Raw genomic sequence first — 112,500 nt, 5'->3', positions numbered from 1 at the left:
GGTTTTAGCATTTACAAATGGCGGCATATATACTGGAATTTTTTTTTTTTTTACTAGTAATGGCCGCGATCAGCGACTTATAGCGGGACTGCGGCGGGCATTCTGACACTGGGGGGGGGGGAACTGACTTGGTGTCACTGACATCCCCAATGACACCAATACAGTGATCAGTCCTAATAAAAAGCATTGACGCTGTACTAATGGCACTGGGCAGGAAGGGGTTAACATCCGGGCCGATCAAAGGGTTAACTGTGAGCTGGGTGTGTGCTTCACTGTAAGCACGCTGCTTTGTATGGCAGTGCTATGCAGAGCCATACAAAGCAGTGTGCAGGAGCTGACAGGGGAGATATCTGTGTTGTTTATACAGAGCTCTCTCTCCCATCGGAGATACTCGATGATCACCGAGTGGCGGCGAGAAATCACAGGCTGGGACCCGGTGATTGACAGCCGAGGCCGCGGACAGTGGCACGGGTAGGGCCACACGCACGCCCCCTACCCAGAACTGCAAAAATCACATATATATATATATACACATGTGATTTTGCACACCGTGCCGCCCTGCAGCATTATTTCTGCTATAGGGCGGCACGGAAGCGGTTAATCTGATTATATTTTGTCGCTTCCTTATTTTATCTTTTTTAAAAAAAATTTAAAAATCAGTTTTCATTACCTACATTATTTTAGACACAAAGATATCATCACTGGGTCCCTGTGCCCCTCTATACAATGCAGGCAGATCGTGGCTGGTGGGAGGGGCCGGCACGGTGTTGTACGGAACTTCCTGAAAACGTCTCAGTCCTCCTCTCCGGAGCCCTGATTCAAGCATTGGGAGGAGTTACGTAAAAAGCAAAGTGGCTTGATGGGTGGGTGTGAGTCTGGAGGAGTGGGCGTTCGCAGGCAGGACGCCCTCAAGTGATGCTGAGAATCTGATTTGAAAGGACTAAAACTGGTGAATGAAAGGGGTGGGGCCAGGGACAGTCAGGCTGGGGAGGGAAGGGCTAGATGATGCTGGATGTCCTCCAGCCAGGAAAGGAGGCGGAGCTCTGTCTGACTGGCCGCAGCTTCTGATGCACATGGTGAGAAGCTCACAGTGTGCGGTGAGATCAGAGTATGTATTCTCAGTGATGTCACCGCTCTCTAGTGAATGGATAGGTTGCATTCTCAGCGATGTCACCGCTCTCTAGTGAATGGATAGGCTGCATTCTCAGTGATGTCACCGCTCTCCAGCGAATGGATAGGCTGCATTCTTGACGATGTCACCGCTCTCCAGCGAATGGATTGGCTGCATTCTCGGTGATGTCACTGCGCTCTAGTGATTGGATAGACTGCATTCTCAGTGATGTCACCGCTCTCTAGCGAATGGATAGGCTGCATTCTCGGTGATGTCACCACTCTCTAGTGAACGGATAGGCTGCATTCCCGGTGATGTCACCGCTCTCTAGTGAACGGATAGGCTGCATTCTCGGTGATGTCACTGCGCTCTAGTGATTGGATAGACTGCATTCTCAGTGATGTCACCGCTCTCCAGCGAATGGATAGGCTGCATTCTCGGCGATGTCACCGCTCTCTAGTGAACGGATAGGCTGCATTCTCAGTGATGTCACCGCTCTCTAGTGAATGGATAGGCTGCATTCTCGGTGATGTCACCGCTCTCTAGTGATTGGATAGACTGCATTCTCGGTGATGTCACCGCTCTCCAGCGAATGGATAGGCTGCATTCTTGGCGATGTCACCGCTCTCTAGTGATTGGATAGGTTGCATTTCAGTGATGTCACCTCTCTCTAGTGAATGGATAGGCTGCATTCTCAGTGATGTCACCGCTCTCTAGTGATTGGATAGACTGCATTCTTGATGATGTCACCGCTCTCCAGCGAATGGATAGGCTGCATTCTCGGCGATGTCACCGCTCTCTAGTGAACAGATAGGCTGCATTCTCAGTGATGTCACCGCTCTCTAGTGAATGGATAGGCTGCATTCTTGGCGATGTCACCGCTCTCTAGTGATTGGATAGGCTGCATTCTTGACGATGTCACCGCTCTCCAGCGAACGGATAGGTTGTATTCTCAGTGATGTCACCACTCTCTAGTGAACAGATAGGCTGCATTGTCGGTGATGTCACTGCTCTCTAGCGAATGGATAGACTGCATTCTCAGTGATGTCACTGGTCTCTAGTGAATGGATAGGCTGCATTCTCAATGATGTCACCGCTCTCTAGTGAACGGATAGGCTGCATTCTCAATGATGTCACTGCTCTCTAGTGAATGGATAGGCTGCATTCTCAGTGATGTCACCGCTCTCTAGTGAACGGATAGGCTGCATTCTCAGTGATGTCATCGCTCTCTAGTGAACGGATAGGCTGCATTCTCGGTGATGTCATCGCTCTCTAGTGAACGGATAGGCTGCATTCTCGGTGATGTCACCGCTCTCTAGTGAATGGATAGGCTACATTCTCAGTGATGTCACCGGTCTCTAGTGAATGGATGGGCTACATTCTCGGTGATGTCACCGGTCTCTAATGAATGGATGGGCTACATTCTCGGTGATGTCACTGGTCTCTAGTGAATGGATGGGCTACATTCTCGGTGATGTCACTGGTCTCTAGTGAATGGATGGGCTACATTCTCGGTGATGTCACTGGTCTCTAGTGAATGGATGGGCTACATTCTCGGTGATGTCACTGGTCTCTAGTGAATGGATGGGCTACATTCTCGGTGATGTCACTGGTCTCTAGTGAATGGATGGGCTACATTCTCTCTCTCTCTCGTAATCATCATTCACTTTCATTTCCTACCACCTGGAGCCATCTACCCATTGTTTGACTATTGATACCACACAGGTCTCCCCTCTCCCAGCCTTGAAGGACCTACCTTTGATGTGGTGACCTTCCTTCTCCCCCGTCCAGGCAGGCGTCCATCTCTGACATTCGATGTTTGTCGGAGGTTTTCAGCCGTACAGGCTCCTACTCATTATTCAGGGAACACACACCTCTCACAAACTGGTTCTACCACATTGAGATACCTGGACTGGTTCTGTAGTCGTATCAGCCATCTCCGACGTTCCTTCCTCCTCCGCCAGCAGAAGACATCACAGGGACATATTGCCGCTTTAGGTCCCCACCTTGAGCCGGTCATGTGACCAAAAACCCTCGGCATTCCATCACATGACCTCTGCTGAAGGGGACAACTGGCCAATCTTGGCTTTGACTGTCCTCTTCGGCAAAAATCACGTGACCACAGGCCTAAGCTTTTGATTGGTGAGCAGCACCGGAGGGAATCTGGAGCAGCATTTTCTCCAGAATTTTTTTTTTTTTTGATCAAACCTTTTTTCATTCGGCGGAATACTACAATGTCGCCACCACATCGCAGGCACCTCATTGTGGGTATAGATAGACAAGTTCAAGCCGCACTTCTGTCAGTGGTAACCACACCAAAGAAAATACCAGCTTCGGCCACAGGCCACGCCCCTCTGCTGCGTCTCACCCTGATTGGTGTGTTCAAAAATGCTCTGGAATCCCATTTGGTTAGCTAGTGCTTCGCTTATTGGTGAAAAATGTTCTCCAATTTCCTTTACAGGTCGAGTGTTCTTCATTCATAAAAAAATTAAATTTACTGATTCAGGAGAATACCACAATATGGCCACTAGATGGCGCTCATGATCATATGAAAAAAAAAATATGATCCTCAGCTCCACCTAGTGGCCATAATAAGGTATTTTCTCGAATTGCTCTCTTTATGTATGAATACATTTGACCTGTAGAGGAAATAGCCTGAGAATATTTACTTTCGAATGGGAATCTGAACTGTGTGTTCAGATTCACATAGTGCTCTGGAATGCCGTTTGAAAACCTGGTCCTACTCCCTCTTGCCACAAGTGTTCTATTTCCTCCCCAGGTGGAATGTTATTCATTCAGAAAAAAATAGACCAATTCAAGAAAATTATATAATATGGCCCCTAGATGATCTCATGAATAAAATACTTATTTCCTATGATCCTCAGCTCCATCTAGTGGCCATAATATGGTATTTTCTCAAATCCCTCTACAGGTCCACCCTGTAGATTACATTTCTTAGTTTTTCTAGTTTGGGCAAAGTTCTGATTCACCCAAATAATAGAATTTGGCTAAAATTTACCCAAACATGTTCTCTTCTGAAATTGGAAATATGAGTTGTCATCCATAAATGGGGTCATTATTAAAACATGGATGGAAATTGAGTGACTTTGATTGAGTGCTGGCTGTAGGCAACATCTCCACTTAGCTTTCGAGTCTAATTTTTATTCCTCCCCAGGCAAGCATGAATATTCTGGATTTAGAATGAGAGTTTGGAGACACAACCTACCCATGGGCCTAGGACAATGTAGCCCGGTGTGTGTACTGAGGTTCCCAGCCCTGCCCTCCGATGAAGCCTTCTTTAGAAACACCAGCAACCTTACCTCTTCCTGATTCCAAGTCCATCAGGTCTTCCAAACAGAAGCCTCAGCCCTGATGGAGGGGGTTCAAACGCCTAAAATGTGTGTTTTTTTATAATAAAATAAAAGGTTTGGACTATGGAACCATGGTGTGGAGCTCTTGGTTCCTCCTTTGATGGTGGAAAAGCCCACAGCCTGATATTTTAGGTGTCTCAGGCACATTGCTCCTGGCCTTGCTTTGCTTTAAAGTGAACCCACCGGAATATCTATTACTTGGCACATCTAATATACCTCCTAACATCTCCACTTAGCTTTCAAGTCTAATTTTTACTCCTCCCCACACAAACATAAATATTCTGGATTTAGAATGAGAGTTTGGAGACACAACCTACCTGTGGGCTGAGGAAAATGTATCCTGGTGTGTGTAATCAGGTCCCAGCCCTGCCCTCCGATGAAGCCTTCTTTAGAAACACCAGCAACTTTACCTCTTCTGATTCCTACAAGGTTGTCCAAGTCCACCAGTTCTTCCAAACAGAAGCCTCAGCCCTGATGGAGGGTGTTCAAACACCTAAAATGTGTTTTTTTTTTATAATGAAATAAAAGGTTTGGACTATGGAACCATGGTGTGGAGCTCTTGGTTCCTCCTTTGATGGTCTGGGATATTTTATCTCTTCAGCTCCAGTATAAAATGATGGAAAAGCCCACAGCCTGATATTTTAGGTGTTTCAGGCACATTGCTCCTGGCCTTGCTTTGCTTTAAAGTGAACCCAACGGAACATCTATTACTTGGCACATCTAAGATACCTCCTAACATCTCCACTTAGCTTTTAAGTCTAATTTTTATTCCTCCCCACACAAACATGAATATTTTGGATTTAGAATGAGAGTTTGGAGACACAACCTACCCAAGGGCTGAGGAAAATGTAGCCCGGTGTGTGCACCCAGGTTCCAGCCCTGCCCTCCGATGAAGCCTTCTTTAGAAACACCAGCAACTTTACCTCTTCAGATTCCTGCAAGGTTCTCCAAGTCCACCAGTTCTTCCAAACAGAAGCCTCAGCCCTGATGGAGGGGGTTCAAACGCCTAAAATGTGTGTTTTTTTATAATAAAATAAAAGGTTTGGACTATGGAACCATGGTGTGGAGCTCTTGGTTCCTCCTTTGATGGTGGAAAAGCCCACAGCCTGATATTTTAGGTGTCTCAGGCACATTGCTCCTGGCCTTGCTTTGCTTTAAAGTGAACCCACCGGAACATCTATTACTTGGCACATCTAATATACCTCCTAACATCTCCACTTAGCTTTCAAGTCTAATTTTTACTCCTCCCCACACAAACATAAATATTCTGGATTTAGAATGAGAGTTTGGAGACACAACCTACCTGTGGGCTGAGGAAAATGTATCCTGGTGTGTGTACCCAGGTCCCAGCCCTGCCCTCCGATGAAGCCTTCTTTAGAAACACCAGCAACTTTACCTCTTCTGATTCCTACAAGGTTCTCCAAGTCCACCAGTTCTTCCAAACAGAAGCCTCAGCCCTGATGGAGGGTGTTCAAACACCTAAAATGTGTTTTTTTTTTATAATGAAATAAAAGGTTTGGACTATGGAACCATGGTGTGGAGCTCTTGGTTCCTCCTTTGATGGTCTGGGATATTTTATCTCTTCAGCTCCAGTATAAAATGATGGAAAAGCCCACAGCCTGATATTTTAGGTGTCTCAGGCACATTGCTCCTGGCCTTGCTTTGCTTTAAAGTGAACCCACCGGAACATCTGTTACTTGGCACATCTAAGATACCTCCTAACATCTCCACTTAGCTTTCAAGTCTAATTTTTATTCCTCCCCACACAAACATGAATATTTTGGATTTAGAATGAGAGTTTGGAGACACAACCTACCTGTGGGCCTAGGAAAATGTATCCCGGTGTGTGTACCCGGGTTCCAGCCCTGCCCTCCGATGAAGCCTTCTTTAGAAACACCAGCAACTTTACCTCTTCTGATTCCTACAAGGTTCTCCATGTCCATCAGGTCTTCCAAACAGAAGCCTCAGCCCTGATGGAGGGGGTTCAAACGCCTAAAATGTGTTTTTTTTAAATAATGAAATGAAAGGTTTGGACTATGGAACCATGGTGTGGAGCTCTTGGTTCCTCCTTTGATGGTCTGGGATATTTTATCTCTTCAGCTCCAGTATAAAATGATGGAAAAGCCCACAGCCTGATATTTTAGGTGTCTCAGGCACATTGCTCCTGGCCTTGCTTTGCTTTAAAGTGAACCCAACGGAACATCTATTACTTGGCACATCTAAGATACCTCCTAACATCTCCACTTAGCTTTTAAGTCTAATTTTTATTCCTCCCCACACAATAATGAATATTTTGGATTTAGAATGAGAGTTTGGAGACACAACCTACCCAAGGGCTGAGGAAAATGTAGCCCGGTGTGTGCACCCAGGTTCCAGCCCTGCCCTCCGATGAAGCCTTCTTTAGAAACACCAGCAACTTTACCTCTTCAGATTCCTGCAAGGTTCTCCAAGTCCACCAGTTCTTCCAAACAGAAGCCTCAGCCCTGATGGAGGAGGTACAAATGCCTAAAATGTGTTTTTTTTATAATGAAATAAAAGGTTTGGACTATGGAACCATGGTGTGGAGCTCTTGTTTCCTCCTTTGATGGCCTGGGATATTTTCTTTCTTCGGCTCCTGTATAAAATGATGGAAAAGCCCACAGCCTGATATTTTAGGTGTCTCAGGCAAATTGCTCCTGGCCTTGCTTTGATTTAAGGTGAACCCATCAGAACATCTATTACTTGGCACATCTAAGATACCTCCTAACTAGTCCGTGCGAATCAAAAGATAATGCACTAGAGGGTGCTTCCCCCAGAAATGATGATGTCACCAGCCCCCCTTGCGCAATTTCCATTGGAATAGGTGGAATAAAGAGAGGAAGATCCAAAAAGTCATGTTCAAACAGATGACCTTCTGGCTCGGGTCAGGCAGAGCCCAAATGACTTGGTCAACTTTAGCCCAAACTTGGACAGAGTGATGGAGGGTTAGAAAAGCCTTTCTTTTTCTTTTTGGTCCCTTAAAATAATTTTCAGGTCAGGGATTGCCAATCCCTGCTAAAATTAGTTCATCGGGGTCAGTGGGAAGAATGTTCTTTATATTGGTGGTCAGTGGGAAGAATACCCCTTACATTGGTGGCCATTATGAAGAATGTCCCTTACAGTGGTGGTCAGTGGGAAGGATGCCCCTTACATTGGTGGCCGGTGGGAAGAATGTTCCTTACATTGGTGGCCGGTGGGAAGAATGCCCCTTACATTGGTGATCAGTGGGAAGAATGTCCCTTACATTGGTGATCAGTGGGAAGAATGTCCCTTACATTGGTGATCAGTGGGAAGAATGTACCTTACATTGGTGATCAGTGGGAAGAATGTCCCTTACATTGGTGGCCGGTGGGATGAATGTTCCTAACATTGGTGGTCAGTGGCAAGAATGTCCATCACATTGGTGGCCAGTGGGAAGAATATCTCTTACATTGGTGGCCAGTGGCAAAAATGTCTCTTACATTGGTGGCCATTGGGAAGAATGTCTCTTACATTGGTGGCCAGTGGGAAGAATGTTCCTTACATTGGTGGCCAGTGGTAAGAATGTTCCTTACATTGGTGGCCAGTGGGAAGAATGTTCCTTATGTTGGTGGCCAGTGGGAAAAATGTCTCTTACTTCGGTGGCCATTGGGAAAAATGTCTCTTACGTTGGTGGCCAGTGGGAAGAATGTCTCTTACATTGGTGGCCAGTAGGAAGAATGTTCCTTACATTGGTGGCCAGTGGAAAGAATGTTCCTTACGTTGGCGGCCAGTGGGAAAAATGTCTTTTACATTGGTGGTCAGTGGCAAGAATGCCCATTAAAATGGTGGCCAGTGGGGAGAATGTCCCTTACATTGGTGGCCAGTGGGAAAAATCTCTTGCATTGGTGGCCAGTGGGAAGAATGTCCCTTACATTGTTGTCCAGTGGGAAGAATGTCCCTTACATTGTTGTCCAGTGGGAAGAATGTCCCTTACATTGGTGGTCAATGGGAAGAATGTCTCTTACATTGGTGGTCAGTGTCAAGAATGCCCATTGCATTGGTGATCAGTGGAAGAATGCTTCTTACATTGATGGCTAGAAGAAAGAATGTTCCTTAAATTGGTGGCCAATGGGAAGAATGTCCCTTATAGTGGTGGTGAGTAGGAAGAAATGCCTCTTTTACAGGGGTGGTCAGAATGCCACCGCTACAGATAGCTAAAAAGATCATTAGTGTCATGCAACTAACTCTGCCAAGTAACAGTGGCCCAGTAACTAGCCAATAAGGAGGAATCCGCGACAGCTCAAGGAGCCTCTAGCAACGTTTGGAGGAACAGGTTGAGAACAACTGAGTTGAAGACTCCATCAGGTTTTTCTTGGTGCCCGTGTCCCATTGGGGATAATTCCCCTCACTTCCTGTCAGAACAGGAAGTTAGGCAAATCTCTCCAATGTGGACACAGGAAAAAACAGAGTAAGGAAGGCTTGATCGCCATCTGTGCCTTCCTTCTATCCTGGAGATATCCGCAGCATTGCTTCGTACGGGTGATGGGACATAAAACCTCTTCTCAGAAATGTTGACTCTTCTGCCCTCTATCCAAATCAATAAAAAATTAGCAAAATTGCTGGAGTTAGGCTTTAGAGAGTTAAACGTTCAGTTGTGTCGCAATCCTCGAATTATGTGTCATTGAAACGTCTTCATCTATTTAAGGATTAGAGATAATTGCAGGACATCCTCACTTGATACAAAGTGGTTTGACACCCTGCACCTGTTACCCATGGGAGCTGCTCCGTCTCGCAGCGTGCACCCTCCATTTGTATCATCAACACATTTATATTAGGGGGGGGGGGATAAAAGAAAAAAAAGATACCCATCCCGAGGGAATGAACTCTGACCATCACACGTGGTCGGGAGGAAAGACGGTTCTAGTCCATGCCTTCACGAACATTAATTCCTAACTGACTATGACATGGAGGAGGGAATGCTAGGAGTTAGAGGAATAAAGCCAAGTGGAATCCTAAAATGGTCAAGACTGGCCAACTTCAAGATGGAGGAACAAAAATATTTAAGGTGGACCACCTGATAAATTAATTACGAAGATTCAGATATAATGAGGAAGACCTGGATGTCATGTCTTGTTCTGTTGCTGTCTATGACCACATTTGAGGACCTTTACTCTTTACTTCCTTTCTTGGTGTCACGGGAAGTGAGGGACACGCTCCCAGAAGTTACTCAGACAGCAAGAAAATCCAGCTAAGAGTTCTGGGGTTCTAAATCACAATTGCTGGATGTTCTGCTCCATGTGGTTGTAGGTCTCAGAGTGGAATGACTTTAGTAAGGAGGCTCTCAAACTAAAGACCACATTTTATAGGGTAGTTTTTTTTTCAACCTATTTAATCCAGAGGAACACTAGAAAGAATTTTCAAGTCTCAAGGAACCAACGCTCATCGGTTCATCAATGGGAAGAATGTTCATTATGTTAGTGGTCAGTGGGAAGAATGTTCCTTACATTAGGGGGTCAGTGGGAAGAATGTTCCTTACATTGGTGGTCAGTGGGAAGAATGCCCCCTACATTGGTGGTCAGTGGGAAGAATGTTCCTTACATTGGGGGTCAGTGGGAAGAATGTTCCTTACATTAGGGGGTCAGTGGGAAGAATGTTTCTTACATTGTTGGTTGCTGGGAAGATTGTCCCCTACATTGGGGGTCAGTGTGAAGAATGTCCCTTACATCGGTGGTTGGTGGGAAGAATTTCTCTTACATTGGTGGTTGCTGGGAAGACAGCCCCTTACATTGGTGTCAATAAGAAGAATGCCCCTTACATTGGTGACCATTGGGAAGAATGTCCCTTACATTGGTGGTCAGTGAGAAGAATGTCCCTTACATTGGTGGTCAATGAGAAGAATGACCCTTACATTGGTGGTCAGTAGGAAGAATGTCCCTTACATTGGTGGTCAGTGGGAAGAATGCCCCTTACACTGGTGGTCAGTAGGAAGAATGTTCCTTGCTTTGATGGTCAATGAGAAGAGTGCCCCTTACATTGGGGGTCACTAGGAAGAATGCCCCTTACATTGGTGATCAGTGGGAAGAATGCTCCTTACATTGGTGGTCAATAGGAAGAGCACTTCTTACATTGGTGGTCAGTGGGAGAAGGAGGAGGACACACTGAAGGAGCTCTCCCTGAGAACCAGCATTTTCAAGCCTGGGCCTTGCCTGCTAGCTTGGCCCAGGAACCATGCCTGATCCAGGGGGAGGCCCTGGGAGGGATTCCCCTGATGAGACCGGGCCTAGTGAAGAGGAGGAGGTGGAGGACCTGACTGTGGGTCCCAGCCCTGGTGAGGATGTCGATGTCTTCAGACAGAAGATTGTTGATAGATTTGTGACTATTGGAAGAGCTGAGGAGAAACTCAATGTTTTGAAATCTGAACACAAAACCTTCAGAGCCAAATACTGCCAGGCCTGGAGCAAGAACAGATTGGGCATGAAGCCAGCGCTCCAGCACATGGAGGATAAAGTAAAGAAACAATCTTTATTATTAGAAAAGTTGAAAGCCAGAAGTGGTGCATTTAAAGAAAAATTTGAACATGAGAGGAGATTTGCCAGCCAGACATCAGTGAGCTCTGTGGATCAGCAGCCTCAGGTAATGGATGACCCAGTTCCATCTACATCAGCGTCTCTCCCCCCATGTCAGGCTGTGGAATCACCAGTGGCAACCAGCCAGGGGGTTGAGGGTGAATATGGAACCCTGAAGTTCATTCAGCACATGGAGTCTCCCCTGAGAGCAGACAAGTTTGCCTTCACTGATGACCCTGCAGAAGTCCCTGAAGATGGACAGAGGAGGTTCAGAGCAGCAAAGCCAAGACTGGTGGAGAGATCCCAGTATACCAAGATGGCTGCTCCCAGCATGTCTGCCCCACCTGCTGTGGTCAGTACTGTGGATGAGGAGCTCTGCAAGCAGCCTGCTGTGGAGGAATCCTCATCAAACCTGGAGGAAAAATCCCTGGCAGAGAGGTCTCCAGACCATCAGGGGAATGTGGATGAACCTGCACCAAGCACCCCACAGATGGAAATTGCTGTTCCTGCTGAGACCAGTAGTCCCTCTACAGGCAAGATGGCTGCCACCTGCAGAGAGACTGTTTCACCTGAGCTCCCAGGTGCTCCAGAGCTGATTGATGCTGGTGGGGGAGGGGAGCAGCACACTGCACCATGTGGAGAGCAAACAGCAAGTATGGATGTCTCACTTGTTGCTGTGTCTGAGAATCCAATCCAGTCCTGGGCTGAGTCTCCTTTCTTGGAAGGAGAGATGATTGATGGAGCTTCTATGGTTGCAGCAGTGAGTGCGGACATTTCTGAGAACTCTATGACTGTTGAGACTGCTAAAGCAATGGATGTGTTGGTGGTGGGTGGAGGTGAAGGGGTTAACATTGCTGACAGAGGTAAAAATGACATTTCTCCCCCTGCTGAGCAGAGAGAGGATACACCATCCAATCCCGGATCTGTGCAATCGGTGTCTGCTAGAGTTGCACCAGACGCTCCCAGACACACAAATGTTTCTGCTGCTGGGAGGATTGGGGGGAGCTATGCCTCTGTTTTGGGGAGTCGCACCAAGGGGGGTGGGGGTAGTGTTGGGAATACTAATGATCACAATTTTGGGAGGTTTGGTGGTGGGATGGTTGGTGGGGTCAGGAGAAGGAATGTGGTACAGTTGAAGTGGGAGGGGGAAGGGAACCCACCAGTAAGGGGGAGGGTGGCGGAGTTGATTCTGGAGATGGGGTTTAAAGCCTGTGATGTGTTTGCGTTGATCTGCCCAGTAGGCAGCTATGAATATGATTTGTCATTTGTAAAACCTGAAGGCCTGGACCTGTTTTGGGAGAGATATTGGAGGTGCAGGAGCCTTCAGCAGTGGAGAGGTTTGGTGGCAAAGGTTGTTTCCAGACAGCCTTTGATAAAATCGGTGACAATCCTGGTCCGGAATGAATCCATACCAGAGGCTGATTTAGTAGTTTGGCTACGCCGACATGGTGAGGTCCTCACCCCACTGCGGAAGGTCCTGGATGAGCATAGGATATGGACAGGGGCCTGGACAGTGTCAGTGCAATTGAGGGTGCTGGGCAATGTGGTTCAGCATCTTCCCTGCTCAGCCTTTCTGGGGAGGGATAGGCTGACCATTTTCTATCAAGGTCAGCCTAAAGTTTGTAACAAATGCGGAGAGAAAGGCCATTTTGCATCATCCTGCACCATCAAGAAGTGCTCACTGTGCCAGGATTTTGGCCATTTGGCCAAAGAATGCACCGAGATTCGGTGTAATTTGTGCCAGCAGATGGGTCATCCATACAGTCTGTGCCCAGAGGCACTACACAACCTGCCAGGACTGGAGGCTGAGCTGCAGAGGCTGGATAAAGAGGATGAGGCAGCTGATGCTAGGGAGGAAACTGTTGTTGCCCCTCCTGTGTCTGTTGTGTCAGATTGTGTTTCCCCCAGTAATGTCACCCCTGAGTCTGTCCCTCCTGTCCCTAATCCTACAGTACGTAGATCCTCCAGACTGGCGGAAGCTGCTGGGGGGGCGGGTGTAGCTGATCTTCCCTCTCGGCCTACTCCACCTCCGGTACCTGTCCCCCGACAGCGCAAACGTGGTCAGGAGGTTGTGGGGGTGCCGGATGGGGGTGGAGCCGATGGGGCTCAGGGAGGGGTATCCATGTCCCATGTCTCACCTCCTGCTGGGGGGGATTCGGCTGATGAAGGGTGGGAGAGGGTGAAGGAGAAGAGGAAGAAGAAGAAGAGGAGGATGAGAAGAGCTGTCCTCTCTTCCTCAGAATCAGATCCAGGAGGGGTCCCTCTTGGCAATACTTTTTCAGTTTTGTCAGGTGATGAGATGGTATCGGATATATCCATTTCTTTATCATCTATGGATGAGGGGGAGTCACGTACTCTGAAGAGAGCTGTTTCGGGTGATGAGAGTGTGGTAGAGGTTAGGAAACGACTACCCCAATCATCCTGATGGCAGTTCCCGCTCCGTTAAAGGTGGCGACCATTAATGTCGCCAGCATTAAATCTGCAAGAGCTCGTGATACGGCCTTATTTTTGCTCAGCGAGTTTGATGCTGAGATTTTATTTTTGCAAGAGACCTGGCTCAATACATTGGCCGATGTCTATCTAGCAAAAAGGGAGTGGAGATGTGGTCCCTCCTTTTGGTCTCTTGCGGCTGAACCTTGCAGCGGAGTTGCGGTCCTTTTTAAAACCGATATGGTAACGTGCCGGCGGGTAATTGAGGTAGAAATGGGGAGATGCATGGTCTTAGACGTCTCTGTTAGGGGGCAGGACCTGCGCCTGATCAATATCTATGGACCCCAGTCAAAATGGGGCAGGAAATGCCTCCTCACAAAGATCAAGCCCTTCCTTTTTACGTCCCAGCAGGTTGTCTTTGGAGGTGACTTTAACACCATAATTAGGCCTGAAGACAGAAGAGGCTCCATAGACAGGCTGGGTTATGATAGCGTTTTTCTCAGAGATTTGGTTAGACAGGCAGGCCTGGTAGATGTGCACATTAAGCACTGCCCTGGCAGCACGGGGTTCACATTTCAGAGAGGGAATAGTCAGAGCAGGATAGACAGGTTTTTTTTAAAGGAGAACTCTGCTTTCTCAGCTCCTGAGTTGAAGGCGGTGGAGTTCTCTGACCACTGTATGCTGTCTGTGACTCTGAATGCCTCGGACGCTCCACCCAGGGGAAGGGGTGTCTGGAAACTGAATTCGGCTCTCCTGGAAGATGTAGAGGTAAGACAATCCTTTGAGGATTTTTTTCAGGCACAGGTTTCTATTCTGGACTTTTGCAGCACTAAGTCAGAGTGGTGGGAGCTTGTGAAACAAAGGGCGATTGGACTTTTCAAGGCCATAAGTAAGAAGAAGCAGCTTGGTATGTATATTGCCTACCAGCATTTGCGGAGGAAGCTTGATCGTCTTGTCTCGTATGGAGGAGATCCAGGGGAGATCTCTGAAGTGAAGCTTCTTCTTAGGAAGTGTCAATACGACCGGCATGCCTCCTTGGTTCTGGAGAGGGATTATGGGAAATATCACTCGCCTGATCCTTACCAGAACTGTAAGCAAGGCATAGCAGTTAAGACGGTCATTGGCCTGAAAGACAGTACGGGTTCCCTGATAAAGTCCAGATCAGGGATCTTGGAGATCTTTGGGTCGTATTATGCAGACCTCTTGGGAAGAAGGGACCTTAGCCGGGATAGGATGGAAAGCTTTCTGGATTCTACTCCAGGATTGGGAAATGGTGCATTGCTTTTGATGAATTTGACAGAACCAATTTCAGCGGATGAGGTAGTTCATGCTATAGACAAGCTGGCTACCAAAAAATCGCCTGGGCCAGATGGATTGACAGCTGAATTTTACAAGTGTTTTAAGTCCATTCTGGCTCCCTTTTTAGCGGAGGTTTTTAACAGCTGTCTAGAAGAGGGTTTGCTCCCTCCCTCCATGAGGCAATCCGCTGTGATTCTTCTGTCAAAAGGTAAAGACCCCTCAATGATTGAGAACTGGCGCCCCATCAGTCTTCTCAATGTTGATAGAAAGATCTTGGCAAAGATTCTTTTTTGGCGCTTGTCGTCAGTAGCAGGCGATTTGTTGTCCAGCCATCAGCACTGTTCGGTCCAAGGTAGAAGTACCTTTTCAGCAGTTTTGGCTATCCGGGAGGCTTTGGAACGATGCAGGACTGCTGGATGGAGAAAGTACTTGCTGGCATTGGATCAGGCAAAAGCTTTTGATCGAGTGAATCATGAATATCTGTGGTTGCTGCTTGGTAGATACAGCCTGCAGGGGAGGTTTATAGATTGGCTGAAGACATTATATAAAGGGGCTGAGAGCTTCCCGCTTGTTAATGGTTGGGTTGGGCGGCCTTTTGAGGTCGGCTCTGGTGTGCGCCAGGGATGTCCTTTGAGCCCCCTGCTATATGCTTTCGCAATCGACCCCTTTGTAAGAAGGCTAGAGGGCGCATCGTTGTGCGGGGTGCCTCTGGGCATTGCTGGTGTGCCGCCTTTGAAGGTCGTTGCCTATGCCGATGATGTGTCTGTTATTATCTCTGGGACTGAGGAGGCGTGGGAGGTGGTCTCTGTGATAGAGCAGTACACGGAGGCTTCTGGCTCTAAAGTCAACCATGAAAAGAGTGAAGTTTTCTGGATAGGTGAGGAGGGTGAAAGCTTCGAACTTCCGGATGCCTTCCCAGAGCCCCAGCAGGAAATTAAAATTTTGGGCATCAAATTTGGTCCTGGTGACTATGGTCATCGAAACTGGGAAAGCAGGTTGGTAGTTGCCAATGCCAAAGTAGCAAGCTGGAAGAGATGGAGGCTTTCCTTGAGAGAGAGGGTTGACTTGATCAAAACTTACCTGATCCCGATCTTTTTATATGTCAGCTTCGTCTGTATCTTGCCGGTATCTCTCTATGCAAGGGTTTACAGCTGTTTTTTCCAACTGTTATGGGGAAACAGGCTGAACCTGATCAAACGCAATGTAACTTACCTGTCCAGGCGGGAGGGTGGCCTAGGAATGGTCAACCCGATAGTTTTCTTTTCTTTGTTCTTTTTAAAGTACAATCTTGGTAATATGTTAGCAGAGACCCCGCCGGGGTGGGTGGGTATTTTTCAGTCTTGGTTTAGGCCTTTTCTGCATTGCTGGGAAGATGGCGGCCCAGTGAAAAGTCTGAGAGTCCGACATGGCAAGCTCCCGGCTTATGTTGCCCCGTGTCTGAAAATACTTCGGCAGTGGCAGGTGACAGTGGAGGATATCAGGTCCCTTCCCAGGAAGCTTCTGGGGGAGAGGATTTTGGCTTCTGCTTTCAGTGTGTCACTGGCCTTAAAGGATTGCCCAGGCTCCGTAATGAGGGAGGGATTGCGTTTAATTAACTTGGAGAGAATCCCTTTGAAGTTTAGGGATCAAGCCTGGCTCGCTTTCCATGGAAGGCTCTATGTGAGAGGGAACCTGAAGCACCGCCCTGTGGATGATCGAGATTGTCCTAGAGCAGAGTGTGTTGGTAAGGTGGAGTCTATGGACCACTTTCTGCTTCTGTGTCCCTTTAACATAGAGGTGTATAAAAGGGTGGGGAGGGCTCTGGGCATCCCCTTTCTCTATCGCATGAGTTATGCAGAGTGGGTGTACGGGGCATTCCCAGCTCGCTGGGACTTTGATTTGGATACACTTTTTCTAGTTAGTATAGTTGTCCGTTACTTCACATGGAACGCACGGTGTCAGATTACCATCCGGAAGAAAGTCCTCCCTGTAGAGGTGGTGGTGCACGATATTCTGGGTGAGGTTGGGAAGATTCGGGGTCTTGAGAAGGGCAGGGAGCCTCGGGCGGTCTGGATAAGGGCGTGGAGGAATATCAGACCTGCTTTTGGTGAACTGTCCATCTCTGGGTGAGGGGTTCTATCCTTATACTGTTCTTTTCACTCCCGTAGTTTTTGTTGATTAAGATCTTTTTTGAAGAAGGGCTGCATGCATAAGGGGGGCGGGGTGGTTTCTTGACCTCACAGGTTTGATGTCTGGTGTAGTGATGTGAGTGGTAGTACGATTTATTTCCCCAATTATGTCATGTTCATTTCTGAGACGTTTGCTTTTGTCTGATAGCAGATTTTGCTATGTTTATTTTCGTTTTGCTGTAAATATATAATTTTTTTTATATTCTGTATAATATTTTATGTTTATTGATTGCGAGACTTTTAATAAAGAAAAATTGGGAAGAATGTTCCTTACTTTGGTGGTCAGTGGGAAGAATGTTCCTTATTTTGGTGGTCAGTGGGAAGAATGTCCCTTACATTGGTGGTCAGTGAGAAGAATGTCCCTTACATTGGTGGTCAATGAGAAGAATGACCCTTACATTGGTGGTCAGTAGGAAGAATGTCCCTTACATTGGTGGTCAGTGGGAAGAATGCCCCTTACACTGGTGGTCAGTAGGAAGAATGTTCCTTGCTTTGATGGTCAGTGGGAAGGGTGCCCTTTACATTGGTGTCAATGAGAAGAGTGCCCCTTACATTGGGGGTCACTAGGAAGAATGCCCCTTACATTGGTGGTCAGTGGGAAGAATGTTCCTTACTTTGGTGGTCAGTGGGAAGAATGTTCCTTATTTTGGTGGTCAGTGGGAAGAATGTTCCTTACATAGGTGGTCAAAGAGAAGAATGTCCCTTACATTGGTGTCAATGAGAAGAATGCTCCTTACATTGGGGGTCACTAGGAAGAATGTCCCTTACATTGGTGACCATTGGAAAGAATGTCCCTTACATTGGTGGTCAGTGGGAAGACGGCCCCTTACACTGGTTGTCAGTGGGAAGAACGTCCCTTATATTGGTGTCAATGAGAAGAATGCTCCTTACATTGGGGGTCACTAGGAAGAATGCCCCTTACATTGGTGGCCAGTGGGAAGAATGTTCCTTACTTTGGTGGTCAATGGGAAGAATGCCTCTTTCCCCTTCTTACAGGGCAAGGCAAGTAGAGTTGAACCTGGAAGTATGGAGGTGCCCCGAGATGGGAGGTCAGTCAGCCATAGCACAAGGAACCCCTAGCAGCCTCCCATGGAACTCTGGTTGAGAACGGTTGTACAGCAAAGAGAGCACCAGACCATCAGCTTAGTTCAAGTTCCAAAGTCCGTTTATTGATGAAAAGGTTCATTATCAAGCTTTTTGGGTTTACAGCCAAACCACCAACTCCATCAATCCCACCAACCCTATGAAGCTAATCTGCCAATCGGAGGTCTTTATAGTTCAAGTATTTCTATCTCCTGAACATTTAGAGCCCGGATGAAGAGGGATCCCTGAAACAATTTGGCCTAACAGACTTCACCGTTAGTCCAGTTGCCATCTGTGCCCCATTGGGGGAGACTTCCCTTCATTTCCTACCTTCAAACCAAAACCTTCCTTTATGTCCTCTGGCAAGACTTTCCTTCACTTCTCATTCCATAGACAACACAGGAAGCAAGAAGAAATCTCCTTACAGTGGAGAATTCCTCTCTTAGTTGTCACCAGATCAAATGTCCCCGTTGGAAGATTTCCCTTCTACTCCTGTGCTGGTGACAACTCAAAATTTTGGATTTTCCAATCCGTTTTGGTTCCAAGGACAATGGCCACCAGGACAAATGGAGAGGGTGGAAAAAACCCGGGAGGCTGCTAACGTACCGAAAAATATCTCCAATGGGAGAGGAGGTGCAATTTGTACAAAGCAGTAGTGGCGCTACACAAACGTTCTTAAGAGTCCAGAAGAAAAGTAGTAGAAAAAGAGAACCAACGCGTTTCGGGGTTTAGTCACTTCCCCCTTATGTACTATGTAGATCCATCGCGTTTCAGGGTTTAGACACTCCCCCTTATGTCCTATGTAAATCCAACGCGTTTTGAGGTTTAGACAGTCCCCCTTATGTACTCTGTAAATCCAACGCGTTTTGGTGTTTAGATACTCCCCCTTATGTACTATGTAATTCCAATGTGTTTCAGGGTTTAGACACTCCCCCTTATGTACTATGTCATTCCAATACGTTTTGGGGTTTAGACACTCCCCCTTATGTACTATGTAAAGCCAACGCGTTTTGAGGTTTAGACACTCCCCCTTATGTACTATGTAAATCCAACGCGGTTCGGGTTTTAGACACTTCCCCTTATGTACTATGTAACGTCAATGCGTTTCAGGGTTTAGACACTCCCCCCTTATGTACTATGTAAATCCAATGCGTTTTGGGATTTAGATCACTGGTGTGCCGCCATTATTGCTTTCTGCAAATGTAGCAAGGAGTTCTAACCCTTCTCTTCTCAGTCTAAAATTACAAGAAAAAGAAATAAAAAATTCCGCTTAGATTATTTTTGGGGGGTCTATTTATTAAATCATTGCACCTTCGTATAGCCATCCGGAATAATCCCCGTAATATGTCTAATATGTGTTTTCCCTGTGATCATCAGCTCCATCTAGTGGCCGTAGCGCATTATTTTACTAAAACACCCCAATTGGGAGAATACCACGTTATGGACACAAGATGGAGCTGACAATCATAGGAAATACACATAGTAGAAACGTTGCAGCAATTATTTGTGACTTCTGTGGAATTGATGGGGGGGTTCGGCTGGAAAGCAACCTGAAAAAAGCAGGACGTTTGTTTTAGGCCCCGCCTTGCTCTAGTCCTTCCTGGCGGCAAAAAGCAGATGTGGGGCAGCAAGGCGGTGAGCTTTGATGCAGTGTTGTCACTTATATGGGTACAAGGCAGCTACCCTCCTACATACAGTGGGGCCAACACAGGGTGGCTATGTTCCTACAAACACGGGAATGTGGCTACGTTCCTACATAAAGTGGGACCAAAACTAGGTGGCTACATTCCTACATACAGTGGGACCAAGGCAGGGTGGCTACGTTCCTACATACAGTGGGACCAGGACAAGTTGGCTATGTTCCTTCCTAAAGTGGGACCATGAATGGGTGGCGATATTTCTACCTACAGTGGGACCAAGACAGGGTGGCTACATTCCTACAAACAGTGGGACCAAGACAGGGTTCCTACATACACGGGAATGTGACTACATTCCTACATACAGTGGGACCAAAACTAGGTGGCTACATGTCTACATACAGTGGAACCAAGACAGGTGGCTACATTCCTACATACAGTGGGACCAACACAAGGTGGCTACGTTCCTACAAACAGTGGGACCAAGGCAGGGTGGCTACATTCCTACATACCGAGGAACCAAGACAAGGTGGCTATGTTCCTACATACAGTGGGACCAAGACTGGGTGGCTACGTTTCTACATACAGTGAGACCAAGACTGGGTGGCTCCATTCCTACATACAGTGGGACCAAGACTGGGTGGCTATGTTCCTACATACAGTGGGTCCAACACAAGGTGGCTATGTTCCTACATACAGTGGGTCCAACACAAGGTGGCTATGTTCCTATAAACAGTGGGACCAACGCAGGGTGGCTACGTTCCTACATACAGTGGGACCAAGACTGGGTGGCTACGTTCCTACATACGGTGGGACCAAGACTGGGTGGCTCCATTCCTACATACAGTTGGACCTAGACTGGGTGGCTATGTTCCTACATACAGTGGGTCCAACACAAGGTGGCTATGTTCCTACAAACAGTGGGACCAACGCAGGGTGGCTACGTTCCTACATACAGTGGGACCAAAAATGGGTGGCTACGTTCCTACAAACAGTGGGACCAACACAGGGTGGCTATGTTCCTACCTACAGTGGGGCCAACACAAGGTGGCTATGTTCCTACAAAAGTGGGACCAAGACTGGGTGGCTACGTTCCTACAAACAGTGGGACCAACACAGGGTGGCTACGTTCCTACATACAGTGGGACCAACACAGGGTGGCTATGTTCCTACATACAGTGGGACCAAGAGAGGGTGGCTACGTTCCTACATACAGTGGGACCAAGACTGGGTGGCTACGTTCCTACAAACAGTGGGACCAAGGCAGGGTGGCTACGTTCCTACATACAGAGGAACCAAGACAAGGTGGCTACGTTCCTACATACAGTGGGACCAAGACTGGGTGGCTCCATTCCTACCTACAGTGGGACCAAGACTGGGTGGCTACGTTCCTACATACAGTGGGACCAACACAGGGTGGCTATATTCCTACCTACAGTAGGTCCAACACAAGGTGGCTATGTTCCTACAACAGTGGGACCAATGCAGGGTGGCTACGTTCCTACATACAGTAGGACCAAGAATGGGTGGCTACGCTCCTACAAACAGTGGGACCAACACAGGGTGGCTATGTTCCTACCTACAGTGGGACCAAGAATGGGTGGCTACGCTCCTACAAACAGTGGGACCAACACAGGGTGGCTATGTTCCTACCTACAGTGGGGCCAACACAAGGTGGCTATGTTCCTACCTACAGTGGGGCCAACACAAGGTGGCTATGTTCCTACAAAAGTGGGACCAAGACTGGGTGGCTACGTTCCTACATACAGTGGGACAAGGACAAGTTGGCTACGTTCCTACATACAGCGGGACCATGGGGAATGAATTGATGCAGCCACCATCTAAACCAGACTTTACGGTCATTTTAAGAGTACCTCATTGTGCCAGCTCCCCTTGGCAGAAAGGGGTCAAAGCCTAAATTTTATAAATAAATAAAAATAAAAAAAATTAAAAATAAATAAAAGTGTTTTTTTGCTGTAGATCTAAAAGAGAAGGATTAGAGCCCGGGTCAAATTTTTATTGTTGTGTGTCACTTTCGGGGAGATGTCCCTTCATTTCCTAAAAGCGATGGAAAAAATCTCTGGAATGGGAGAAAAACAAAAACACATTTGTAGTACACACAAAAAAAAAGAGTTACATACAGAAATAAAAATGTGGCAGAAATGTTACAAATCAGCTGGAGTTAAAATTTCAAAGTCAATTTAAAGGCGGTAGAAAAGAGTCCGGTTGAGTTTTTTCCTTTTCTCTGTTTTTTTTTTCTCTGTATAACAAATAATACGTTCACCGCGATCGTGATTCAAAAAAAAAAACCAGAATTTGGTGTGCTGCTATCGGGCGGGTATCAAAAAAGCTAAACTTGCATTGTTGTTTGAGAAGTACCTTGAGATACATGTATACTATTGGCTGGAGCCCGTCCTAAACCCCCATCATTGGCTCCCAATCGTTGCATTTCCCTCCGAATCCCCAACCGTAATTCGGCTAATCCTTTCCAAGATGGCTTCCGCCGTCAGTTTCGGTAGGCCTCGGTCCAAGGGGCAACCTTCCACTAGACTGTTCATAGGAGTCGGTGGGAAAGAGTTTTCATCCTCTAAACCGTCCTCCAACTGTTTCCCGAAATGGGCCCGGTAGTCCTTTCCCTTGGAGTCCTCCCCCTGGGAGTCCGGCTGATCGCCATCATCTGAGGGGAATTCAAAATGATTGTCCAAACTTTGTTCATTGAATCCAGATTGTCCTCTGGAGTCCTCGGCCTCCTGGAACACCTGCATGGGTCGGGAGGAGCAGTCGCTCTTTCTCAGGAAGTCCTTCAAGATGGGCAGCACTTTTTTGCGGGACGCCCCTGTGTTTCCTTGGCGGTATGCGGTCACGTGATGGCAAGGTCCGTGGCCGGTCAGAGACAAGCCAAGGGATGGGTTTGTGGCTTGCTCCAAGGCTCTGCTCACCTAAAATGATAAAAAAAAATTATAGCAATAATATTTTTTCTCCTTCTGTATACTATATAATAAAACATTTTCTCATAATAATAATAAAAAAAATTGTTATTTTTTCCCCCCTTCTATATACTACATAATAAATCATTTTTTAAAATGTTCTCCTTTTATATAAATAATAATAATTTTTTTTTTTTATATCTACTAATAGTAGTAATTATAACAATTTTTATACAATTTTCTCCTTCATATAAATAGGAACTAATATTATCATTATGATTTTCCCTCTATATGCTATTAAATAATTATAGATTATTTATTCTTAATAATAATTATTTATTATTAATAAATATGAATTAGTATTACTATTATTAATAATAATAGCAGCAGCAACATTATTATTTTTATGTCTATATACTATATAATAGTAATTTTTCTATAAATAATAATAAATTATTTTATTTATATAAATAATATATCATATATATATATATATATATATATATATATATATATATATATATATACACACACAGTATTTTTTAATGTATATATATATATATATATATATATATATATATATATATATATATATATATATATATGTGTGTATGTATATATATATATATATATATATATATATATATATATATATATAATGTATATTATTTATATAAATAAAGTTTGGGCCCCCTGCAGAGTTAATATCTTGTACTGCCCCCTTTGGCAAGTATCACAGCTTGTAAACGCTTTTTGTAGCCAGCCAAGGGTCTTTCAATTCTTGTTTGAGGTATCTTTGCCCATTCTTCCTTACAAAAGTCTTCCAGTTCTTTGAGATTTCTGGGCTGTCTGTCACGCACGGCTCTTTTAAGGTCTATCCATAGATTTTCAATTATGTTGAGGTCAGGAGATTGTGAAGGCCATGGCAAAACCTTCAGTTTACGCCTCTTGATGTAATCCCCCGTGGATTTCGAGGTGTGTTTAGGATCATTATCCATTTGTAGAAGCCATCCTCTCTTTAACTTCAGCTTTTTCACAGATGGCATCAAGTTACCATCCAAAATTTGCTGAAATTTTATTGAATCCATTTTTCCTTCTACTCGTGAGATGTTCCCTGTGCCACTGGCTGCAACACAACCCCAAAGCATGATTGATCCAACCCCATGCTTAACAGTTGGACAGAGGTTCTTTTCATTCAATTCTGTGCCCCTTCTTCTCCAAACGTACCTTTGCTCATTCCGGCCAAAAAGTTCAATTTTAACCTCATCGGTCCACAGAACTTGTTTCCAAAATGCATCAGGCTTGTCTATATGTTCATTTGCAAAGTTCAAACGATGATTTTTGTGGTGAGGACGTAGAAGAGGTTTTCTTCTGATGACTCTTCCATGAAGACCATATTTGTACAAGTATCTCTTTATAGTGGAATAGTGACCACAACTCCAGTGTCTGCCAGATCTTTCTGGAGGGATCGTGCAGTCAAACGTGGGTTTTGAATTGTTTTTCTCACAATCCTGCGAGCTGTTCTGTCTGATATTTTTCTTGGTCTTCCAGATCTTGCTTTAACTTCCACTGTTCCTGATGACTGCCATTTCTTAATTACATTCCGAACAGAGGATATTGACATCTGAAAACGCTTTGCTATCTTCTTATAGCCTTCTCCAGCTTTGTGAGCGTCAACTATTTTCAGTTTCAGTTTTCTAGACAACTGCTTAGAAGAACCCATGGTGCTGATCGTTGGGGCAAGGTCAGATGAGTCTGGGCATTTAAAACCTTTGAGATTGACATCACCTGGTCTTCCCAGACGATGATTGAGAACAATCCATGACACTGGCAGGTCTCAGCTTGGCAAAGGGGGCAGTGCATGCTATAAATTCTGCAGGGTGCCCAAACTTTTGCAGACGCCATTGTTTTGTTTTCTGTTATTTTGAAAGTGTAAATGATGGAAATAAAATCTAACTTTTGTTGACATATTATAAGAATGTCTAATCTGTAATTTGATGCCTTTTGGAGATTTTTCCATCTTTCCTTGGCTTCTTTATGCACATTAATACAAATTTTTAGCTGGGGTGCCCAAACTTTCGATCCCCACTGTATATACACACACACACATTATTTTATTTATATAAATAATATACATTATTTTTTAATTTATATATTAGGCAGTATCTAGAGGTAGATACTGCATAATACACACACATACACACAGACTGTATAATAATAGTAATAACAATTTGTATATCATTTTCTCCTTCATATAAACAGTGACAATATTATTATAATTACAAAAATATTATTCTACCTCTAGATACTGCATAATAATTTTATATTTTATAATAAGAAAAACATTATTATTGTTGTTGTTATCATTTTCCTTCTATATACCATATAATATTCATTTTTTCTTCAGTTTACATACTTAATAGTAATATTACATTATTATTTTCTTTCTTATTGTTAATAATAATAATAATATTTAAAATAATAATAAAATAAACAACATTATTATTATGATTATTGTTGTTCTTGTTATTATTTTTCCTTCTATATACTATATAGTAATTTTTATATAATGTTCTCTTTTATATAAATAATAATAAATGATCATTATTTTACTTTTTATATATACTATATAATATTAGCAATTATAACAATTTTATATAATTTACTTTTACAGCGTCATATAAATAACAATATTATCATCGTTATTATTATTCTCTTATCTACAATATAAAAAACGCAATTTTTAATAAGACTACTAATCATAATAATAATGTATTAAAATAAAATCTTTCATAAAAGCTTTAGGTGTAGTACAATACTACATGTAACTAACCACAGAGTCCAAAGGGTGTATTTATAAAAATTCACATAGCCGTCCAGCCAACAAAATTGCATGTAAACGTATTCTGTGGCAAAGGACTTGCTGGATGTTACCTTGTATTTTCTGCAAAACAAATGGTTTTCATTGAAAAAAAAAAAAAAAAGAGTGAATAGGGAAAGTACTGTAGTATGGCCACTAGATGGTGCCGAACATCATAGGAAGCTCCTCAGCTCCATCTAGTGGCTATTTTTATTATTATTATGTATTTATTATTTTTATTTATTTATTTTAGTTATTTACAGTATTTTATTCATAATTTTATTCAATATTTTATTAGTTTGTTTTTTTTTCTTATACATTTGTTTATTTTTTTTATTTTATTTATTTATTTTGAAAGAAAGAAAGGAAAGAAAAATTAAAAACAAGTAATATTTATTATGACAGGTATTTCTATAGCTCAGACAATTTACACGGCTCTCTGCAGCACATGCTGTACAATCACATCGGTCCTGACTCTACAGGGGTTCCAGTCCGAAGGTCCCTAACTCACATGCAAAACAGAAGCCAATGAACTCCACCAGCTGTGTGGGAGGAAATCAGAGTACATGAAGGAATCCCATGCAAGCATGCAGGGAGAACATACAAACTCCATGCAGATAGTGTCTTGGCAGAGATTCAAATCAGGGACCCCAGTGCTGCAAAGCGGAAGGGTTCACCTGCAGTGGTCGCGTCTTTGGCCTTTCTGCTTTGCAGCGCTGGGGTCCTCGGTTCAAATCCCAGCCAGGACACTCTCTAAACAAATAACATATAATTGGTATAAAAAAAAAAGTAAATAATAATAAAAAAATAAATAAATAAATCTGAATAAATAACAAAACACATAACTGGTAAAAAAAATTAACAATATTAATTCTAAATAAATAATAATGAAATAAAAATATGAAATGATAATGATATTAGTAATAATAACTAATACTAATAAAAATAACAAATGAGGATACATAATTGGTAATAAATAATAATAATAATTCTAAACAAATAAACACAATTGGTAAGAAAAAAAAGTAAATAATAATAATAAAAATTAAATCTAAATAAATAATAATACATAACTGGTAGAAAAACCCAACAATATTAATTCTAAATTAATAATAATGAAATATATGAAATAATGATAATAATGATATTAGTAATAATAACTAATACTAATAAAAATAACAAATAAGGATACATAATTTGTAAAGAGTAACTAATAATAATAATACAAATAAATAAATCTAAATAAATAATAAACACTATCTGCATGACACTTGCATGGGTTTCCTCTGGGTACACTAGCTTCCTCCTAAATTCTAAAAGTAGGTTAATTGGCTCCGGTCTATTTATGTGAGGTAGGGACCTCAGATTGTAAGCTCCTTGGGGCAGGGAGGCAGGGATTGATGTGAAAGTACAGCACAAAAAGCACTGTGTTAATTGTCAATGCTACATAAATATCAATAAAAATAATAAATAATTCTAAATAAACAATGCATAATTTGTAGAAATAATACATCTAAACAAATAAAAAAATTACATAATTGGTAATAAATATTAATTGAAAAAATCTAAACAAATAACACATAATTGGTTAAAAAAAGTAAATAATAATATTAAAATAAATAAATTTAAATTAATAATAACACATAACTGCTAAAAAAAATAACAATATGAATTCTAAATGAATAAAAATAATGAAATAAAAATATGAAATAATGATAATAATATTAGTAATAATAATGAATACTAATAAAAATAACAAATAAGGATACATAACTTGTAATAAATAATATTAATAATAAAAAAAAATCTAAACAAATAACACATAATGGGTAAAAAAAAAAGAAAGAAAGAAAAAAAGTAAATAATAATAATGCAAAACAAAAATCTAAATAAATAATAACACATAACTGGTAAAACAAAAATAACAATATTAATTCTAAATGAATATTAATAATGAAATAAAAATGTGAAATAATGATAAGAATGACATTAGTAATAATAATGCATACTAATAAAAATAAATAATGATACATAATTGGTAAAAAATAATAATATTAGTTATAATAACTAATACTACTAAAAATAACAAATAATGATACATAATTGGTAATAAATAGTAATATTAATAATAATATTATTATATACATCTAAACAAATAATAACACATAATTGGTAAACAAAAAAAATAACATTAATAATCATTCAAAATAAGCAAATAATAATAATGATGAAATAAAAAATATGAAAAAAATGTTAATAATGATATTAGTAATAATAACCAATACTAATAAAAATAACAATAATGAGACATAATTAGTAATAAATAATATTAAAAAATATTAATAATAATACAAATTATGTTAATAATAGTTGGTTAATGATAATATCATTCCCAATCAATACTGAGATCAATATCGCTGCCCAGCCTCCATGAAAGGGTTAATATAAATCTTAGGAGGAAGCATATAGCGCACTACAGATATGAGCAAAGGTTCAAAACAACACTCCCTGTAATGTTTAACTAAACTGCAGCATGAAAACTTTTTCAAAACTTAAAAAAAAAATTTTTTATAGCTTGCCCAATCCTTCCCCTACAACTAGGACCATCGAGGATATTAATCCTTGAGAAGCCATTGAATATCACCCCCCCCACCCACCAAAGATCTGTGCTCACCCCCCAACAAGTCGCAAAGCCTCTTCTATACAGCCAGATCATGCAGCAGGCGCCCAGTGTGGAGAGAACGGAGTCTGAACTTAAATTTCACAACTGCAAAAGCTTAAACTTTGGTCAAGTTAATAAGTGACCGTGCCGCCACTTCCCTCACCGATCCGGTTACATGAAGGCTCGACGAGGGTTCAAACACGTATTTGTCTGCATTTTCCAGATTTTACTGCAGTATGTAGGTGCCTCCAACTTTTGCAGCCGATATATTATCTATATATATATATATATATATATAAATAATTTTACACACACACATATATATATATATATATTTATATATATATATATATATATATATATATTTTTATATATATATATATATATATACATATATATATATATATATATATATATATATATATATATATATATATATATATATACATATATTTTCATATATATATATATATATATATATATATATATATATATACATATATTTTATATATAATATATATATATACATATATTTTATATATAATATATATATATATACATATATTTTATATATAATATATATATATATATTTTATATATATATTTTATATATAATATATTATATATTTTATATATATATATATATATATATATATATATATTTCTTTTTTATAATATATATATATTATGTATATAATATATATGTTTTTTATATATATATATATATATATTATATTATATATATATTTCTTTTTTAAATATATATATATATATTATATATATATAGATTTCTTTTTTAAATATATATATATATATATATATATATATATATATAATATATATATGTTTTTTATATATATAATATATATATATTTTTTATATATATAATATATATATTTTATATATAATATATATATTTTATGTATAATATATATATATATATAATCGCTCTCTCTCTGTCTATTTATCTATCTATCTATATATATATAAAACCTGAGTTACCCTCCAACTGGATGTATCCAAAATTTTTAAATTACAACAGTAACGAATTTAAACGAATCCGAAATAATGAAACAAAATTACGTTCGAAATTCGAATCAAATTGAAATTTGACAGAAAAATGTCATTCGAAAACAAGAGTAGAATAAAATAGCAAAATAAAAGGAATAGAATAGGTTAGACTAGAGTAGAATAGAATTGAAAAGAAAATAATAGAATAGAAAAGACTCGAATAAAATAGAAAAAAATAAACCCGTCTTCCAAGCTTGGAATTTCGAATAGAATTCATTTGAATGTCGATTCAATACTTCGAATTAAATTCAATTAGACCGAATTTCGGGAAAATGCGCATTGAATTTAAATAAATGAAAGGAATTCCGAAAACGAAACAAAATTATTTAAATAATGAAACACATTTTTTCGTTCCGCTCTCATCTACAACTCATCAGAGCTCTCGGAAACTCCAGTGGTGACTTCTCCTTGCCATGGTTCCCCAACTCTGTTCCTGCCCCCCCCCCCCCCAGCTGGGAAGACACCTAAGAAAACGAACTCTCCAAGTTCGCTCATATACAGTACGGGAGGGAGTGCCCCTTTAAGCCCCCAGCACTTCACTGACTATACATACCAGTTTCCTGAGCTCCCCCTGCTGGCTGTACACTGCAATTTGCCTGACGGGCTCATTGTCGGCAGTGAAGGTGATGGCCATGGCCACGATGACGTTGTAGCCGTATCTTCTGCAGAAAGTCTGTAGATCGTTCTCCAAGCCGTCCCTCCGCAGGAAGTCCTGAGCGGGGGAATCAGAATCGAGATGAGCGCCGAATAAAACTCCTGACATGTTCACAATATACAGCAACTGTATCTTTTATTTTTTCTTTACCATGAAAAATCTGTCCTTGAGCTCCTGTCTAGTGACCCCGCCCACATGGAAGAAAAATAGATTTGAAATATATTTTAAAAAATATTCTTCCCAAATATATTGACATATATTTGATATACTACAATTTTGGCCGTATTCAATATATTTCAATAAATATATATATATACTGCACGTTGAAATGTGTTTTTATTACAAAATGTATGATAAATATTTTTGAAAATACATTTCAAATATACTGTCTTTAAAAATACAAATCTACATTTTTGGAATGCATCTACAAATATATGTAAAAATAGCTTTATTCTTTTTTCCATATCCAAAACAGGAAGTGAGAGGAAATCCCTCCAAATGAAGGAATCCCTGGTTTTCACCAGGACTAGTGACCCCATTGGAAGATTTCCCTTCATTTCCTGTCCCATATCCAAAACAGGAAGTGAGAGGAAATCCCTCCAAATGAAGGAATCCCTGGTTTTCACCAGGACTAGTGACCCCATTGGAAGATTTCCCTTCATTTCCTGTCCCATATCCAAAACAGGAAGTGAGAGGAAATCCTTCCAAAGTGAGTTGTCACCAGGACTAGTGTTCCCATTGGAAGATTTCCCTTCATTTCCTGTCCCATATCCAAAACAGGAAATGAGAGAAAATCCCTCCAAAGTGAGTTGTCACCAGGACTAGTGTCCCCATTGGAAGATTTCCCTTCATTTCCTGTTCCATAAGCTAAAACAGGAAGTGAGAGAAAATCCTTTCAAAGTGAAGGAATTCTCTGGTTGTCACCAGGACTAGTGACCCCCATTGGAAGAATTTCCTTCATTTCCTGTTCCATAGCCTAAAACAGGAAGTGAGAGGAAATCTCTCCAAAATGAAGGTAATCCCAGGTTGTCACCAGGACTAGTGACCCCCCATTGGAAGATTTCCCTTCATTTCCTGTCCCATATCCAAAACAGGAAATGAGAGAAAATCCCTCCAAAGTGAGTTGTCGCCAGGACTAGTGTCCCCATTGGAAGATTTCCGTTCATTTCCTGTCCCAAAGCCAAAACAGGAAGTGAGAGAATATCCTTTCAAAGTGAAGGAATACTTTGGTTGTCACCAGGACTAGTGTCCTCATTGGAAGATTTCCCTTCACTTCCTGTCCCACAGCCAAGACAGTAACTGAGAGGAAATCCCTACACAATGAGTTGTCACCAGAACTAGTGTCCCCATTGTGGAGATTTCCCTTCATTTCCAGTCCCATATCCAAAACAGGAAGTGAAAGGCAATCCCTCCAAAGTAAGTTGTCAACAGGACTAGTGTCCCCTTTGGAAGATTTCCCTTCACTTCCTGTCCCATATCCAAAACAGGAAGTGAGAAGAAATCCCTCCAAAGTGAGTTGTCACCAGGACTAGTGTCCACATTGGAAGATTTCCCTTCACTTCCTGTCCCAAAGCCAAAACAGGAAGTGATAGGAAATCCCTTCACAATGAGTTGTTACCAGAACTAGTATCCCCACTGGGGAAATTTCCCTTAATTTCCTGTCCCAAAGTCAAAACAGGAAGTGAGAGGCAATCCCTCCAAAGTGAGTTGTCACCAGGACTAGTGGCCCCATTAGAAAATTTCTGTTCACTTCCTGTCCCAAAGCCAAAAACAGGAAGTGAGAGAAAATGACTTCACAATGAGTTGTCACCAGGACTAGTGTCCCCATTGGGAGATTTCCCTTCACTTCCTGTTCTGGTGACAACCATAAAATGCGGGATTTTCTATCACTTTCGCCCTCGCTGGCAAACGAGAGGGTGACTCTCCCTAACAGGGACACGGGCAGCAGTAAAAACCTGGCAGGGGTTCTCATTCTCCACCCAAAATTTAAAAAAAATAAATAAAATAGTTATACGTTAAGGAGGTTGGGGGGGGAGGGGGCACCTCCGGATCACATGATCACTATGATTGGTTGTCACATGATCAGGCGCCTGTCCCATTGGATAACTAGAGATCGGGACGGCCTGATCACTGCGACGTGCGCACACTTAGCAGAGACGTTTGAGCCGCCATGGAGGCCCGTTTGCAGCAGGGGGCGCTATACCTGCAACAATTTTTTTTCTTTTTCATCCAGTTGTTGTTCAGCACAGAAGCCGATTGCCGATCTGCTACCAAGCAGCCACTGAAGAAAGCCTTCACAGGTGGGAGGGGCACCTATGTTCCGGATGGAGGCGGACTTACCTCTAGGTGCATGTAGATCGCACTGGCAGCCAGAGCGACGTCACGACCCGTCAGCGACTTCAGATCCTTCCGGAGCATCTGATCCGTACTCAGACCTGCGGGGGAGACAAGCAGGCTTGCTTTAGGCTGGGTTCCGTTTCTGCGGTGCGTTTTGCGTTTATGCGCAGGCGTGTGACGCGTTTTTCATTTTGGCTTTTGTTTTTTTTTTTCTTGTTGCCAGGTAGATTTAAAATGCAAAATGCATCAAAAACAGCAAAAACGCAGCAAAAATACAGAAAAAATACATCAAAAACATGGCAAAAAATGCAGAAAAAACATCAAAAACACAGGAAAAACGCAGCAGAAATGTAGCAAAAACACATCAAAAACACGGCAAAAATGCAGCAAAAATGCAGCAAAAACACGGCAAAAACGCAGCAAAAACACGGCAAAAATGCAACAAAAACACAGCAAAAATACAGCAAAAATACGGCAAAAACACAGCAAAAATACGGCAAAAATGCAGCAAAAACACGGCAAAAACACGGCAAAAATGCAGCAAAAACGCATCAAAAACACAGCAAAAATGCAGCAAAAACACATCAAAAACAGCAGAAACGCAGCAAAATACGGCAAAAATGCAGCAAAATATGGCAAAAATGCAGCAAAAACAGCAGAAACGCAGCAAAAACAGCAAAAATGCAGCAGAAACACGGCAGAAACGCAGCAAAAATGCAGCAAAAACATGGAAAAAATGCAGCAAAAACACTGCAAAAATGCACTACATGCTTTTCTGCAGCGTTTATATTGAAGTCTATAGAACCAAAATACGCAACTTTTTGCATTTAAAAAAGTCTCCGCCCCTTTCCAAAAAACGCCTTGAGTGAAAACGCTGAGATGTGAACCTGTCCCACAGGAAGTCATGTGAAATGGACTGCTGTGCATTTCTGAAAAACGCTGCGGAAAACGCATAGGTGTGACACCGGGGTAAAGGGGACCTCCGCTCAGAAGGGTCGGCCATGTTTAGTCGTTGGGACTCCTGCTTTTGCAGCGCTACACAATAGTTGTGCTTTACTGCGCCTCTACATCTATAGATCAGCTGACCCATTGAAAACCATGCACTCCACATGGGGCTGATCTCGAATCTCAGCGGCTGTTCAGGCAAACTCATGGACCGGGTTACCCCTATCCGGCCCTTCGTGGCCAATCCACAAATATGTCATTTTTATTATTCTAATTGGTCTAATATGCTTTTTTTCCCCCTATGATCATCAGCGCCATCTAGCGGCCATAATGTGGTATTTTATTTAAAAAAAAAAATATATATATATATATATATATGTGTGTGTGTGTGAATCTACGTCTGTACAGATCTGGGTGCCACTAGATCAGGGGTCTGCAACTTTTAAGACATAAAGAGCCACTTGGACCCGTTTCCGAAGGGAAAAAAAAGACTGGGAGCCGCAAAACCATTGCAACATTTAAAACAAATCCGACACTGCATATATTGTTTCTTACCTTAATGCTATATACAGGATCGTGCAGTTAGCTTCATCCCCCATATAGTAATTCATCCCCCATATAGTAATTCATCCCCCATATAGTAATTCATCCCCCATATAGTAATTCATCCCCCATAGTAATTCATCCCCCATATAGTAATACATCCCCCATATAGTAATTCATCCCCCATATAGTAATTCATCCCCCATAGCAATTCATCCCCCATATAGTAATTCATCCTCCATAGTAATTCATCCCCCATAGTAATTCATCCCCCATATAGTAATTCATCCCCCATATAGTAATTCATCCCCCATATAGTAATTCACCCCCCATATAGTAATTCATCCCCCATAGTAATTCATCCCCCATATAGTAATTCATCCCCCATATAGTAATTCATCCCCCATATAGTAATTCCTCCCCCATATAGTAATTCATCCCCCATATAGTAATTCACCCCCCATATAGTAATTCATCCCCCATAGTAATTCATCCCCCATATAGTAATTCATCCCCCATAGTAATTCATCCCCCATATAGTAATTCATCCCCCATAGTAATTAATTCCCCATATTGTCTCAATTCACTTACCTTTGCTCCGCGCGTTCCTCTCGCTGTGTTCCCGCGCTGTGTTCCGGTCTTCAGGGCGGACTGTGAGAGGAGTTTGTCACGCTGCCCCGCCTACATCCTGGCTGCCCCGCCTACATCCTGACAGCTAATGTTCCACGCTCCACGGGCCGGATTAAAAGAGTCCTGACTTTTGAGGCGGCCGCCCGACAGGAGGGAGGGGAGCGGGCGCCCGGCACACAGAAGAGCCGCATGTGGCTTGCGATCCGCGGCTTGCCGACCACTGAAACCCTATTGCCTGTCACCTGGTGGGCAGTGTGCTCCGGAGCCGCAGCAAAGATGACAAAGAGCCGCATGCGGCTCTGGAGCCGCGGGTTGCCGACACCCGCACTAGAGGATCCCAATCAATCGCGGAGTGCTGGGAGTGCCGGCCAGAAACAAATTATTACTGTAATCGGTCTAATATGCTTTTTTTCCTATGATCGTCAGCGCTATCTAGTGGCCATAATGTGGTATTTTTATTAAAATTAAAAAAAAATATATATATATTTTTTTTTTTTTTACTTTATGTGTGTGTGAATCTACTTCTGTACAAATGTGGGTGCCGCTCACGTTAATAGAGGATCCCAATCAATAGTCAAGTGCTGGCCAGGAGAAAATTATTATTGCAATTGGTCTAATATACTTTTTTCCTGTGATCGTCAGTGCCATCTAGTGGCCATAGTGTTGTATTTTATTAAAATTGAGAAATTTTTATATATATATGTGAACCTACATGGGTGATGCTCACGCTCCTAGATGATCCCAATTAATTTCCAAGTGCCGGCCAGGAACAAATTATTACTTTAATTGGTCTAATATGCTTTTTTCCTATGATCGTCAATGCCATCTAGTGGCCGTACTGTGGTATTTTTTTTAAAATAAAGAAAAAATTATATTATATATATGGGTGCCGCTCATGTTTCTAGAGGATCCCAATCAATAGTCCAGTGCTGGCCAGGAGCAAATTATTATTGTAATTGGTCTAATCTGCTTTTTTCCTATGATCATCGGCGCCATCTAGTGGCCATACTGTGGTATTTTATTAAAATTAAAAAAAAAATATATATATATATATATATGTATGTGAATCTATGTCTGTACAAATGTGGGTGACACTAGAGGATCCCAATCAATTGCCAAGTGCTGGCCAGGAGCAAATTATTATTATTGCTTTTTTCCTATGACCGTCAGCGCCATCTAGTGGCCATAGTGTGATATTTTATTAAATATATATATATATATATGTGAACCTACACCTGTACAAATGTGGGTGCTGCTCACGCTCTTGATCCCAATCGATTACCGAGTTATCGAGTGCTGGGAGGGCCGGCCAAGTGCAGGTTATTGGTCTAAAATGTTTTTTTCCCTATGATCATCAGCGCCATCTAGCAGCCATAATGTGGTATTTTTATTAAAATAAAAAAAATTAAAATATATATATTTGCTACCAAAATACGTACCACATCCTCACGTAGTGAAGGAGAGGTCCCGCAAGCCGCACATCGCTGCAAATCCACTGTAGAAAAAGTGATTAAGCTCCGGGGGGGGCGGAGTTAAGCACACTGGGGGCGTGGCCTGGCTAGAGCCCAGGATGAGACTGCCACATACTTTTCCTACAGTGGATTTGCAGCTTGCGGGACTTCTCCTTCGCTACGTGAGGATGTAGTATGAATTTTGCCGCCATTCGCGGCCTCGGCTGTCAACCACTGGGTCCCGGCCGACAATTGCTGAGAATCCTCAGCCCTACCCGCTCTGGCATTCGCGGCTTCCGCTGTCAATCACTGGGTCCCGGCCGATGATTGCCGAGAATCCTCAGCCCTACCCGCTCCGCCATTCACGGCTTCCGCTGTCAATCACTGGGTCCCGGCCGATGATTGCCGAGAATCCTCACCCCTACCCGCTCCGCCATTCACGGCTTCCGCTGTCAATCACTGGGTCCCGGCCGATGATTGCCGAGAATCCTCAGCCCTACCCGCTCCGCCATTCACGGCCTCGGCTGTCAATCATTGGGTCCCAGCCGATGATTGCCGAGAATCCTCAACCCTACCCGCTCTGCCACTCGTGGCCTCGGCTGTCAATCACTGGGTCTCGGCCGACGATTGCTGAGAATCCTCAGCCCTACCCGCTCTGCCCCTCGTGGCCTCGGCTGTCAATCACTGGGTCTCGGCCGACGATTGCTGAGAATCCTCAGCCCTACCCGCTCTGCCATTCAGGGCTTCCGCTGTCAATCACTGGGTCCCGGCCGATGACTGCCGATAATCCTCAGCCCTACCCGCTCCGCCATTCGTGGCCTCGGCTGTCAATCACTGGGTCCCGGACGATGATTACTCGCCAGCGCCCGGTGATTATGGAAGGGTTCTTCTTTAGCAAAGGTCTCCTAAGAACTTCTTTTTTTTTATCTCGTATTTGCAGTGTGTACCTGAGACATCGAACTTGGCGTTCTGCAACGAGTCAAAAACGCCGCCCCTCTGAGGCAATTCGGGGAACTTCGACTCCAAGATGGTGACGTATTCCGTGTCTCTTGGGGTCACTTTGCCAGCGGCTGGTGCCATGTTCACGCAGTCCAATACGATGGTATCTGTGGGAGCGACAAGAGAACGGAAGGTCAGCTGGTACTGCGGAAACTGAGACTGGAAGAAGATGGCCACCAACGGTAACAATCCGGCACAACATCCAATTTCGTTTATTAGTAAAAAAACTGCCACCTTCTGTAACCAATTCGGGTTTATGAGAAGAATGCCCCTTCCAGCAGTGCTCAGAGGGAAAGGTACCTCCTTACATTAGTGGTCAGTAGTGAAGAGGTCAGGTGGTTACTGGAAAAGTCCCTCTCATATTGGTGGTCAGTGGGAAATGATCCCCATACCTCAAGGGTCATTGTTCAGTGGGAAAGGTGGTCCTCAACATTGGTGGGAAGAATGCCCCTTACATTGGTGTTCAGTGGAAAAGACCTCCCTCCCATTGGTGGTCAGTGAGAAGAATGCTCTCTATACTGGGGGCTAATGGGAAGAATGCTCCTTACATTGGTGGCCAGAGGGAAGAATGATCCTTACACTGGTGACCAATGGGAAGAATGCTCCTTACATTGGTGGCCAATGGAAAGAATGCCCCTTACATTGGTGTTCAATGGAAAAGGCCTCCCCTCCCTTTGGTGGTCAGTAAGAAGAGTGCTCTCTACACTAGTGGCCAATGGGAAGAAAGTTCCTTACACTTGTGGCCAATGGGAAGGTTGCTCCTCACTTTGGCGGTCAGTCCAAATAATGCTCTTTACACTGGTGGCCAATGGGAAGAATGCTCCTTACATTGGTGGCCAATGAGAAGAATGCTCTTTACATTGGTGGCCAGGGAGAAGAATGATCCTTACACTGGTGGCCATTGGTGGCCAGCGGGAAAAATGCTCCTTACAATGGTGGCCAGGGGGGGAAATTCTCCTTACACTAGTGGCCAGGGGGAAGAATGCTCCTTACATTGGTGGCCAATGGGAACAATACTCCTTACACTAGTGGCCAGGGGAAAACATTGGTGGTCAATGGAAAGAATGCCCTTTACACTGGTAACCAATGGTAAGAATGCCCCTAACACTAGTGGTCAATGGGACGAATGCTTTTTACACTGGTGGCCAATGGGAAGAATGCTCCTTACATTGGTGGCCAGGGGGAAGAACGCCTCTTGCAATGGTGGCCAGTGGGAAGAATACGCCTACCCCTCCAAATGTCACACTTCTACCAGCCGTAACCTCCGCAACCTTAACCCTGCCTCCCTCCACTCCGCAGCTGATCAACTCCATGACCGCATCCTCCCCCTGTCCTGCCCCGACTTGGCTATGACTGCCTACAACAATGCGCTGTCAACAGCCCTTGACTCACTAGCGCCTTTAACCACACGCAACATCAGACCCCGACCGCTCCAGCCCTGGCAGACTGATCACACCAAAATCCTCAAACGACACAGTCGGGCCCTGGAGCGACTATGGCGCAAAACCAAATCCCAACAAGCCTTCACCCGCTACAAATCTGCCTTCCACACCTACCCCTCCTCCCTCCATACTGCCAAACAAGCCTACTTCCTGACCCTCATCAAGGCCCTCTCCTCCAATCCTCGCCGACTCTTCTCTGCCTTCAACTCTCTACTCTCTCCACCCCCACCTCCACCCAGCACCTCACTCACTGCCCTTGAGATTGCCAATCACTTCAAAAACAAGATTGACACAATTCGCAAGGACATTGCCGCAACTCACACGCCTTCTCAACCCGTCCCCTCTCACACAGCTACCCCCTCATCCCCCCTTCCCCTCGACATAACCCACAGGGACTTCGTCGCTGCTCAAACTCCCTCCAACCCCCTTCCCCCTCACTCAGCTACCCCCTCTTCACCCCTCTCCCACAGCCCCACCACTGCTCTGACCTCCTCTTCCACCCCACCCTACATTCCTCATACTGAAGCTCCCCCAACACTCCGCACCTTTGACCTTACTACCATCGAGGAAGTCTCCAAGATCCTCTCTGATGCCCGCCTCACCACCTGCCCCCTCGACCCTATCCCCTCACAACTCCTACAACCTCCCACCCCCTCCATCCTACGCTCCCTCACCCACATCTTCAATCTCTCCCTCTCCTCCGGCACTTTCCCTTCCCCTCTGAAACATGCACACATCACCCCCATACTTAAAAAGCCCTCCCTGGACCCCAATGACCCGAACAACCTCAGACCCATCTCCCTGCTCCCATTTACATCTAAACTCCTCGAGCGCCTAGTCTACACCCGCCTAAGCTCTCACCTCAACGACAACAACCTCCTCGATCCCCTACAGTCCGGCTTCCGTCCCCTACACTCCACCGAAACTGCCTTACTCAAACTCTCCAACGACCTGCTAACCGCCAAAGCTAATGGCCACTATTCAGTGCTCCTACTCCTTGACCTCTCTGCGGCCTTCGACACAGTCGACCACCCCCTCCTCCTCAAAAAACTACACTCCCTCGGCCTCAGAGATTCTGCTCTCTCCTGGCTCTCATCCTACCTGTCACAACGCTCTTTCAGCGTTACCTATAATGCCACCACCTCCCTCTCACTCCCCCTCTCTGTTGGGGTCCCTCAAGGCTCTGTCCTTGGGCCCCTTTTCTTCGCCATCTACACCTCCTCCCTTGTCCAACTCATACACTCTCACGGCTTCAACTACCACCTCTATGCCGACGACACACAAATCTATCTCTCAACCCCCCACCTCACCCCCTCGGTCTCCGCCCGAATCACACACCTGTTGAGCGACATATCAGACTGGATGTCGCTCCACTTCCTTAAACTGAACCTCTCCAAAACCGAGTTTCTTATCTTCCCCCCAGCCCGGACACCACCCCCCATTGACTTCTACATCACATCCAACAACGCCACCATCAAACCCGCCCTGCAGGCCAGAGTACTTGGTGTCATTCTGGACTCCAACCTATCCTTCCAGCCCCAAGTCCAATCTTTAACTAACTCGTGCAGACTCCACCTCCGCAACATCGCCAAAATCCGCACGTTCCTAACCCCAGAAACCACTAAACAGCTCATCCACTCCCTCATCATATCACGCCTCGACTACTGCAACTCCCTCCTCACTGGCCTGCCTCGCCGCTGGCTATCCCCGCTTCAGTCCATCCTGAATACGGCTGCCAGACTCATTCACCTTTCCAACCGCTCCATCTCCGCCACCCCCCTCTGCCAATCCCTCCACTGGCTTCCGATTGCACAACGGATCAAATTCAAAATCCTAACACTGACGTACAAAGCCGTCCACCATATTGCCCCAAATTACATCACCGACCTAATATCCAAGTACCACCCAACACGCACACTCCGCTCCTCACAAGACCTCCTTCTCTCTAGTTCCCTGGTCTTCTCCTCCCATGCCCGCCTCCAGGACTTCTCCAGGGTGTCACCCATCCTCTGGAACTCCCTGCCCCAACCCATCAGATTATCACCTACTCTCCTCTCCTTTAGGCGCACCCTGAAAACCCACCTCTTCAGGGAAGCCTACCCTACCCCCTGCTAACTTGCTGACCTCCTCCACTCTTCCTACCACTCCATCCCCCACAGCTATCTCCTCCGGTGCCACCATCCCCTCCCTCCTAGATTGTAAGCTCCAAAGAGCAGGGCCCTCAATCCCCTCATGTTTTGCATTGTATTGGTATTGTTCTGTCACATGTTCTGTCCCCCTCTGTAATGTACAGTGCTGAGCGAACTATTGGCGCTTTATAAATACTGTATAATAATAATAATAATAATAAAATACATTGGTGGGCAGGGGAAAGAATGCTCCTTACACTGGTGGCCAACGGAAAGAATGCTTCTTATATTAGTGGCCAACAGGAAGAATGCTCCTTACACTAGTGGCCAATGGGGACAATGCCCTTTACACTGATAGCCATTGGGAAGAATGCCCCTTACACTGAAGGCTAATAGGGAAGAATGCTCCTTACAATCAGAGTCAGGGGGAAGAATGCTCCTGACATTGATGGTCAGTGGGAACAATGTCCCCCGTACAGACACCATATAAGATCATTGGGGTCAGTGGCTATTTAGCTGAGATAAAAGGAAAGGTTCCACTGGTCCAATGCCATTAGCTCTAACAAGTAATGGTGGTGCCAGAAATATGAAAGTGCCAGTTAGTTGGGTAAACAATCCATCACTATTCGTTGCTTAAGGAACCCCTAGGAATGGAATCTCTGAAGGAACCCTAAAGTTTCATTAAACCCCGGCTTAGAAAGGCTGCTGAATGTTGATGAACTTGAGCATTTTGAAGCGGTATGAAGACAACTTATGCTGCATGTCCCTGTGGGCAGATTTCCCTTCACTTCCTGTCCTGGGGACACAACAGAAAGTGAAAGGAAATCCATCCAAAGTGAAGGAAAATCCCCTCTCAGACAGTGATCACTGGAACATGTGTTCCCAATGGAGGATGTCCCCTCTATTCCTATTCAGAGAAAACTGCAAAGTTTTGGACTTCCCATCACTTACTCTGCCGGGGATCATGATCTTTAGGACATATAGAGATAGTGAATCTTCTCAGCAGCTCTACAATTTCCTGGCAAACTTCATTCTCCCTCTCAGGACTCACCTCGAAGCACAGATGCAAGTTGGAAGTCCAGGATTTGTGGTGCCTCCTGAACGATCTTCTCCGCGACCAAAGTGGTGCAAGATCCCACCAGCTCCACAGTGACCCGGCAGTTCGCAGAGGGCTTCCTCTCCAAAACACGGTGGTCAATAACCTCGGTCACCACGTCTTCCATATACGAGTCAGACCTAATGAATGAATGTGAAAGTAGAAATACATTTACCAGCAAAAACGAGTTAAGGTTTTTACCCAAAAAGTGTTATTTCATGATTGGTGAAGGCTGTAGGGGCTTTTTATTTCTCTGGTGGAGGTCCAGCAGTAAGTCCCTGTGTTCCTGGCCAGTTTGGAATTTTTGGTGCCCCCATCCATCTTGGGTTTTCCCCTACTGCTGCCTTTTACATTATCTAAATTCATATTGTAACAGGGACAGGGACCTCCCAAGTAATGGCCAAGACAGATGTTCAGACCCTTCAAAACATCGGAAAATATTGGCTGGTTGTATTCTCTATTACGACCTTTCTCAACCAGGGTTCCATGGATCTCTACTGTTCCTCCAGAGGTTGCCAAGACGTCCTTGAGCAGTGGGCCTGTCCTGTCTCTCATTTAGGTAACCAATGACACCGGTGATCTTTTTAGCTATCTGGGGGGGGTTATTCCCAATGACCACAAATGTAAGGAGCATTCTTCTCACTGACCATCATGCCAATGTACATTGAGCTGTGAAGTAGTGAGTACTAGTAGGGGTTCCTCAACCTGAAAAGTTATCCTAAGAATTCCTCCATCCTGAAGAAGTTGAGAAGGGTTGTTCTAGAATTTACTGAAATATATATACAGTATATAGATCCATTCAGTCGTATCCGACCCTTGGCGATTGCATGGACCATCACTCATAAGCGACTTTTTCCATGAATTCTTTTAGCAATTATTTTTACAGGGTAGGTTGCCAGGTCTTTCCCCAACCCCTACCATGCAGGAGATCCCACATGGCCAGGGATGAAATATATATATATATATAAAGAGAGTAATTTAATACATCTCAAAGGACTTCCGAAGCACTAGGGGAAAGCTAAAGTGACAACATATAAGATGCTGCCTGCTTGGAGGCTCTATAGGTCAGACTGAAATGTTGGCAGTGCCGTCCAATTGCAGAGTAGTTACTACACTGCCATCTTGGTTTAGGAATTACCCAAGGTCACCATCTACTTCCTGGAGTAAGGTATCGACCAGGGGCGGACTGACAACTCCCTGGACAAAAGGGGATCATGGGGCTCCTGTGTCCTTGTCCAAACTCAAAAAAGCCTATGAAAAAGGTACCAGGGGCATCTCATGGGGCCCCCTACTGACCCCGGGCCCTCGGGCAGTGCCCGAGTTTCCAAATGGTCAGTCCGCCCCTGGTATCGACTCAAACATGACACGATCATGTAGATCCTGGTGGTTGTGCAGTTCTTGGCAGGGTCCATGGCAAGTGGGTGTCACCCTTACCTGGCTAACACATTGTGATCTACCAGTGACAACGACAGCTGACCCGATTCATAAAGGTCGGCCAGGTCTACTTCATCGCGGAACGTCAACAGATCTTCCGATATTCTGTTTTCTTGCAGGAAGAAGCTGCATTCTGTCCTGAGCGGGAAGTCTTCTCGAGGGATGTTCAACACTGGGACATACACCAAATTTTTACTGGAAGAGGTCTAACCGAAAAAAAATAAATAAAAAGAAGTTAAAGGGAAAATCTGCTTTTAACGTGGTTTCCCATCATCCTTTTCATGTGCATTTAAAAAAGTAACTTCGGCTGTCCCAGGATTTCTTCTTCTACGGGATTCCATATAGACATGTATGGTGGGATCTTCTAACCACGACTGAAGGAATCTTGGCCAGACACAACTTATCATGATTGGTCAAGGCCTTCAAACACACCCACAGGGCCCATACGGAGACAGGTGAGTCATTGGGAGAGTTAAACTGCCCACCAATAGAATTTTGGTTAAAGGTACGTTCGAAAATTCAGAACTTCAGAAAAATTGATAGAACCATTATGGACAAATTTTGTATGAAAACCCTGAAAAATTTGGTTCAGTTGCCATATCAATTCTTTGAACTTTGAAGATCGAATTTCATCGGTTCGAGAAAAGCTTTCCAACCTTCTCCGATTTTCATTGCCACTGCAGTCAAAACCGATTGTCAATTTAGCCCCATTAACTTTTAGAAAAATCCAACGTTCCATAAATTCTACCGGTGTGTGGCCAGCTTTAGATGGTTTACCAGACATGGACTCATACCTTGGAGAGGAAGTAGGCCAGGGTTATAGCAGAAACCATGGAGTCCAAATCACAGGCTTCATTCCCGAGGACCACGTGGAAGTCGTTACTATCTTTTTTCTAGGGGAAAAAAAGAAAGTGTCCGGCATTAATAAGAAGACAGGGCCTCTTTAGTGTTGACCATAGCCAACCCATCTGTACATTTTCTGTTGATCGGAGGTGACTGTTTCAATAAATTGGAATCCATGCGATGTAGTGAAGTGTGAAGCAGTGGTTTAAGGCAGCTACAATTTGTTTACTTAAGTGGTTTTGGTATTGCCATTTGTTCTCCCCTCCTGTAAGTAGTTCAGTCCAGGCCAGATACTCCCTGGTTTCTTCCATGTACCCTCAGTCAGTGTTAAACTGGCCATAAACTGTTAGATTTTCTTTTAGTTTAGCCCACTGAACTATTAGGGTCCTCTACGCAAATAAGGTGGGTGGAGAAACCACCGTCCCAACAGGACACTGTATTCTGATAGCAACACCCACTGTTGTCAAAATATACTGATCAGTGACTGCAGCCGCTCATCGAGAAACCTTTTTCAGCATGTCCCTTAGACAGAAGTTGGTGAAATGCTTGACTTCTGTTGATTGGAGACAGCCACACACTTGTTGAAACTTATCCAGTCCAACCAACGCCCTGATCACCGCCATACCCCATACCAGCATCCTGATCACCACCATACCCCATACCAGAATCCTGATCACCACCAGACCCCATACCAGCACCCTGATCACCACCATACCCCATACCAGCGTCCTGATCACCGCCATACCCCATACCAGCGTCCTGATCACCGCCATACCCCATACCAGCGTCCTGATCACCGCCATACCCCATACCAGCATCCTGATCACCACCATACCCCATACCAGCGTCCTGATCACCGCCATACCCCATACCAGCATCCTGATCACCGCCATACCCCATACCAGCATCCTGATCACCACCAGACCCCATACCAGCACCCTGACACCACCATACCCCATACCAGCATCCTGATCACCGCCATACTCCATACCAGCGTCCTGATCACCGCCATACCCCATACCAGCATCCTGATCACCGCCATACTCCATACCAGCGTCCTGATCACCACCATACCCCATACCAGCGTCCTGATCACCACCATACCCCATACCAGCGTCCTGATCACCGCCATACCCCATACCAGCATCCTGATCACCGCCATACCCCATACCAGCGTCCTGATCACCGCCATACCCCATACCAGCGTCCTGATCACCGCCATACCCCATACCAGCATCCTGATCACCACCATACCCCATACCAGCACCCTGATCACCACCATACTCCATACCAGCGTCCTGATCACCACCATACCAGCACCCTGATCACCACCATACCCCATACCAGCACCCTGATCACCACCATACCCCATACCAGCGTCCTGATCACCACCATACCCCATACCAGCATCCTGATCACCACCATACCCCATACCAGCGTCCTGATCACCGCCATACCCCATACCAGCGTCCTGATCACCGCCATACCCCATACCAGCACCCTGATCACCACCATACTCCATACCAGCGTCCTGATCACCGCCATACCCCATACCAGCATCCTGATCACCACCATACCCCATAACAGCATCCTGATCACCACCATACTCCATACCAGCGTCCTGATCACCACCATACTCCATACCAGCGTCCTGATCACCGCCATACCCCATACCAGCGTCCTGATCACCACCATAGCCCATACCAGCATCCTGATCACCACCATACCCCATACCAGCATCCTGATCACCGCCATACCCCATACCAGCATCCTGATCACCGCCGTACCCCATACCAGCACCCAGATCACCCTCATACCAGCTTCTTGATCACCACCATACCCCAAGAAAGCATCTTGATCACCACCATACCCCATACCAGCATCCTGATCACCACCATACACCATACCAGCGTCCTGATCACCGCCATACCCCATACCAGCACCCTGATCACCCCCATACCAGCGTCCTGATCACCCCCATACCAGCGTCCTGATCACCCCCATACCAGCACCCAGATCACCACCATACCAGCATCCTGATCACCCCCATACCAGCTTCTTGATCACCCTCTTACCAGCATCCTGATTACCACCATACCTCATACCAGCATCCTGATCACCACCATCCCCCATACCATCTTCTTGATCCCCCCATACCAGCATCCTGATCACCACCATAGCACATACCAGCGTCCTGATCACCCCCATACACCATACCAACATCCTGATCACCACCATACACCATACCAACATCCTGATCACCACCATACCCTATACCAGCATCCTGATCACCCCCATACCAGCTTCTTGATCACCCCCATACCAGCATCCTGATCACCACCATACCCCACACCAGCATTCCTAGAACTTGGGGTTCTCCCGCTTCCACACAAAAGAGAAGCCCTCAACATAACTTGTTAGCAAACCATCTTTTCTTCATAAAGAGGCATTTCCAACATGGTGGCTTACGGCAAGTTTCAATAGAACAACCATCTTCCAGTATAACCACTTGAAGTCCAGCGACGAGCCTGACTGGTCGGCGAGTGGTTATACTTTCGGCGCGTTGCGTAATAAATCCTATCAGGGCCGATACAATGATTATCGCGGTTTGAGTCAACATCCATTTCTGGTAATCTCTTCTATAGGCAGGAAAACAAACACATGGAGCACTTAAACATCCGTGACGTTAATAGAACAACAGCGGCAAATAGCGAGCGGCCCCATTAACCAAACAGAAGCAGCGGGTTCAATGTAAAAAAAAAAATGCGTTCTCATCGGAGACCAAAGTGGGTTTAGTCACCGCGTTCCCGCGTCATTGTGACTGCGAGCCGGGATTTTTGTTTCGTCGGCTTTGAGGCATGACCTCTTCTGGAGCTTGACTCAAGGAATCATCAGATCCTATGAATACTTTTCACAGAGTAGTCCCCCCCCCCCCCCCCGATAATTCCTTCGTCTGCTTTCTTGGCGCCATCTTTATTCAGGGATCATCCATCTACTTCCTGGAATGAGATGTTGGCTCAGATGACACCATTGCGTGCTTCCTGTGCTGTTCTTGGTTGGACCTTAGGGATGGAGTGGAGTTCTTTTGAAAAATTGGACTGTTGCCATATGGTACACCATGCAGATGGTGGAGAACGGCAGTCATATTGTCAGAGGAAGCCATGCTTACGAGGGTGCAAGCCATTGCACAAAGCATAGGGACTAATGTGTCCTCTGCTGTGGGCTCTTGGCACCATCTTGGAGAAGTCTATGTCTCAATTGGGCTTGTGAGATTTTGGTGGCCATTTTACTGTGGGCTTTTGGCACCATCTTGGAGAAATCTATGTCACAATTGGGCTTGTGAGATTTTGGTGGCCATTTTGGCGTGGACATGGCATAACATGTACTGTGTCACAGAAGGGATCTGGATGGGAAGGCAGAGGGGAACGTCCACCACCATGTGAAGATAAGGGTTTGGTCCATGTGGCCACCAGGGGCGGACTGACCATTCGAGCACTCAGGTACTGCCCGAGGGCCCGGGGTCAGTAGGGGGCCCCATGAAATGCCACTGGTACCTTTTTATAGGCTTTTTTGGGTGTGCTTTGAGTGTGGGCAAGGACACAGGGACCCCATGATCCCCTTTTGCCCGGGGGGGCCCCATGAGTTGTCAGTCCACCCCTGGTGGCCACCCTTTCCAGGGAGTGGTACTGCTTTCCAACAGTGGGAAGCATGTGAGACCAGGAGCAGTGATGTAAGTGCATTTGAGGGCTTCTCTTTGGAAGCTGGAAAACCCCAAATTCTAGGAAGGACTTTTAGTTCGGGGAGCCTTCTGGGTCATGAATAGGTCAAAGTTTCCAGATTTAGGTCAAATCTTTCACATACGAGCAGTAAATCAGTATTGCTGGACACCAAGGAACTTTTTCACAATGTGTTCTGGGGAAAAAATGGAGAACTTGGAGGCATCTGTTGGGAACCCCTCATAATGGGTACAGCAGGTGTACAAACCCGGGAACTCAGCACATGGATGATGGGAACCCCTCATAATGGGTACAGCAGGTGTACAGACCTGGGAACTCAGCACATGGATGATGGGAACCCCTCATAATGGGTACAGCAGGTGTTCAGACCTGGGAACTCCGCACAGGGATGATGGGAACCCCTCATAATGGGTACAGCAGGTGTACAGACCTGGGAACTCAGCTCAGGGATAGTGGGAACCAGGGGCGGACTGACCATTTGGAAACTCAGGCACTGCCCAAGGGCCCGGGTCAGTAGGGGGCCCCATGAGATGCCCCTGGTACCTTTCTCATAGGATTTTTTAAAATTGGGCAAGGACACGGGGGCCCCATGATTCTCTATTGCCCGGGGCCCCATGAGTTGTCAGTCCGCCCCTGGTGGGAACCCCTCATAATGGACACAGCGGGTGTACAGACCCAGTAACTCAGCACAAGAATGGTGGGAACCCCTCATAAAGGGCACAGCGGGTGTACAGACCCGGGAACCCAGCACAGGGATGATGGGAACCCCTCATAATGGGCACAGCAGGCGTACAGACCCGGGAACTCAGCACAGGGATGATGGGAACCTCTCATAATGGGCACAGCAGGTGTACAGACCCGGGAACTCAGCACAGGGATGATGGGAACCTCTCATAATGGGCACAGCAGGTGTACAGACCCGGGAACCCAGCACAGGGATGGTGGGAACTCCTTATAATGGGCACAGCGGGCGTACAGACCTGGGAACTCAGCACAGGGATGGCGGGAACCCCTCATAATGGGCACAGCAGGTGTACAGACCCGGGAACTCAGCACAGGGATGGTGGGAACCCCTCATAATGGGCACAGCAGGCGTATAAACCCGGGAACCCAGCACAGGGATGGTGGGAACCCCTCATAATGGGCACAGCGGGTGTACAGGCCCGGGAACTCAGCACAGGGATGGTGGGAACCCCTCATAATGGGCACAGCAGGCGTATAAACCCGGGAACCCAGCACAGGGATGGTGGGAACCCCTCATAATGGGCACAGCAGGTGTACAGAGCTGGGAACTCAGCACAGGGATGGTGGGAACCCCTCATAATGGGCACAGCAGGCGTATAAACCCGGGAACCCAGCACAGGGATGGTGGGAACCCCTCATAATGGGCACAGCAGGTGTACAGACTCGGGAACTCAGCACAATTTTTTCCCTCGATCACTTACTGACGAGTCGGCAGTTTGTCTCCATCGCGGTCAGCGAGGACCAAAGCCAACAAACGATTATCCGGCCCAATGAACGGACAAGTGGTGTCGCTAAGGGACTGAAACATGTGAGCACTTTGGATAATCGGAGAAGTCCAACGCCTGGGACCAGGAGAACCCTCCGCTGTCCTCAGAACGACGGCACGGTCCAGCCGTTACCCAGATACCGCGCCCATACAGAGCGGACGCACCCATAATCTGCTTACACAACCAGAGGCTCAGTAATTGATTTATGGAGAGAGGCCTAATGCCGGGAGAGCACACAAAGCACCATATGCCCCGGGCCCCGGGGCCCCCGCGCTCGGCTCGCACGGCCCATTTGTTTGGGGGAAGAACAATATTTGCATGGCGTCCCTTAAAAGCCGAATTAGCTGGAAGGAATAAATGGAGCGGGCGGCTCTTATCCCGAGACGGCATTCTGTGCGCATCGAAGCGAGGGGGGCGGAGCCGTGGCGGCCATCTTGCCGAAAGGGTTGGCGAACGTCGCGTCTTCAAATGTCCGAAAATGCACGGGCTTCAAAAGAGCAACTGTAGTACAGCAATGTAGAGTATACCATGTACAGCACAGTGCGCAAAGTAGGGCGGGCCTGGGGTATAGATTGCCCCATACACTGTACAGGGTGGAGCGGCGTGCAGTATACTGTAAATGACACATATTGAGGAGCGGAGTATATGACGTACAGCACAGTGTACAGACTGGAGGAGCGGAGTATATGACGTACAGCACAGTGTACAGACTGGAGGAGCGGAGTATATGACGCACAGCACAGTGTACAGACTGGAGGAGCGGAGTATATGACGTACAGCACAGTGTACAGACTGGAGGAGCGGAGTATATGACGTACAGCACAGTGTACAGACTGGAGGAGCGGAGTATATGACGTACAGCACAGTGTACAGACTGGAGGAGCGGAGTATATGACGTACAGCACAGTGTACAGACTGGAGGAGCGGAGTATATGACGTACAGCACAGTGTACAGACTGGAGGAGCGGAGTATATGACGTACAGCACAGTGTACAGACTGGAGGAGTGCGCAGTATATGACGTACAGCACAGTGTACAGACTGGAGGAGCGCGCAGTATATGACGTACAGCACAGTGTACAGACTGGAGGAGCGGAGTATATAATGTACAGCACAGTGTACAGACTGGAGGAGCGGAGTATATGACGTACAGCACAGTGTACAGACTGGAGGAGCGGAGTATATGATGTACAGCACAGTGTACAGACTGGAGGAGTGCGCAGTATATGACATACAGCACAGTGTACAGACTGGAGGAGCGGAGTATATGATGTACAGCACAGTGTACAGACCGGAGGAGCGGAGTATATGATGTACAGCACAGTGTACAGACTAGAGGAGTGCCCAGTATATGACATACAGCACAGTGTACAGACTGGAGGAGTGCGCAGTATCTGACATACAGCACAGTGTACAGACTGGAGGAGCGGAGTATATAATGTACAGCACAGTGTACAGACTGGAGGAGTGCGCAGTATATGACGTACAGCACAGTGTACAGACTGGAGGAGCGGAGTATATAATGTACAGCACAGTGTACAGACTGGAGGAGCGGAGTATATGATGTACAGCACAGTGTACAGACTGGAGGAGTGGAGTATATGACGTACAGCACAGTGTACAGACTGGAGGAGTGCGCAGTATATGACATACAGCACAGTGTACAGACTGGAGGAGCGGAGTATATGATGTACAGCACAGTGTACAGACTGGAGGAGCGGAGTATATGATGTACAGCACAGTGTACAGACTGGAGGAGCGGAGTATATGATGTACAGCACAGTGTACAGACTGGAGGAGCGGAGTATATGACGTACAGCACAGTGTACAGACTGGAGGAGTGGAGTATATGACGTACAGCACAGTGTACAGACTGGAGGAGCGGAGTATATGACGTACAGCACAGTGTACAGACTGGAGGAGCGAGTATATGATGTACAGCACAGTGTACAGACTGGAGGAGTGCGCAGTATATGACGTACAGACTGGAGGAGCGGAGTATATGACGTACAGACTGGAGGAGCGGAGTATATGATGTACAGCACAGTGTACAGACTGGAGGAGCGGAGTATATGATGTACAGCACAGTGTACAGACTGGAGGAGCGGAGTATATGATGTACAGCACAGTGTACAGACTAGAGGAGTGCGGAGTATATGATGTACAGCACAGTGTACAGACTGGAGGAGTGGAGTATATGATGTACAGCACAGTGTACAGACTGGAGGAGCGGAGTATATGATGTACAGCACAGTGTACAGACTGGAGGAGCGGAGTATATGATGTACAGCACAGTGTTCAGACTGGAGGAGCGGAGTATATGATGTACAGCACAGTGTACAGACTGGAGGAGCGGAGTATATGACGTACAGCACAGTGTACAGACTGGAGGAGTGGAGTATATGACGTACAGCACAGTGTACAGACTGGAGGAGCGGAGTATATGACGTACAGCACAGTGTACAGACTGGAGGAGCGGAGTATATGATGTACAGCACAGTGTACAGACTGGAGGAGTGGAGTATATGATGTACAGCACAGTGTACAGACTGGAGGAGCGGAGTATATGACGTACAGCACAGTGTACAGACTGGAGGAGCGGAGTATATGACGTACAGCACAGTGTACAGACTGGAGGAGCGGAGTATATGATGTACAGCACAGTGTACAGACTGGAGGAGCGGAGTATATGATGTACAGCACAGTGTACAGACTGGAGGAGCGGAGTATATGACGTACAGCAGTGTACAGACTGGAGGAGCGGAGTATATAATGTACAGCACAGTGTACAGACTGGAGGAGCGGAGTATATGACGTACAGCACAGTGTACAGACTGGAGGAGCGGAGTATATGACGTACAGCACAGTGTACAGACTGGAGGAGCGGAGTATATGATGTACAGCACAGTGTACAGACTAGAGGAGTGCGCAGTATATGATGTACAGCACAGTGTACAGACTGGAGGAGGGGAGTATATGATGTACAGCACAGTGTACAGACTAGAGGAGTGCGGAGTATGTGATGTACAGCACAGTGTACAGACTGGAGGAGCGGAGTATATGACGTAAAGCACAGTGTACAGACTGGAGGAGCGGAGTATATGACATACAGCACAGTGTACAGACTGGAGGAACGGAGTATATGATGTACAGACTGGAGGAGCGGAGTATATGACGTACAGACTGGAGGAGCGGAGTATATGACGTACAGACTGGAGGAGCGGAGTATATGATGTACAGCACAGTGTACAGACTGGAGGAGCGGAGTATATGATGTACAGCACAGTGTACAGACTGGAGGAGCGGAGTATATGATGTACAGCACAGTGTACAGACTAGAGGAGTGCGGAGTATATGATGTACAGCACAGTGTGCAGACTGGAGGAGCGGAGTATATGATGTACAGCACAGTGTACAGACTGGAGGAGTGGAGTATATGATGTACAGCACAGTGTACAGATTGGAGGAGCGGAGTATATGATGTACAGCACAGTGTACAGACTGGAGGAGCGGAGTATATGATGTACAGCACAGTGTACAGACTGGAGGAGCGGAGTATATGATGTACAGCACAGTGTACAGACTGGAGGAGCGGAGTATATGACGTACAGCACAGTGTACAGACTGGAGGAGTGGAGTATATGATGTACAGCACAGTGTACAGACTGGAGGAGCGGAGTATATGATGTACAGCACAGTGTACAGACTGGAGGAGTGGAGTATATGATGTACAGCACAGTGTACAGACTGGAGGAGCGGAGTATATGATGTACAGCACAGTGTACAGACTGGAGGAGCGGAGTATATGACGTACAGCACAGTGTACAGACTGGAGGAGTGGAGTATATGACGTACAGCACAGTGTACAGACTGGAGGAGCGAAGTATATGACGTACAGCACAGTGTACAGACTGGAGGAGTGCGCAGTATATGACGTACAGCACAGTGTACAGACTGGAGGAGTGCGCAGTATATGACGTACAGCACAGTGTACAGACTGGAGGAGCGGAGTATATGACGTACAGCACAGTGTACAGACTGGAGGAGCGGAGTATATGATGTACAGCACAGTGTACAGACTGGAGGAGCGAAGTATATGACGTACAGCACAGTGTACAGACTGGAGGAGTGCGCAGTATATGATGTACAGCACAGTGTACAGACTGGAGGAGCGGAGTATATGACGTACAGCACAGTGTACAGACTGGAGGAGGGGAGTATATGATGTACAGCACAGTGTACAGACTGGAGGAGTGCGGAGTATATGATGTACAGCACAGTGTACAGACTGGAGGAGCGGAGTATATGATGTACAGCACAGTGTACAGACTGGAGGAGTGCGCAGTATATGACGTACAGCACAGTGTACAGACTGGAGGAGCGGAGTATATGACATACAGCACAGTGTACAGACTGGAGGAGTGCGCAGTATATGACGTACAGCACAGTGTACAGACTGGAGGAGTGGAGTATATGACGTACAGCACAGTGTACAGACTGGAGGAGCGGAGTATATGATGTACAGCACAGTGTACAGACTGGAGGAGTGGAGTATATGATGTACAGCACAGTGTACAGACTGGAGGAGCGGAGTATATGATGTACAGCACAGTGTACAGACTGGAGGAGCGGAGTATATGACGTACAGCACAGTGTACAGACTGGAGGAGCGGAGTATATGATGTACAGCACAGTGTACAGACTGGAGGAGCGGAGTATATGATGTACAGCACAGTGTACAGACTGGAGGAGCGGAGTATATGACGTACAGCAGTGTACAGACTGGAGGAGCGGAGTATATAATGTACAGCACAGTGTACAGACTGGAGGAGCGGAGTATATGACGTACAGCACAGTGTACAGACTGGAGGAGCGGAGTATATGACGTACAGCACAGTGTACAGACTGGAGGAGCGGAGTATATGATGTACAGCACAGTGTACAGACTAGAGGAGTGCGCAGTATATGATGTACAGCACAGTGTACAGACTGGAGGAGGGGAGTATATGATGTACAGCACAGTGTACAGACTAGAGGAGTGCGGAGTATGTGATGTACAGCACAGTGTACAGACTGGAGGAGCGGAGTATATGACGTAAAGCACAGTGTACAGACTGGAGGAGCGGAGTATATGACATACAGCACAGTGTACAGACTGGAGGAACGGAGTATATGATGTACAGACTGGAGGAGCGGAGTATATGACGTACAGACTGGAGGAGCGGAGTATATGACGTACAGACTGGAGGAGCGGAGTATATGATGTACAGCACAGTGTACAGACTGGAGGAGCGGAGTATATGATGTACAGCACAGTGTACAGACTGGAGGAGCGGAGTATATGATGTACAGCACAGTGTACAGACTAGAGGAGTGCGGAGTATATGATGTACAGCACAGTGTGCAGACTGGAGGAGCGGAGTATATGATGTACAGCACAGTGTACAGACTGGAGGAGTGGAGTATATGATGTACAGCACAGTGTACAGATTGGAGGAGCGGAGTATATGATGTACAGCACAGTGTACAGACTGGAGGAGCGGAGTATATGATGTACAGCACAGTGTACAGACTGGAGGAGCGGAGTATATGATGTACAGCACAGTGTACAGACTGGAGGAGCGGAGTATATGACGTACAGCACAGTGTACAGACTGGAGGAGTGGAGTATATGATGTACAGCACAGTGTACAGACTGGAGGAGCGGAGTATATGATGTACAGCACAGTGTACAGACTGGAGGAGTGGAGTATATGATGTACAGCACAGTGTACAGACTGGAGGAGCGGAGTATATGATGTACAGCACAGTGTACAGACTGGAGGAGCGGAGTATATGACGTACAGCACAGTGTACAGACTGGAGGAGTGGAGTATATGACGTACAGCACAGTGTACAGACTGGAGGAGCGAAGTATATGACGTACAGCACAGTGTACAGACTGGAGGAGTGCGCAGTATATGATGTACAGCACAGTGTACAGACTGGAGGAGTGCGCAGTATATGACGTACAGCACAGTGTACAGACTGGAGGAGCGGAGTATATGACGTACAGCACAGTGTACAGACTGGAGGAGCGGAGTATATGATGTACAGCACAGTGTACAGACTGGAGGAGCGAAGTATATGACGTACAGCACAGTGTACAGACTGGAGGAGTGCGCAGTATATGATGTACAGCACAGTGTACAGACTGGAGGAGCGGAGTATATGACGTACAGCACAGTGTACAGACTGGAGGAGGGGAGTATATGATGTACAGCACAGTGTACAGACTGGAGGAGTGCGGAGTATATGATGTACAGCACAGTGTACAGACTGGAGGAGCGGAGTATATGATGTACAGCACAGTGTACAGACTGGAGGAGTGCGCAGTATATGACGTACAGCACAGTGTACAGACTGGAGGAGCGGAGTATATGACATACAGCACAGTGTACAGACTGGAGGAGTGCGCAGTATATGACGTACAGCACAGTGTACAGACTGGAGGAGCGGAGTATATGACATACAGCACAGTGTACAGACTGGAGGAGCGGAGTATATGACATACAGCACAGTGTACAGACTGGAGGAGTGCGCAGTATATGACGTACAGCACAGTGTACAGACTGGAGGAGCGGAGTATATGACGTACAGCACAGTGTACAGACTGGAGGAGTGCGCAGTATATGACGTACAGCACAGTGTACAGACTGGAGGAGCGGAGTATATGACGTACAGCACAGTGTACAGAGTTCAGCAGCCTGGAGTATATATATATTTTTTCTGCCTGGAGACCTTTAAAGCTGAGAAGGGAATCTGAGGGCCCGGGGCCCGGAGTATGAAACCGGAGAGCCCAGGGAAGATTAGCACTACAGAAATAGCACGATGTACTGTAAACAAAAGGGCAACAACAGCCAATCGCGGGTTTTTTTTTCCTGGTCGTTAAAAGGGAATTTTTTTTTTTTTAAATGAAGCACTTAAGTTACAAATGGGAATGTCTGGCAGCGCGAAAGAATGACCTTGAGACGCCGGTGATCGCCCGTCCCACCGGAAACCATATCAATAAAACGCATTAGTTCCCCGCCGAGCGCCATTACCATAAAACCTAATCACCCACTTTGGGGCTTCTCCAGGGGCAATAAGGCGTGATGTCTGTCAGCCGTTGGCGGGTTCGGTTAGCTATTGTAAAGCCATCTCATGTTCGGCCATCACATTTTTCAAGGTCAGATTTCATAGGCAGCAGCAGCAGCTTTCTAGAAGGCAGGCGGTGCAATCAACATCCTTGCTGGACGGCGGCTGAGAGGAAAATTATTCAAGGATAAGACACTAGTCTACTGTTAGCCAGTCTGTAGACTGGACATGAACTAAGAGGAACAGTAAAGCACAATCACTATGCTGTGCTATGAATCAGAAGGCATAGTGTGTGTGTGCGTGCATGTGTGTGTATATATATACACACACATACATACATACATACACACACATACATACATACATACATACACACACATACATACACGCACACACACACACATACATACATACATACATACACACACACATACAGTTGCAAGAAAAAGTATGTGAACCCCTTGGGATTACGTGGAGTTTTGCATGAATTGGGCATAAAATGTGCTCTGAACGTCATCTAAGTCACAACAATAGAAGAACACAGTCTGCTGAACATAATACTACACAAACATTAGATGTTGCCATGGTTTAATTGCACATAACATGTAAACATTCACAGTGCAGGGAGGAAAAAGTCTGTGAACCTTTGGACTTAATAACTGGTTGACCCTCCTTTGGCAGCAATAACCTCAACCAAACGTTTCCTGTAGTTGCAGATCAGACCTGCACAACGATCTGGAGTCATTTTGGACCACTCCTCTTCACAAAACTGTTTCAGTGTAGCAATATTCTTGGGATGTCTGGTGTGAATCGCTCTCTTAAGGTCATGCCACAGCATTTCAATGGGGTTGAGGTCAGGACTCTGACTGGGCCACTCCAGAAGGCGTATTCTGTGCTGTTGCAGCCATTGTTTTGTTGAATGACTTGTATGCTTTGGGTCATTGTCCTGTTGCATCACCCATCCTCTGCGGAGCTTCAGTTGGCGGACAGATGGTCGTACGTTTTCCTGCAAAATGTCTTGATAAACTCTGGAATTCATTTTCCCATCAATGACAACAATGCGTCCAGGCCCTGAGGCAGCAAAGCAGCCCCAAACCATGATGCTCCCTCCGCCATGTTTCACAGTGGGGATGAGGTTTTGATGTTGGTGTGCTGTGCCTTTTTTTCTCCACACATAGTGTTGTGTGTTCTTCCCAAACAACTCAATCTTGGTTTCATCTGTCCACAGTATATTTTGCCAGTAGTGCTGTGGAACATCCAGGTGCTCTTTTGCAAACTTCAAACGTGCTGCAATCTTCTTTTTGGACAGCAATGGCTTCCTCCGTGGTGTCCTCCCATGTACTCCATTCTTGTTTCATGTTTTCCTTATTGTAGATGTGTCAACAAAAATGTTAGCATGTGCCAGAGATTTCTGTAGGTCTTTAGCTGACACTCTGGGATTCTTCTTTACCTCATGCAGCATTCTGCGCTGTGCTCTTGCAGTCATTTTTACAGGACGACCGCGCCTAGGGAGAGTAGCAACAGTGCTAAACTTTCTCCATTTGTAGACAGTCTGTCTTACCGTGGACACAGGAACATCAAGGCTTTTGGAGATACTTTTGTAACCCTTTCCAGCCTCATGCAAGTCAACAATTCTTGATCATAGGTCTTCTGAGAGCTCTTTTCTGCGAGGCATGGTTCACATCAGACAGTGCTTCTTGAAACCAGTAAACCCAAAACAGGCGTGTGTTTTTTAAGGGCAGGACAGCTGTCAGCAACACATCCAATATCATCACACTGATTGGAGTCAAGGTTGGCTCACTCCTGGCTCCAATTAGCTCTGGGAGAGGTCATTAAGCTAGGGCCTCACATACTTTTTCCTCCCTGCGCTGTGAATGTTTACATGTTATGTGCAATTAAACCATGGCAACATCTAATGTTTGTGTAGTATTATGTTCAGCAGACTGTGTTCTTCTATTGTTGTGACTTAGATGACGTTCAGAGCACATTTTATGCCCAATTCATGCAAAACTCCACGTAATCCCAAGGGGTTCACATACTTTTTCTTGCAACTGTATATACACACACACACATATATACAGTTGTGACCAAAATTATTCAACCCCCAATGCTGTAAAGGGGTTTAGGGACTATAGTGTACATTTGGAATTGTATTCAGAATCAAATCCTACAAGGACGTTGTAACTACCCAAATGCAACTAAAATGACATCAATTGTTTATGTAATACAGTAGTAAATGGTTCTTATGTGGTTTCTTCATTGCCACAATTATTCAACCCCTTAAAGACTACCACTCTGAAGAACAGAGGTTCATACAGGTGCTTTCCATCAGGTATTGAAAACACCTGTGGATGTCACCGAGCAGCAATCAAGCATAATAAGCACCAATTAGGCAGCTTTAAAATGACTGTGATACTCAGCTCCTTCTAGACATTTACTGGTGTGGTTACAAACATGGTGAAGGCAAGAGAATGGTCCAGGAAGACAAGAGAAGAGGTGATTTCTCTTCACAGGAAGGGCAATGGCTATAAGAAGATTGCAAAGATGTTAAACATACCAAGAGACACCTTAGGAAGCATCATTCGCAAATTCAAGGCAAAGGGCACTGTTGAAACGCTACCTGGTCGTGGCAGAAAGAAGATGCTGACTTCGACTGCTGTGCGCTACCTGAAGCGTAGAGTGGAGAGAAGTCCCCGTGTGACTGCTGAGGAACTGAGAAAAGATTTGTCAGATGTGGGTACAGAAGTTTCAGCCCAGACAATAAGACGCACACTGCGTAATGAAGGCCTCCGTGCCAGAACTCCCAGGCGTACCCCCTTGCTGTCTCCAAAGAATAAGAAGAGTCGACTGCAGTATGCCAAAAGCCATGTGGACAAACCACAAAAGTTGTGGGATAGTGTTCTGTGGACTGATGAAACAAAATTAGAACTGTTTGGGCCCATGGATCAACGCTATGTTTGGAGGAGGAAGAACAAGGCCTATGATGAAAAGAACACCTTGCCTACTGTGAAGCATGGTGGAGGGTCAATCATGCTTTGGGGCTGTTTTGCTTCTGCAGGTACAGGGAAGCTTCAGCGTGTGCAAGGTACCATGAATTCTCTTCAGTACCAGGAGATATTGGATGGAAACGTGATGCAGTCCGTCACACACCTGAGGCTTGGGAGACGTTGGACCTTTCAACAGGACAATGATCCCAAGCATACCTCCAAGTCCACTAGAGCATGGTTGCAGAGGAAAGGCTGGAACATTTTGGAGTGGCCATCGCAGTCACCAGACTTAAATCCGATTGAGAACCTCTGGTGGGACTTAAAGAAAGCAGTTGCAGTGCGCAAGCCTAAGAATGTGACTGAACTGGAGGCCTTTGCCCATGAAGAATGGGCGAAGATACCCGTAGATCGCTGCAAGACACTTGTGTCAAGCTATGCTTCACGTTTAAAAGCTGTTATAACTGTAAAAGGATGCTGTACTAAGTACTAAGATTGAATGTCACTTGGGGGTTGAATAAAACTGATAATGCTGTGAGCACAGAAAAGACATTTGTGGTTATTTCATTATAACTGTTATGTTATATTTGTCTGACCTACAAGTGCCTCTTTAATGTAAATGTAAGCAAGATGACTGAATGATCAAAAGCAATGTCAAACTGGCCAAAACACTCAATTTCAGTGGGGGTTGAATAATTTTGGTCACAACTGTATATACATACACACACACATACATACATACATACACACATATATACATACATACACACATATAAACATACATACACACACACACACATATATACATACATACATACACACATACACATATACATACATACATACACACACACACACACATATACATACATACACACACACATATATACAGTGAAGGAAATGTGTATTTGCTCCCCGGCTGATGTTGAATGTTCGCCCCTCACACAGAAATGATCGGTCTAACAATGGAATGTTCGGTGTAACACTGAGAGACAGAATACAACAACAAATTCAGCAGAAATGCGTCTAACAAATGATGACTGATCTGCATGTTCATGAGGGAAAGAAGGATTTGATCCCCTATCATTCAGCAGGATTTCTGGCTCCCAGGTGTCTTTCATACAGGTAACAAGCTGAGATTAGAAGCAGTCTCTTAAAGGGAGTGCTGCTAATCTCATTGTGTTACCTGTATAAAAGACACCTGTCCACAGGAGCAATCAAACAATCAGATTCCAAACTCTTCACCATGGCAAAGACCAAAGAGCTGTCCAAGGATGTCAGGGACAAGATGGTAGACCTACACAAGGCTGGACTGGGCTACCAAACTATGGCCAAGCAGCTTGGGGAGAAGGTGACAACAGTTGGTGCAATCATTCACAAATGGAAGAAACACAAAACAAGTGTCAGTCTCCCTAGGTCTGGTGCACCATGCAAGATCTCACCTCGTGGAGTGTCAATGATCATGAGAACAGTGAGGAATCATCCCAGAACTACATGTGAGGATCTTGTCAATGATCTCCAGGCAGCTGGGACCACAGTCACCAAGAAAACAATTGGTAACACACTACGCCGACAAGGACTGAAATCCTGCAGTGCCGCAAGGTCCCTCTGCTCAAGAAAGTACATGTCCAGCCCGTCTGAAGTCTGCCACTGAACATCTGAATGATGCAGAGGAGGACTGGTGGGAAGTGTTGTGGTCAGATGAGACTAAAATCCAGCTCTTTGGCATCAACTCAACTCGCCGTGTTTGGAGGAGGAGGAATGCTGCCTATGACCCCAAGAACACCATCCCAACGGTGAAACATGGTGGTGGAAACATTCTGCTTTGGGGGTTTATTTCTGCTAAGGGGACAGGACAACTGCACCGCATCAAAGGGACGATGGACAGGGCAATGTACCATCAAATCTTGAGTGAGAACCTTCTTCCCTCAGCCAGGGCATTGAAAATGGGTCGTGGATGGGTGTTCCAGCATGACAATGACCCAAAACACACGGCCAAGGCAACAAAGGAGCGGCTCAAGAAGAAGCACATTAAGGTCCTGGAGTGGCCTAGCCGATTGAAAATCTGTGGAGGAGCTGAAAGTTCGAGTTGCCAAACATCAGCCACCAAACCTTAATGACTTGGAGAGGATCTGCCAAGAGGAGTGGGCCAAAATCCCTCCTGAGATGTGTGCGAACCTGGGGGCCAACTCCAGGAAACATCTGACCTCTGATGGCCAACAAAGGATTTGCCACCAAGTACTAAGTCATGTTTCGCTCTGTTGGCAGGGTGATGGCACCGGGCGATTTTCGCTCTGTTGGCGGGGCGATGGCACCGGGCGATTTTCGCTCTGTTGGCGGGGCGATGGCACCGGGCGATTTTCGCTCTGTTGGCGGGGCGATGGCACCGGGCGATTTTCGCTCTGTTGGCGGGGCGATGGCACCGGGCGATTTTCGCTCTGTTGGCGGGGCGATGGCACCGGGTGATTTTCGCTCTGTTGGCGGGGCGATGGCACCGGGCGATTTTCGCTCTGTTGGATGGGGCGATGGCACCGGGCGATTTTCGCTCTGTTGGCGGGGCGATGGCACCGGGCGATGTTCGGTCTGTTGGTGGGGCGATGGCACCGGACGATTTTTGCTCTGTTGGCGGGGCGATGGCACCGGACGATTTTTGCTCTGTTGGCGGGGCGATGGCACCGGACGATTTTTGCTCTGTTGGCGGGGCGATGGCACCGGACGATTTTTGCTCTGTTGGCGGGGCGATGGCACCGGGCGATTTTCGCTCTGTTGGCGGGGCGATGGCACCGGGCGATTTTCGCTCTGTTGGCGGGGCGATGGCACCGGGCGATTTTCGCTCTGTTGGCGGGGCGATGGCACCGGACGATTTTCGCTCTTTGTTGGCGGGGCGATGGCACCGGACGATTTTCGCTCTTTGTTGGCGGGGCGATGGCACCGGGCGATTTTCGCTCTTTGTTGGCGGGGCGATGGCACCGGGCGATTTTTGCTCTGTTGGTGGGGCGATGGCACCGGACGATTTTTGCTCTGTTGGTGGGGCGATGGCACCGGACGATTTTTGCTCTGTTGGCGGGGCGATGGCACCGGACGATTTTTGCTCTGTTGGCGGGGCGATGGCACCGGACGATTTTCGCTCTTTGTTGGCGGGGCGATGGCACCGGACGATTTTCGCTCTTTGTTGGTGGGGCGATGGCACCGGACGATTTTCGCTCTGTTGGTGGGGCGATGGCACCGGGCGATGTTCGCTCTGTTGGTGGGGCGATGGCACTGGACGATTTTCGCTCTGTTGGTGGGGCGATGGCACCGGGCGATTTTCGCTCTTTGTTGGCGGGGTGATGGCACCGGACGATTTTCGCTCTGTTGGGGCGATGGCACCGGGCGATTTTCGCTCTGTTGGTGGGGCGATGGCACCGGGCGATTTTCGCTCTGTTGGGGCGATGGCACCGGGCGATTTTCGCTCTGTTGGGGCGACGGTACCGGGCGATTTTCGCTCTGTTGGCGGGGCGATGGCACCGGGCGATTTTCGCTCTGTTGGCGGGGCGATGGCACCGGGCGATTTTCGCTCTGTTGGCGGGGCGATGGCACCGGGCGATTTTCGCTCTGTTGGCGGGGCGATGGCACCGGGCGATTTTCGCTCTGTTGGCGGGGCGATGGCACCGGACGATTTTCGCTCTGTTGGCGGGGCGATGGCACCGGGCGATTTTCGCTCTGTTGGCGGGGCGATGGCACCGGGCGATTTTCGCTCTGTTGGCGGGGCGATGGCACCGGACGATTTTCGCTCTGTTGGCGGGGCGATGGCACCGGGCGATTTTCGCTCTGTTGGCGGGGCGATGGCACCGGGCGATTTTCGCTCTGTTGGTGGGGCGATGGCACCGGGCGATGTTCGGTCTGTTGGTGGGGCGATGGCACCGGACGATTTTTGCTCTGTTGGCGGGGCGATGGCACCGGACGATTTTTGCTCTGTTGGTGGGGCGATGGCACCGGACGATTTTTGCTCTGTTGGCGGGGCGATGGCACCGGACGATTTTTGCTCTGTTGGCGGGGCGATGGCACCGGACGATTTTTGCTCTGTTGGCGGGGCGATGGCACCGGACGATTTTTGCTCTGTTGGCGGGGCGATGGCACCGGACGATTTTTGCTCTGTTGGCGGGGCGATGGCACCGGACGATTTTCGCTCTTTGTTGGCGGGGCGATGGCACCGGACGATTTTCGCTCTTTGTTGGCGGGGCGATGGCACCGGGCGATTTTCGCTCTTTGTTGGTGGGGCGATGGCACCGGGCGATTTTCGCTCTGTTGGTGGGGCGATGGCACCGGGCGATGTTCGGTCTGTTGGTGGGGCGATGGCACTGGACGATTTTCGCTCTGTTGGTGGGGCGATGGCACCGGGCGATTTTCGCTCTTTGTTGGCGGGGCGATGGCACCGGGCGATTTTCGCTCTGTTGGCGGGGCGATGGCACCGGGCGATTTTCGCTCTGTTGGCGGGGCGATGGCACTGGGCGATTTTCGCTCTGTTGGCGGGGCGATGGCACCGGGCGATTTTCGCTCTGTTGGCGGGGCGATGGCACCGGGCGATTTTCGCTCTGTTGGCGGGGCGATGGCACCGGGCGATTTTCGCTCTGTTGGCGGGGCGATGGCACCGGGCGATTTTCGCTCTGTTGGTGGGGCGATGGCACCGGGCGATGTTCGGTCTGTTGGTGGGGCGATGGCACCGGACGATTTTTGCTCTGTTGGCGGGGCGATGGCACCGGACGATTTTTGCTCTGTTGGCGGGGCGATGGCACCGGACGATTTTTGCTCTGTTGGCGGGGCGATGGCACCGGACGATTTTTGCTCTGTTGGCGGGGCGATGGCACCGGACGATTTTTGCTCTGTTGGCGGGGCGATGGCACCGGACGATTTTCGCTCTTTGTTGGCGGGGCGATGGCACCGGACGATTTTCGCTCTTTGTTGGCGGGGCGATGGCACCGGGCGATTTTTGCTCTGTTGGTGGGGCGATGGCACCGGACGATTTTTGCTCTTTGTTGGCGGGGCGATGGCACCGGACGATTTTCGCTCTTTGTTGGCGGGGCGATGGCACCGGGCGATTTTCGCTCTTTGTTGGCGGGGCGATGGCACCGGGCGATTTTTGCTCTGTTGGTGGGGCGATGGCACCGGACGATTTTCGCTCTGTTGGTGGGGCGATGGCACCGGGCGATGTTCGGTCTGTTGGTGGGGCGATGGCACTGGACGATTTTCGCTCTGTTGGTGGGGCGATGGCACCGGGCGATTTTCGCTCTTTGTTGGCGGGGTGATGGCACCGGACGATTTTCGCTCTGTTGGGGCGATGGCACCGGGCGATTTTCGCTCTGTTGGTGGGGCGATGGCACCGGGCGATTTTCGCTCTGTTGGGGCGATGGCACCGGGCGATTTTCGCTCTGTTGGGGCGACGGTACCGGGCAATTTTCGCTCTGTTGGGGCGATGGCACCGGACGATTTTTGCTCTGTTGGGGCGATGGCACCGGGCGATTTTTGCTCTGTTGGCGGGGCGATGGCACCGGGCGATTTTCGCTCTGTTGGCGGGGTGATGGCACCGGGCGATTTTCGCTCTGTTGGCGGGGCGATGGCACCGGACGATTTTTGCTCTGTTGGCGGGGCGATGGCACCGGGCGATTTTCGCTCTTTGTTGGCGGGGCGATATCACGTGGCGATTTTCGCTCTGTTGGCGGGGCGATGGCACCGGGCGATTTTCGCTCTGTTGGCGGGGCGATGGCACCGGGCGATTTTCGCTCTGTTGGCGGGGTGATGTCACTGGACAATTTTCGTGGTTCCTCCCCTTTTCATTTACAGGACATGCTGGAAAATTTGTGAAAAACGACCCATTTTCAAAATCATTGGTGGCACCGTCGGATTACAGAACGAAGGATGTTTTTGATTTTGTGCATGACAGGGTGACAATGTAGGAGTACAATTGGGATACATGGGCGGAGCGTTGTCACCTTTTAACTGGAACTGCCTGAATAAGCACCTGTATATAATGAATTTACATGCATTGTGTCACATGTGACAGGGTGACAAAGCAGAAGCACATGTGGGAGACGGGGGTGAAGCGTTGTCACTCCATAACACAAAGTGCCTGAACAATGACCTATATATGTAGGGAATTAATATTCATGGTGTCACTGGTGACAGGGCGGATCTGTGTCATCCTATAACCGGAACGGCCTGAACAAGGTCTGATATGCAGTGACTTAACATGCATTTTGTTGTGCATGACAGGGTGACAACGTAGGAGTTCAACTGGGATGTAGGGACAGAGCGTTGTCACTCTGTAACAGGAACTGCCTGAAAAAGGACCTAAATATAGTGAATAAACATGCATTGTGTCGCTGGTGACGTGGTGACAACGCAGGAGCGCAACTGAGAGACAGGGACAGAGCGTTGTCACCCTATACCAGGACCTGCCTGAACAAGGACCTAAATAGAGTGAATTAACTTGCATTGTGTCACGTGTGACATGGTGACAACGTAGGAGCGAAAATGGGAAACGGGTGGAGGGTTGTCACCCTATACCAGGAAGTGCCAGAACAAGGACCTAACTATAGTGAATTAACTTGCCTTGTGTGGCATCGGGACAACGTAGGAGCGAAAATGGGAAATGGGCAGAGCGTTGTCACCCTATACCAGGAAGCGCCTGACCAAGGACCTAACTATAGTGAATTAACTTGCATTGTGTCATGTGTGACATGGTGACAACATAGGAGCACAAATGGGAAACGGGCGGAGCGTTGTCACCATACAACAGGAACTGCCTGAACAAGGACCTATATATAGTGAATTAACACTTATTGTGTTGCTGGTGACAGGGTGACAACGTAGGAGCAAAAAATGGGAAACGGGTGGAGCGTTGTCACCCTATACCTAAATATAGTGAATTACCATGTATTGTGTCAAGTGTTACATGGTGACAACGTAGGAGCGAAAATGGGAAATGGGCAGAGCGTTGTCACCAGGAAGTGCCTGAACAAGGACCAAAATATAGTGAATTAACTTGCACTGTGTCACGCGTGACATGGTGACAACATAGGAGAGAAAATGGGAAACGGGTGGAGTGTTGTCACCCTATACCAGGAAGTGCCTGAACAAGGACCAAAATATAGTGAATTAACTTGCATTGTGTCACGCGTGACATGGTGACAACATAGGAGCACAAATGGGAAACGGGTGAAGCGTTGTCACCCTACAACAGGAACTGCCTGAACAAGGACCTATATATAGTGAATTAACACGTATTGTGTCGCTGGTGACAGGGTGACAACGTAGGAGCAAAAATGGGAAACGGGTGGAGCGTTGTCACCCTATACCAGGAAGTGCCTGAACCAGGACCTAAATATAGTGAATTACCATGTATTGTATCAAGTGTGACATGGTGACTACGTAGGAGCAAAAATGGGAAACAGGGACGGAGCGTTGTCACCCTATTCCAGGAAGTGCCTGAACAAGGACCTAACTATAGTGAATTAACTTGCCGTGTGTGGCATCGGGACAACATAGGAGCGAAAATGGGAAATGGGCAGAGCGTTGTCACCCTATACCAGGAAGCGCCTAAACAAGGACCTAAATATAGTGAATTAACTTGCACTGTGTCACGCGTGACATGGTGACAACTTAGGAGAGAAAATGGATAACAGGGGTGGAGGGTTGTCACCCTATACCAGGAAGTGCCTGAACAAGGGCCTAAATATAGTGAATTAACTTGCATTGTGTCACATGTGACATGGTGACAACGTAAAATCAAAAATGGGAAACGGGGCGGAGCGTTGTCAACCTGTACCAGGAAGTGCCTGAACCAGGACCTAAATATAGTGAATTAACTTGCATTGTGTGGCATCGGGACAACGTAGGAGTGAAAATGGGAAACAGGGACAGAGCGTTGTCACCCTATACCAGGAAGTGCCTGAACAAGGACCTAAATATAGTGAATTACCACGCATTGTGTCACGTGTGACATGGTGACAACGTAGGAGCAAAAATGGGAAACGGGGCGGAGCGTTGTCACCCTATACCAAACCAAACCTTGATGCAGATGGCAGCAACGCACGCATCAATAAACGATCAATTTCTTTTTCGATCGATGTCTGCCAATAGGAATAACTGGCCTATCGATCGCATCTCTATCTCCTCCACATAATCTCATAATTTGATCGATCAAAATAGGATCATAATCATGAAAAAAAAAGTATCTCAGAGCTCCTCGATGGAAATTTATTTTACCCGAATCCAATCGAAATTGTGTCTAAACCGATCGGTAAAAATTCTACGCGGTAAAAAAAGCATTTTCGGCGATAGCCGCTTTACGGCTCTGAGCGAACAAATCCCTATTGTCTCTGCAAACTTCGATCGCCTGTGTCATTATAGCGAACTCCGGCTGATATCACGCCACCCCGCGTTTACCCATCAACAAACTCTTTGTCCCGACCAACAACAGTGTGGTTTTAGCAGGAGTTCGTCCTGCTGCTGCAAACAATGGCGAATATTCTGCTGCCGATCGTTTAGGTCGTGTTGTAGTAAAAACATATCTGCTCTTCCGCTCGTTCCAAACAGGCCACGCCCCTAACGGCAGCACCACTCCGGTGTAGCAAAGACTTAAGCCAGCCGATTTTCGCACTGTTAGTGGGTTAATTGGTCGGCCGTTTTTCAGGCTTTTTGCACATTTTTTTTATCAGGCATGTTGGAAAATTTGCGGCCGGTGTTGACGATCGGCCGATTTTCCCTGCAATGATGGGCAAATCGGCCGATCGTTTTACCGATAAAAAATCTGCGCATGAGCCGTGACCTGCAAGAAGAAGAAAAAGAAGAGGAAGAAGAGGAAGAGGAAGAAGAGAAAGAGGAGGAAGAGGAGGAAGTAGAGGAGGAAGAGGAAGTAGAGGAGGAAGAGGAGGAAGAAAAAGAGGAAGAAGAGGAAGAGGAGGAAGAAGAAGAAGAGGAACAAGAGGAAGAAGAAGAGGAAGAGGAAGAGGAGGAAGAGGAGAAAGAAGAAGAGGAGGAAGAAGAGGAGAAAGAAGAAGAAGAGGAAGAGGAAGAAGAGGAAAAAGAAGAGGAAGAAGGAGGAAGAAGGAGGAAGAAGAGGAGGAAGAGGAGGAAGAAGAGGAGGAAGAGGAAGAGGAGGAGGAAGAGGAAGAGGAGGAAGAAGAAGAGGAAGAAGAAGAGGAGGAGGAAGAAGAGGAAGCAGAAGAAGAAGAGGAAGAATAAGAAGAGGAAGAAGACTTTTTCATGTAAAATATAATAGCGGAGTTCTCTGCAAAGGACAGAAGTAATTATGGGGTTAAATGCTGGCCGTAGACGGGACGAAAATCGGCCGATTTTTTTACCGTTGGTGGTAACGTCGGCCGATCGAACAACCGATTTTTAATTTTTTTTTTTTTAAACGACCGGTTTTCGACCCGTCTATGGCCTGCTTTATTGCCAATCTGTACCCACCATGCGTATACAAGTTGGCCGTCAATGGTGCTACTTTTAGCACTTTGGTCTTGCGGCACTTGGGTCCTTGCCTGGGTTCCTGGCCAGGACACCATCTGCATGGGGTCTGCGTAAGTTGGCTTCAGCTTCCTCCCACTTTCCAAAGACATGCTGGTAGGTCAACGGACTCCTGTCCAAGCTGGCCCTAGTAGGCGTACATGGAATGCAGATGTGTCATCATATTCTGCATGCCTTTTCCAAGCTGAGAAATTGGGGAGAGTTGGAAAGACCTGGGGACCTACCTTGGCAAAAAAAAATAAAAAATCACCGGCGATGGGTTGCCCAATGAACTGGCTCACCGAGTCACCAAAAGCCAGATACGGCTACATGGATACATACACATATTGTACAAGCAAAACCATGTTGCTTTACCCGTACATTGAAGGCAACATGTAAGACCAGTTCCTAGATTGGCCACTAGGTTTGACCCTTCCTCAAGTGGATTGGAGAACGAGTCAGTCTGGCGGGAAGTTCAGAAAAGAGAGGAAATACTTGTGTAGGTGGCCCCTGTGGGTCTTCTTTAGACATGGGGTGATACGGCAAGCAACTGGCATTTCTCCAGCCTAGGAAGCCCAAAAAGGACTTATAAGGGGATGGGACTAAAGGTGACCACCCTGGGGAAAGTACTGGCAGCCGCCACCTCTGAACATGGAGGACATTGTATGCCTTTTTTGCTAGTAAAGCATTAAAAACCAAACGGACTTGTCTCTAACTTCAAAGGTGGCCTATCCCGAAACTGGCACCCAGCTCTGCTGGGTAGGAAGTGGTGAGAAGTGTTATGTCAAGGGACGGTGTATTTCTTGATGAACGGATTGTACGCTCCCTCGGGAAGCGGTGACCCATTTTACCATAGAAATTGAGCAAGAGGCGTGTTAGTGGTATTCATAGCTGCAACCCCTGTTTCAGAACCACTGAGGACTCTTCTGCCAACAGTGAGGAGCAATTCTACAGACTGAGGATCCCTCCACCAACCAACAGTGAGGAGCAATTCTACAGACTGAGGATCCCTCCACCAACCAACAGTGAGGAGCAATTCTACAGACTGAGGATCCCTCCACCGACCAACAGTGAGGAGCAATTCTACAGACTGAGGATCCCTCCACCAACCAACAGTGAGGAGCAATTCTACAGACTGAGGATCCCTCCACCGACCAACAGTGAGGAGCAATTCTACAGACTGAGGATCCCTCCACCAACCAAAAGTGAGGAGCAAATCTTCAGACTGAGGATCCCTCCACCAACCAAAAGTGAGGAGCAATTCTACAGAATGAGGATCCCTCCACCAACCAAAAGTGAGGAGCAATTCTACAGACTGAGGATCCCTCCACCAACCAACAGTGAGGAGCAATTCTACAGACTGAGGATCCCTCCACCGCCCAACAGTGAGGAGCAATTCTACAGACTGAGGATCCCTCCACCGCCCAACAGTGAGGAGCAATTCTACAAACTGAGGATCCCTCCACCAACCAACAGTGAGGAGCAATTCTACAGACTGAGGATCCCTCCACCGACCAACAGTGAGGAGCAATTCTACAGACTGAGGATCCCTCCACCAACCAAAAGTGAGGAGCAAATCTTCAGACTGAGGATCCCTCCACCAACCAAAAGTGAGGAGCAATTCTACAGAATGAGGATCCCTCCACCAACCAACAGTGAGGAGCAATTCTATGGACTGAGGACCCCTCCGTCAACCAAAAGTGAGGAGCAAATCTTCAGACTGAGGATCCCTCCACCAACCAAAAGTGAGGAGCAAATCTTCAGACTGAGGATCCCTCCACCAACCAACAGTGAGGAGCAATTCTACAGAATGAGGATCCCTCCACCAACCAACAGTGAGGAGCAATTCTATGGACTGAGGACCCCTCCATCAACCAAGAATGGGTAGCAGTTCTTTGGACTGAGGACTCCCCTGACAACCTACAGTAAAGAGCAGATCTACAGAGTAAGGACTCCTCCACCAACCAACAGCAAGGAGCATTTCTACCAATTGAAGAGCCTTCTGCCAACCGACAGTGAGGAGTAAGTCTATGAAATGAGAACCCTTCTGCCAACCAACAGTGATGAGCTGGTTTACAGATTGAGTACCCCTCCACCAACCAACAGTGAGGAGCAATTTTACGCATGAAGGACCCCTCCACAAACCAACAGTAAGCAGCAGTTTTACAGACCAGATGAAGCCCTCTTTAAAGATGGGGTGATACTGCAAGCAGCTGGCGTTTCTCCAGCTGAAATAATGCCTAGGAGTGCTGATGCCCAAGAAGACCTCCTGCTCTTCAACCTTTTGCCAACATATCACACCCAAGGTGTCGTCTTCACTTTTCTCAAGACCTCTTGCTCATCATTCTCTTCTTAACACATCACCCAATTCATCCTCTCAACTGCTTCTGCTCACCAACCTTTTCCCAACAGATCACTTAAACTGTCCTCTCCACTCCTTCCAAGACCTCCTACACACCATCCTCTTCTTTACATATCACCTACACCATCCTCTCTGTTCCTCGCTTCTCCAAAGACCTACTGCTCACCAACCGTTTCCCAACATATCACCTAAGCTGTCCTCTCCATTCCTCCCAAGACGTCCTAAACATCATCTTCATCTTTACATGTCACCCAAACCATCCTCTCTGTTCCTTGCTTCTCCAAAGACCTCCTGTTTTCCAACCTTTTCCCAACATATCACCTAAGCTGTCCTCTCCACTCCTCCCAAGACCCCATGCTCACCATTCTCTTCTTAACATATCACCCAAATCGTCCTCTCCACTCTTCTCAACTTCTGCTCACCAACCTTTTCCCCAACACTTCACCCAAGCTGTCCTCTCTGCTCCTTTCAAGACCTCCTACTCACCATCCTCATCTTAACATATCACCCAAACCATCTCTGCTCCTTCAAAGACCTCCTGCTCACTAATCTTTTCTCACAATATCACCCAAGCCGTTCTTTCAAGACCTCCTGATCACCATTCTATTCTTAAACTATCACCCAAACTGTCCTCTCCACTCCTCTCAAGACCTCCTACTCACCATCCTCGTCTTAACACATCACCCAAACCATCTTCTCTGCTCCTTGCTCCTCCAAAGACCTCCTGCTTACTAACCTTTTCCCAACATATCACCTAAGCCACCCTCTTTGCTCCTCTCAAGACCTCCTTCTTACCAACCTTGTTCCTACATATCACCCAAACTGTCCTCTCTGCTCCTTTCAAGACCTTCTACTCACCATCCTCGTCTTAACATACCACCCAAACCATCAATGTTCCTCCAAAAACCTCCTGCTCACTAATCTTTTCTCACAATATCACCCAAGCCGTTCTCTCAAGACCTCCTGCTCACCATTCTATTCTTAAGCTTTCACCCAAACTGTCCTCACCAATCCTCTCAAGACCTCCTACTCACCATCCTCCTCTTAACACATCACCCAGACCATCTTCTCTGCTCCTTGCTCCTCCAAAGACCTCCTGCTTCCTAACCTTTTGTTGGGAAAAGGTTAGGAAGCAGGTCTTTGAAGGAGCAAGGAACCGTTCTCTTTGCTCCTCTCAAGACCTCCTTCTTACCAACCTTGTTCCTACATATCACCCAAACTGTCCTCTCTGCTCCTCCAAAGACCTTCTATTCACCATCCTCATCCTAACCTGAACGTACAAACCAGATAAAACAAAATGCATTCAATTACAGAGTTGAATTAAAATGGACCAATAAAGAGAAGTTCATTGTTAGAATTTGCAATGGGCTGCCAACACGACTGATCTGCACCCCAATGTATTGTGGGGTGTTACGCTGCAAGGTAGGTGCGTGGGGATGGCATTCATGAAAGGTGAAGAAATGCACCATACTACGGGAGTAGCAGTGACAGGACCATTACTATACAGTACTGCAATGAGACCATTTGAAGGGGCCCTAAGTGTTATCACAGGTTAGTGAAGTGGCGTGACGGATTGCCATCCCAGCCACAGTCTTGTTCCGACTTCACTGAGGACCCCTGCACCGAACAACAGAGAAGAGCAATTCTATGGACTGAAGATCCCTCCACCAAGCAACTGTGAGGAGAAATTCTACAGACAAGGGATCCCTCCACCAATCAACAATGAGGAGTAATTCTGTGGACTGAGGACCTGCAGTGAAGAGCAGACTGAGGACACCTCCAACAACCAAGAGTGAGGAGCAATTCTACAAACTGGGAACCCCTCTGTCAACCAACAACAAGGAGCAAATATATACACTGAGGACCCCTTTGCCAACATACAGTGAAGAGCCGTTCTACAGACCGAGGACCTCTTCACCAACCAACAGCAAGGAGCAATTCTGCAGACCGAGGACCCCTCCACCAACCAACAGCAAGGAGCAATTCTACAGACCGAGGACCCCTTCACCAACCAACAGTAAGGAGCAATTCTACAGACCGAGGACCCCTTCACCAACCAACAGTAAGGAGCAATTCTACAGACCGAGGACCCCTTCACCAACCAACAGTAAGGAGCAATACTACAGACCGAGGACCCCTCTGCCAACCAACAGTAAGGAGCAATACTACAGACCGAGGACCCCTCTGCCAACCAAGCGTGAAGAGCAATTCAAAAGACTGGGGACCTCTTTACCAACCAACAGTAAAGAGCAATTCTACAGACTGATGATTCCTCTGCCAACCTACAGTGAAGAGCAGTTCTACAGACCGAGAACCCCTCCACTAACCAACAGTAAGGAGCAATTCTACAGATCGAGAACCCCTTCACCAACCAACAGCAAGGAGCAGTTCTACAGACCGAGGACCCCTTCACCAACCAACAGCAAGGAGCAGTTCTACAGACCGAGGACCCCTTCACTAACCAACAGTAAGGAGCAATTCTACAGACAGAGGACTCCTTCACTAACCAACAGTAAGGAGCAATTCTACAGACCGAGGACCCCTTCACTAACCAACAGCAAGGAGCAATTCTACAGACCGAGGACCCCTTCACAAACTAACAGAAAGGAGCAACTCTACAGACCGAGGACCCCTTCACCAACCAACAGTAAGGAGTAATTCTACAGACTGAGGACCCCTTCACCAACCAACAGTAAGGAGTAATTCTACAGACCGAGGACCCCTTCACCAACCAACAGTAAGGAGCAATACTACAGACCGAGGACCCCTCTGCCAACCAACCGTGAAGAGCAATTCTAAAGACTGGGGACCTCTTTACCAACCAACAGTAAAGAGCAATTCTACAGACTGATGATCCCTCTGCCAACCAACTGTGAGGAGCAATTCTACAGACTGATGATCCCTCTGCCAACCAACTGTGAGGAGCAATTCTATGAACTGAGGACCCCTCCATCAACCAACTGTAAGGAGCAGTTTTACAGATTGTGGACCCCTCTGCCAACCAAAAGTAAGGAGTAATTCTATGGACCGAGGACTCCTTCACCAACCAACAGCAAGGAGCAATACTACAGACCGAGGACCCCTCTGCCAACCAACCGTGAAGAGCAATTCTAAAGACTGGGGACCTCTTTACCAACCAACAGTAAAGAGCAATTCTACAGACTGATGATCCCTCTGCCAACCAACTGTAAGGAGCAATTCTATGAACTGAGGACCCCTCCATCAACCAACTGTAAGGAGCAGTTTTACAGATTGTGGACCCCTCTGCCAACCAACAGTAAGGAGTAATTCTATGGACAGAGGACCCCTTCATCAACCAACAGTGAGGAGCAATCATATGGATTGAGGACCCCTCCACCAACCAACATTAAGGATCAGTTCTACATCTCCCCAGGCGCCAACAATATTTCATAACAGGCTGACACAGCGTGTGGTAAGAATTTCTTGAGACACATCCTTCTCCAACCTCCCATGGAGCTCAGCCCAGCAGACAGTCCCATCATGTGACAGTGAAGCACATGTATGACTCCAGTCAGAGGCATGTGGTAAAACGAGACACGAGGAATGGCCTGTCAGGGTGTCAAAAAGAGATGTTGTTCCCACCACGAAAAACAAGCTGAGGGTCATGTGACGGGGGAACAGGCGGTGGGCCCTTAGAGCTGATAATACAACTACTGGAGATAAACAGGCGGCGGGTGACAATGGCTGTCATTGGTGATGGAGGGACTCAACATGGAGCTTCTGGAACCATTTCTGAATCCAGTGTGGACTTCTCATACCGAGAATGACACCCGGCACCGGAGAAGTGGGACTGTACAGAGTCCATACATACAGAATAAGAGGAGATACCGAGAATGACACCCGGCATCCAGGACAGGAGAAGTGGGACTGTGCAGAGTCCATACATACAGAATAAGGGGAGATACCGAGAATGACACCCGGCATCCAGGACAGGAGAAGTGGGACTGTGCAGAGTCCATACATACAGAATAAGGGCTAATACCGAGAATGACACCCGGCATCCAGGACAGGAGAAGTGGGACTGTGCAGAGTCCATACATACAGAATAAGGGGAGATACCGAGAATGGCACCCGGCATCCAGGACAGGAGAAGTGGGACTGTGCAGAGTCCATACATACAGAATAAGGGGAGATACCGAGAATGACACCCGGCATCCAGGACAGGAGAAGTGGGACTGTGCAGAGTCCATACATACAGAATAAGAGGAGATACTGAGAATTACACCCGGCATCCGGGACAGGAGAAGTGGGACTGTGCAGAGTCCATACATACAGAATAAGAGGAGATACTGAGAATTACACCCGGCATCCGGGACAGGAGAAGTCGACTGTGCAGAGTCCATACATACAGAATAAGAGGAGATACTGAGAATTACACCCGGCATCCGGGACAGGAGAAGTCGACTGTGCAGAGTCCATACATACAGAATAAGAGGAGATACTGAGAATTACACCCGGCATCCGGGACAGGAGAAGTGGGACTGTGCAGAGTCCATACATACAGAATAAGAGGAGATACCGAGAATGACACCCGGCATTCGGGACAGGAGAAGTCGGACTGTGCAGAGTCCATACAGATACCGAGAATGACATGAGTGTACATGGGAGGAAGTATCCCCAGCCTGTCACTCTATGGACGTCTCTGTCCCCCCATTTATACATCAGAGCGGGGGGCGCAGCGATTGCCTCAAGTGGCCGAATCTTTGACTCGGTATCCCTTCATGCCAGAGTGGATTGCTAGCTCTTCAGGCAAGCATGCGCTGCTTTATGACCTGAATATTCCCTCCTCCATGCGGTCGTCCTATGAATGCGCTCAATACCCAATACTGTGCCCCCCTCGCTTGCATCAGGTGGCTGAATCTTTATGTCAGCCTCCCCAGGATGTCAGAATGGATTGCTAGCTCCGCAGGCAAGCAGGCAATGCAGATTTGTGCCCCATGCAGGGACTTGGAGGGTGTTTGCTTACCTGTGAAGCGGCTTTGCTGCCCCGCAAGAAATGCTCCATGCTGCCCGGTGTGCACACAGCTCTGTCTGCTCCAGACTCTTCCCCTCTGTACTCCCAGCACAAGGCTGGAGCCTGAATCACACACAGCCCCGCCGCAATGTATTCTGGGGGAGAGAGTGCTGGGCTGTCACATGTGACCAGGGGGGGCCAACAGAAATGTTTGTTTACAGAAGAGCTTACGTGTTATATTGTATATTACTGCGAGATGAAATATTTCCTGAGAAATGACGTGTTCCTGAATATTATCTGACATCACAATATTCTACTTCTGCATCACATCATTGGTGAAAATACAATATTATATTATCGTATAAATACACAATATGGGGTTCAATTCCATTACATTTTATTATTTTGTACAATCTTTTATTATTATTTTTGTTAGTCTAATATTATTATTTTGTATTATTTTATTCTGTATGGTATTACAATATATTTTATTGCATTGTATTATAATAACAAAAATATATGTTTTCATGTTACTTGATATTATTGTATTACATGATATTATATTTTTTTATTATTTTATATGATATGGCATTCAATTATATTACATTTTATATTATATTATTTTGTACATTCTTTTATTATTATTTTTGTTAGTCTAATATTATTATTTTGTATTATTTTATTCTGTATGATATTACAATATATTTGATTGCTTGTATTATATTCACAAACATATATGTTTTCATGTTACTTGATATTATTGCATTACATATTATATTTTTTTATTAGTTTATATGATATGGCATTCAATTATATTACATTTTTTCATATAATATTATATATATTCTATTATTATTATTTAAATATTATTATTACTATTATTATTATTAATTTGTATTATTTTATTCTATACAGTAAAATTCAATATTATATTATAGTTTAAATATATAATATGGTATTCAATTCTATTACATTTTTTATTCTATTATTTTGTACAATCTTTTATTATTATTTTTGTTAGTCTAATATTATTATTTTGTATTATTTTATTCTGTATGATATTACAATATATTTGATTGCATTGTATTATAATAACAAAAATATATGTTTTCATGTTACTTGATATTATTGTATTACATGATATTATATTTTTTTATTATTTTATATGATATGGCATTCAATTATATTACATTTTTTCATAATATATTTTGTATATTCTATTATTATTATTTTAATATTATTATTATTACTATTATTATTATTTATTTGTATTATTTTATTCTATACAGTAAAATTCAATATTACAGTATAGTTTAAATATATGATATGGGATTCAATTCCATTACATTTTATAATTTTGTACATTCTTTATTATTATTATTTTTGTTAGTCTAATATTATTATTTTGTATTATTTTATTCTGTATGATATTACAATATATTTGATTGCCTTGTATTATATTCACAAACATATATGTTTTCATGTTACTTGATATTATTGCATTACATATTATATTTTTTTATTAGTTTATATGATATGGCATTCAATTATATTACATTTTTTCATATAATATTATATATATTCTATTATTATTATTTAAATATTATTATTACTATTATTATTATTAATTTGTATTATTTTATTCTATACAGTAAAATTCAATATTATATTATAGTTTAAATATATAATATGGTATTCAATTCTATTACATTTTATATTCTATTATTTTGTACAATCTTTTATTATTATTTTTGTTAGTCTAATATTATTATTTTGTATTATTTTATTCTATATGGTATTACAATATATTTTATTGCATTGTATTATAATAACAAAAATATATGTTTTCATGTTACTTGATATTATTGCATTACATGATAATATATATACAGTGGGGATGGAAAGTTTGGGCACCCCAGCTAAAAATTTGTATTAATGTGCATAAAGAAGCCAAGGAAAGATGGAAAAATCTCCAAAAGGCATCAAATTACAGATTAGACATTCTTATAATATGTCAACAAAAGTTAGATTTTATTTCCATCATTTACACTTTCAAAATAACAGAAAACAAAAAAATGGCGTCTGCAAAAGTTTGGGCCCCCTGCAGAGTTAATATCTTGTACTGCCCCCTTTGGCAAGTATCACAGCTTGTAAACGCTTTTTGTAGCCAGCCAAGAGTCTTTCAATTCTTGTTTGAGGTATCTTTGCCCATTCTTCCTTACAAAAGTCTTCCAGTTCTTTGAGATTTCTGGGCTGTCTGTCACGCACGGCTCTTTTAAGGTCTATCCATAGATTTTCAATTATGTTGAGGTCAGGAGATTGTGAAGGCCATGGCAAAACCTTCAGTTTACGCCTCTTGATGTAATCCCCCGTGGATTTCGAGGTGTGTTTAGGATCATTATCCATTTGTAGAAGCCATCCTCTCTTTAACTTCAGCTTTTTCACAGATGGCATCAAGTTACCATCCAAAATTTGCTGAAATTTTATTGAATCCATTTTTCCTTCTACTCGTGAGATGTTCCCTGTGCCACTGGCTGCAACACAACCCCAAAGCATGATTGATCCAACCCCATGCTTAACAGTTGGACAGAGGTTCTTTTCATTCAATTCTGTGCCCCTTCTTCTCCAAACGTACCTTTGCTCATTCCGGCCAAAAAGTTCAATTTTAACCTCATCGGTCCACAGAACTTGTTTCCAAAATGCATCAGGCTTGTCTATATGTTCATTTGCAAAGTTCAAACGATGATTTTTGTGGTGAGGACGTAGAAGAGGTTTTCTTCTGATGACTCTTCCATGAAGACCATATTTGTACAAGTATCTCTTTATAGTGGAATAGTGACCACAACTCCAGTGTCTGCCAGATCTTTCTGGAGGGATCGTGCCGTCAAACGTGGGTTTTGAATTGTTTTTCTCACAATCCTGTGAGCTGTTCTGTCTGATATTTTTCTTGGTCTTCCAGATCTTGCTTTAACTTCCACTGTTCCTGATGACTGCCATTTCTTAATTACATTCCGAACAGAGGATATTGACATCTGAAAACGCTTTGCTATCTTCTTATAGCCTTCTCCAGCTTTGTGAGCGTCAACTATTTTCAGTTTCAGTTTTCTAGACAACTGCTTAAAAGAACCCATGGCGCTGATTGTTGGGGCAAGGTCAGATGAGTCCGGGCATTTAAAACCTTTGAGATTGACATCACCTGGTCTTCCCAGACGATGATTGAGAACAATCCATGACACTGGCAGGTCTCAGCTTGGCAAAGGGGGCAGTGCATGCTATAAATTCTGCAGGGTGCCCAAACTTTTGCAGACGTCATTTTTTTGTTTTCTGTTATTTTGAAAGTGTAAATGATGGAAATAAAATCTAACTTTTGTTGACATATTATAAGAATGTCTAATCTGTAATTTGATGCCTTTTGGAGATTTTTCCATCTTTCCTTGGCTTCTTTATGCACATTAATACAAATTTTTAGCTGGGGTGCCCAAACTTTCGATCCCCACTGTATATATATATGCTATTGCGTTAAATTATATTACATTTTATCATATTATAATATTTTGTATATTACAATATATGATATTATCTATCCATTCAGTCATATCCGATCCTTGGCGATTGCATGGACCGTCACTCGTAAGCGACTTTTTCCATGAATTCTCTTAGCAATTACTTTTACAGGGTAATTATATATATATATATATATATATATATATATGCTATTGCATTAAATTATATTACATTTTATCATATTATAATATTTTGTATATTCTTTTATTATTATTTTTATATTGTTATTATTGTTCATTTGTATTATTTTATTCTATACAGTAAAATCCAATATTATATTACAGTTTAAATACACAATATGGTAATCAATTCTATTACATTTTATATTATATTATTTTGAACATTCTTTTATTATTATTTTTGTTAGTCTAATTTTTTTGTTTTTTGTTTTGTTTTTATTTTTTTGTATTATTTTATTCTATATGGTATTACAATATATTTGATTGCCTTGTATTATATTAACAAAAATATATGTTTTCACGTTACTTGATATTATTGCATTACATGGTATTATATTTTTTTTAATTATTTTATATGATATGGCATTCAATTATATTACATTTTATCATATTATAATATTTTGTATATTCCTTTATTATTATTTTTTATATTATTATTATTAATTTGTATTAATTTATTCTATACAGTAAAATCCAATATTATATTATAATTTAAATATATGATATGGTATTCAATTCTATTACATTTTATATTATATTATTTTGTACATTCTTTTATTATTTTTTTTTAGTCTAATATTAATATTTTGTATTATTTTATTCTATATGGTATTACAATATATTTTATTGCATTGTATTATATTAACAAAAATATATGTTTTCATGTTACTTGATATTATTGCATTACATGATAATATATATATATATATATATATATATATATATGTGCTATTGTGTTAAATTATATTACATTTTATCATACTATAATATTTTGTATATTGTTTTATTATTTTTATTGTATTATTATTATCAATATTAATATTATTATTAATAATAATAATAATTTGTATTATTTTATTTTATACAGTAAAATCCAATATTATAGTATAGTTTAAATATATGATATGGCGTTAAATTATATTACATTTTATCATATTATAATATTTTGTAATTATTTTAGTATTTTTATTGTATTATTATTAATAATAATAATTTGTAGTATTTTATTCTATACAGTAAAATCCAATATTATAGTATAGTTTAAATACAGTTGTGACCAAAATTATTCAACCCCCAATGCTGTAAAGGGGTTTAGGGACTATAGTGTACATTTGGAATTGTATTCAGAATCAAATCCTACAAGGACGTTGTAACTACCCAAATGCAACTAAAATGACATCAATTGTTTATGTAATACAGTAGTAAATGGTTCTTATGTGGTTTCTTCATTGCCACAATTATTCAACCCCTTAAAGACTACCACTCTGAAGAACAGAGGTTCATACAGGTGCTTTCCATCAGGTATTGAAAACACCTGTGGATGTCACCGAGCAGCAATCAAGCATAATAAGCACCAATTAGGCAGCTTTAAAATGACTGTGATACTCAGCTCCTTCTAGACATTTACTGGTGTGGTTACAAACATGGTGAAGGCAAGAGAATGGTCCAGGAAGACAAGAGAAGAGGTGATTTCTCTTCACAGGAAGGGCAATGGCTATAAGAAGATTGCAAAGATGTTAAACATACCAAGAGACACCTTAGGAAGCATCATTCGCAAATTCAAGGCAAAGGGCACTGTTGAAACGCTACCTGGTCGTGGCAGAAAGAAGATGCTGACTTCGACTGCTGTGCGCTACCTGAAGCGTAGAGTGGAGAGAAGTCCCCGTGTGACTGCTGAGGAACTGAGAAAAGATTTGTCAGATGTGGGTACAGAAGTTTCAGCCCAGACAATAAGACGCACACTGCGTAATGAAGGCCTCCGTGCCAGAACTCCCAGGCGTACCCCCTTGCTGTCTCCAAAGAATAAGAAGAGTCGACTGCAGTATGCCAAAAGCCATGTGGACAAACCACAAAAGTTGTGGGATAGTGTTCTGTGGACTGATGAAACAAAATTAGAACTGTTTGGGCCCATGGATCAACGCTATGTTTGGAGGAGGAAGAACAAGGCCTATGATGAAAAGAACACCTTGCCTACTGTGAAGCATGGTGGAGGGTCAATCATGCTTTGGGGCTGTTTTGCTTCTGCAGGTACAGGGAAGCTTCAGCGTGTGCAAGGTACCATGAATTCTCTTCAGTACCAGGAGATATTGGATGGAAACGTGATGCAGTCCGTCACACACCTGAGGCTTGGGAGACGTTGGACCTTTCAACAGGACAATGATCCCAAGCATACCTCCAAGTCCACTAGAGCATGGTTGCAGAGGAAAGGCTGGAACATTTTGGAGTGGCCATCGCAGTCACCAGACTTAAATCCGATTGAGAACCTCTGGTGGGACTTAAAGAAAGCAGTTGCAGTGCGCAAGCCTAAGAATGTGACTGAACTGGAGGCCTTTGCCCATGAAGAATGGGCGAAGATACCCGTAGATCGCTGCAAGACACTTGTGTCAAGCTATGCTTCACGTTTAAAAGCTGTTATAACTGTAAAAGGATGCTGTACTAAGTACTAAGATTGAATGTCACTTGGGGGTTGAATAAAACTGATAATGCTGTGAGCACAGAAAAGACATTTGTGGTTATTTCATTATAACTGTTATGTTATATTTGTCTGACCTACAAGTGCCTCTTTAATGTAAATGTAAGCAAGATGACTGAATGATCAAAAGCAATGTCAAACTGGCCAAAACACTCAATTTCAGTGGGGGTTGAATAATTTTGGTCACAACTGTATATGATATGGGATTCAATTCTATTACATTTTATATTGTATTATTTTGTACATTCAGTGTCCATTGTGAGCCCAGGCAGCATTATTTTTGTTAGTATAATATTATTTTGTATTATTGTATTATTGTACTCTATATGGTATTACAATATATCTTATTGCATTGTATTATATTATATTATATGTTTCCATGGTACTTTATATTATATTGCATTACATGGCATTATATTATTTATTTTATATACATTATTTTATATGATATGACATTAAATTATATTACACTTTATCATGTTATATTATTTTGTATACTCTTTTATTGTTGTGTATCTTATTATACTATTGTTATTTTGTTTCATTTTATTCTATAGTCTTGCAATATATTTTATTGCATTACATTACAATTATTTATTTTATTGTATTATTTTATATGATATGGTAATTAAGTATATTACATTTTATCATACTATATCATTTTGTATATTCTTTTATTATTATTTATGTTATTATATTATTTTTTTAAAATCAGCATTGTTCTTAAAAAAGGTTTGATTGATGGTGTCAGTGACACCCTTGGCTTATGACGCTGACTCTCCCATTGTGTGGGGTCTAAGTGACAGCTTGGTCTCCACTAAACCACTCTGTAAGGAGTGATGGGCCATTGACCCTAGTGGCCCCCGAGCTACTTTTATGCAAGCGAACAGCAGAGTGTGGCCCTCAAGATCACCCCCACCAAGGGGTCACTGAGACAGGATGGCTTCTCTGTGGAGATTGCTGTGTGATATGATGGAGGGTCAAGGTGGGGGACAGGCAAGAGAATAGTTGAGGTCCAGACCAAGGTTAAGGCAGGTGGGAGGATAAAGAATAGTGGGGGTCCAGGATGAGGTAGAAGCAGGCAGCAGGCAAGAGAATAGTCAGAGTCCAGGCATAGATCGAGGCAGGCAGCAGGCAGAAGAATGGCCGGAGTCCAGGCAGCTGTCAAGGCAGGCAGCAGGCAGAAGAATGGCCGGAGTCCAGGCAGTTCTCAAGGCAGGCAGCAGGCAGAAGAATGCCCTGAGTCCAGGCAGCTGTCAAGGCAGGCAGCAGGCAAGAGAATGGCCGGAGTCCAGGCAGCTGTCAAGGCAGGCAGCAGGCAAGAGAATGGCCGGAGTCCAGGCAGCTGTCAAGGCAGGCAGCAGGCAGAAGAATGGCCGGAGTCCAGGCAGTTCTCAAGGCAGGCAGCAGGCAGAAGAATGCCCTGAGTCCAGGCAGCTGTCAAGGCAGGCAGCAGGCAAGAGAATGGCCGGAGTCCAGGCAGCTGTCAAGGCAGGCAGCAGGCAAGAGAATGGCCGGAGTCCAGGCAGAAGTCAAGGCAGGCAGCAGGCAGAAGAATGGCCAGAGTCCATGCAGAAGTCAAGGCAGGCAGCAGGCAAGAGAATGGACAGCTGTCAAGGCAGCCAGCAGGCAGAATGGCTGGAGTCCAATGGACGCTGCCTAGGCTCAACAGTGGACACAAGTTTGGCCCAGAATGGACACTGCCTAGATCCACAATGAATGCTGCCTAGGCTCACAATGGACACTGCCTAGATCCACAATGAATGCTGCCTAGGCTCACAATGGACACTGCCTAGGCTCAACAGTGGACACTAGTTTGGCCCAGAATGGACACTGCCTAGATCCACAATGAATGCTGCCTAGGCTCACAATGGACACTGCCTAGATCCACAATGAATGCTGCCTAGGCTCACAATGGACACTGCCTAGGCTAACCAATGGATGCTGCCTAGGCCCATAATGGACGCTGCAAAGGCTCACAATGGACACTGCTTAGGCTAACCAATGGATGCTGCCTAGGCCCGTAATGGACGCTGCCTAGGCTCACAATGGACACTGCCTAGGCTAACCAATGGATGCTGCCTAGGCCCATAATGGACGCCGCATAGGCTCAACAATGGACGCTGCTTAGGCCCACAATGGACACTGCCTAGACCCACAATGGATGCTACCTAGGCTCACAATGGACGTTGCCTAGGCTCACAATGGATGCTGGGCAGACCAGCCCTGAGATGTCATAATTTGAGGCCCGGACTTTACAGCAGAGGACGGCGGACCCTGAAGAGGGCTCCCGGGAATGTCACATGATGTCACATGATGAGAGCGACCACAAACAAGCGTTCCGTCATCAATGAAAATATCAAATATCACAAAACACACGTTATCGATCGAACATATGATCGACCAGAAACAATCGAGTTAAAAAACTGATCATCTGATTGATCTGCACTTCCAGACATTCGATCAGAAGCGCTCAATAAAACTTCCGTCACAGCCGATTGACCCGCGGGGCAGAAATCGATGAACAGATCGCTAAATCGCTGGATTGGAGGGTCTGTGACTTACAATTCTTACTCAATTCAATCATTTTAGTCCTGAGATCCTATCGATACGCGGCAGGCCGGTGATCGATCGCAAAAACTTCCAATAAATACAAATAGTCTGCACTGAAGGGGATTGTTGTCAGGGGCTGAAAAGTGTGGTTGCTCCTAGCAACCAATCCACTGACTGCCAATCAGTCTGCAGGTTGCTATAGGCAACACAGGTCAACTACGTCCTCCAGGCAGCAGATGTCAGCAGAGCGCGCTGCGTTCTTTTTTTGACTCTATGATCTTCCCACGCAATGGAAAGCGGACTGTAGGTGGCTGGATACCTTCTGGCCGGCTATTCGCCTCACTCTATGGTTTCCCCCCACCTTTCCCCGCTCTATCTCTTTCGGGCAGTAGGTGGCAGCAGAGCACGCTGCGTTCCGTCTAGCCGGCTGGCTGCTTGACTCTATAGTCCCTGCCTTTCCTGGAACGCATTTCCTCTCCCTAGCAGCAGGTGTCAGTAGAGCGCGCTGTGTAGCGTCTATCCAGCTGCTCGTCTCGGTGGCGGCCTGAGGCTGGAGTGAAGTTGGTGAGAATAAACAAGCAGAGAGGCCTGAGGAGCCCCAGGGGCCCCTGACTGCCAGCCCTGCGCCCGAGAGGGGCCCCAGCACCTGCAGGTAACTCGTCCTGGGCTTACTGTGCACCTTCGGTGATATTATGTGTGGACTTGGCTGTGTCATGTGTCTTCTATGTCCTCCTATGCACTCTGTACTGTCTGTGTGCCTGTAATATATCCATCTGTATACCATTGTGTACAGAATGCACTGCAGGGGTGTATATATATATATAGATTCTATGTATTTGTATATATAGTGGATACATTACCTACATATATGTAACATTGGTGTCAGTGGGAGGAATAGTGCCCCATCATTGGTGTCAGTGGGAGGAATAGTGCCCCATCATTGGTGTCAGTGGGAGGAATAGTGCCCCATCATTGGTGTCAGTGGGAGGAATAGTGCCCCATCATTGGTGTCAGTGGGAGGAATAGTGCCCCATCATTGGTGTCGGTGGGAGGAATAGTGCCCCATCATTGGTGTCAGTGGGAGGAATAGTGCCCCATCATTGGTGTCGGTGGGAGGAATAGTGCCCCATCATTGGTGTCAGTGGGAGGAATAGTGCCCCATCATTGGTGTCAGTGGGAGGAATAGTGCCCCATCATTGGTGTCAGTGGGAGGAATAGTGCCCCATCATTGGTGTCAGTGGGAGGAATAGTGCCCCATCATTGGTGTCAGTGGGAGGAATAGTGCCCCATCATTGGTGTCAGTGGGAGGAATAGTGCCCCATCATTGGTGTCAGTGGGAGGAATAGTGTCCCATCATTGGTGTCAGTGGGAGGAATAGTGCCCCATCATTGGTATCAGTGGGAGGAATAGTGCCCCATTGTTGGTATCAGTGGGAGGAATAGTGCCCCATCGTTGGTGTCAGTGGGGGGAATAGTGCCCCATCGTTGGTGTCAGTGGGAGGAATAGTGCCCCATCGTTGGTGTCAGTGGGAGGAATAGTGCCCCATCGTTGGTGTCAGTGGGAGGAATAGTGCCCCATCGTTGGTGTCAGTGGGAGGAATAGTGCCCCATCGTTGGTGTCAGTGGGAGGAATAGTGCCCCATCGTTGGTGTCAGTGGGAGGAATAGTGCCCCATCGTTGGTATCAGTGGGAGGAATAGTGCCCCATCATTGGTGTCAGTGGGAGGAATAGTGCCCCATCACTGGTGTCAGTGGGAGGAATAGTGCCCCATCACTGGTGTCAGTGGGAGGAATAGTGCCCCATCATTGGTGTCAGTGGGAGGAATAGTGCCCCATTATTGGTATCAGTGGGGGGAATAGTGCCCCATCATTGGTGTCAGTGGGAGGAATAGTGTCCCATCATTGGTGTCAGTGGGAGGAATAGTGTCCCATCATTGGTGTCAGTGGGAGTAATAGTGCCCCATCATTGGTGTCAGTGGGAGGAATAGTGCCCCATCATTGGTGTCAGTGGGAGTAATAGTGTCCCATCATTGGTGTCAGTGGGAGTAATAGTGTCCCATCATTGGTGTCAGTGGGAGGAATAGTGCCCCATCATTGGTGTCAGTGGGAGGTATAGTGCCCCATCATCGCATGCAAATGTTCAGGGAAGCAGCACAGGAGAAGCAGGAAGCTGGTCTCTCTAGAAGTCTTTCTGCACATTTTTTTTCCTACATTCTCCTCCGCCCAGCTGGCCATAAATATCTGATGCGAAGAAGCCGTCGAGCCTTCGTTATTTTCGCCGGTGTTTTGGGTTGAGCTGCGGGCCGCGCTGTGTGTTGTAATCCGGTGTCGGGATTGGCTCACTCCAGGTTATGCAATCCTCAGTTGCTCCACAGCGACTCGCAGTGCGATGTTTGCTGCAAAATCCAGCACCGGCCTCTCGATGCGTCTGTAGGTTCTGTCCAGACCGGAGGGTTCCAGGCGACACCAAATGGCGGCGGACGGATTCGTCAGGTACAGCGATTGTTTATCTGTATCGAGTGTCTCTCAGATGAAGAGTAAAAATATTACATATCGCAGCCTAATGCTGGCCATAGACGGGTCGAAAATTGGCCGTTTGTTTATAAAAAAAAAACCCGAAAAATCGGTCGTTCGATCGCCCGACGTTACCACCAACGGTAAACAAATCGGCTGATCATCATCCCGTCTGCGGCCGGCATCTAATTACTTCTGTCCCTGCAGAGAGCTCCGCTATTATATTTTATATGAAAAGTGTTGCAGTTGCAACAATGTATCTATTTGTATCCATTTGTATCTATTTCGGATACAGATGGTTTTATTCGGATACAAATAGATACAAATAGATACAAATAGATACATTGTTGCAACTGCAACACTTTTCATATAAAATATAATAGCGGACTGGAATTCTTCTTTCTTTTTCTTCGTTTTTCTACTTTCTTCTACTTTCTTTTTCTTCTTTCTTCTTCGTTCTTTTTCATTCTTCTTTCTTTGTTCTTCGTTCTTCTTTCTTCATTCTTCGTTCTTCTTTCTTTGTTCTTCTTTCTTCGTTCTTCTTTCTTCGTTCTTCTTTCTTCGTTCTTCTTTCTTCGTTCTTCTTTCTTCGTTCTTCTTTCTTCATCGTTCTTCTTTCTTCATCGTTCTTCTTTCTTCATCGTTCTTCTTTCTTCTTCGTTCTTTTTCATTCTTCTTTCTTCTTTCTTCGTTCTTCTTTCTTCTTCGTTCTTTTTCATTCTTCTTTCTTCATTCTTCGTTCTTCTTTCTTTGTTCTTCTTTCTTCTTTCTTTGTTCTTCTTTCTTCTTTCTTCGTTCTTCTTTCTTCGTTCTTCTTTCTTCGTTCTTCTTTCTTCGTTCTTCTTTCTTCGTTCTTCTTTCTTCGTTCTTCTTTCTTCGTTCTTCTTTCTTCGTTCTTCGTTCTTCTTTCTTCGTTCTTCTTTCCTCGTTCTTCTTTCCGTCTTCGTTCTTCTGTTTGTCTTCGTTCTTCTTTCTACTTCCTCTTCTTTCCCTTTCTTTCTTCTTCCTTTCTTTCTTTTTCTTGCAGGTCACGGCTCATGCGCAGATTTTTTATCGGTAAATATTTGATAAATTTGCCCATCATTGCCGGGAAAATCGGCTGATCGTCAAAATTGGCTGCAAATTTTCCAACTTGACCGATTAAAAAAAAATGTGCCAAAACCCCGAAAAACAGCCGACCAATTAATCCACAAACGATGCGAAAATCGACTGTTTTTTTTTTTTCGGACGAAAAATCTGCCGATTTTTAACCCATCTATGGCCTGCATAACAGTCCCTAGATGTGGCAGCTGCTTTCGTTTTCTTTTTATTCAGGATTTCCTTTTCCTATTGTTTTGATCCTGCCAGTTACACACTTCCTGTCCCAGGGTGACAACGCACCCTCACTGAGCTGTATCTATGCAGCGTTGTCACCCTGGGACAGGAAGTGTGTTAGACACACAGGGGACAAGCGCAAGAGCCATCATAGCGCAGGAAATAAAATCATTGGCGGGAAAATCGGCTGTTTTCCGTGAATTTTCCAACATGACCGATAATCTCAAAGTGCAAAAAACCCGAAACTGGGGCTGACGGTTGCACAGCTGTCGCATTGACAACATTAAGATGCGACTTCCATGCGACTTCTGAGAATTGTATGAAATTCACATCAAAGTAGCTCATGAAACTTTTTTTTTTTTGATTAAATTTGTATCGGTTTGAACGGCTTCCATTGAAATACATGGGCTGCGATTCGTTATGCGACTTGTTTGTGTCCAGATTCGCATTTCAAATCGCATGCAAAGATCGTCAATGGAACCGGTCTAGTCGGAGTTTCAGTGATTAGAGCGGTGGTTCCTGCACTACTTTTCCTGATATTTGGGGTGTGACTTGCATTGACATTTGTGCGTGAAGTTGCACAGATGTTCATAAAGTTGGACCCGAAGTCGCACTGTCATCCGACTTTTAAATTGCGCGACTTCAAGTGAAGTCGCACGATTTCAAAGGTCGGATCCGGTATGAACCGGGGCTGACGGTTGCACAGCTGTCGCATTGACAACATTAAGTGGTGACTTTTGAGAATTGTATGAAATTCACATCAAAGTAGCTCATGAAACTTTTTTTTTTTTTTTTTTTTTAAATTCACATCGGTTTGAATGGCTTCCATTGAAATCCACTGGCTGCGATTTGTTATGCGACCTGTTTGTGTCCAGATTCGCATGAAAGATCGCAGGCAAAGATCGTCAATAGAACTCTTCTAGTCGGAGTTTCGGCGATTTAGAAAAGTAGTTCCTGCACTACGTTTCCCGATTTGGGGTGCGACTTGCGTAGACATCTGTGCGTGAAGTCGCACAGATGTTTATGAAGTTGGACTCGAAGTCGCACTGCCATCCGACTTTGAAATGCTGAGACTTCAAGTGAAGTCGCACGATTTCAAATTCGGATCCGGTATGAACCGGGGCTGACGGTTATATTAATAGCATTAAGATGCAACTTGCATGCGACTTTTGAGAATTTACATTGCAGCCTATGGCGCTCAAGCCGCATCCAAGTAGGGGACGAACCTTTTTAAATTCGCATAGATTCGAACGGCTTCCATTGAAATACATGGGCTGGAGCTCGTCACGTGACCTTTTTGTGTCCAGACTTGCATGACAAATCGCATGCAATGGATTGGTGCGACTCCAATTTTGCTGGAGTGGCATCGATTCCAAAATCAGTTCCTGCGCTACTTATCCCGGTTTGGGGTGCGACTTGCGTAGACATCTGTACGTGAAGTCTATGAAGTTTGACCCGAAGTCGCACTGCCATTTGACTTTGAAAGTCGGATCCATTGTGAACCGGGGCTGACTGTTGCATGACATTAAGATGCGACTTGCATGCGAGTTTGAGAATTTACATTGAAAGTCGCATCAAAGTAGTGCACGAAACCTTTTTTAAATTTGCATACGTTTGAATGGCTTCGCATGGGCTGCGACTCGTCATGCGACCTAGGTGTGTCCGGAGTCGCATGACAAGTCGCACAAGTATGAACGTAATTTGGTGACAGACCGCGGGAGGGGTATAGCAGCAGTGGAAGTGCGCAACCCGGGGAGGATGACCGCCGTCATCGGCTTGGTGACGCTGCGTGTGAATCGGGACTCGTCCATCCGACTGGAATGCAGCCGCAGTGACCGCTTTGAAGAGCAGGAGACCGTTCATACATGAGTCAGGAGGCGGGGCTGTGACACGGAATTATGACACGCTTGGATAATGGTGTCACTCCGCAGGATAGATCAGCCGCACGGTGAGGAGAGCGCAGAGGGACGCTCGGTCTGGTGGGCATCTTCTACGAAGAAACAATAATCATCGTGGAAATCCCTCTCCTAACATTCCTCGTGTTCGTGTCCTTTATAAAGACGTTTTGAAATCTGCAGCTTTTATATAAATATTCGCTGGAGATCGAACCCCATAGTCGCTTCATTTGAAAAAGTCTTTTATAAAATGATCTCGCCATCGAGGTCTTGTTCAGGCACTTCCTGTTGTAGGGTGACCACGCTCTGCCCCGTTTCCCATTTTTGCCCCTACGTTGTCACCATGTCACATGTGACACATATATATATATATATATATATATATATATATATATATATATATATATATATATATATATATATATATATATATATAGTCCTTGTTCAGCCACTTCCTGTTGTAGGGTGACCACGCTCTGCCCCCATTTCCGCCTACGTTGTCACCATGTCACATTTGACACACACACACACATTCATACATACACATACTAGGGACAATTTAGACAGGAGTCAATTCACCTACCAGCATGTCTTTGGAGTGTGGGAGGAAACCGAAGCATATATATTTATTAGTCCTTGTTCAGGCACTTCTTCTTGTAGGGTGCCAACGTTCCGCCCCTGCTTCCCATTTTTGCTTTTGTGTTGTCACCATGTCACACGTGACGCACAGTGGCTTAGTGGTTAGCACGTCTGCCTTGCAGTAAATGGGTCATGGGTTTGATTACCGACCATGGCGCCTCCTGCATGGAGTTTGCATGTTCTCCCTGTGCTTGCGTGGGTTTCCTCCGGGTGCTTCGGTTTCCTCCCACACTCCAAAGACATGCTGGTAGGTGAATTGACTCCTGTCTAAATTGTCCCTAGTATGTGTATGTATGAATGTGAGTTAGGGACCTTAGATTGTACGCCCCTTGAGGGTCAAGGACCTTAGATTGGACGCCCCTTGAGGGTTAGGGACCTTAGATTGGACGCCCCTTGAGGGTCGGGGACCTTAGATTGGACGCCCCTTGAGGGTCGGGGACCTTAGATTGGACGCCCCTTGAGGGTTAGGGACCTTAGATTGTACGCCCCTTGAGGGTTAGGGACCTTAGATTGTACACCCCTTGAGGGTTAGGGACCTTAGATTGTACGCCCCTTGAGGGTCGGGGACCTTAGATTGTACGCCCCTTGAGGGTCGGGGACCTTAGATTGTACGCCCCTTGAGGGTCGGGGACCTTAGATTGTACGCCCCTTGAGGGTCGGGGACCTTAGATTGTACGCCCCTTGAGGGTCGGGGACCTTAGATTGTACGCCCCTTGAGGGTCGGGGACCTTAGATTGTACGCCCCTTGAGGGTCGGGGACCTTAGATTGTACGCCCCTTGAGGGTCGGGGACCTTAGATTGTACGCCCCTTGAGGGTCGGGGACCTTAGATTGGACGCCCCTTGAGGGTCGGGGACCTTAGATTGGACGCCCCTTGAGGGTCAGGGACCTTAGATTGGACGCCCCTTGAGGGTTAGGGACTGATGTGAATGTACAATATATATGTAAAGCTGCGTAATTGACAGCTCTATATAAGTACCTGAAATAAAAAATAAATAAATTAACTAATATACAGTTGCAAGAAAAAGTATGTGAACCCCTTGGGATTCCATGGAGTTTTGCATGAATTGGGCATAAAATGTGCTCTGAACGTCATCTAAGTCACAACAATAGAAGAACACAGTCTGCTGAACATAATACTACACAAACATTAGATGTTGCCATGGTTTCATTGCACATAACATGTAAACATTCACAGTGCAGGGAGGAAAAAGTATGTGAACCTTTGGACTTAATAACTGCTTGACCCTCCTTTGGCAGCAATAACCTCAACCAAACGTTTCCTGTAGTTGCAGATCAGACCTGCACAACGATCTGGAGTCATTTTGGACCACTCCTCTTCACAAAACTGTTTCAGTGTAGCAATATTCTTGGGATGTCTGGTGTGAATCGCTCTCTTAAGGTCATGCCACAGCATTTCAATGGGGTTGAGGTCAGGACTCTGACTGGGCCACTCCAGAAGGCGTATTCTGTGCTGTTGCAGCCATTGTTTTGTTGAATGACTTGTATGCTTTGGGTCATTGTCCTGTTGCATCACCCATCCTCTGCGGAGCTTCAGTTGGTGGACAGATGGTCGTACGTTTTCCTGCAAAATGTCTTGATAAACTCTGGAATTCAGTTTCCCATCAATGACAACCATCCGTCCAGGCCCTGAGGCAGCAAAGCAGCCCCAAACCATGATGCTCCCTCCGCCATGTTTCACAGTGGGGATGAGGTTTTGATGTTGGTGTGCTGGGCCTTTTTTTCTCCACACATAGTGTTGTGTGTTCTTCCCAAACAACTCAATCTTGGTTTCATCTGTCCGCAGTATATTTTGCCAGTAGTGCTGTGGAACATCCAGGTGCTCTTTTGCAAACTTCAAACGTGCTGCAATCTTCTTTTTGGACAGCAATGGCTTCCTCCGTGGTGTCCTCCCATGTACTCCATTCTTGTTTCATGTTTTCCTTATTGTAGATGTGTCAACAAAAATGTTAGCATGTGCCAGAGATTTCTGTAGGTCTTTAGCTGACACTCTGGGATTCTTCTTTACCTCATGCAGCATTCTGCGCTGTGCTCTTGCAGTCATTTTTACAGGACGACCGCGCCTAGGGAGAGTAGCAACAGTGCTAAACTTTCTCCATTTGTAGACAGTCTGTCTTACCGTGGACACATGAACATCAAGGCTCAAGGAGATACTTTTGTAACCCTTTCCAGCTTCATGCAAGTCAACAATTCTTGATGGTAGGTCTTCTGAGAGCTCTTTTCTGCGAGGCATGGTTCACATCAGACAGTGCTTCTTGAAACCAGTAAACCCAAAACAGGTGTGTGTTTTTTAAGGGCAGGACAGCTGTCAGCAACACATCCAATATTATCACACTGATTGGAGTCAAGGTTGGCTCACTCCTGGCTCCAATTAGCTCTGGGAGAAGTCATTAAGCTAGGGCCTCACATACTTTTTCCTCCCTGCACTGTGAATGTTTACATGTTATGTGCAATTAAACCATGGCAACATCTAATGTTTGTGTAGTATTATGTTCAGCAGACTGTTCTTCTATTGTTGTGACTTAGATGACGTTCAGAGCACATTTTATGCCCAATTCATGCAAAACTCCACGTAATCCCAAGGGGTTCACATACTTTTTCTTGCAACTGTATATGTATGAGGTAACCGATGCGAATTTAAAAAAAAAAAAAGTTTCATGAGCTACTTTGATGTGACTTTCATACAACTTAAGGGCCATAGACTGCAATGTAAATTCTCCAAAGTCACATGAAAGTTGCATCTTAGTGTTATCCATGCAACAGTCATCCCCGGATCACCCTGGATCCGACTTTAAAATCGTTGAGTTAATGAGTTAATATAAATGCGTCACATGTGACATGGTGACAACGTAGGATGAAAATGGGAAACGGGGGCAGAGTGTTGTCACCCTATAACGGAAAGTATCTGAACAAGGACCTATAATATATATTATATGTATGTGTGTGTGAGATATATATATTAGAGGTCCTTTGTTAAGGCACTTTCTGTTATAGGGTGACAACGTTCTGACCCCGTTTCCCACTTTCATACTACGTTGTCACCATGTCACATATGACGCATTTTATATTAACTCTATATGTATCTCTCTCTCTAAATATATATATATAATTTTATTTTTTTTTTGTTCAGGCACTTCCTGCTATAAGTGAGAAGGAGATATAGATTTTATATGTAGATATAGATATATAGATATAAAATCTATATCTCCTTCTCACTTATAGCAGGAAGTGCCTGAACAAAAAAAAAATAAAATTATATATATATATATATATATATATATATATATGTATGTATGTATGTATGTGTGTGTATGTATGTATGTGTGTGTATGTATATATGTATGTATGTATGTATGTATGTATGTGTGTGTGTGTGTATATATATATATATATATATATATATGTATGTGTGTGTGTGTGTATGTATATATATATATATATATATGTACTGTATGTGTGTGTATATATATATGTATGTATGTGTGTGTATATATATATGTATGTGTATGTATGTGTGTATATATATGTATACAGTATATTGAATTAACATGCAGGAGCAAATTGGATCGTGCTTTGCTGAGTTTTTTTTGCCTTCCTCTGGATCACCTGTGGGTGTAGGATTATAACTTTTTTTTTTTTTTTTTTAATAGTTGAACTGGATGGACTTTAGTCTTTTTTCAGCCAGACTAACTATGTAACTATATGTAATTGTATGTGAACAGCACTCCTCCCCTGTTAACCATTTTCGCTTTTATGCTTTCACCATGTCACACGTGACAAAGTGTATGTAATTCACGAATATCTATATACAGAGGGGCAAAAAAGTATTTAGTCAGCCACCAATTGTACAAGTTCTTCCACTTACAAAGATGAGAGAGGCCTGTAATTGGCATCATAGGGAGACCTCAACTATGAGAGACAAAATGAGAAAACAAATCCAGACAATCTCATTGGCTGATCTGGAAAGAATTTATTTGCAAATTATGGTGGAAAATAAGTATTTGGTGAATATGAAAAGTTCCTCTCAATACTTTGTTATATATCCTTTGTTGGCAATGACAGAGGTCAGACGTTTCCTGTAAGTCTTCACAAGGTTGGCACACACTGTTGCTGGTATGTTGGCCCATCCTCCATGCAGATCTCCTCTAGAGCAGTGATGTTTTGGGGCTGTCGCTGCCCAACACGGACTTTCAACTCCCTCCAAAGGTTTTCTATGGGGTTGAGATCTGGAGACTGGCTAGGCCACTCCAGGACCTTGAAATGCTTCTTACGAAGCCACTCCTTCGTTGCCCGGGTGGTATGTTTGGGATCATTGTCATGTTGGAAGACCCAGACACGTTTCATCTTCAATGCCCTTGCTGATGGAAGGAGGTTTGCACTCAAAATCTCACGATACATGGCCCCATTCATTCTGTCCTGTACATGGATCAGTCATCCTGGTCCCTTTGCGGAGAAACAGCCCCAAAGCATGATGTTGCCACCCCCATGCTTCACAGTAGGTATGGTGTTCTTTGGATGCAACTCAGCATTCTCTCTCCTCCAAACACGACGAGTTGTGTTTCTACCAAACAGTTCTATTTTGGTTTCATCTGACCATATGACATTCTCCCAATCCTCTTCTGGATCATCCAAATGCTCTCTAGCAAACTTCAGACGGGCCGGACATGTACTGGCTTAAGCAGGGGGACACGTCTGGCACTGCAGGATCTGAGTCCCTGGCGGCGTAGTGTGTTACTGATGGTAGCCTTTGTTACGTTGGTCCCAGCTCTCTGCGGATCATTCACTAGGTCCCCCCGTGTGGTCCTGGGATTTTTGCTCACCGTTCTTGTGATCATTTTGACCCCACAGGGTGAGATCTTGCGTGGAGCCCCAGATGGAGGGAGATTATCAGTGGTCTTGTATGTCTTCCATTTTCTAATTATTGCTCCCACAGTTGATTTGTTCACACCAAGCTGCTTGCCTATTGCAGATTCAGTCTTCCCAGCCTGGTGCAGGTCTACAATTTTGTTTCTGGTGTCCTTCGACAGCTCTTTGGTCTTCACCATAGTGGAGTTTGGAGTGTGACTGTTTGAGGTTGTGGACAGGTGTCTTTTATACTGATAACAAGTTCAAACAGGTGCCATTGATACAGGTAATGAGTGCAGGACAGAGGAGCCTCTTAAAGAAGAAGGTCCAGGTCTGTGAGAGCCAGAAATCTTGCTTGTTTGTAGGTGACCAAATACTTATTTTCCACCATAATTTGCAAATAAATTCTTTCCAGATCAGCCAATGAGATTGTCTGGATTTGTTTTCTCATTTTGTCTCTCATAGTTGAGGTCTACCTATGATGCCAATTACAGGCCTCTCTCATCTTTTTAAGTGGGAGAACTTGTACAATTGGTGGGGACTACATACTTTTTTGCCCCACTGTATATATATATTTATTTATATAGGTCCTTGTTCAGGCACTTCCTGTTTATAGGGTAACAATGCTCTGCCCCTGTTTCCTGTTTTTGCTCCTACGTTGTCACCATGTCACACGTGATGCAATTATTATTATACAGGATTTATATAGCGCTTTACAATATAGCAATGTACACTATATTGCCAAAAGTATTGGCCCCGCCCTCCCAATCATGTGATTCAGGTGTTCCAATCCCCTCCCAATCATATGATTCAGGTGTTCCAATCCCCTCCCAATCATGTGATTCAGGTGTTCCAATCCCCTCCCAATCATGTGATTCAGGTGTTCCAATCCCCTCCCAATCATGTGATTCAGGTGCTCCAATCCCCTCCATGGACACAGGTGTATACAATCAAGCCCCTAGGCATGCAGACGGCTTCTACAAACATTGGTGAAAGAATGGGTCGCTCTCAGGAGCTCAGTGACTCCAAGCGTGGTCCCGTGATAGGTGGTCACCTGTGCAATAAGTCCATCCGTGACATTTCCTGGCTACTAAATATTCCACGCTCAACTGTTAGTGGGACTATAACAAAGTGGAAGCAACTGGGAACAACAGCCACTCAGCCACCAAGTGGTAGGCCACGTCACATGACAGGGCGGGGTCAGCGCATGCTGAAGCGCACAGTGCGCAGAAGTCACCAACTGTCTGCAGAGTCAATAGCTAAAGACCTCCAAACTTGGTGTGGCCTTCAGATGAGCCCAACAACAGTGCGTAGAGAGCTTCATGGAATGGGTTTCCATGGCCGAGCAGCTGCATCCAAGCCTTACATCACCAAGTGCAATGCAAAGCGTCGGATGCCGTGGTGTAAAGCACGCCGCCACTGGATTCTAGAGCAGGGGAGACGTGTTCTCTGGAGTGACCAATCACACTTCTCTGTCTGGCAATCCGATGGACGTGTCTGGGTTTGGCGGTGGCCAGGAGAACGGTACTTACCTGACTGCATTGTGCCAAGTGTACAGTTTGGTGGAGGGGGGATTATGGTGTGGGGGTGTTTTTCAGGGGTTGGGCTTGGCCCCCTAGTTCCAGTGAAGTGATCTGTTAAGGCAACATTTTGGACAATTTCATGCCCCCAACTTTGTGGGAAGAGTTTGGGGATGGCCCCTCCCTGTTCCAACATGACTGCACACCAGTGCACAAAGCAAGGTCCATAAAGACATGGAGGAGCCAGTTTGGGGTGGAGGAACTTGACTGGACCTTGAACCCTACAGACTAAGACTGTGATGCCATTAAAGTTCATGTGTGTGGAAAGGCCGGCATTCACAACTCAGCCCCTAGTTACATCACTAACCTGGTCTCAAAATACCAACCAAATCGTTCTCTTCGTTCCTCCAAAGACCTCCTGCTCTCTAGCTCCCTTGTCACCACCTCCCATGCTCTTCTCCGATACGTCCGGCTATCTCCTCCTCTGTCCACTTTTAGCCGATCCCTGAAAACTCATCTCTTCAGAGGGGCCTATCCTGTATAATAATAATAATTCCAATACTTTTGGGAATATAGTGTGTATATGTATGTTTGTGTAAAATATATACTTTTTAATTAATAAATTAATGTCTAAACCGCTGGCAACAAAAGTGAGTCCACCCCTAAGTGACCAGGTCCAAATTGGGCCCAAAGTGTCAATATCTTGTGTGGCCGCCATTATTTTCCAGCACTGCCTTAACCCTCTTGGGCATGGAGGTCACCAGAGCTTCACAGGTTGCCACTGGAGTCCTCTTCCACTCCTCCATGACATCATCACTGAGCTGGTGGATGTTAGAGACCTTGCGCTCCTCCACCTTCCGTCTTCCACTCCTCCATGACGTCATCACTGAGCTGGTGGATGTTAGAGACTGCGCTCCTCCACCGTCTGTTTGAGGACGCCCCACAGATGCTCAATAGGGTTTCGGTCTGGAGACATGCTTGGAACAGAGCTGAGGGCTCCAGCTGCTACAAAAAAACTAGGAGGGGGCGGAGACAAGACCAGTCACCCTGTACAAGGAGAAGTAGATCTGTGGGAGTGGCCCAGCTGTAGATAACTACAGGAGGGGGCGGGAACAAGACCAGTTACTCTGCACAAGGAGAGCAGAGCTGTGGGAGGGGCCCAGCTACAGAAGACTACTGGGGGGTGAAAGGGGCGGAGACGAGACCAGTCACCGTGTACAAGGAGAGGAAGCAGAGCTGTAGGAGGGGCTGCAGAAGACCACAGAAGGGGGCGGAGACAAGACCAGTCATCCTGTACAAGGAGAAGAAGCAGAACTGTGGGAGGGGCCCAGCTGTAGAGAACTACAGGAGGGGGTGGAGACAAGACCAGTCACTCTGCACAAGGAGAGCAGAGCTGTGGGAGGGGCCCAGCTGCAGAAGACCACAGGAGGGGGTGGAGATGAGACCAGTCACCCTGTACAAGGAGAGGAAGCAACTGTGGGAGGGGCCCAGCTACAGAAGACTAAGGGGGGGGGGGGGGGGCAGGAGACGAGACCAGTCACCGTGTACAAGGAGAAGCAGAGTGGCAGGGGGGGGGGGGCTGAGACGAGACCAGTCACCCTGTACAAGGAGAAGAAGCAGAGCTGTGGGAGGAGCCCAGCTGTAGAGAACTACAGGAGGGGGTGGAGACCTGACCAGTCACCCTGTACAAGGAGAAGCAGAGCTGTGGGAGGAGCCCAGCTGTAGAGAACTACAGGAGGGGGTGGAGACCTGACCAGTCACTCTGTACAAGGAGAGGAAGCAGAGCTGTGGGAGGGGCCCACCTGTAGAGAACTAAAGGAGGGGGCGGAGACGAGACCAGTCACCCTGTACAAGAAGAGGAAGCAGAACTGTGGGAGGGTCCCAGCTACATATGACTATGGGGGGGGGGGGGCTGAGACGAGACCAGTCACTCTGTACAAGGAGAAGCAGAGCTGTGGGAGGGGCCCAGCTACATATGACTATGGGGGGGGGGGGGCTGAGACGAGACCAGTCACCCTGTACAAGGAGAAGAAGCAGAGCTGTGGGAGGGGCCTAGCTGTAGAGAACTACAGGAGGGGGTGGAGACGAGACCAGTCACCCTGTACAAGGAGAAGCAGAGCGGGGGGGGGCTGAGACGAGACCAGTCACTCTGTACAAGGAGAGGAAGCAGAGCTGTAGGAGGGGCCCAACTGCAGAAAACTACAGGAGGGGGCGGAGACAATTTTTTAATTTTCCTGGGCGGGGCCCTCCTAACTCTCTTGTCTTGAATTGTATTATACCTGTCCTGTCGCTCTATATAAATACTGTATAATAATCATTTCCACTTTTTTTTTTTTCCCCCCATTTTACCTCTCTCTGCAGGCTCCTCAAATCACCTCCAATCGTCATCCGCCATCTTGACTCGGATGGAAACGCCATCGTCCACACTGAAACCCAAATACGTTCATCGAACGTCTGAAAAATATCGATCAACCTAAACCTCCGCCGGGCGTCTGTTTCCACTCAACAAATTTTCTTCTAAAGAAAATGCACAATTTATACTTTTTTTCAGACGCTTTCTTATAAACTCGCACTCATCTCCCTCCTTTTTGGCGTATTTTTTTTTTTTTCATGACATTTCCACCACAGATTATTTTTATTTTCCAGTATTGATGACCAGCGTGTACAACGCACAAAAATATATTTAAAAAAATTAATTTTGCGCAGTCCAGTGTTTTTTGTTTTGCTTTGTATATGAAATATAAAATATTATTCAGCTGAAGGAAATTTTTAAAGTATTTTTGAAATTCTATTTATATCTTTTTCTGGATCAAAGACGTTTTTTTTTTTTTTTTTTTTGTTAAATTTATTTTTCTTAAATTTGCACCTAGAAAATTTATAGGAACGTTGGTGGTTTTTGGCGCAACGATGGACCCCACAACAGACAGCGAAAAAATGGATCTCGTGGAGGAGAAGGCCGCCCCCACGCAGCCAGAAAATTGTGACGTTTTGGGACAAAAGTCTCCCGAAGACTTGGAGGAAGCGCAGATTTCAGAGAGCGATTCCGAAAGTCGGAAGTTGGACTCGGATACGACGACGGAGAGGAGTCAGGAGACGTCCGATGCTTGCGAAGTATCGACCTCCAGCGACGAAAATGGCGGCAGCGGCGGCCGCAAACTGCAAGAGCCGCAGTCCAGTCTAGAGGTGGAGGATAGCCTCTCCCAGACCACAGCGGATTCCAGTAAAGTGAACCTTCTGTCCACATCCGTCGAATCGGAGCAGCCGGAAGCCAGCAGGTCGCCGGAGGAGCAGGCGAAAGTGGAAAATCCCTCGCTGCAGAACTTGCTGTGCTCCAGTTCCAGCGTCAGCCCCTGCGAGGAGGCCTTGGAGGGGGCGGTGGCAAAGTCGCCAGGGAACGAGGGCGCTGCCGCGGCGGACTATTACTTTGTGAAGTGGATAAATTGGAAAGGAGAGCGGACGCCGGTTATAACTCAGAGCGAGAACGGCCCGTGCCCCCTGTTGGCCATCATGAATATCCTTTTCTTGCGCTGGAAGGTAGGTGGCGTTAAAGGGCGACTCCGGCTCGATGGTTAAACTCCATTGAAAACACTTGTGTAGGGATCGCTTTACATTGCAGGAGATTTGTCTTGTGATAGGTGTGCCGGTGCCACTCCAGACTCCTCCTCCTCCCCCTGAACCCCACCCCCCTTCCTGCGCCAGGGCCACTGACCCCAGGAACCCCACCCCCCCTTCCTGCACCAGGGCCACTGACCCCAGGAACCCCACCCCCCTTTCCTGCGCCAGGGCCACTGACCCCAGGAACCCCACCCCCCTTTCCTGCGCCAGGGCCACTGACCCCTGGAACCCCACCCCCCTTCCTGCACCAGGACCACTGACCCCTGAACCACCCTTCCTGTGCCAGGGCCACTGACCCCAGGAGGAACCTCACCCCCATCCTGCGCCAGGACCACTGACCCCCCCAGACCCCCTTCCCCTGCTCCACTCCTGACCCCAGCTTCTCCCCCTCTCCCTGTGCCCGGGCCACTGATCCAACACTCCCTTTCGGCCTGCACCCAAGCCACTGATCCAACACCCCCCCCCCCTCCCATGCTTGGACCACTAATACGCCCCCACCCCTCCCTGCACATGGGCCACTGACCCCCTGAACCTTCCTGCACCTAGGCAACTGACCCCCTGAGCCGGCAGCTGCACCCAAATCCACTTATCCGACGACCGCTATGCACCCAGGCCACTGACTCCCAAAACCACGAAACCCCTTCCCCATGTCACGGCAGGGCCTCTGACTCCTAGATCCCCCCCCAAGCCCGGGCCACTGATCCAACACCACCCTCCCCCCATGCATCTGGGCCACTGATCCAACAGCACCCCCCCCCCCCTCCGCGTCTGGAGTGTACAATCTAAGGTCCCTGACCCTCAAGGGGCGTACAATCTAAGGTCCCTGACCCTCAAGGGGCGTACAATCTAAGGTCCCCGACTCTCAAGGGGCGTACAATCTAAGGTCCTTGACCCTCAAGGGGCGTACAATCTAAGGTCCCCGACCCTCAAGGGGCGTACAATCTAAGGTCCCCGACCCTCAAGGGGCGTACAATCTAAGGTCCCCGACCCTCAAGGGGCGTACAATCTAAGGTCCCCGACCCTCAAGGGGCGTACAATCTAAGGTCCCCGACCCTCAAGGGGTGTACAATCTAAGGTCCCTAACTCACATTCATACATACTAGGGCCAACTTAGACAGGAGCCGATTTACCTAGCAGCGTGTCTTTGGAGTTTGGGAGGAAACCGGAGTACCCGGAGGAAACCCACGCAGGCACATGGAGAACATGCAAACTCCAGGCAGGTGGTGCCGTGGTTGGGATTTCGAACCAACGACCCGAGTACTGCCAGGCGGAAGTGCTAACCATTTAGCCACTGTGCTGCCAAAAAAAGCTATGAGGCCAGGACACCTAAATATCAGTAAGGTGCCTTTCACACATGAGTGACGCCACCGCGTTGCGGTTTTTTTTGCTCCTTTTTTTTTTTTCATTTCACTCCTTTGAAATGGATGTTTAGTATTAGTCCTTATCTGGAATAAAGACCGGTTCTGCTAGCCGCAGGGACTGTGTACACAGAGGGTTACACCACACCAGGGCCTGTAGGTGATGAAAATAAAAGCGCACGCCCTGAGCAGCAAAATCTGGTTTGTGTTTATTTCCACAACACGTTCTGGTTTAGTCCGAGCCGAAGCCGGAGTCTTCCTTCCCCAGTCCAGGCTACAACCTGTCCGTGGCCTCTGAGCTCACGGAAGGGTCCCAGGCACCTCGACACTTCCTCTGTAATCATCGCAGTGTACAGTATCCTCTGCAGCACCCCCAGCAGACAGGGCATTAGACAGGGCAGTGCGGTGGCTTTGCAGGCTGGCTGGTATGTGTGCTGCGAAATCTTTGTTTGTGATGCTGCAGACATTAGCTGTGCAATCTGCTGATCAGTTGCCAGTAGAGTGTAGCCAAGCAACTGATCAGCAGTTTGCACAGCTAAAATGCGCAGCAGCCAGTCGCCAGTAGGGATCCTCATCTAAAGGGATGCAAAGGATGTGTTTTTTTAATGTAATGCTTGGGAAGAGCAGTCTAGTGACTGACACAGAACTGCAATATATACAGAGGCCCCCCGTTGTAGGCACTGCGGCTTATGCACATATTTGCAAATGCGTGCAAACAAAACCCACTGTGTTTAACGTAAACCGTTAGGGCAATTCGGTGGCTTTGCAGGCTGGCTGGTAAGTGTGCTGCAAAATCTTTTGTATGTGACGCTGCAAACATCAGCTGTGCAATCTGCTGATCAGTAGTCAAGCAACTGATCAGCAGTTTGCACAGTTAAAATGCGCAGCAGCCAGTCGCCAGCAGCAATCCACATCTAAAAGGATGCAAAAGATGTGGTTTTTTTTTTGTTACGCATGAGAAGTGCAGTACAGTGCCTGGCACCAGCCCTAAATATCATGGAGAGGGCTGGTTACAAGGGTAGATGAAGAAAAAAAAAAGGGTAATGTTAGGTTTAGCTTTAAACCCATTGCCCCTCCCCCCCCAAACTAGAAATCTCCACACCATACGGGGGGATGTGTTTTGTAGTCTAAGATCAGAATCGGGAAGAATGCTTGAGAGAACCCGGGCTTATCAGACGTATATTACACAATAATGGCCTATTAACCCCTTCCCCCCAGGCCAATTTTCAGCTTTCAGCGCCATCACACTTTGAAGGACAATTGCGCGGTCATGCAACACTGTACCCATATGAATTATTTAGCATTTTTTTGAGACAGATAAAGCTTTATTTTGGTGGTATTTATTCACCGCTGGGATTCTTATTTTTTTTGCTATGTAAATGAAAGTCCAAAAATTTTGAAAAAAAGTGTTTTTCTTATAAAATTTTGCAAATAAATAATATTTCATCATAAATCTTAAAATTTATTTCGTTTTATATTTTTAGTAAAAAAAAAAATAACCCAAATTAGTTTATAACCAAAAAATATAATTTTTAAACTTTTTTTTTTTCATTTTTAATTTATTTTTTTATATTATTTTTTTTTACATACTGTCACCCTAGCAGTACATGGTGTCACTGCACTACTTGTGGGGGGTGATGAAGATTTTTTTTTTTTTACATTGATTGCTTTTACACCCATAAAGGCTGTAAAAGCAATAATATCTCCTTCTCTCTGGCTGTATTCTTGCAGCCATTGAGAACTACTGTGTGAGCTGTGATTGGTCACAGCTTGTCACATGGTACAAGGCTGTTGTGAATAGCCCTGTACCATGTGATCTCTGTGATCATTCACAGATTTCACATGTAGTAAGCAATGATGTCACAAGTGCAGGGGCGGACTGACAACTCATGGGGCCCCCGGGCAATAGGGAATCATGGGGCCCCTGTGTTTTTGCCCAAACTCAAAAAAGCCTATGAAAAAGGTACCAGGGGCATCTCATGGGGGCCCCCTACTTACCCCGGGCCCTCGGGCAGTGCCCGAGTTTCCAAATGGTCAGTCTGCCCCTGCACAAGTGACATCTTACTTACTACTCCGCATGTGATCACTGATTGGCCAATCAGTGATCACATGATCAGGACCTCGCAGAGAGGTCCCGTCCGACGATCGGTGTTCCACTGTGTCCGGAGGATACAGCGGGCACAGGATCACGGTGCACAAGCAGGGGGCAGGGAGGCCGTTTATATACAGCGGCCGGACGGGAGGAGTTAAAGGGAGCAAATCAGAGACGTTGATTGTTGGGGTTTCCATCCACTTTACGTAGATATCGTAGAATACGTGATCTTCCCGGAATGCATTGTATGATATGTATGGATGTGGATAGGAGGAAGCTTTCTCTGTCATTGACTTTTCATTCATTTATTGGCAGGTAAAATTGCCGCCGCAGAAAGAAGTGGTGACGTCTGAGGAACTAATGGCACATCTTGGTAAGAGGGGGAGGGAGACGTGTACTGAATGCCGTAATAATTACAAGGCGGATGGTCTATATATTTGTATTGCCGTGTGTTCAGTATTGTACAGAGGTGATGATGTCATGGCTGCAGAGAGAGGCTCCCCACATGTATATAGAGAAGCAAAAAATCATTTCACAGGACAGAATGTTCCACAGCTGTATAGGGTACCATGCAGGGACCTGGAGGGGTGTGGCCTGCGTACCGTACAGGGACCTGGAGAGGTGTGGCCTGCGTACTGTACAGGGACCTGGAGAGGTGTGGCCTGCGTACCGTACAGGGACCTGGAGAGGTGTGGCCTGCGTACCGTACAGGGACCTGGAGAGGTGTGGCCTGCGTACCGTACAGGGACCTGGAGAGGTGTGGCCTGCGTACCGTACAGGGACCTGGAGAGGTGTGGCCTGCGTACCGTACAGGGACCTGGAGAGGTGTGGCCTGCGTACCGTACAGGGACCTGGAGAGGTGTGGCCTGCGTACCGTACAGGGACCTGGAGAGGTGTGGCCTGCGTACCGTACAGGGACCTGGAGGGGTGTGGCCTGCGTACTGTACAGGGACCTGGAGGGGTGTGGCCTGCGTACCGTACAGTGACCTGGAGGGGTGTGGCCTGCGTACCGTACAGGGACCTGGAGAGGTGTGGCCTGCGTACGGTACAGGGACCTGGAGAGGTGTGGCCTGCGTACGGTACAGGGACCTGGAGAGGTGTGGCCTGCGTACCGTACAGGGACCTGGAGAGGTGTGGCCTGCGTACCGTACAGGGACCTGGAGAGGTGTGGCCTGCGTACGGTACAGGGTCCTGGAGAGGTGTGGCCTGCGTACTGTACAGGGACCTGGAGAGGTTTGGCCTGCATACGGTACAGGGACCTGGAGAGGTGTGGCCTGCTTACCGTACAGGGACCTGGAGAGTCGAAGCCAGGGTATTGTACAGAGACATTTGGGGTGTGGCCTCCATGATGTACAGGGACCTAGGGAGGCGTGGCCTGGGTATTGTCCAGGGACATTTGGGGTGTGGCCTCCATGATGTACAGGGACCTAGGGAGGCGTGGCCTGGGTATTGTCCAGAGACATTTGGGGTGTGGCCTCCATGATGTACAGGTACCTGGGGGACGTGGCCTGCCTACTGTGCATAGGCCAGGTAGTGTATACTAGGCAGAGGGGTTGCGGGGCTTTTGGCCTGTGCAGGGGCCCCGGGGGGGCACACATATGTGAAGGCCTATATCTCGAGGCTTCAGAGATTGTCGTACCCCCTGGCAGAGCTTAAGTCTTGTTCAGCTGCCACAGGGAAAGAGCTGGCACCATGTAGCTTGGCACAAAACTAAGGGTCTGATCGATGGGGAAAGGGGGGAGGTGAGGAGGGGGTCACTCCTTCTTTCTTCTTTTTTCCCTTTTCTTTTCTTTCCCTTTTTTCCCTTTTTTTTCCCTTTTTTTTCCCTTTTTTTTCCCTTTTTTTTCCCTTTTTTTTCCCCTTTTTCCCCTTTCTTTTTTTTCCCCTTTCTTTTTTTTTCCCTTTCTTTTTTTTTCCCTTTCTTTTTTTTTCCCTTTCTTTTTTTTTTTTCCCTTTTTTTTTTTTCTTTTTTTTGCCTTTTTTCACTTTCTTTTTTTCTCTTTTTTTTTTCCCCTCTCTTTCCCCCCCCCCCCTTTTTTTCCCCCCTTTTTCTTTTTTTCCCTTTTTCTTTTTTTTCCCTTTTCTTTTTTTTTTCCCCTTTTTTTTCCCTTTTTCTTTTTTTTCCCTTTTGTTTTCCCTTCTTTTTGTTTTCCGTCCCCCCCCCTTTTTTTTTTTTCTTTCATCTTTAGCTGCGCTCCAGGCATGCACTTAAATACATATAAGGCTGCTGTATTTCCATCCAGACCTGGGATTTACACAGCATGGTCACACAGCAGAGCCCTGCCTGGCAGGACAGGAAACCTTTTTTTTTGCGCTGCACTTCGTTGTCACTTACATGTCTTGTATCTACCCAATTAACAGGAGAAGCAGCAGACTGCTGAGCTCATCTCTCACTCTGCTCTCTTCTCCTATCAGCATGATTCTTGCACTGCATCACCACTGATTGACTCCCTGTGCTGCTTTCCTTCGCCCAGACTGAGCTCTGCTGTACAGGGAGATTGCAAAGGGCTGATGACACGCCTAAAAACCCTATTAATGATTCCAGAATTGCATTCATTTGTGTGTATCTGCTCGGAGTTCAGCTTTAATTTCCTGGTTTTTCTTTCTGTCTTCCTCCCTTGTTATATTTTGTTTTCTCCTCTCTATTGTCTTCTTCGTTCCCTTTTCTCCTTCATTTCTCCATTTCCTCTTCTCTTTCCCTGTATTGATCTGTTCTTGTAGAAGTGTAATAGTCATTGAGTGTCTCTCCGTTGGCTGTAGCCGCCGGTCTCCTCCCCATGCAGTAATCCTTGTCAGGTTGGGGGAATGTGGAGCCGGCACAGCCAGTCTCCCCGCACTGATGTGTTTCCTGACGTCCCGACAAGAGCTGAATAGATGGCCTGCTTGTAACAGCAGAGGAGGAGAATTTCCTGATGGGTGTGCCTGCACTGCATGGGACTCGCCCTGGCAAGCCATCTCTTCAAGTAAACATTACACAATCATGGCACCTTCTCTGTACCCCCCCCCCCCCCCCAGCCAGCTACCCACCGCCCCCCATGATTGCTTAATGCTCAATTCATGAATAAGTAAATATTATCTAAACAGAACGTGTGTTCTTCCCGAGTCTCCGTGAGATTTGTGTATTTCTTCCAGATCTGCGCAGGAATCCAGGGTGAGACTTCCTGTAACCAAGACCGCTCCCTGCTGCGTCCTCTCCTTGTGCAGGGGGACCGGTCTTGTCTCCGCCCCCTCCTGTAGTCTTCTGCATCTGGGCCCCTCCTACAGCTCTGCTCTCTCTCCTTGTTCATGGTGACTGGTCTTGTCTCCGCCCCCTCCTACTGGTCTTGTCTTGACCACTCGCTGCTGCTTCCTCTCCTTGTTCATGGTGACTGGTCTTGTCTCCGCCCCCTCCTACTGGTCTTCTGTAGCTGGGCCCCTCCTACAGCTCTGCTCTCTCTCCTTGTTCATGGTGACTGGTCTTGTCTCCGCCCCCTCCTACTGGTCTTGTCTTGACCACTCGCTGCTGCTTCCTCTCCTTGTTCATGGTGACTGGTCTTGTCTCCACCCCCTCCTACTGGTCTTGTCTCCGCCCCCTCCTACTGGTCTTGTCTTGACCGCTCGCTGCTGCTTCCTCTCCTTGTTCAAGGTGACTGGTCTTGTCTCCGCCCCCTCCTACTGGTCTTGTCTTGACCGCTCGCTGCTGCTTCCTCTCCTTGTTCATGGTGACTGGTCTTGTCTCCGCCCCCTCCTACTGGTCTTGTCTTGACCGCTCGCTGCTGCTTCCTCTCCTTGTTCAAGGTGACTGGTCTTGTCTCCGCCCCCTCCTACTGGTCTTGTCTTGACCGCTCGCTGCTGCTTCCTCTCCTTGTTCATGGTGACTGGTCTTGTCTCCGCCCCCTCCTACTGGTCTTGTCTTGACCGCTCGCTGCTGCTTCCTCTCCTTGTTCATGGTGACTGGTCTTGTCTCCGCCCCCACTGTAGTCTTCTGTAGCAGGTGGAGCCTGCTGGGCCCCTCCTTCAGCTCTGCTCTCTGCTTGCACGGGGTGACTGGTCTTGACTCCGCCCACCTGTAGTCTTCTGTAGCAGGTGCAGCCTGTTGGGCGCCTCCCACAGCTCTGCTCTCTGCTTGCACGGGGTGACTGGTCTTGACTCCGCCCACCTGTAGTTTTCTGTAGTGGGTCGAGCCTGCTGGGCCCCTCCCTCAGCTCTGCTCTCTCTCCTTGTGCAGCGCAACTGGTCTTGCTCTGCCCCCTCCTTCAGTTTTTTTTTTGTAGCAGGTGGAGCCTGTTGGGCCCCTCCCACAGCTCTGTTCTATTTGCTTGTACAGAGCTACTGGTCTTGTCTTGACCACTCACTGCTGCTTCCTCTCCTTGTGCAGGGTGTCTGGTCTTGCCTCCGCCCCCCCCCTCCCTGTAGTTTTCTGTAGTGGGTGCAGCCTGTTGGGCCCCTCCCACAGCTCTGCTCTCTGCTTGTACAGAGAGACTAGTCTTGTCTCCTCACCCCCCCCCCCGTAGTTCTCTGTAGCAGGTGCAGCCTGTTGGGCCCCTCCCACAGCTCTGCTCGCACAGGGTGACTGGTCTTGTCTCCGCCCCCTCCTCTACTTTTCTGTAGCAGGTTGAGCCTGTTGGGCCCCTCCCACAACTCTGCTCTTTCCTTGTTCATGGTGCCTGGTCTTGTCTCCGCCCCCTGTAGTTTTTAGGCAGGACAAAAACAGGTAAGAATAAAGTTAAAGTCACAAGAACAAAGTAAGTATGATTGTTTATTACCCCCCCCCCCCAGTCAGGTATACAGGTTTCTAGCAATGGGGGGGGGGGGGTCTTCTTTCAATAAAAGTGCCCAGAGTTCAGTTTTAACATGTGAATTTCTTTTTGTTTTTGTTTTTTTTTTCGTTTTGGTGACTTCTATTTTTTTTTTTTTTCCTTCAGGGGATTGTATATTGTCCATCGAGCCGCAAGAAAAATCTGAAGTGCTTCAGCTCAATTTTCAGCAGGTCTGTTCCGAGGTGATGATTTTCAGAACAAATTTTGAATTAAAGGGTAACTCCGCTTTCGTGGGAAGAAAAAAAAAAAAAAAGCATCTAAAATTGTGACACGTCCTGTTGTAATTAAATGTTACAAATTAACTTTCTTTTTCAATCTGCAGCGCTGTAATTCTCTGTAGAACGCAATATGGCGGCCTGGAGGCGTTCTGTGCGCAGAAGGCCCTCCAGAAATGTCATTTCCCGCTCGTGCGATTGGCTCACTGAGATACACATTTGATTTTGAGCATCCCCTGCAACAAAAATTTAAATTTGGTGACCTATTCTCAAAGGGAAATCATGTCTATAAGGATGCAGACCCCACCACTTTCCTCAGGACCCTGCAGCTGATTGATCATTCTAAAATCACTCCTGTTAGATTCACTCCGCACATGGACACAGGCAAACAAACAGCCATTTCTTCAGAATAGCAAAAGGTCGGAATCTGTAACAAATTTTGGTAAAATCCCTGCAATGTACATAGATCACCCAGAGGGGAATTTTTTTTTTTTCTCAACAAAAGTGGAGTTACTCTTTAAGTCCACTGTTAATAGGCTCATAGGGGATTTAGTATAGCCGGTCTCCTGCCTCCTATGGTGGTAGCAGATCTAACATCAGTTTTGCATCGGTTTGGGATAAAGTGGGGAAGGATTATAACCTCTGTCAGGTCTTTGCTGCTATCCATGGCCCCATTAATGAGATTTCTCCTTACTTCCTGTCCTACTGACAGCGGATTCATCGGACGGAAAGTGAGGGAATATCTCCAACAGCAACACTGAAATACAAATATGACACTGGTTCTAGCCGTAGCCACTTCCTGTCCGGCCCATGTACATAAACGGATGGACGGGAGCAGTGCAGGAGCGGGCCGCCGTTTATAATTGGCCCCCGCATTCACTGCCTGTGCGCGCGCAGCACTGCGATCTGGTGCCGATCGCTGTACGGGACCTCCTGTGTGAGGTCCCGATCATGTGATCACTGATAGGCCGATCGTGTGATCACTGATAGGCCGATCGTGAGATCACTGATTGGCCGATCGTGAGATCACTGATTGGCCGATCGTGAGATCACTGATTGGCCGATCGTGAGATCACTGATTGGCCGATCGTGAGATCACTGATTGGCCGACCGTGAGATCACTGATTGGCCGACCGTGAGATCACTGATTGGCCGATCGTGAGATCACTGATTGGCCGATCGTGAGATCACTGATTGGCCGATCGTGAGATCACTGATTGGCCGATCGTGAGATCACTGATTGGCCGATCGTGAGATCACTGATTGGCCGATCGTGAGATCACTGATTGGCCGATTGTGCGATCGTGCGATCACTGATTGGCCGATCGTGCGATCACATCAACAGTAGTAAACAAGATGTCACTTGCTGACATCATTGCTTACTACGTGTGAAATCTGTGAATGATCACAGAGATCACATAGTACAGGGCTATTCACAACAGCCTTCTACCATGTGACAAGATGTGACCAATCACAGCTCACTCAGTATTTCTCAATGCCTGCAAGAATGCAACCAGAGAGAAGGAGAAATGATTGATTTTACAGCCTTTATGGGTGCAAAAACAATCAGTGTAAAAAAAGAAAAAAAAAAAATCTTCATCACCCCCACAAGTAGTACAGTGTCACCATGGTGACAGTATGTTTAACACCTTCACGCCGGCTGCACACAAATGTGCGGCCTCCTGGCGTCTGGGCCTAGACGCCGAGCGGCTGCACATTTGCGGTCAGGTAAGAAAAACATATGTGCTGAGAGCGCACGCCCTGCGCGCTCCCAGCACACATGTCCGGTAGTCACGGAAAGGTCCCGATCTCCTCTTTCGATCGGGACCTACGGTGGCGGTCACATGATCCCTAAACCCCACCCCGCCCGTCCCACCTCCCGGCTTCTGAAGCTCTTAAAGGGCCGGGAGGCGCCGGCATGAAGGGGTTAAAAGAAAAAATATATGAAAAAATTAAATGTACAAAAAAATTTAGAAAAATTTGAATTTTTGGTTATAAACTAATATTTTTTTTTTTTACTAAAAAAATAGCTGAATACATTTCGGTCAAGATTTATAAAGAAAGATTATTTATTTGCAAAATTTTATAAGAAAAACACTTTTTTTTTTTTTTTTTTATTTTCAAAATGTTTGGACTTTTTCATTTTATATAGCAAAAAAATTAAAATCCCAATGGTGAATAAAATACCACCAAAATAACGTTTTTTTTTTTTGTTTTTTTTTTTATCCGTCTCAAAAAAATGCTACAAAATTCATATGGGTACGGTGACGCATGACCGCGCAATTGTCATGCAAAGCATGATCGTGCTGAAAGCTGAAGATTGGCCTGGGCAGGAAGGGGGTAGACTTGAAGTGGTTAAAGAAAAGCGTTTCATTTATATCAGTGCTGCTGTTGAAGTTTTCTTTTTTCCTCACTTCCTGTCTGGTGACAGATCAGCCGGGCAGAAAGTGGGAAGAAATCCCTCTAACTGAGCTTCAGATTACAGGAAAACCAGGCAGCTTTTTTTTTTTTTTTTTTTTTGTTTCCCCTTTTTTATTTTTTACCTATTTATTTTAAATGTTTTTTTTTTTTTTTTTTTTTGCAGAACGTGAATGACGCCATGACTGTTTTGCCCAAGCTCTCGACAGGTCTAGATGTCAACGTGCGCTTCACAGGAGTGTCAGATTTCGAGTACACCCCAGAATGCATCGTCTTCGACCTCCTCAACATACCGCTGTACCACGGTTGGCTGGTCGACCCCCAGGTACCGCTAAGGAAGAACTGCATTGGCTGTGAAATGTGTTCCGGTGCGGCTTGTTTATCCCTTTGGGGCCTGTTGGGTGCGAGAAACTCGCGTTCCCTACGCACTGCAGTTGCGATCTGTTAATGATGTGATGTTCACTTTGATGACACCTCACCCGCAGTGTGTTTGGCTGCATCGGATCACTGTGCGGTTTTTTTTTACCTGCTTCCCACCCAGGCCTATTCTGATATTTCTTCTCCAAAAATCATCATTTTTTTTTAGATTGTAAGATCTAACGAGCCCTCTGATTCCTCTTGTACCAAATTGTATTTTATCTGTAATGTCTG

At 45.8% G+C, this 112,500-nt stretch overlaps 3 protein-coding genes across 6 annotated transcripts in view; 1 reads left to right on the top strand and 2 right to left on the bottom strand.

Annotated features, from left to right (window-relative positions):
* BNIPL (BCL2 interacting protein like) overlaps positions 1 to 3,019 on the bottom strand; it is a 32,395-nt gene extending 29,376 nt beyond the window's left edge. For all 3 annotated transcript variants that reach the window (XR_016308757.1, XR_016308758.1, XM_089663740.1), the window contains exon 1: positions 2,868 to 3,019. Coding sequence is in view for 1 of the 3 variants with exons in the window: in XM_089663740.1 (XP_089519866.1) it covers positions 2,868 to 2,923 (56 nt within the window). In the remaining 2 variants the exon portion in view is untranslated. The remainder of the gene's footprint in view (positions 1 to 2,867) is intronic.
* Positions 3,020 to 21,647: 18,628 nt separating this feature from the next.
* PRUNE1 (prune exopolyphosphatase 1) lies at positions 21,648 to 76,002 on the bottom strand. 2 transcript variants are annotated; one of them, XM_089663738.1, is made up of 8 exons: positions 75,851 to 76,002; positions 43,620 to 43,718; positions 42,826 to 43,031; positions 41,347 to 41,531; positions 36,673 to 36,831; positions 32,160 to 32,254; positions 29,718 to 29,876; positions 21,648 to 22,583 (listed from the first exon to the last, which is right to left on the bottom strand). In XM_089663738.1, exons 1-8 carry the CDS (start codon positions 75,887 to 75,889, stop codon positions 22,071 to 22,073), a joined length of 1,455 nt encoding a protein of 484 aa, XP_089519864.1. In that variant the 5' UTR covers positions 75,890 to 76,002; the 3' UTR covers positions 21,648 to 22,070. The 2 variants fall into 2 exon arrangements, with proteins under 2 accessions (XP_089519864.1, XP_089519865.1); XM_089663739.1 differs by lacking the exon at positions 75,851 to 76,002 and adding an exon at positions 46,138 to 46,584.
* A 9,120-nt stretch (positions 76,003 to 85,122) lies between these two features.
* Positions 85,123 to 112,174, top strand: MINDY1 (MINDY lysine 48 deubiquitinase 1; the record flags this gene model as incomplete). Its single annotated transcript, XM_089663737.1, has 5 exons — positions 85,123 to 85,259; positions 99,714 to 100,886; positions 104,733 to 104,790; positions 109,322 to 109,398; positions 112,016 to 112,174. Coding segments are annotated over exons 2-5 (921 nt in total), but the record flags the coding sequence as incomplete, so codon positions are not given.
* Positions 112,175 to 112,500: the final 326 nt, after the last annotated feature.

This window comes from Staurois parvus, unplaced genomic scaffold (genome assembly GCF_062004578.1).
Source record: "Staurois parvus isolate SC_StPar_1 unplaced genomic scaffold, SC_StPar_1.0 ptg001757l, whole genome shotgun sequence".
NCBI lineage: Eukaryota > Metazoa > Chordata > Amphibia > Anura > Ranidae > Staurois > Staurois parvus.
Note: the sequence above shows the minus strand (reverse complement) of the source record. Positions and strands in the feature narration are given on the sequence as shown.

Coding starts and splice junctions, on each gene's coding strand:
- PRUNE1 (XM_089663738.1), bottom strand. CDS start 75,889: ATGGAGCATTTCTTGCGGGGCAGCAAAGCCGCTTCACAG. Junction 32,255..36,672: donor CGCCAAGTTCGATGTCTCAG/GTACACACTGCA, acceptor TCTCCCCCGCAG/GTCTGAGTACGGATCAGATG. Junction 22,584..29,717: donor AGGGGGAGCTCAGGAAACTG/GTATGTATAGTC, acceptor TTATCATTTTAG/GTGAGCAGAGCCTTGGAGCA.